A 114419-nucleotide genomic window follows, 5' to 3' on the forward strand; every position below is an offset into this window, starting at 1 on the left:
TGTGGTATGACTATTTTTTGTCCTTTTATCAACACAACATTTTAAATTCCATTAAATACAAGGGCATTTCGGTCTTCAGTTATGAATTTTTTTTCAAAAAGATAAACATAAAATATATATATATATATAACGGGTCAATGCACTTTGTATTAAAAAGATCCAAATGTTCTTGTATTTAATGGCATTTCAACGATTTTGTTAATGAAGGACAAAAAATGATTATATCACAATAATACTATGACCAAAATAGGATGTTTTAATTAAAAAAAAAAAAAGAATACTAAAAATAAACTGTCACCATATAGGACCAAAATGAAATTAAGTCATTTTAATTAATACCAATATGCAATCATTAATTATACCTAGTATTATTGGAATGAGTTCCAATATTATAGTTACAATCTAGAATAATTTCTAATATTATCAGGTACAATCAACTATATTGTGAACCATTTCATATTGTACCAATCATTATTGTGTGGACCATATTTTGGAATCATTTTAAATTAATTATACCTGACATCATGGAAAATCATTTTAATATTAAAATGGCATTACGTTTTAGTTGACATTGCTACTGATCAACAAAATAAAATTTTCATATATGTGTGTCCATAATCATGTGAGAACCAACCTTAATCGGCAAACTGCGAACTTGTGAAGAATTGCGCCGCACTTACTAAATGATTGCACCGCACCCGAATACGATTGCACCGCAAGGTTCTTCAGGCATGTCTGGGAGCCGTATCAGTGCAATTATGTCGTAGTCGCGGTGCAATCCTTCACAATTTTGCAGTTCGTGGATTAAGGTTGGTTCTCACCTGATTATATATATAGTCGAGTTCACATGAGAAGAGAAGAGATTTTTCTATAAGAAACGAGAATAAATTTCATTCATCCATAAAAAATGACATTATATTTATACTTTAAAAAGGTGGTGATATTTTTTTAAATAAATAGAAGTTTGGATATGTGAATGTATCCCACCACTATGTGTACTTTTCCAAAATTATTTGTACTTAGACTTGTTGATTACCATATCCATTCCTATTTAAGCAAAATCAATGTGTGTTTGAACAAAAATAATGTGAGTTTAGACCTTGCATATTTAGTCTAAAATAATGCATGTAAAAAAGTATGCATATTTTTTCCAAACAATATGTGTTTAGTGTTTAAGTATCCATGCATATTTAGTTTAACTATATGATGAGGTTTTCCCCCAAAATGATGTGGTTTTTTTTTTTTCCCCCAGAAATGATGTGGGAAATCTTCTACATATTTACAAAAATGCCATTGAACTTTTATTTAAAATTTTATGTTTTTTAATAAATTTTCTCCACAATAATGTTAAGGTCTTGTAAAGACTAGCCCATTTTCAAGAATAAAAATCATTAACAAACAACCAAATAGACCTATTCTTGAAAATGTCATTCTATTTTAAGCCTATTTTATGGTCTAACACTTGATGGTGGTTATCACATTATTATCCATATTTCAGTTAATAATTCTTGAAAATTTAATATAAAAAAAGAAGGTGAAATGTCTTTTTTCATGTGGCAAACCATATAAATCAAAGTAAACAAATTTGACTCTAGTTAATTGAAAGTATTGTTAAAAAAAAAAAAAAAAAAAAACAATGCTTAAAGAGATACATTAGTGTGCATTCATCAACACCACACAATAGTAGCCAAGTAAGGTATTAAAAAGGTACAGTGTATAGTTTGGGGTGTCCCCCCTCCATGAACTTCAAAAAAAAAAGTACAGTGTATATATATATATTTTTGCTTGTGATTATTGCAGAAATTCAAAAATCAGAAAATAGAAGAACCAGGATTCCTGGTCCAAGAAGCTCAAAAGTGAATCTCTTTTGGACCACAAAGAACTTATGTGTGATGCAGTGAGAATTTTGCATAATGTGAAAATGCTATACTATGATGACTATATAATTAATCATTTCAGCAATTTTAGAATATCGGACAACTTGCCGGTGTAATAATCTGGTTTAATGTCATTTGCAGAGTCTATCAGTGTCGACAGATTTGTTACACCTGCAATAATCACCAACACTGATATCAACACGAGCCAAATGTTCAATCCATCTCTTAAGGTAAATCGAATTCTATCCCGATAAATGACATAGTCTCAGAGATCGACAAGGATAAGAGTCTGGAACCTGAAAGAACAAGGAGAGTCTGGCAGCCAGAATTCTTTCCAAATAAGATATCTGTGTCCAATCTGTCACCCACCATACACATCCTCGAGGTAGCAATATTGAATCTGCAAAACAATGATTGCAGAGTTAAGAACTTCAAGAACAATGCCTGTTATGTCAATGAGCCATCGCAAGATTTTGCTTACTTCTGTAGTAAAAAATCCATCATGAAGGTTGATGGTTTCCCAACTACAACAGGCTCTTTTTGAGTTGATCCACACATTGCAGCAACCATACATCCAGCACCTAAAACCATAAAAGAATATTACGAATTCTTGAACATCTCCTGTATAGCTGTTGTCAGAAATGGCTAAGATCTAGCATTTACCCGGCCACTCTTGTTGATCGGTTAAGTGCCCCACTGCATCACGATTGGTAGCAATAAATAGGCATCCGGGGTTCTCACGTACACAAAGCGTTCCATACCTGTAGCATTCCATTCATAATGCAAAATAAAAATTAAAACTAGTGTACTATCTTTTCATTTCTCTTAAATATCATTTTTAACAGATCAATATTTAATATTTCAATCCCATGAGTAGGTGAAATTTACTTGGCTGGATACTAATGTATGGTATCCCCTACATATATTCATCATTAATGATTTTTTTTTTTTTCATCTCCACGGATACCAGAACGTTAGAAACAGTCAGTAGTAGTAAATCAAGAGAAAATATAAGGCTTTTTTAGGAAATTTAAAGAGTTAAGCATAACTATGGAATAGAGAGAAATAAAGTGGGCGTGGAAAGTATATGCTTTACTGCAGCTTGTAGTAATTGATGTATTGATCAAGTCCAACAATGACAGCTCCAACCTGGGTTTAAAAGTACAGCTATTCAATAGAAACAATAAGAAAAAGAATTTCTTTCAAAAGAACTTTGTTTATAAATGAGAGCAGTTTCAAACATTACATTCTTGTCATGCTCAAAAACGAATCCTGATTTCAGTTCCAAAGTCTTCTTTCCGTCTTCCTGCAAAGTTGGTCTATCATCAGCTAATAGATATACAAATTAATAGTATAGTATCAAAATCATGATGTTAAAAGAACAAAAAAGTTATTATTATATAAACTTTGTTTAATGAAGGAAAAGGAAGTTCATAACAACTTTTACACTTGGAGCTTGTGGCCAATTTTATGTAACCATATTTAAGCAGTGGGCCGGACAGAGGAAAAAATTGCAATAGCCAAACTAAAAAAGGAAGAGATCATATGTTGCTGATTTGAAAAAAAAAAAAAAAAAACCATATGATCAAGGAATATATAAGCAGTGTTTTTGATAACTGACAGAGTATTGTCAAATAAGGTCCAAGTCTGGAAGCACACGGAAAAGAAGGAAACCAACCGGACCGCCAATCCCTGTAAAGCCAGCAAGCTCAAGCTCCTCCAATATGCCTTCCTCGCCTATAACATAAACCTGAAAATATCAATTTGATATCTACCGTTACATCATTAAGTTTTAGATTATTAGTTAATTTCAATCATATCAGTAGGTATAAGAAAGTTAAAACATAATGCACTTTTGGAGAATGCATATTGACATGTCCAATATAACTATTGCAAACCTTTATAGAAATAGATGCACAATGAAACCAAATTAGTATATGAATAAATGAACTAGTAAAGAGTTATAAGTTACCCACAGTTTACTATATTTAGCATGGACACACAAGCAGATTTAAAATGAAATGGAAGTAAATCCACAAAGATCATTTGTGCCAAGAAATTTAAAACACCTCAGTACCTGCTTTCATATATTCAAACGTTTCAAATTACTTTGTAAACTGTAAAACCTCAAATTAATGTCAATAGTAGCAAAAGAATAAGAAGAGAAATTATCCAATGAATATGTGTGTTCTTTGTTTAATGTGAGTGGATATTTGGACATCAAAATCATTATCTCTCACATCTAATAAGCAAGAGTTGGAGAATCCATAAATCGAATGATAAAAAAACAACTCTAAATATACTTTAATAGCTATTTTCACTTCTTTATTCCAGAGTGGATTTTAACTATAAGCAAGAATTCTATTTATTACGAAAGATTTCCAAAAATCTTGTAAACAAGTTTAATACAAACCAGAAAATCTGTGCCAAATCTTTACTTCTACAGTTCTACACAGAAAACAGCTGCCCTTAAATATGGAATCATCAGCTTGCCTAAACTAACTACCATCCCTGCACAGAGGAATGCTTACCTTCTTGTCAGTGGGAAAGTTGCGAACCTTCAAATACATTGCAGCAGCAAACGATGACGAGAATATCTCATCCTGCAGAGGCAGTGAGAGACTATTTCAGAAAGAAGGGCTAATGAAATGTACTCTTTCCACTCTTATTAGCAGCAGACTATGGCAGTAGCAATGGTCAGCCAAACAAACCTCGGAAACAGGAATTCCAAGGGAGTGAAACTTCTTGGCATACTGTTTTCTTGATTTTGTCGAATTATTCGTCACAAAAACAAGCTTCTTCCCCTAAAAATATCGCATCAACACGCCTATCAATGTGCATATATATTATATAGATATAACTTGCAGAGAAATAGAAAGAATCTCTTGTGAAGTATCCAAAAAAATCAAAACGAAGAAGAATGAAATGGAATTGAAGTACCATGCGACGAAGCATATCGAGTGCCTCAGGGATTCCATCTATCAATTTATCGCCTTTCCAAATCACGCCTTAAATTTTATTTTATTTTTTTGAAAAAATCAGACTAAAAACAATTGTATGCTGAATATACAAATATACAAATATACTAAACGAGTTTTCGACTACATATTGATATGCCAGTCAGATTCCATGGCAATGAGTGCAGTAAAACTCATACCGTCGCAATCAAAGAGAAACGCATCGACGGAATCGACAAGCTCTTTGACATTAAGGGAGGAGAGACACTCGGAGCGAAAGGAAGACTGTTTCATGGGCGAATTCAAAAGCTGGCCGTTCATGGTGGTCTCTTCGCCGGCGATCGAAGAAGGAGAATTTCAGTGGGCTTTTTGACAAAAAAAGGAAGAGCGAATTCGCATTTTGCCACTTCTTTGTGGCATATGCTCAGTTCGAACCTTTGACCATATAATTTTCATGGAAAATAATTGGTGTACTCCCATTCCAAACTCCAAACTTGTATTCCTTCACACATGTTCTTGACATAGATAATTTTCTGTGGACCCACATGATGAAAATAACCAATCTTGATTTGCCACCTCAAGGAGTATAAATGAAGGAGTAGAATTTTGAAAGTGTATGTAGTAGAACTCAATTTTCAATTCCAAATTACTACTCAAGTACTCAATGTTCCATTTTATCGGTCTTACTTATTATTTATGGAGTAAATATCCAAAATGGTCCCTCGACTATAGCTAAATTCACAAATTGATCCTCGACTTTCAATTTCAACCAATTAAGTCCTTAACTTTGCAATTTTAACACGATTTGGTCCTCCGTCTATTTGACCGTTTGTCGACCGTGATCTTTGAGGATATATATGTAATTTCACGATTCTGCATCATTCGCTGCGATTTTACATCATCGCTGGCGGCTGCGCCGTCATCGACGATCTCCAGAAGAACCTGCAGCTCTCGTCGGAGCACATGGAGGCCTCTAGGATGACGTTGCACCGTTTCGGAAACACGTCGTCTTCTTCACTCTGGTACGAACTCAACTACATTGAATCCAAAGGGAGGATGAAGAAAGGCGACTGAATTTGGTAGATTGCTTTCCGACAGTGGATTCAAATGTAACAGTGCGGTCTGAAAATGCAACCGGAATTTTAAAAAATCGACGATGGACCATGAAGTTACATATATATCCTAAAAAATCACAGTGTGGTAGAAATTTTATTATTTGTTGATAAAGAATCTATTGATTGAGTTTAATATTAGAAGATAAGCTAAAGTGTCATCCCGCACCCTGAACCATTTTCAATTATTCATGCCCCACCATGATCTTTAATAAGTGATATTTAGATCCATAAACCATTAATTTTTGTTCGCATAGAACTTTTTGTAGGTTTTCTACAGGTTACCGGTCATCTCAGACATGAAATTTTTTATTTATTTTTTATTTTTTATTTTTTTCCACCAGGATAGCAGCAGAGACGCAACACAGCTGCCAGCTATCTTCACCCACTAACGAAATCACCATCGTCTTCTTTACCTCACGTCGGTAGCAAACCAATAACAAAAAAACCCAGTTTTATTTTTTTTTTCTTTCTTCCGAACGCAACACTCACCCTCCACCTTCATTTTTGTCGTTCTCTTTTTGCATGGAACTAATAGAGAAGAGAGAGAGAGCTTTGATGAAGATGATGTTGATGGCGACAAAGCTATGACATGGAAGAGGATGGTAGAGCTTGATGACAATGATGATGGAGGTTTGATGTTGGGGACATTGATGATGAAACTGGAATCAGCGATCATTTAGACTTATGACTCTCTGTTTTTTGCTTCCATTTCCTGCAAATTTGTATCAATTGCGAGGGGGAAGTCTAGCTTGTGCATTCGGCACGGTGGCGGCAAGAGGTGCAAGATGGAGAATTGCACCAAGAGTGCTGAAGGAGTCTCTGGACTCTGCATCTCACATGGTGGTGGCCGTCATTCTGTATCCTTGAGTCTAACACCTTCTTTCATTTTGTGAGTTCATTAATTCACAATAAACATCTGATGCAAATTAGTCTCAAAATGTTGAATTCAAGATAAATATAATAGCCAAGGTTTGATGAAAGTGATCATTTAAACTTGTTAATTTCATCTTTTGAACACTGAATTTAGTTTCTTCTGTTTGCCATTTTTTCTTTTTTGGCAATGGTAGCAAGATACTGTTTTCCATCAGATCCTTGGTTTCATATTCCTTGTCGTATGTGTGTCCAAGCTAGTTATAGTTTTTCAAAAATCAGTGAGAGAAATTAGTGCGGTGCTGATGCTTTGAAGTTCAAATCTAAGCCATAGCTATGGTGATGACTGCATGCATAAATCAACCGGAATACCGCTCCGTCGCTTCGCCATTGGCTGTCAATGGTGTGCCGGTGACAATGATTCGACGCGTGGACTGCTTCCTTCTCTCGGGCTGTGGTTGCTTCTCGGTCAGGCCGTGGTAACTCCCATGGCCAACAGTCCACGCGTTGCAGCAGGGGGCAACATCACAAGGAGAGGACAGACTGGTTGACGTAATCTTCTTTGTAATTGGAGTAGTTTTTTTTTTTTTTTAATTAATTAAAAATGCTTAATGGACAGAGAAATAAGGCCACGTCAGCTTATTACCCTGCCATGTTATTAGGATTATCGGAAAACCTATAAAAAGTTCTTGGCGAAAAAAAATAATGATTTACGGATCTAAATATCACTTATTAAAGATCATGGTGCGACATGAATAATCAGGAATGGTTCATGGTGGGGGATGACACTTTAGCTTAGAAGATATTCAATTTCCAAATGGTAATTTTGCCTTTATACGTGGCAAGGTTTCTAAATGTTGATGATAAAATAAATTATCTATAACACTTAACATTTTAATTAGTTAGTTAATGTGGAACATATCTTCAAAATGGTAAAATTCATGGGTTTGAATACCATACGTCCACACACTACACATGAGGATGCTTGATCAATTCTCATACTTGTCAAATATAAAGGTCCTGTTTGGTAAATGAATTTTAATTGATAGTTGTTGGTTGATTGGGTTAGAGGAATGAAATGTTATGCTGTGAGCATGTGGTCACCTTGCATGGTGCACACGAATTTATATCCATGATTTCTATACTGTAGATCCATAATTTATAGACTCTCGGTGAACTAAAATTTATACTTTAGATTCATAATTTCTAAAACTGTACGATCCATAATTTAAATACAGTAGATCCATAATTTCTATACAGTACATCTATAATTTCTATACTGCATTGATTTGTGAAAACATGTTTCAATAATTGGAATCTATTGAACACTCATATCCGATTAATCGAAAAAAACTTCGGTTTGATTAATTGTTAAAACTTTAAAAACTTTGATTAAAACGGTTCGGTTAATTGATTGCACACTCATATTCGGAATTTCCATTGGATTTTTTAATGCAACTCCTTCTCAATGTGCATAAAAACCGATTTTTATTTTTAATTTTTTTTTTGAAAAAAATAAAAACATGCAATCTCAATATCCAAAGTGAAGAATCAATCCCTTGACATTTTGTTAAGAATGGATGAGTTCTTTCCACTCAACCACATTTCCAGGTTAAGACCCGTATGTTCGTTTCGCCACTGAACAATCACTACAAGCACTGCAGTCTGTTCCCCAGACATAATTGCCCAAGATGTTTGAGTTTAACCAATGTGGAAACACAGCTTAGCTTGGCAGTCAGTTCACCCATTCCCCGGCCTTGGGAACATTGAGCGCTTCCATATATAATTCATGCCCTCTGGGACATGATCAACCTCCTCTAGAACACCATATATAGTAGATATACACCTTTGAGTTGCAGTAAAACCGTGTCACCATATATCTATCTATCTTTCCACATTAATTAGTAATCACTCTTTCATGCTTTAACCAATTAACCAACCAAAGAAAGGTATGAATCCAATTTGGTACTCTCAATTTCAAGTTTCAACAGCATCTGTGAAAACATATGGACCCAACTTGTGAATTGAGGACACATGCATTTTGGTAGTAACTTCATCCTAGCTACCTAGTTCCAGCCTTGCCAAACGTTGGCCGGCCATACGTTTTGCAAGGCCTAAACCACCACCATATTCATGTCCTGGCCGGCCATCGTGCAGTCAAGAATTGTCGAGCATGAGTCAAAGGGCGGGATCCGTGATAGTTGTGCAAGCTAAGGCTTTCTGATGAACATTAGCAGGGACAGAACAGAACTGTGACTTGTGAAGATTAATGCTGCGTTGACCCAAGCACCTTTTAGATCCTCAAGCATCCCCTTAATGACACCAATTTGATCAATAGAAGCCTCTGATCTGCAAATAATCAAAGAAAAGGTGTGAAAGGATAGGCCCATTCTGGGAGTCCAATCTGTCACCAACCATACACATTCTTCAGGTACTAATAGTGGATCTGAAAAATTAAACAATGATAGCAGGTCGAGTTAAGAACGTTAACTTCAAAAACACAATGCCAAAATCAACCAAAGAGACAATAATTAGGGAAGCAATATATATAATGTCTGTTAGATGATGAATTGTATAGCTGAAGTTAAAACACAATATAATGCAGTTTTGGAGATCGAATGTGTATTGGCATGTCCAGTATAAGTAGTGTATAACTATTGCAAACTTTTATACAAATAGATGCACAATCAAATCAAATTAGTTTATGGATAAATGAACTAGTAAAGAGTTATAACTTATTCATGGCTTTCTATATATAGCATGGACACACAACAACCAGATTTAAAGTGAAATGGAAGTAAATCCACAAAGATCATTTGTGCCAAGAAATTTAAAACACCTATTGATATCTGCTTTCATATATTCAAACATTTTCAAATTACTTCGTAAACTGTGAAACCTTAAATTTCATTTCACATAGGAATAGAATTATAAGAAGAGAAATGAATCAATGAATATGTGTGTTCTTTGTTTAATGTGAGTGAATATTAGGACATTAAAAATCATAATCTTTCACATATAATACGATCAAGTTGGAGAATCCATAAATAGAATGATAAAAAAAAAAAAAAAAACAACTCTAAAATATACTTTAATAGCTATTTCAAAGGGGATCTAGCTAACAATTGTATGCAGCAGATTATTCTTGAGGATAGCCAATACTGCAAGTGATCCTTCAAGTGACAACATAGGGGGACTATATAGTATCTGGAAAGGAGAATATTGCAGAAATTAAAAAAATTAAATAACTTATGTTCTGGAAAGGAGCAAATGAGAAAAACAGGAATTAAAATTTTTTTATTTATTAACACAATCAAAATTGAATTCGAGGGTCAAATAAGCTTTGTACAAGTAAGATTCATGAAGTTTCTATACAAATAAGCCTATTTCTTTCTCCTAAAACTTTCCCATGAAACAGAACACATCATTACTGTCCGACAGTAGCAACATCGCTTTCCGTCCTTGAAAAGAGAAGCTGTCTGGAACAAGACCTAGGAACCTTAGTCGAAAACAGCCCAACATTGGAACTCCATCCTCCAATCACTTGATGATCCTTCTCCAACTTTTGCCCCAACAGTCGATTGAATTCGTTGGCAACAAATGGATGATTGAGTAAAACAGCAGCAGTTGATCGCGTAGTGGGATTTCTTTCAAAACACCTCTCCAGAAAATCCTTGCAGCTATTCGATATACCCTCCGGGATTTCGGGTTTCTTGAACGCTATGTTTAGAGTCGCATCCCTGCTATCACGGAACCTCCATGGTGGATTTCCAGTGAGCATCTCCACCACCATGCACCATATATCCTTGGGCATCTCGTGCATCCCCGAAACCAATGACTCCGGCGAGGTATACAGCAATGATCCCCGGTGACAACCCCCAAAAATGTTAACTCCGGCCACCTTACTCAGTCCAAAATCTGCGATCTTCAGACGATTCATCCCGAACCCACACGGAAAGACAAGGACATTCGCAGGTTTCAAATCACAGTGAACCAACCCTCGCCTATGAACGTCCAGTATCCCCATCAAAAGCTGATAAGCATAGAAAGATACCTCGAATTCTAGGAGTCTTCCAGTGCGAGACTTGATCAGGTTCTCCAGTGACCCACCCGGAGCATACTCCAGTAAAAGGTTGTAGACAGCCCTTCCGTGTTCTACGCTGGTGTCTTCTCCGAAACACTGGACGATATAGGGGCATCCTCGGAGTGCATTCAAGAGTCGCCCTTCAACCCTAAGTGAGCTTGAAGACTCTAGCTTTGAAGACTTCACGGCGAACAGGGGCGAATCAGTTGATGAAGATGAAGAAAGCAGTCGGCCAAGAAACACAGTGCCGTAGGATCCTGAGCCAAGAGTTTGAAATTTTTGACAAGCCATATGAAACAGAGTGCGATGTGATGAAAAGAGTGTTTTACGAAAGTGTTAATTGCTGAGATGGTCCTCCTATCCTAGGGAAGTAAGTATTATATAGGTAAGACAGATTAGATTTGGAAAGTAAAATTAGGAAACTTGGAGAGTAAGATTAGGAAACTAGGCGAGGGTTGGTCTGGCTTTCAAATAAAAGATAAGAGGTAAGAGAAGATTTTAAAAGGCTTTCAAATAAAAGAAAATAGGCTCAAGTGTCAAATCGCACCATGAACCAATTGCGATATGTCATGCCGCACCCTGAACTTACATAAGTGATTATTCGATTCACAAACTAAAAATTTTTGTCCACCTAGCTTTTTTAGCAGGTTGCCTCCAAGTAACAAGTTATAACTTGATGATGTAGAGGTTTTTTTTTTTTCCTTTTTTTCTTTCTTGCTGATGTGGAGGTATTTAGTTGGCAGCCCTTTCACCATTTATATTAAATAATATAAAGTAACCTCTGTTATACTCTTCCATGGCCGATCTTCGTCACAATGCTATAATCTCTCGAAGTCGGCGATCAAGAAACTCCAGGCCAGCGATGATCTTTCGCGACTTTCCAGAACAATCTCCCACTCCTTTTGTTGCTCCACCTATACCTTGAGGAAGAAGACCTCCTCTTCTTTGACTTGACATGATCTTCTGATGATTCACTGGCTTCAGAAGACTCTGTTTCACTCTCATCACTCATCATTCTACTTCTACTTTTCTTCTTCAGACTACTCCTTTGGTGTCGCCTTCTCTTCAATCTCCTCCTCCTCCTCCTAGCTTCAGCTTCTGAATCATCACTTGAATCAGCGGATTCACTCTCACTTTCAGACACTGATCTTGATCTCTTGCTTCTACGTCTAGAACCAGATTTCCTGCTCTTCTTAGACTTCCTGTATCGTGAACCATCCGATTCAGATTCAAAAACATATTCACTCTCCGATGAATCATCACTCGACCTCTTAGACTCCAACTTCGAGCTTTCCTTTTTCTCATTCTCTTTTTCCTTCAAATCGTGGTTCTGCCTTTGGTCAATAAAGTCTTGATCAACGTCCTCTGGCTCGTTCTCACCCCTAGGTGGGCTATGAGAGGAAGGCTCATACCTTGAGTATCCTCTGGCTCGTTCTCACCCCTAGGTGGGCTATGAGAGGAAGGCTCATACCTTGAGTAGTCTGGACTATGGCTACGACTCCGGCTTCGGCTAGGGTTACGGCTGCGATTCCGATAGCGACGGCGATAAGAATCGGATTCCGGAGAGTAACGGCCACGGTCATGGTCGCGGCCGCTATCTCTGTGGCTCCGGCGCCGTTCTTTTGGGATTTCAATCGCAGAGGTTAGTCGACCCATTCCACGATAGGCTTTGACGAGGAAGGGGAAAATTGCTGCTGTGGTTTTGGAGATAAAAGCTTGGACGACTGTCTTGAAAAACTAAACTTCATAATCTGAGTAAGCTTATTTGACCAAGCAAAGACTGACTTAAAACAAAAAAAATTCCACATCAGCACATTACCTGTGCCATGTCATCAAGGCAACCGGGAAACCTGTAAAAAAATCTAGGCGGACAATTTTTTTTGATTTGTGAATCGAATAATCACTTATGTAAGTTCAGGGTGCAGCATGACATATCGCAATTGGTTCATGGTGCTATTTGGCACTTCACCCAAGAAAATAGCATATAAGTACAACGATGTAAACTCACTTATTAACTGAATGCATTGAATTTGATGTTAAAAACTTGTTATTTAATTTATAAAATTAATTGAATTTTTAACACTAAAAATAATCTTAAATACGTTCTTTAATTTTTTGTATAAAAATGATATACATTTTAAGTTTTGATTTTAGTAACAATTTGTATCAAAATAAGTCTGGTAAGCATAAAATTTAAATTAAATATATAATATAATAAATAGATAAAGAGAGTTTTATAATGGTTCAAAAGTGATGCAACACCTCTAATCTAGTATTCTTCTTTAAGTGGTATGTGAAATGTACAGCGAAAAGTGACAAATATTTATGATGGAATATATTGGATTGGGCTTTGGTCCATGCACTCATGGGGGCTGCACCACGTAGGTGTGCGTGGGGTGGCGGCGGTTACCTGCATGCATGGGTGCATTCAAGGGGGCAACTTCTTGCGTGTGTGCGGGTGGCAGCAGACACTGCGTGCGGAGCCTACAGGACATGCACGGGCGTGCACGAGGTGGTCGTGCTCGTTGGTGCATGGGGTGGCCCTCAGTGATAGTACGCTATTTTCTCTCGTTACGTGATTGTACATCCAGTTTATGATGGACCCGATCCCATTAAAACCATCAATTTATAAGTGCAAAGAATGGAGCTGAGGAATTCTAGAAGTTAGATTACCTGTCAGTGAACCATGATCAGTATGCCAACCGCACCATGATGACATGGATTCATCAGCTTGGTAGCTGGCTAGTTGCTAAAGCAAAATAATAATAAATTAATAATAATAATAATAATAATCCATAACAATTAAAATAAATAAATAAATAATTAATTAATTAATATAGAGATCTCATATCCATGTTCTTCCTTCTAAAACGGTGAAAATACAAAACTAAAATTATATTTTGAAGAGATTTAGAGGACCAACAAAAAAAGGAAATCTAATAGAATTCATAAATGTTACAAGAACAATATAAAATCACAAATCAATCATACAGTCACAAATATTTTCAAAGGCCATTATCTCAACATCCAAAAAATTCTAGTGAATGACTAAATTCCATATTGAGATATGACATTTTATAATATTCACAAACGGGTGACGATACGATAAAGAAAAAAGATGACGACTTTAAAAACTTTGGACAAAGAGTTTGTCTTATATGTGTATGTTATAGTAGTTGATAACTAGCACTGAATTGTGAATACAAATTAATCGAAACAAAAGAAACTGGTGGAAAAAAAAAAAAGTGTTTTCAATAAAAGCTTCAAGCCAACAGTCAACTGAATTAACCATTTTGGGAAAATAGAAAAGCCCAATTAAGTTGTCAAATAGCTTTGGTCATTGTTCTGAGTCTCTGTTTAGTCTTCTGCCAAGTGCCATTTAACATAAACTGAAAACATAACAGCATAACTGGTACAGAAGAGAATATAAGATTACCTTTGCTGGGCAGGGAAATAGTAAAGCAGTCGGCCTTTATGACATGACATCTAGAACGATGAAGTATCTGTTCAAGGCCATCAGTTTCATTTGTTTTCATCCTGCACCAATCAAGTAAAGGGAACTCAAAAATCTGTGTTAGAAGAAATAAAATTTTAACTCAATGCCCTCCTGCATTAATATGTCACCATGCCTAAGTTAATTTACTTATCATTGTACAGAAAGTGAAACATACTGGCAAATACAAAACTAACAAATACTTCATGTCTTCATATGTGTCAACTAATCACCAGCTTTACCCAAATAACTTTCCAAATAAAAGAATGAAAAAAGAATAAATTTTCCTTAAATTTAGATATTTAGTATTATCAAAACTGTTTAAGATTCATGGACAAAAAAACCTAATTGCAGAACCAACAATTGGCTAAACATTGATGTCAAATTAACCTCTACAGTACAAGGATTGATTAAAACAGGATCATATGATGCCTATGAAAATATAGACTATTTAGGTGTTGCTGTTCTATCAACAACATTGAATGGGGTAGAGATAACATCTGTAATCAAGTATCAAGCAAATTTGTATTTGAAATAGACCAAAAAAGTGCAATGCAAATAAGTAAATGTTGAATTTATAGATAGATGAATAGATAAAATATACTCATCTCAAGTTCTGGCAGAGCGCTATGGGGCCATATATTTCGTCCGCAATATGATGAACATCTACAAGGACAGAGAAGACATAATCTTTACAAGGATAGAAAAGAACATAATCTTTAAGCAATATCAAATATATAACTGCAGAAACTCAAAGGTGACATGCAAAATTTTTACAGATTTGATACATGGAAATTAATCAGAGGTATGACTAGATCCTTTCAGTGTATCTGTGTAATAAACATCAAGTAGCAGTGAGAAAGTCCAAGGAAACATGAAATATATGTAAAGTTTCAGAAAACAGCACAGAGAGCAGGTTAAAGTGTTAAACATAACATGTGATGCATATAAATTTATAGAAAACATCCATAGATAATTAGATGGTGCATATGCATGCCATGTGTGTATCACACACTAATGAAGATTATGAGTAAAAGTAAAATAATTACTGCTTCAAAGCCCCTTTTTTATATATTAAAAAAAGTAGCAATATGTCCACAGGCCGAAAAATTTATCACAATCCATTTAACTTAATATTTCATTATAAGAAAAAGGGATGAAATGACCTCTATTGGAGGTTCTTTTATTTCATTTGTTAGTCACCAATGTGTTGTAAATTGTAATGATCACATAATAACTTTGACATGTAAAACTTCTCAAGTGAATTCTATGATTTTCTCTTTCTCAACCATTACAAGAACAGTCAATTCTACCTGGCTTTCCAGATTCAAGCTTCTCTTTTCCATGACTCCATCCAAAGTTATACCTGGCATAAGTCCCAAGGCCATATCAAATCTAAGATTAAATGGTGAATAAAGGCAAATAAAATCCCCAAGCACAAACTTGCATATGGAGTTCAATACAGACAGCATGAGGATGGCAGCCATTAGAGATGGAACAAACAACCAAATATTAGAGAATAGCAATGCATTCATTCATTTAAGGATTGATCATGGGATAAGTTTAGTTACCTTCTATGAGGATCTTCCAGCTCCTGTTTCACACTTTCTGGCAGGTTGGCTAATCTGATAAGAAAAAATTCTTTATAATGTTAGATCCAAATAAAACATCACATATATCTATGGTGCAGAACTGCAGTCAAGAATATATTCTTACCTAGGTGAAAGAAGAAGTAGGTTTCTACGCAACAAAGTATACTCAGGAACCTACAAAAACTAAAAGGATGAGAAAGCAAAACACATATAACAAGCTGACATCATACTGATAATGCAGCTTCAATAATCTGACAGCTAGCCAAATTACAATTACAACTTTCTATCTAAAAGATTAACAGATGTATTGTGTAAATATCATTTACCCTAAAACATCTGAAATTGACAGAATTCCAAGGCTGTTCGGCCCAAAGCCCTCTTCAATTTTCGCCCGATAAGTCAGCATTGATTCAATCAAATTCATCAGAAATGAAATCATCAGTAAACCTGCACAAGTTGGCACCAGAATAACGTAATGTATATCCGCACGCATACGCTCTACCGAATTTAAACATCGAAACGTGAACGCAACAGGATTTCAGAAACCGCACGCTTCTTTTGAGAGCCGTGCAGCTCTTCAATAATCTGACTTCTCGGTGATGACACCAAACCGAGAAAACTCACCGTGTGCGACGGAACTTGGGAGGAGCACGACGCCATTGCTGCAAAAGCTCGGCGAGTAATTCTGCGGTACGGCGGCAAATACTGAGAAAATTGCGCGGGAAAACTGGTATGCGGGAATTTGGATAGCGAAGGTGGCGTTGAAGGACAGAGAAGATAATACTTCATTCATCCTGATACTGTCCTCGTTTCAAATGATTCTTCGAATCAATTTGTGTAAACGCAGAGAAAAGAAGAAAATTAGAGAAATGAGAATTTCGAACTTCGAATCAATCTTGTTTTTTGGCGTCCTTGATGAATTTATTTATGCTTTGGTTGACTGTGACTTGCGAAAGTCACTGTCGTGGATGCTAAAAAAATTAAAGTGAATTGAAATATTGAATAAGTTATTATATATACCACTCACAAATTTAACATTTTTTACGTTATAAATTTTAATAGGTTAATGTTAGGCGTTGACTGAGTGGGTCAAGTTCAGTCCCGACTCAATTGAAGTTGTGACTTAGAAGGGATGTGGTTAAACAACTCCATTATAGCACCGTGACTTACAATGGAGTGATATTGTTAAATGGTTAATGTGGCTTATCATAAAAGAATGTGATTAAATGGTTAATATGATTTACTAGAGAGATGTGACAACCACTTTTGATTTACAACAGTTACAGAATTGAGATCCATCAGTTAAAGATTTAATTTTTTTGAGTTAATTCCAGCAATAGTCCTCCGACTATTGCGATTTTCCAAAATTGATCCTTGACTTTTAATTTGGACGAAAAAGACACTTGACTTTCACATTTGTTCCAATATTAGTCCTTCCGTTATTCATCCGTTTGTTAGGCGTTAAGTTAGGGGCTAAAATGGTCTTTTTAAACTTGTTTTCTTCTTCCTCGTGACATGAGAGGACCAAAGCCAAAACTCCATTGTTTCTCACCTAGCTTCTTCTTCATTGGCGGAATTTTCCTTCAGATATTTAGATACAGTTGGCCAGCGATGGCAACTTGACCTCTTCGATGGGTATCCCTCTTCCGCGACACTGTCTTCTACATCCTCATTGAACTTCCCCTGCAACAGAGGGGTGTGCGGCCTGCTCCTCCTCCCAGCAAAACCTCTGCAAGTATCCTTCCGCAACCGCACTCCCACACTGGAGCTCCTGTTTCTCCGGCGAGGCGTCCTGCGAGGGCTGGGTTGCCTCTGTAGAAGATCTGATGATGGCGATGTGTTCACTGCCTTGGAAGACGTGAGTGTCGGGAACTCAGTCCTACCGCCTGTGATCTCCATTGCTTTTGCCCATATTCATCCATCAACCGCATCTACCTCCGCCTACTCTGAGAAGCCAGTAACTGTAGTAAAGCTTCACTCTTTAACGTGATCTCTCTCTCTCTCTCTCTCTCTCTCTCTCTCTCTCTCTCTCTCTCTCTCTCTCTCTCATTCATAGTACACCATTGTTACAGTGTAGATTCTTACAGTCAACGTCTATGCTTATAGTAAAACTCGGTATTGCATAGTGATCGTAATTCACTCTGCTTGTAGAAATTTAGTGACGAAAACAAGAATCCAAAAAAGATGGTGGCGATGAATAGTGGGCGTAATTCACTCTGCTTGTAGAAATTATTCCCATCAGTTGGTTTTTACGGTGATTGCTTGGTTCTGTTACAGATATGAGCATGGAATTGCTTACCTATGGTAAGTCCCACTGCATTCATTCCCATTCAGAACCTCGACAATAAGCCTATGGTTAAATGCATCCATTTTACATTTACTAGTGAACTCCATCACTGGCCAACTGTATCTAAACATCCGAAATTAAATTCGGCCAGTGAAGAAGGTGAGAAATAATGGAGTTTTGGTTTTAGTCCTTTGCATGTCTATCAGGAAGAAGGAAATCAGAGAAAATTACCATTTAGCCCCTAAAATAACGCTCAACTGATGGAGAGATAACAGAAGGACTAATGTTGGAACAAATGTAAAAGTCAAGTGTCTTTTTCGTCCAAATTAAAAGTCAAGGACCAATTTTGAAAAATCGCAATAGTCGGAGGACCATTGCTGGAATTAACTCTAATTTTTTTCTTAAAAAAAAAAACATATTAAAACTTGACATATTGTGAGAGGAAGTGGTAGATGACTAGATGTTAAGACACTAAATATTTTTCAAAATTTAATATTAATTAAAAAAAGAAGTGAACAAGCAAGTGAAACATAAGTCACCTATCAAAAGCTCACGAGTTAATTATTATAAACACATTTTTTATTGAGGTTATATTTATTTTTTTAATATTAATTAAAAAAGAAGTGAACAAGCAAGTGAAACATAAGTCACCTATCAAAAGCTCACGAGTTAATTATTATAAACACATTTTTTATTGAGGTTATATTTATTTTTTTTTAAATTGATTGAGGTTATATAATTTATAAATTATTATACATGAATAGGGCTGTTAACGAACCGAACATAAACGAACGGAGGTTGTTCGTGTTCGTTTGTTAAGGAATTTGGAGTGTTCGTGTTCGTGTTCGTTTGTTAAGGTTTTTGAAAATCCTGTTCGTGTTTGTTTGTTAAGCGTTCGTTAGTGTTCGTTAACGTTCGCGAACACGTTCACGAACGTGTTCGTTAACGTTAACGAACATGTTCGCGAACGTGTTTGTTAACGTTCGTGAACACGTTCGCAAACGTGTTCGTTAACGTTAACAAACACGTTCACAAACATGTTCATTAACAACCACGTTCACGAACATATTCATTTACGTTCATGGACACTTAATAAACAAACACCTTCACATGTTCATGATCACAATTCGTTCGTGAACAATAAATAATTTACGTTCACGAACAATAGTCAAACAAACAACACAACTACAAAACTAATATAATATAATATAATATAGGGATAAGGGTCAAATAGACCCTCCAACTATATAGCAAAGTGCAATTAGCCCCTTCAACTAAAATAACCTTCAATTAAACCCTTCAACTTATTAAAAGTGTGCATTTACCATTTTTAACAAGTTACCAAAAGGTTACCAATTAATTTTGCTTGCTTGGCATCTACATGGCATTTCATTTAAATATATATATTTTTTGAAAGCATTTAAATATTTTAAAAAACTAAAAAACTAAAAAAAAAAAAAAAAAAAAAAAAAAAAGTCACCGGCGACGGATAAACCTCGACGCCGCCGGATAAACCGTTGGATTCATTTCGCTGGCTTCTCTTCTCCGTTAGCTCTCCGTCCAAATATACCCTTCTTCTTCATGTTCTTCCTCGTCGTCTTCTTTCTTCTTGTCACCAAGAATGCAAAGCGTAGGATAAGACTTGCAGTACACTATCATGTAGCTGTTTACCTCCGGCAGCGCTGCTTCGTAGGATAAGACCTTGTCGTCTTCTTGCTTCTTGCTTCTTCATGTTCTTCCTCGTCGTCTTCTTTCTTCTTGTCACCAAGAATGCAAAGCGTAGGATAAGACTTGCAGTACACTATCATGTAGCTGTTTACCTCCGGCAGCGCTGCTTCGTAGGATAAGACCTTGTCGTCTTCTTGCTTCTTGCTTCTTCATGTTCTTCCTCGTCGTCTTCTTTTCCGTCAAATATAACGTACTGTAGTTATACATTGTCCTGTAGCTGTTCACCTTCGGCAGCGCGTAATGGCGGAGCAAGCTCTGAAGTAAGGGCGGACGGAGCCGGGGAGGGCAGGGGATCCGGTTCGTCGAGAGTGCGCCGTAGGAGATGTAGCTGGAGATTTCCGGCTATCCACCGCCGCCGCTGATTCTTTTCCTTCCAGATCCTCCTCTTCAGCATCGCCGAAGTCACCGCCGTACAATGACATCCCCATTCTAATCTTCGTTCTATCGTCGATGACTTTCACGGCAGATTCTTCAACTTGGGCTCCTACAGTTGTGTTGTTGGTGACAAGAGGCAAGAAGACGATGAGGAAGAACATGAAGAAGAAAGGTATATTTGGACGATGAGCTAACGGAGAAGAGAAGCTATCGAGTTTCTGTGTTCAAATGAATCTGACGGCGTCGAGGCTTTTCCGTCGCCCGATGACTTTTTTTTTTTCTTTTTTTGTTTTTAAAAATATTTAAATGCTTTTTTCTCAAAAAAAATAAAATTAAATGCTTGCAAAAAAAAAATATTTAAATGAAATGCCATGTAGATGTCAAGCAAGCAAAATTAATTGGTAACCTTTTGGTAACTTGTTAAAAATGGTAAATGCACACTTTTAATAAATTGAAGGGTTTAATTGAAGGTTATTTTAGTTGGAGGGGCTAATTGCACTTTGCTATATAGTTGGAGGGTCTATTTGACCCTTATCCCTATAATATATATGTTTGTGAACATGTTCGCAAAGATTATTAAACGAACACAAACGAGCTTGTTCACGAACATTATTAAAAGAACATAAACGAGCTTGTTCACGAACATTAGTAAACGAACACAAACGAGCTTGTTCACGATCTCTTAGCAAATGAGCTTACAATTGTTCAAGCTCTGTTCGTTTATTAACCGAGCTCTAAATTTTGTTTGTTAATGTTCGTTTACCTTAACAAACGAATATAAACGAACGCTTACCGAACACGAACACGAGTAGTTTGCCGAAAGCTCTGTTCGCTCACCCCTATACATGAATAGAGTTACCAATCTAGATGTATCCTTGGGTAAATGGCACTGGTGGCCTACAAAAGATTAATAGGAAAACTCACCCAACTTTATGATGATGAAGTAAAAATTAAATACGAATCTTATATATCCTTTTTGAAAAAAATGGTTTGGAAATATATATCTTGCAATTTATGGAGAAGATGAAAAATAAGTCCCATAATACCGTATCTCTAGAAATTGGTGTATTTTATTTGGGAAGTTTTAATTAGATTGTTTTTTTTTTTCTTTTTTTATTTATTTATTTATTTAATATCTTAACAATAAAAACCATGAACCTTTCAAAAATAAAAACCATGAAGTTACAAGTTTGTAAATGGCAAATGTAAGGATACTAAACATTTTTGTTAAAGATTAAAAAAAACTCATATTTTAGTCCAGCCATGCAAAACATTACCCAAAAAAAAAAAAAAAAAAAGCTCAAAATTGATGCACATTACTAAAAGTGTCGTCAATATTGTTCTTTGCTGACAATGGACTTTTTCTTTTAAATAAGATTATATCGGCCACTGTATCCTTTCAAATACTTTGTTGCACCGAAGTGGTAGAGCAAACCATGATGAAGTTATTTGAGACAACAAATCCATGTTTTTAGGGTAGTAACTTGGCGAAGAATGTTTGGCATAATATTGTTAATTTCTTACTTTGCCGCGCCCTAGCAATATTAATGATTTTCTCATTTTTTGGTTAGTTATAGAAGGATACTTAGTGTTAGGACAAACAATGTCACTATTGCGATAATTGATGGGTGAAATATAAATACGTCCATATAAAAGAAGGAAATCAACCAGACTGCCGAGCCCTGTAAAGCCAGTAAGCTCAAGCTCCGGCCTCCAATACGCCTTAGCTTCCTCACCAATTACATAAACCTTAGAAATCTACTGTTACATCATTAAGTTTTAGATTGCTAGGTAATTCAGATCACATACCAAAGTTAAAACATAATATAATGCACTTTTGGAGATCGAATGTGTATTGGCATGTCCACTATAAGTGTATAACTATTGCAAACTTTTATACAAATAGATGCACAATGAAATCAAATTAGTTTATGGATAAATGAACTAGTAAAGAGTTATAACTTATTCATGGTTTTCTATATATAGCATGGACACACAACAACCAGATTTTAAATCAAATTGAAGTAAATCCACAAAAGATCATTTGTGCCAAGAAATTTAAAACACTTGAGTACCATTGATATCTGTTTTCATACATTTAAACATTTCAAATTACTTTGTAAACTGTGAAACCTTTAAATTTCATTTCACATAGTAACAAGATTATAAGAAGAGAAATGAATCAATGAATATGTGTGTTCTTTGTTTAATGTGAGTGAATATTAGGACATTAAAAATCATAATCTTTCACATATAATATGATCAAGTTGGAGAATCCATAAATAGAATGATAAAAACAACAACTCTAAAATATACTTTAATAGCTATTTCAGAGGGGATCTAGCTAACAATTGTATGCAGCAGATTATTCTTGAGGATAGCCAATACTGCTGTCCAATCTTTTGTCACCCCCACATGTGATCCTTCAAGTGACAACATAGGGGGACTATATTGTATCTGGAAAGGAGAATATTGCAGAAATTTAAAAAAAAAATTAAATAACTTATGTTCTGGAAATTAAAGGAGCAAACGAGAAAAACAGGAATTAAAAAAAAATTATTTATTAACACAATCAAAATTGAATTCAAGGGTCAAATAAGCCCTTGTACAAGTAAGATTCATGAAATTTCTATACAAATAAGCTTATTTCTTTTTCCTAAAATTTTCCCATGAAACAGAACACATCATTAATGTCCTACAGTAGCAACATCTCTTTCCATCCTCGAAAAGAGAAGTTGTCTGGAACTGGAACAAGACGTAGGAACCTTAGTCGAAAACAGCCCAACATTGGAACTCCATCCTCCAATTACTTGATAATCCTTCTCCAACTTTTGCCCCAACAGTCGATTGAATTCGTTTACAACAAACCGATGATTGAGTAACACAGCGGCAGTTGATCGCGTAGTGGGATTTCTTTCAAAGCACATCTCCAGAAAATCCTTGCAGCTATTCGATATGCCCTCTGGGATTTCGGGTTTCTTGAACGCTATGTTTAAAGACGCATCCTTGCTATCATGGAACCTCCAGACTGGGTTTCCAGTAATCATCTCCACCACCATGCACCCTATAGCCCATATATCCTTGGGCGCCTCGTGCATCTCCGAAACCAAGGATTCCGGTGAGGTGTACAACAAAGACCTCCGGTGACAACCCCCAACTCCGGCCACCTTACTCATTCAAACTCCTACATATCATCTATTTTGTATTATTTTATACACTTTATATTTGAGTAAAAGACATTTTTGGTCCTAGACTTATAGTGGCACGGACAATTTTAGTCCTTTATAAAAAAAATCAGACAATTTGTAGACACTCTTATTGTGACGAAGACAATTTTGGTCCTCCGTCACTTTTCACGTTAGATGTCTCGTTAAGGAGGGGGTATTTGCGTCTTTTCGTCATACCTCCTCTTTATTCCCTCACTGAGTTCTGTGTTCTTCATTGCAGATTGACGAAGAAGAAATTGAAGTCGGCGTTTAGAGAACTTATAATAAGGGCCTGAAAGAACATGGGTATTAAATTAGCTAGCAGATCAGATATGGGTTCAAGTTCATCTAAAATTGCACACGATTTCTTCCCCTTTGTAGGTCTGAAGATTAGAACAGGTTTAATTTTCACCTTGAAAATTTTGTTTTGGGTGAAATCTCAATACAAATATATTTTTGCTTTCTAGTGGGAATCTGAGAGTTTGAATAATTGAGAGAGAGAGAGAAAGAGAGAGAGAGAGAGAGAGATCTTTTTAAGGATTGATTGAAAAATGAAATAATCAAGTGAAGTTTAAACCACTACATGAGACAAGTAGTACAAAGTTCGTTTTTTTAATCTCTGTACCGATATGAGTTCATCGAACAGGTCCGGGTTGGAGATGAATTCCTTCATCTTAGCGGCGCGAGGGTGGTGCATCAACATGGTAGCATCCATAAGTTGCAACCCATTGGATTCGAATGCTTCCAAAATCGTATCGAATTCCTTGGAATTCAGCGCCACAAGCTTCTCGAGCAACAAGTGTTTCTGCTTCTGGGCAGCCAAGACAGCCCACTTGGAGTGCAGAGCCGTCGGGAGGGGCATATAGACGGCGTCGACATCCGGACCATCAAGAACGGCTTCGTAACTGCCGTAGACCTTAGCGGAAGCCGGGAAACCATCATCGGCGGCAAATTTCTTGGCCTTTTCGAGACTGCGACTGTCGACGGCGTGAAGGGTGGCACTCTGTGATAGACTGCGGCTGCCGACGGTGATTTCGACACACCCGATGATTCCGATTTGGATCGGCGGCGAAACCAACATTTTCTATGCGAGTGGTTTAAGGTGCTCAGTGAGTGGAGTGCTCGAGATTCGAGAAACGGAGCAGGATTGAAATTGTGAAGATCACTGCCTAATTTTACTGCAATTGCAACAACTATAGTGGTGTGGGGTATGTGGTATTAGCAGTGTGGTCGGCAACTTCAATTTCTTCTTCATCAATCTGCAATGGAAGAACACAAAACTCAGTGAGGGAATAAAGAGGAGGTATGACGAAAAGACGCAAATACCCCCTCCTTAACGGGACATCTAACGTGAAAAGTGACGGAGGACCAAAATTGTCCTCGTCACAATAAGAGTGTCTACAAATTGTCTGATTTTTTTATAAAGGACTAAAATTGTCCGTGCCACTATAAGTCTAGGACCAAAAATGTCTTTTACTCCTTTATATTTTTATTGTTGTTCCCAAACTTTCTATTTTTATAGGTCTTACTCATTTAAACTCTTACATATCATTTATTATTTTATCCACTTGTTAAAATACTATAGATATCAACAATTAATAAAATTTGGATTCAATTTTTAAATCTTACCCCAAAAGGCTGAATCCACAATTGGATTTTCAATTTTTAAATCTACATATACCAAAAGTTGATAAAATTAAAAATTTTAAAAATAAATTTTAATATAGAAATTTACACGTATAATGTGCATGAAATGGTGCGTGATCAGCACGCGCTATTTGATTAGCGCGTGTTGGCCACACAGTATTCGCTCGTTTAATGTTTTTCTGGAGAGAAATTTCTCTTTAGAGAATAATCTCTTCTCTCCAAAGCTTTATCCCCTTTCTCTTCCTTTCTCCCCCTCTTTCTTCTTGGTTAGAGAAGGGACCAACAATATAATGTCACTATTAGGATAATTGATGGGTGAAATATAAATACCTCCATAATTAAAGGAGTTAGTTAATATTATGAGTTTAACTCTGGGACTAAGACTACTATTATTTTCTTAGTTAAAAATAATAATTAAAAATCAATATAATAAACTACTCTCATAATTTTTATCGCTTTGACTAAAATTTTTGTAGTTATGGCACATCTAATGAAATATTTTCATGAGTTAGTTTTTTACTAGGTTGAAAGAGATCATGTGTAATGGTAGACTGGGAGAGAAAAAAAAAAAGAGTTGATCTTCTAAAGCCCAATTTTTTAAAAAGAAAAAAAAAAAGAAAAAAGAAAAAGAAAAGAGATAAGTACACATGCATCGAAGCAGACAAATTATATCGTGTACCGCGGTGCATAATGGATTATGCACCGAGCTTCTAAACGATGTCGTTTTGTTTAATGAAAGAAACGGCACCCGTTTCGCGCCGGTCCGCACCTTCTGCAAAAAGTAATTCTGTTATTCAGTTTCATTTTGTATACACTGCAGTTTCATTTCGATATAATTACAGTTTCATTCGAATACAACTACAATTTAATTCGATATTATAACACTCAAATATGTTAAAATTTTATTTTATTTTATATGCATCATAGTTTCACTAAAACACAACTATAGCTACATGATCATTTTGATATAACTACATCTTCATTGCACAAATATACACTCAAATATGTAAAATATTATTCAGTTTCATTTTATATACACTGCATTTTCATTTCAACACAACTACAGTTTCGCTGGGTAATATACACTCAAATATGTGAAATTGTTATTCTGTTTCATTTTGTATACATTGCAATTTCATTTCAACACAATTACAGTTTTATTTCAACACAATTACAGTTTCATTTCAATTCAATTGCAGTTTCATTTGATTTGATAATATAAAAATAATACGTGAGGCAGTGTCAATTTAAATACATTGTAGTTTCAGTTGTTAATTAATACACCAAATATGCGCGCTCCATTAACTGTAACGGCGCTATTTTTGGATCACGGGCCACAAAGCTTCGTGCGCCGCGATCCACAGTATAATTGCTGATGGAAGCATCTTAGGGACCATGTCACGGACTCCATCCAGTACCATGATTCATGTATTTACTACGAAGGTGTTAATTGAAAGGATAAGTCTCCAATACGCCTTATCTTCCTCACCAATTACATAAACCTGAAAATATCAATTTTGAAATCTACTGTTACATCATTAAGTTTTAGATTGATAGGTAATTCAGATCACATGCATACGGAAGTTAAAACACAATATAATGCAGTTTTGGAGATCAAATGTGTATTGGCATGTCTAGTATAAGTGTATAACTATTGCAAACTTTTATACAAATAGATGCACAATCAAATCAAATTAGTTTATGGATAAATGAGCTAGTAAAGAGTTATAACTTATTCATGGCTTTCTATATATAGCATGGACACAAATTAAAATCATTTGTGCCAAGAAATTTAAAACACCTATTGATATCTGCATTCATATATTCAAACATTTCAAATTACTTTGTAAACTGTGAAAACTTTGAATTTCATTTCATATAGTAACAAGATTATAAGAAGAGAAATGAATCAATGAATATGTGTGTTCTTTGTTTAATGTGAGTGAATATTAAGACATTAAAAATCATAATCTTTCACATATAATAAGATCAAGTTGGAGAATCCATAAATCGAATGATAAAAAAAAACACTCTAAAATATAGCTATTTCAGAGGGGATCTAACAATTGTATGCAGTAGATTATACTTGAGGATAGCCAATAGTGCAATCCAATATTTTGTCACCCCCACAAAGTGACAACATAGGGGGACTATATCCATATAGTATCCGGAAAAGAGAATATTGCAGAAATTAAATAACTTATGGTCTGGAAAGGAGCAAAAGAGAAAAACAGAAATTAAATTTTTATTTATTTATGTGACAAAGTGACAACATAGGGGGCCTATATCCATATAGTATCCGGAAAAGAGAATATTGCAGAAATTAAATAACTTATGGTCTGGAAAGGAGCAAAAGAGAAAAACAGAAATTAAATTTTTATTTATTTATTAACATAATCAAAATTGAATTCAAAGGTCAAATAAGCCTTGTACAATTAAGATTTATGAAGTTTCTATACAAATAAGCCTATTTCTTTTTTCTAAAACTTTTACCATGAAACAGAACACATCATCAATGTCCGACAGTAGCAACATCTCTTTCCGTCCTCGGAAAAAGAAGCTGTCTGGAACAAGACGCAGGAACCTTAGTCGAAAACAGTTTGAAAGAGTTTGGTTTCGGTTCGAATTTGATTCAGTTCAATTTGAGAATTTGAACATTTCCTAATTCTCTAGCACACATAATTATTTATTTATTTGCACTACCAAATCTAAAATTCTCTCAATTTTAAGAACAATTAATACTTGATAAATTAAAAGAACAAATTGAAAAGGATACTGAAGAAAATGAATTCGAGATTTTAATTGATGAAATTATGAAACTAGTTACTAAGGCAAGACACATTAAAAATTTTGGAGCAGAATTTCACTAACAACATACACATATCCATGATGAGATAGGAGAATCTTCTAAGACCTCAAACCCTACTTATCCTCTATTTCAAATTATGACCCTGACTCTGATAACTCTTATGATAATTATTATGATAGAACTGAGATAGATTAAAACAACATAATTTTTTACATCTTTTATTCACTTTGCATGATGAATTTGTATAAATCTTTGCTCCTTAATAATTAAAAGACCCTTCAGACATGCAAGAAATTACACAATAATTTGGCTAGTTTTAAATTACCTGTATTAACATACAAAAATCAAGAGCATAATGTTTTTAGATTTAGATGTTACTTCACATCAATAAAGAAATTTGGTAAGTTACTAGCTGAATGTTGCAGACTTGCAGTTCAGCAAAATTGGGAAACTTAGCATAGATATTTGTTGTAATATAAGAGGTTTTATTTTTTTTTATTTTTTAATTTTTGTAAATTTTTTGTCACTTGAGTCGCATATTATTATGTGGACCATGGTCCACACAGTGTTGTGTGGTCCATAAAATATTTTTTTCATATATTTAAAATACATTATTTGTTTATTGTATGTATATTATATAAAATAATATACTTTTAATACTCAAATACTGTCTTTTCTTTAAATACAATATATATTTTTAGTATACTAAATGTACATTATTTGATATATATATATATATATATATATATATATATATATATATAATGCACTTTATGTATACAAATAATATTTTTTTTTTATTTATGGTCCATAGTTCCACACATTAATATTATTGCATTTGAGTATTGTAGATCATCCACGTTTGGGCTTTAATTATCAGATTTTCATATTTGATGTATAATTATAAGTTTTTCGACAAATTATTGTGTTTGTGTGGATCATGAATATCAAGTACATTTTTAATATATTAAAAGTACATTATTTTTGTACTGAATGTACATTATATAAAATAATGTACCATTAATATATTAAAAATGTACCTTACGTACATAAATAATGTAGCCTTAATATACTAAAAATGTACCTGACACAATAGTTATGGTCAACTTTAGCTTAAATCTCAAAAAGTTCAATCATGTAATTTATTTGAATTTAAGCTACCTGTAGATGACACAATAGGATATAATGGTCTGAGGGTTAGTGTTGATGGAATTCAAACAAAATTCATGTGAAATTGATCAGAATGACCGAGGGTTAGTGTTGATGGAATTCAAACAAAATTCATGTGAAAATTGATCAAAATGACCAAATGTGATAGAAATATAGTCATGCATCAACATTAAAAAAAAAAAGAAAATGAATGTGAAAGATATATTAATATCGGAGGACCAAATACGATAAAAACTTTATAAAATGGTGAATCCTAGTCCACAATATAAAAATTGGGATGCCTCCCCATCCACTCAACCAAGCACGAGTTTATAGCAACAATTTGTATTGACTTTAGCCCAACTCACCTTTGACTTCTTGAATCATTATACCATGGACCATAATCCATCTTGTAAGGTGAACTATATAGTAATAATAAGGTACATTTTTAATATACTAAAACTTCATTTCTAATATATTGAATGTTATTTTTTGAAAGTACATTATTCATGTACCGAAGATTCATCAATACATAGATACTACATTGTAACATAGTTAATAGTTCTAAAAAAAACAACAACATTTATTTATGGCAAACAAAATAATTTGACCGGCTTCTCCCCTTTGAAAAGCTTCCGGAATTTTGTTGCATTGCAATTTAATCCATTGGATTTTGTACTGCAACTCCTTCTCAATGTGCATAAAGATCCCTTTAAAAAAAGGAAGAGGCTAGCTCCATACTAAAGTCAAGAATCGATTACTTGACATTTTGTTAATTAAGAATGAATAAATCATTTCCAATCAACCACACCTTCCAAGTTAAGACCTGTATGTCCATTTTGCCACCAAACAATCACTACAAGCATTGCAGCCTGTTCCCCAGCCCAACAGGTTTGAGTTTAACCAATGTGGAAACACAGTTTAGCTTGCCAGTCAGTCCATATAATTCATGCCCTCTCAGCTCGGACATCATCAACCTTTTGGAGATCGAATGTGTATTGACATGTCCAATATAAGTAGTGTATAACTATTGCAAACTTTTATAAAAATAGATGCACAATCAAATCAAATTAGTTTATGGATAAATGAACTAGTAAAGAGTTATAACTTATTCATGGTTTTCTATATATAGCATGGACACACAACAACCAGATTTAAAGTGAAATGGAAGTAAATCCACAAAGATCATTTGTGCATGCTAAGAAATTTAAAACACCTCAGTACCATTGATATCTGCTTTCATATATTCAAACATTTCAAATTACTTTGTAAACTGTGAAACCTTTAAATTTCATTTCACATAGTAACAGATCAAATTATAGGAGAAGAGAAATGAATCAATGAGAGTGCATATATATTATTAGGACATTAAAATCATCATCATCCATAATTTCTAGTTGAATCCAATCCTCCATTTGAACACCTTGCAGACAGCATCACAAGTGGTTTTCTGTCCATTAGCCACAGTCACAGTTAGCCTCTTCTGCTTCTTTTCTTAACTCATCCATAATTGTATGTGAGTGCTACCACTATCCACCAAAATGATAATATGCTTCTTCTTCACTGCCTCAATCAACTTTATGGTATCCATAAGACAAATTTGCAGAAGAAAAGAGAGGAAGAGGGGATTTCATGTATTCATTCAATCAACAAGTAATACTAGCAAAATTAAATAACTTGTTCTGAAAAGGAGCAAAAAAGAAAAACAGAAATTAAAAAAAAAAATTATTTATTAACACAATCAAAATTGAATTCAACGGTCAAATAAGCTTTGTACAAGTAAGATTCATGAAGTTATATAAAAATAAGCCTATTTCTTTCTCCTAAAACTGTTCCATGAAACAGAACACATCATCAATGTCCGACAGTAGCAACATCTCTTTCCGTCCTCGGAAAGAGAAGCGGTCTGGAATAAAACGCAGGAACCCTAGTCGAGTCGAAAACAGCCCAACATTGGAACTCCATTCTCCAATCACTTGATGATCCTTCTCCAACTTTTGCCCCAACAGTCGATTGAATTCGTTCGCAACAAACGGATGATTGAGTAACACAGCGGCAGTAGGTCTCATAGTGGGATTTCTTTCAAAGCACCTCTCCAGAAAATCTCCTTGCAGCTATTCGATATGCCTTCTGGGATTTCGGGTTTCATGAAAGCAATGTTAAGAGACGCATCGTCGCTATCATGGAACCTCCACGCTGGATTTCCAGTGAACATCTCCACCACCATACACCCTATAGCCCATATATCCTTGGGCGCCTCGTGAATCCCGGAAACCAGAGATTCGGGCGAGGTGTATAGCCAAGACCCCGGTGACAATCCCCAAAAATGTTAACTCCGGCAACCTTACTCAGCCCAAAATCGGCCATCTTGAGATGATTCACCCGAACCCACACGGAAAGACAAGAACATTGGCCGGTTTCAAATCACAGTGAACCAACCCTCGCCTGTGCACGTGCAGTATCCCCTTCAGAAGCTGATAAGCGTAGAAAGAAACCTCGAATTCTAGGATGCTTCCGGTGCGAGACTTGATTAGGCTGTCCAGTGACCCACCCGGAGCATACTCGAGTAAAAGGTTGTAGACAGCCTTTCCATGTTCTACGCTGGTGTCTTCTCCGAAACATTGGACGATATAGGGACATCCTCGGAGTGCATTCAAGATTCGCCCTTCAACCCTAAGTGAGCTTGAAGACTCTAGCTTTGAAGACTTCACGGCGAACACTGGCGAATCAGTTGATGGAGATGAAGAAAGTCGGCCGACAAACACAGTGCCGTAGGATCCTGAGCCAAGAGTTTGAAATTTTTGACAAGCCATATGAAAGAGTGCGTGAGTTTTGATAATTGTTGAGATGGTGTAAGTACGGAGTATTATATTTTCTGTTTTTGAGATGTCTAAGTAAGTATTATATAGCTGAGACTAAGGGCATCCTTAATTGTTCGGGATTTTACTCCAATTTTTGTGGGACTCAACATCCACATCATCATCCACTATCTCACTCAATCACAAAATCTTTTATTCCCATTAGTTGTAGGATTAATATTTGATGCACCATCAGTGTATAGATGCTATACACCGGCGGTGAATGAGGAGATGACACATCATTAAAAACTAAAATCAATACTAATTGAGTCCTTTTATGCAAAATAACTAAGATTTGTATTTTTTAGGAAACTCCTTTTATTTATAATTAACAAAAAATATATATATATATATATATATATATATATATATATATATATATATATATATATATATATATATATATATATATATATATATATATATATATATTCCTAATCATATTTCTTACTTAATTATTATATATATCTAATTATTTAATTATTATTAATGAAAGATTAATAACTTGCACGTTAATTAACATAATGCATCACATATTAATTCATTAGTTAATTATTAGATTAATCCATTATTTAATTACAGGATTAATCCATTCATGTTAACTAACCTGTACAAGAATTCTAATTAACAATAATGTTAATTAATAGGTCTTTACTCAAACTATTATAATTAAGAATTCTAATTGATATCTAAAAATAGATTTCTTTTTTTTTTTTGAAAGTTACTGGCTCTATTACATTGTAGTATCTGTTCATATACTTTCTCAACCTACTGAAACACAAAGAACCAATAACGCCTCCACTGAGGCTTGAACTCATAATCTTCCAATTGGAAGCCCAACCCGGATACCATTAGACCACGTAGTCCTGGTCTAAAAATAAATTTCTAAATTATTATATTTATAATTAAGAATTCTTTAAATTTCCTATATCTATATTAATAACTCCTAAATCTATTTAAACCCCTAAACTCCTAAATTTAAATTACAACCTTAGTTACTATTAGAAACAATTGCAATATCTTGTAAAAAATTGCAATATATATTCAATAATGTAAAAAATCAACACTTGATAAAATATTATGTAATAGTCAAATTATTGGATATTGGTGTGTGGAGTGTGTTACATTGTAACTTTTTAGGAGCGTTATGATGTGCAACCGTGTGCACCATGCATGGTTCACACGGTTGCAAAAACGACGTCGTTTTGACATCTGACTTGAAAAAAAAAAAAAATCAGTTTCGATTGCCGTTAACGGCGTTATGTTGTGCATAATTTGAACTATATAGTTCATTCATTCTGGATATATCGTTCAAAAAAATTCAGTTTCGATTGCCGTTAACGGCGTTATGTTCTGGATATATAGTTCAAAAACTTTTAATTTTTATTTCTAAACTAACTAGGTAAAATTAAAATATTGAGCTTCTAAAATTTGGGGCCTTGTGCAGTAGCCGGTCAAAGTACTTGCTAGGTCCTTGTACTGTAGCATTTTGTTTAATTTAGTCCATGTACCTTAATTTGTTCAATTTAATCCCTGTACTTTAAAATTTAAAACAATTAAGGACAATACTTAACACCGTTAACTTTTTCCGTTAAGTTTGTCCACGTGGCGTTGGATTTGCCATATCAGATTGTGTGATGTGGCATTGCCATTTCAGATTGTGTGATGTGGCATTGCCATGTCAGATTTTGTGTTGTGGCATAAAACAATATATTTTTCGAACAAAAAAGGAGTAAGTTTCAAACCCATAACCTCTAAGTTAAAGAATGAAAGCTCTACCACTAAGCTACACATTAATCTTGGCAATGCCACATCACACAATCTGACATGGCAAATTCAACGCCACGTGGACAAACTTAACGGAAAAAGTTAACGGTGTTTAATATTGTCCTTAATTATTCTAAATCTTAAAGTATAGGGATTAAATTAAATAAAATTAAGGTACAAGGACTAAATTGAACAAAATGCAACAGTACAGAGACCTAGCAGGTACTTTGTCCGCAGTAGCCCAGCTTGCACAGCCCAAAATCTGGGCCTGAGCTAAGTTAAGAAAGTACTAAAATTAAGAAACTAAAGTAATTAGTTATGAGACTAACGGACAATTTTTTATTTTTTTTTTTTGAATGGACTAACGGACTAATTTGATTGTTATAAAATATGAAAAAAATAACTAAATAAAATTTTTTAAAAGTCGATTGTTATAATAATATATGGTATATAGGGACATTGTCGGAGTGCATTTAAGATTCGCCCTTCAACCTAAGTGTGCATAATCTATAACAACTTAACATTTTAATTAGTTAATGTGGAACATATATTCATAATGCTAAAATTTATGAGTTTGAACTTTGAATACCACACGTCCAGACACTACACATGAGGATGGATCACATGCATGATAAGTTTTCACACTTGTCAAAATATAGTCATTTCTTTTATTGGAAAATGTTGCTCACCCTTACAATTATCACTCCCTATTAGTTACTTCCCAGATTAAGAAAGGAAAACAATTTGTTTTTATAGATTATCGAAGAGTCGGCTGACCCTACACTAAATTAATAAAGAATTTATATATTCAATAAAAAAGATGGCATGTCATGGAGTGGTAATTGTAGGGGTATTGATAAGTGGTTCATTTCACTTATTTCCAATACTATAACTAAAATGATTTTTACTTGTATCTCATTCGTTTTGGTAAAATATATACTTAATTTATTAATATTTGATTTTCAAGAATTTCAATGCAAAATGAGAAAATATGCATTTTTTTTAATATGATTATAGTATTTGCTGGCCATATCTCTTTCCTACAAAGTTCGATTGAGATGATTTAAGTACCCACGAAAAGATAAAACACCTTACACAATTTTCATGTTCAAAATTTTCAATGATTCAAATTAAATGATGGAGAAAAACTTAGGCAGATTTTGACACACCAAGAAACACAACCGTGTCATGGTTGCTCGTGTTGTCTAGCAATGTCACTCTGGGATGCCCGAAGCTAAGTAGTAGGGAAATTTTTGACGCACCCTCGAACATGGTTGTGTCAAGGAAGATAATTTATCCAAGGCATTTTTGGGTACTTCAAATATGGATTGGAAGAAAACTTTACATCTCAGAGAATTTTAGAATCAAGATTTCTTCTAAGATTAAATTAAATGATCTTTTCTATATTTTTGCATCCATACTTAGAAGCTAAACTTGTACTACTTGAATTTATGATGACTCCAAAGATAATGAGACATTGTTCTTAATTGTTTTTTGACCTAATACAATTGTTTATTCTTTGAGCCAATGGTGTTTTCATTATTCTTGGATTAATAATTGCTAGCTTGTTAATTTATGTTTGATACATATATTTGTGATAGAGGTATCTTTTGTATGTTTTGATCACCACATAATTATATTAGAACAAGTGGCATGCAACCCTAAAGATAGGATGACATCAATTTGCTGTGTTCGACTCAAATCCTTTAATATAACTCACGAATCTTTAATGCAATAATCTTTAGAGTTTTAAATTAGAAGAGATTCTAATTAATTAAATTGAGAACTAGTTGTACCTTAATACTCTTGTGAAAGATATTAGCATAAATTAGGAGGTCCCGATGTCTCAGACATAGGCAATTGTTTTAGGGATTTATTTATTATGGTCAAAGGTCGTATGGGAATTCATGGGTTCAAGTACCCTTATTTTATTCACTGGTTGGTTTCTTTGATATTGTTATATATATATATATTCTCCTTACTTGGGATTGTTTAATTGTTTATTAGTGTTGGGTGGAGGCCGGTAAAGCCAAGTCTATGCACTCGGTAGTTGGGGGATTGTTGTGTGGAGATTGGTAAATTAAAGGGCTTAGGGCCAAGTCTAACACCCAGTGTCTCGAACAATGTGATGGCGGTCTATAAGAAAATAAAGTTGTGCATTTACTATTAGCTAGCTATATCTTTTGGTGTAAGTGGTAAGCCTTTGATCTTAACAAGTGATATTACAGCTAGATTACGGGTTTAAGGCTACTAGCAAGCTATCACTTTTGACATAAGTGATAAGTATTTGATCGTAACAATTTTTTTTTTTTTTTTTTTTTTAATCTTATGTGAAGATACCATAAGATACCATTTACCTTCTTGAATATAATGGGCCTTCGATTAAGAAGCTTCCCTCCATAATTGATAAGCCAATGACTACATTATCGAGATGCTATTGCCTAGCTATTAGAGGAATCAGAGAGATCGAACTTTGCCAATTCAAGTAACACCAAATCAATTTCAAATGGCCCTTATCCCATGTTTTTCTAATCTTTTAAATTTTGCTCTCACTCCGTTATTTGTATTCTTAGAGTGTTCTGTAATCCTATCAATTAATTATTATAATTAATTTCAAAAAATTATTATTTCATAAGCTAATGAAGAATTTCTGAATTCCAAATAGCTAGTGAGGATTCAATATTATATATATTGCTTGGTTTGATTGGAGAATAATGGGATTGGGAGTGATACGAGGTAGAAGACTAGAAGCTAGGACATTAACTAGTGTTATGACTCCCACATCGGACAAACAACTAAACACTAGTAGCCAAGTTCAATATAAATTGATGCACGCATCAACGTTTGACTCAAGCAGCCATGCAGTGAGCACATAGCGAACTATTCTTTCGCCTTTTACTAAAGAATACCGTGTGCTTGTTGCAATGAATGGCATACTCTAATTTTTAGAGGTGTTTCTCTTATGGAGAAATCCAACAAATCTAGTGTTAACAATTTTCATTTAACTAAGAGAAAATTATAATTTATGCCTTTCACAAAGATGTTATTAGGGGTGTAAATGTTGTTCATTAGTGATAATGTAAATGTGGTTACCTGCCGTTTTCCTCTGTTTGAAGATCATGCTCTTTTTTATTTTATTTTTTCCTCCAATTTTTTTTCTTCGTTTGATCTCCTTTGTTTCTCCTTCTTCCCATAAGGAAGGAAATTTGACAATTGAGGGACAACATTTACGCTCTTAATAATTATTGATAATTGACATATTTGTGAGGGGCAAAAATTATATTTTTCTCTTTAATTAATTTCAATGTTTCCGATTGCAAAGTAAAAATTGTAGTGCCTTATAAATTTGCATGAGTGAACTTTTCCAGCCAATTCCAAATACATTATTGGTAGTGCTGGGTTTGATTGTGGATGATAGATTGTTATACAAGGAAGGTTAAGGATAAAGGCGTAGGGCGGAGGAGTCTCAGTAGCGCTACCTCTCCCACATCGTACAAACATACAACGCTAGTGGCCAATTCTTTTATAAACACAAGTACATAACTCCATAGAAACTCAAGCAGTCATGTGATGAACACAAAGCGAACTATTCTTTCGCCTTTTACTAAAGAATACCGTGTGTTCATTACAATCAATGGCATATTCTAATTTTTTGAGGGTGTTTACTCCTAAACACCCATCAAGCCTCTGTTGATTCTGTTCTATCTTTCAGTTTTTTGATAGAGGTGGAGCTCTGATCTTTATTTGTTCATAATCGGCAAATTTCATCAATTAAACTCTTTTGATGTATCAAAATAGTGATTTTTTCATTTTTAAAATTTTGTCAATTTGATCCTTGTAGGGTTTATAATTGATAAAAATTTAAACAATTCAAGGATCAAATTAGTTGAAATTGCAAATTTTGAACTACTTTAGCAATTGGAAAAAATTAGGGGACTAAAATGATAATTTCCCTTAATTTTTATCACTTTGATTAAATTTTTTGTAATTATGGCACATCTAATGAAATTTTTTTCATGAGTTGGTTTTTGACTACGTTGGAAGAGATAATATGTAAAATGATAGACGAGAGAGAGTGAAAAAAAGGAGTTCATATTCCCATGCCCAATTTTTTTTTTTATTTAAAAAAAATGATAAGTGCACATGCATCAAAAGACACGTACTTTCTTTCCGCCTCGTACACCCGTTAGGCGATTAGAGTGGTCGTCAGCTGGCGTCCACTCCAATAGTCAAGCGGGCATGTGAGCTGGATCAAGCATTTTAAGCGGGTCCACCTTTTGCATAAATTGGAATTAGAATTGGAATTGGAATAGCACCCAAATATTTTAAGTGCATGTTTGGTTGGATGTAATATTGTAATTTGGTTGTAATTGCATTGCAATTCGTTTCCCCTATCAATTTTACATTGTTTTGTTGGAGGGAATTGCAATTCTCTCCCTGGGCTGAATTGTAATTCATGACCCCTACCTAAGAATTGTAATTCAGTGGTGAATTGGAGAAATATATTATTGTGAAGACATTTTTGCCCTTGTCATTATCCTTATCCCATCGATCTCATCCTTATCTCTCATAAATGGCATTTTAGTCATTATATCACTTATTCCCTTTTAATTCCTTGTAATCCTATTACTGCATAACAAACATTGTAATTTGAATTCCTACTTTATTTCCACATTATTCTTTTCCCACCGAATTAGTGAATTAAATTCCTTTCCCCCTAATTCCTTCCTTCTAACCAAATGCCTTGAAGAGTATGGTCAATAGAAGAGTTTTTGAGAATTGTTTTGTGATGCCAAGCTATAAAAAAAATGGAGTTAGTCAATACTATAATAATTGCAAAAAAAAAAAAAATCATTATAATAAACTACTCTCACAATTTTTTATCCCTTCAATTAAGATTTTTGTAATTATGGCACATCTAATAACAAATTTTCACGAGTTTTTGACTACGTTGGAAGAGATCATCTCACATGAGACATGCAATATTTTTTAGTTAAAATGTACGGAGTAATACTTTTCTATGAAATTATAAAATGTATTACATTTTAACTAAAAATATTACATGTCTTATGTAAAACGGGCTCACACAACACTTATTCTTTCTATTTCTTTTATTTATTTATTTATTTATTTATTTAGCTCGAGATCCCAAATAAATTCTCAAAAACACTTCCATTGACCATGCTCTTAAAATATTCCCTAGTCTAATTTCAGTTTATGCAAAAGGTGGATATACATAAAACACTTATCCAGCTCAGGCATGCTTTATAAGCGGTTGGAGCGGTAACCTGCATTTCACGTGTCATGTACGTTTCATGTGATGGTCTCACATAAAACATGCGTTAGGTGGTTGGAGTGGTAGCCAGCTGGCGGCAACCACTCCAATTTTTATATTTTTTTCATTTTTTTTTTCTTTTTAAGTATGTTTTGTGTGAGACTATCACGCAAAGCGTACGTGAAACGCACGTGTAAAGTGTAATACCTTTTAATTAAATAATAATTTTAGTCCATGAATTAAAATATTCCAAAGTCACCTTTTGGTCCATCGTCCGTGGTTGGTCTGTGAAATGGCAAGTCAGAATGGTACTCCGACGAATCCAAGGTCAGAATTTGTCGGAATACACGTGAAAGCTGATAAAAAAGGGATACTCAATTCTTTAAAAAAAAAAAAAACAAAAAGATAACTACACACTACACAGGCATCGAAGCACACTTACTCTACATCTCATACACCGTTTGGCAATTGGAGTATGTAGTAATCAATCATTTATAATTTTTTTCAAATTTTATTTTCTTTTTGAGTATGTTTTGTGTGAGATCATCTCACGTGAGACATGCAATAATTTTTAGTTAAAATGTAATACTTTTTTAAGAAATTATAAAAAGCATTACATTTTAACGGAAAATATTACATGTCTTATGTAAAGCGAGCTCACACAACACTTATTTTTTCTTTCTTTCTTTCATTTTTTTTTATTTAGCTCGAGATCACAAATAAATTCTCAAAAACACTTCCATTGGCTATGCTCTTAAACTATATATACACTATTCTAATTTCAATTTATGCAAAAGGTGGATATGCTTAAACACTTGATCCAACTCAGACATGATTTAGGCGGTTGGAGTGCATGCGCTTCATGTGATGGTCTAAGATATAACATGTGTTTGGTGGTTGGAGTGGTCACCAGCTGGCGATCACTACAATTATTAGCTTCTTTTTTTTTTTTTTTCAATTTTTGTTTTCTTTTTAAGTATGTTTTGCGTGAGACTATCACAAAAAAAACACGTGACATGTGAAACGCACGTGTAATGTGTAATACGTACCTTTTAGTTAAATAATAATTTTAGCCAATGAGTTAAACTATTTCAAGGTCACCTTTTGGTCCATCTCGGTTGGTCTGTGAAATGGCGAGTCAGAATGATACTCCGGCGGATCCAAGGTTAGAGTTTGTCGAGTATACGCGAAGCTCATAAAAATAGAGATCATTAGCTAATACCCAATATTTTTTAAATAAATAAAAAGATAACTACACACGCATTGAAGCACACTTGCTCTAGAGCTCACACACTGTTTGGCAATAGGAGTGGTATCCCATCATTTATTTTTTTTTTTTTTTCAATTTTCATTTTCATTTTCTTTTTGAGTATGTTTTGTGTGAGATCATCTTAGGTGAGACATGCAATAATTTTTAGTTAAAATTTAATACTTTTCTATAAAATTATAAAACGTATTATATTTTGACTAAAAATATTACATGTCTTATGTAAAACGGCTTTACACAACAATTTTTTTTTTTTTTTTTTTTTTTTTTTTTTTTTTTTTTTTTTGTAAATTTAACTCGGGATCACAAATAAATTCTCAAAAACACTTCCATTGACCATGCTCATAAAATATTCACTATTATAATTTCAATTTATGCAAAAGGTGGATAAGCTTAAAACACTTAATCAAGGTCAGACATACGTTAGGCGGTTGGAGTGGTAATGTGCGTTTCATGTGTCACGTGCTTTTGATGTGATGGTCTCATATAAAACATGTGTTAGGTGGTTGGAGTGGTCGCCAGTTGGCAACCACTCCAATTATTAGATTTTTTTCAATCTTTGTTTTCATTTTAAGTATGTTTTGCGTGAGACTATCACACGAAATGCACGTGACACGTGAAACATACGTGTAAAGTGTAATACCTTTTAGTTAAATATTAATTTTACTCTATGATTTAAACTATTCCAAGGTCATCTTTTGGTCCATCTCCAGTTGGTTTGTGAAATTGTATGGTGAGTGTTTGAAGACCATGGTCAATGAAATGGCTTTTGAGAGTACTTTAAAACAGGAAGAATAACTAAAGGAGTTAGTCAATACTATGACAATTGCAAAAACACATCCATTATCTTGGTTTAAAACTTTTGTAATTATGATCCTTCCAATGAATATTTTTCACGAATTTTTTGCTATGTTGGAAGAGATAATGTATGAAATGGCAGTTGAGAGAGAAAGAGAGAAAAAGGAGTAAAAGAGTTAATATGTTAACACTAAACTTTTATATATATATAGGCATTAGGCTGGGAAAGGAGGTGTTCAACGCAAATTAATCAAACAGTAAAGTGTTCAACGCAATTACAATTTCTTAAACTGTGTTCAAAGTCTACTTACTGATTAGTCAATTAATAGTTCAGATTATCAATTACGAAGTAAAGATTAATCAAACAGTAAGTAAATGCAATTAAGACACAAAGATTTGTTTACCAATCACATTTATGTCCGGGAGACCACTAATGGTGAATCCAATCCACTCTCTCAAAGGTTGTTCCAACAGCCAACTGAAAGCAGATTTCATGGACTTGGAACAAATACCATTTAACACTAGCTTGTAGATAATCCATTTCAATCTCAATGCATATAAAACATAATCGTACCAATTACACCGGATCATTTTTACCAACAGATGATGACACTAATATATCCCTTTACATTGACAACTTTTATGTCCTGCTACAAAGTGGGGGGATCAAAGAAACCAGATTGGTACTTTGAAACAAAGATGAGGATACTATTGTCCAGTCTAGACACCCCGGAAACTATCGGTTTTATCAAGTCTGGAAGTCCCCGAGCTTGAAGATTCCCCCATTATGTCGGGAGAAGACGCTACATGGGTCTCCCTCTTCAAAGTTGTTGGCAAGCCTGAAACCTCCTGTAGAATGTTCAAAGGTATTTGACAGAGTTACTTCTCTCCGGCATACTGAAAGCAAACTCAGCAATTGCTCAAGGCAAGGGGGGAATATGTCTAATAGACTAATACTTCCTTTTTTTCACCTAATTCTCTGATGAGTACTTGAAATTAAGAAAAACAAATCCCGCTGTGTATTTTATCATCACATGTAAAAAAGTTTTTTTTTTTTTTTTTTTGTTTTTTAAGAAGTGATGATCTTTATGGTGTTACCTTCATCAAGTGCATTCTTAAGTCACAAGGCCGGACTTGATTCCCAATACAGGCCATGACAAACCTTGAATATTGAAACAATACATCTGCAGCAGCTTGTTTCTTTTGTTCACTCTGCAATTAACATAAAGATAATAACAAGCAGGAATACAAGGTACAAATTCTGTTTGAGGCACTTAATAAAACACCTACTCGTCTAGAATCTGGTACCCCTCTCAATGGATAAAAATAAACAGAGATATCAAGCACCATTTCTATATTAGAAAGTTGTCGATCCTTGGTGGATGATAATCGAAAAAGTAAGGAGCCTGGGGTGAGTCCCTATCTCTCTTTATTCCTCTATCCTAGACACACACTACATGCACACCATTGAATCCAACCAATTAACTAGTCTAACTCATGACCTTATAAACCCATATATTCTCTCTTATATTCTCAATGTGGACTCTTAACAACAAACAAATGAGAACTTGAGAGACTCAAAGAATCCATATTCTGCTTAATTGGAGCAGAATGTCTGGTGCCAATCACTCGAACAAAGCTTTTGGCAGAAATTGATTAGACAATAAACAAATGTATGTACTTGAGATAGTCAAGTGTGAAGTGTCTATTACTACCACCATGGTGAGCAGAAAACTGCACAAGAAATGGTTATTCTTGACTGCGTAGTATTCATACCATTCTTCCAAGCTAACAATTAATTCAAGCCCAAGAAATAGCTCACTTGGACTAGAGATGCAGTGATCCTTGTATTAGGAATGTTAATTTATAGCCCTAACATTGTATCCAATTTACTAAAACCAAAAATAACTAGACAAGCAACTCAATCTTCTGGTAAAATCAGTAGACAATATCCCTTTTAATCATGCGATCAAGTCATACACACGAGTAATAATAATACAACACAAGCCACAAATCAATGACGCAAAAAATTGATCACTTTGTGACATAACAGTGCAAAATCCGATTTCAAATGATAAAAATTTCACAAAATTTCTTAAACACAACAAATTGGCCTCAGAATCTTGGCTTTATCAGAAGAAACGGCATAGGCTTTTGAAGGCGTAATCAGGAACAACCCCTAAGGTTTCCAATTAAGCAAATATGGAGTAGATATCAAAGCTGAAAAGCATGAAGAGAATAGGTTAAATTGCCGGCATACCTCGTAGTCGTCTTTCATGGCTGAATCTCAAATTTCTTCCTCGATTCTTCCGTTCCGGTTAGAGTGCTTCTATATTTATACTCGTTTACAAATGTATATATATCCGTCTACAACCTCTCCAATTGCATTGCGATGCGAAGCGCTGCAGGAAAGAGCACAGTGGAAAGTGAACAAGATATCCTATGCGGATATCCCTAATTCCATAAATTAAGGAAACGGGAACACAGAAATGAGGAAATTGCTGAACGAGTAGAAAAGAAAGAGAGCGAAAAGCATAGAGTGAATTGAGAGAGAGATCTAGATAAACACAAGTACATCAGAGTTCTCTGCTTCATATTTCCCCACGAAAGCCTCGCACAATCCCACATCGGAATCAGATGAGGATCATTTCTTCTTAATAAGTCCGTAGGTAGAAGCTTTGTTCGCTGGGCTTGGTAGCGTGAGCCTGTAACCCAAGTGGGAGCAATAAGTTGGTGGAATGGTTGGTCTTACCCTGAAGGCTGGGCTTGGGGTGCTATTACTGGCCTGCCCGTTCCAAGTGGTGAGTCTGGCCGTGGAGTCTTTGCGAAGGCGAAGGCTTCTCGTCCATTAGAATGGAGGGCACCGCGTGAGGCTGGTTTCACAGAGCAGCGAACACCTCCTCCTCTCTGCAGTGGAAGGATAACGGGCCGGAGTATCTTCAGTCCACCAGAGCCTGATGGGTTGTCCAAATTAAACCACCATCTTTTTCCTTTTTGGGCCTATATTGAAGTCATTTTCACACATTATACCAAAGTATGTTTCTCGGGAAAAAAAAATTTGGACATTTTTGCGTTCACATTATATCAAAGTATGTTTCTCGGGAAAAGAAATTTGGACATTTACAAAAATGTTATGAAACAAAACAATTAAGGGTGTGTTTGGTCGCACATAGGAATCAGAATTGGAAAGGATATCAAATACTTAGTAATGGTAATGGGTTTTTGTGAAAATATTTAATACGTTTGGTAGTAGGGTGGAATGTAAATGGTTACTAATAGTAATACTTGAGAATAAAACTCTTATTTTATTTGGCTATGAATTTTTCAATTGATGGGTATTTGAAACCCATAATAATGTTCTAAAAACCTATAAACTAAACAACAACAATTACCTTCATACTCATTCCTATGCGCAAAACCCACCAACCAAACACACCCTAATTGTGGATGTCCAAGCTGAGAGCTTGTACACAAAAGATAAAGTTTCTACCACCAAGCTACCAGCTCAGCACTAGTTAGAAGGAATAATATATTCTAAGAAAAACTGTAATTTATATCCTTCGTAGTTCATAATATGTCAATTATTAATGTTACTCCTGAATTATTAATTATGTAAATATTGTCCCTCAATTTTTAAAACAATACATACAATGCTCTCTCGTAGTGTAAATATTGCCTCTTAATTTTTAAAACGGTACATATATCATCTCGCCCGTACATTGATAATCGGCATACTGTTGAGGGGCATAAATTATAATTTTCTCTATATTCTATACATGCGCACTAATTGTTGACTGGGAAAAAGGATAATACAAATTCCTCCGTGTTGCTGCTCCACTCTACTGTTCTTCTCCTTCTAATCATTATTATTATTATTATTATTACTATTATTATTATTATTATTATTATTATTATTAACAAAAAAACACGTTTTACAATCACATTTTTCTTACATTCATTTTCCAAATCTCACTTTTTAGACTACATACAACATTATAAAATTATTCAAAAAAGTCAAATGATTTTTAAGAATTAAATGTTCACAATATTTATGAATATGTTTGGTATTAGCACACCTTAATATTATGAGGGAGTTTACTTTTTTATTTATTTTAATCTTTCAATTATAATGATATTTTCATTTAGGCTCTGTTTGTCAAGCCTAACAGAAAATTGAAAGCTGAAAAGCTAGTAGTTAATATGGGCTAAATGACTGACATTAAGGTGTTTGGTAAAATTAGTTGTTCAAGAAAATGGTAAGTGTAAAAAGACATAAAAAGACATTTGTATAAATTTATAAATTCAAATTTAAATAATATATATATATATATATATATATATATATATATATATATATATATATATATATATATATATATATATATATATATATATATCACATTTATGATCTAGCATCCTATAATAAAATAACAATATTATTTCAAATATCAATCATCTCACTACACTCACTTAAATTTTCATTGACAGTGCTAGTAGAACCAAAATCTTGAAGATCATCGAGCGATATGTAATATGGATGCTGCTCGAGCATATTAAACATTATGTCATCTTGTGACAATCGTTATGCTGTGCATTCGTATGCACCATGCATGGTGCATACGGATGCCAAAACGACGTCGTTTTATTAAAAAACGCATGTCTCCCCTTTAAAAAAAATTCAGGTTCGATTCCCAGCAACAACATTATATTGTTCATTCATTCTGGAATTTTAGTTCATAGATTATAGAATTATAGTTCATTGATTATGGAATTATAGTTCATCGATTATGGAATTGTAGTTCATCGATTCTGAAATTTTAGTTTATAGATTATGGAATTTTAGTTCATTCATTCTGGAATTTTTAGTTCATAGATTAGATTATGGAATTATAGTTCATCGATTATGGAATTATAGTTCATCGATTATGGAATTTTAGTTCATATGTTGTTGCTGGGAATCGAACCTGATTTTTTTTTTAAGGGGAGACGCGCGTTTTATTAAAACGACGTCGTTTTTGCATCCGTATGCACCATGCATGGTGCATACGAATGCACAGCATAATTTGCCATCTTGTGAGTCCTTCCGAATGTAATTAAGCCAGAGCATTCTCAGTCCACTAGAGCTTAATGGGCCGTACAAATTGAACCACCAACCTTTTCCTGTTGGGGCCCAGTTAGCATGGGTCACATACCATGTTCCATCCAAGACGCATACACATGTTTTACAGTATAAAAAAAAAAACATGTAACGTGAATTCAATAACAAATGATCACTGTCAAAATTCAAATTCAAAAATATATCGTTTAAGACTAGGGTCCATAGTACATTGTGGACTCTGGTCCAAGGTATAATGATTGGTGAAGTGGCATTTCCACAAATGTCATTTAACATTATAATTAGGTATGTTTATCTTACTTTTTTAATCTTTCATCTTCTATTTTACATTCATTTTCCAAAGAATATTATAAAATTATTCAAAAACTCAAATAATTTTGTAATATGTTGAAATCACATATTAATAGAATTCACATTGCTTCAACATCATTTGAAAATTATTTCATCTCTTTAAAAACAAACATCATCTCTAGCAGAATGTAACTTGTTAGGCTTTTCAGACCATCAAACAATAGACCGGTAGATGTGCCAAAAGTAAGCAGAGTGAAAACACCATTAACAATAATATTTGCTTCTTCCTCAATAATCATAATTCAAAATTCAATGTGATAATTTATTTATTACGCACGTACTTGTATTCATTTTTTAATCACATGAATTATGTAAATGCACTATATAAGTTCCTATTTAAAAGGAAAATACTTATTTTTCATCCATAGTGTATTACTTTCATTACATTTTGTTTCTTACTAATCAAATAAAATATAACCAAAAGCCTTTCAATATATATATATATATATATATATATATATATATATATATATATATATATATATATATATATATATATATATATATATATATATATATATATATATATATATATAGAATCGCACTCAAGTGCGAATGCTTCGCCCAGGTGCGAAATAGGAATGGATTCTGTTCTTCCACGTGTCCAGATCTAATGGATGAGAAACACTGATTTTTTTTAAAAAGCGCGGTGACATTTTCGTAAACAATTGAACATCGAAGTGCAAGTAAAATGTATTACAAGTGCATGTAAAATGTATTATAGGTGCAAGTAAAAATTTACACTGAACATCAATACTAAGTGCACCTATAGTTATAAGTAGTTGCACATATAGTTATAAGTAGTTGCACACATAGTTATAAGTAGTTTCACCTAGGTGCATGAATGTTTGCGAGTGGTTTTCAGGAGTATTACTACCCGCTAAACTCAGATCAATGAATATTAACAAGGCAAAATTACATGCACTTATAGGTGAAAGTAGGTGCACCTATAGTTATAAGTAGTTGCACCTATAGTTATAAGTAGTTGCACCTATAGTTATAAGCACACCCAGGTGCATGAATGTTCGCGGGAAGTGAATGCTAACAAGGCAAAATTACATGCACTTATAGGTGAAAGTAGGTGCACTTGTAAGTGATTTTACTTGCACTTTGATGTTCAATTATTTACGAAAATGCCACCGCGTTTTTTTTTAAGTTATTAGATCTGGACACGTGTCGCGCGCTGATTCGTTCGAATATTCTTTCCTGGGCACTTATTCGCACCTGAGCATCCCTATATATATATATATATATATATATATATATATATATATATATATATATATATATATATATAACCAAAAGAATGAAAGAAAGAAACAAAGAAAGAAAGAAAGGGAGAGGAAAAAAAAAAGTCCAATGAAACCAACAATTTGTTATCAAGTTAAGGTGTATAAAAGAAAATGGAATTACATTCGAGACGAGATTTATCAATATTTGGAGTAATATTTAGTGGTGGATCGCAGTAGATTTTAAAATTTGTACATGTCGATCATATGTTTAAATTGAGTGCATGTTATATAGGTAGATTCATATTTTAAGCTAAGGTTATGTTGTGTTGGTTAATTTATGATAGTCAATAAATAAAAAGCATTTCACTATCACATTAGGACGTAAACATTATAAGGAGGTAAAATCAAGATGGAAAAACATTATTGGAAATTATGGAATTTCCGACCACCTGAAAGTGATCTTAAATTAAGTTGAAAACAAAAGTGGTCGAAAATAGCAATAAAGGTTTTTCTGGATACCAAAAGTGATCGGAACAAAGCTTTTGACTTGATTTAAGATCACTTTTAGGTAATCGAAAATTCCATAATTTTCATAATTATATTTAGTAAATTAGTAAAAATATTTAATTATATCATTAATAACTCCATAATCATAATTCAAAATCCAATGTGGTAATTTATTTATTACACACTTGTATTCAACTATTAATCACATCAAATAAGTAAATACACTTTAGAATTAGTTCTTATTTAAAAGGAAAATACTAATTATCCATTCATAAAGTAGTACTTTTGTTACATACTTCTATCAAATAAAATATAAACAAACGGAGGGAAGAAAGAAAGAGTCGTTCAATGTTACCAACAATTTATTACCTAAGGTGTATAAAAGAAAATGGAGTTACATTAGAGATTAGATTTGTCAATTTTTTGAGTAATACTGAGTCGTGAATTATAGATATGTTCTAAAATTTGTACATGTCGCACGTTCGAATTGAGCGCATATTATATAAGTAGATTCATATTTTAACATTAGGTTAGGTTGGTCAATTTACGGTAGCCAATAATAAGAAGTATTCACTATCACATAAGGTCATTAATATTAGGCGGTAAACTCAAGAAGAAAAAATAACATTGTTCTTAAATTAATAAACATTATCTTGATCTTCAATTTGATCAGTTTAATCTTTAGGCTTGCAATACTCATCACTTTGATCCCTTATTAACTTGATATTTCAATAAATAATATTGTATATCTATGTGTTTTGCTCCTTCATTAAATACAAAATTTTAGCTAAATAAATAGCTAATACTGTAATGCGTTGTCCACATAGATCTTGATTTGACTTTCCTTCTGAAACCAAATTTCATGTTGCTAAGTCAAATTGCTTGACATGCACTTGATGTTAATGCAATATACTCACCAGCTTCATAGGTTGATAATGCATAGTCATAACCTTTTCATCGTTTAAACCCTTTTACCTAAAACCTCACCTCGCTTTGTATCTTTCAACCTCACCATTTGACTTTATTTTGATCTTAAAGACACATTTCATATGGCATTGTGACTCTGCGAAAGATCTGCTAGATCCCACGTTCCATTTTTCTCAATTGAAGTCATCTCCTCATCTATAGTTTTGAATAGCTTCCTCAAATTGAATAGGTTCAACTTTTGCTAACAAAGCATATATAATGAGCCAATTTACCACCATCATTAATTTCATCACCATGGCTTAATTGACTTATTATCTTGTAAGCGCACTGGCATTTGCCTTTGTGTTGTTCAATAAGTGTTGTAACTATACATCTCATAAGCAAAAAAATCATGACAGTGCATGAAATACAAGTTATCAGCATTAAGTATAAATAATCAAATGCACTGCACAATTTAGTTTTCTTTCACAATCAAATCCTCCATCTACTACCAAAAGGTTATAATTAAAAACGATAATAACTGAGCCAAACTTGAAAGTTAAAAACTGAACATCACATCATAATCCAATTTAATTAAAGCTGAAATAAGAGGCAAATTTAGTTGTGATCCAAATTTTATTGGCTGATTAACAGACTAATTAAGGTTGCATTTGATCAATCAATGATGCAAAACACAATCATTTGACCAACCAATACCAAATCATTACTCATTTTCATCCTTAAATTCCAATCAATTTCGAACCACACATAAATGAATGTCGAAGAATGGACATATATACATATACCTGAGTGCCTTTGTAGGCAGAGAGGCTGCTCTCAACAGCCTTCTTACGCTCGCCACCACTCTTCAATTCGGCAAGGTTGTGGTGGTAGTCGCTCTTCATCTTGAGGTAGAAGACTTTTGAATCGGACACCAAAACGGAGGGTATGCAACAGCAGTGTTCAAATTCAATAAAGCAGAAGAACTAAAGAATTATACCGTACCGCTTTATTATATGCAAGTGAAGTTTCCTCTGATATGTAGATTCAACCAAATATTTCCTGGAACAATGGTCAACTTGGCATAATAGTTTCTACTTTTAGATCGAATTATGCACTAAGAATGGAAAGAGGTAATGTTTTCTTTACTTCATTTTATAGAGAGCAGGAAATGTGTAAGTCTCAAGCTTTGAAAGAACAACAGGACGGACATATAAGAATTGAAGCTAATTGGCCTGTGAACTCTGAAGTGTGCTGGTAACCTTCAGTAGTTCCATGCTTGCCATAAGCATGTAATTAGATGTGTCAACTTTTCTAAGTTCACATATAAGCCCCCCTTCAACAAAAATGATATTATTTCCATTACCAAAAACAAAATAAAAATCAAGGCATCATCTACATTCCTATGTTTTTGGTGAACTATGATACAACAGAGTTCTCTGCTCCATTTTTTCCCCATGAAAGGCTAACACAATATCTCACATCGAAACCAGATGAGGAATATTTCTTCTTTATAACTCTATAGCTAGAAGTCTTGTTCGCTGGGCTTGGTAGCGTGAGCCTGTAACCCAAGTGGGAGCATTAAGATGGTGGAATAAATGGGCTTACCTTGAAGGTTGGGCTTGGGGTGCTATCTACCGGCTTGCCCGTTCCAAGTGGTGAGTCTGGCTGTGGAGTCTTTGCGAAGGCAGAGGCTTCTCAGCTCTCAGCTCTTAGATTGGAGGGCACCGCGTGAGGCTGGTTTCACAGAGCAGCGAACACCTCCACCTCTCTGCAGTGGAAGGATAACAGGTCGGAGAGTGCCTGATTGGTTGTCCAAATTAAACCACCATCTTTTTCCTTATGGGCCACATAGAAAGTGGAACCTTATACTGAAGTCATTTTCACAGCGTTCTATTCACATTATATCAGGTAGTTTTTAATCATTCATTCTCTATTTTTTTTGTTTTTTTTTCAATTTAGAAAAACACATTCTACAAGCACATTTTTCTTACATTTATTTTCCAAATCTAACTTTTTAGACTCACAAACAACAGTATAAAATTATTTAAAAACTCTTAAGGGAACTGTAAATTAAAGTTGATAGCCAAATAACTCTAAGGGAACCATTCCTTATAGTTAACAGATTAAGGTTGCATTTGATCAATCAATGAAACAGAATACAATCATTTGACCTACCAATATCAAATCATTACTCATTTTCATCCTTAAATTCCAATCAATTTCGAACCACACACATTGCGTGTTAATAATATGTAAAAAACAAATAAGAACAACCAGATTTATTAAGCTTTGTCAATGGTAATTTTAATTTCAGAAATAGCAACAAATAGGTCAAACAAATTACACAAATAAATGAATGTGGAAGAATGGACATATATACATATACCTGAGAGCCTTTGTAGGCAGAGCGGGTGCTCTCAACAGCCTCCTTACGCTCGCCACCAATCTTCAATTCGGCAAGGTAGCGGTGGTAGTCGCCCTTCATCTTGAGGTACAAGACTTTTGAATCAGACGCCAAATGGAGGGTATGCAACAGACATATTCACTTGCAGTGAAGTTTCGTCGATAGATTCAACCAAACATTTCCTGGAACAATGGTGAACTTGGCATAATAGTTTCTAGTTTTAGAATTATACACTAAGAATGGAAAGAGGTCATGTTTTGTTTACCTTATTTTATAGAGAGCAGGAATTGTATCTGGTGTATAAGAACAACAGGACATATAAGAAGCTAATTGGCCTGTGAACACTGAAGTTTGCTGGTAACATTATGGCAATTTTTATATTGAGTCCTATTGTTTTAGTATACACAGTGCAAAAGTAAGGAAGCTGAGCTGAGGGTAATGGCCCTCAACATTTCGAATGCCACCAATCAAGATTTACTGCAGAAAGATCAAATTCCACACAAATTAGTATGACAAAAAATCTTTATGCATAATCTCAAATCAGAACCCTAATTTCCCCTAAACTCAATAAATCATCAAAACTACTAAATTTTCCAAATAACCAATCTATACAAACCGCCCCGCTGCAACTTCAATTCATTTCTAAAACTTCAGCCCGCACAATTTAAACTAAATAATAATGGAAATGAATAAAAGCTAACCCATCTCTGCCATTCCGTTCAGTGAAGCAAAACATCCAGGCTATGTCTCTACTTCACATATAAGCCCCTTCAACAAAAATGATGCAAATCTCATATCTGTTAAACACCAGGCATAAATACAAGTACATCAGAGTTCTCTGCTCCATTTTTCCCTCATGAAAGGCTCGCACAGTTTCCCACACCGGAAGAAGATAAGAAACATTTCTTCTTAATAAGTCCGTAGGTAGAAGATTTGCTCGCTGGGCTTGGTAGCGCGAGCCTGTAACCCAAGTGGGAGCATTAAGATGGTGGAATAAATGGGCTTGCCTTGAAGGCTGGGCTCGGGGGTGCAATCTACTGGCTTGCCCGTTCCAAGTGATGAGTCCGGCTGGGAAGCCTCTGCGAAGGCGGAGGCCTCTCGGCCCTTAGATCGGAGGGTACCGCGTCAGGCTGGCTTCACAGAGCAGCGAACACCTCTTCCTCTTTGCAGTGGAAGGATAACAGGCCGGAGCATCTTCAGTCCACCAAGCGCCTGATGGGTTGTCCAAAATAAACCACCATCTTTTTCCGTCTTGGGGCCTGGGGCAGTACATAGAAAGATGAACCTTGTACTACTGAAGTCATTTATACAGCAACGTTCTATTAGCATTAACTATATCAGGTAAGTTCCTCTATTTTTCTTTTTCCAATTTAGAAAAATACGTTTTAAAGCACATTTTTCTTACATACAACATTATAAAATTATTCAAAAATTCAAATGATTTTTTAAAATTAAATGTTAAGAATATTTATGAATATGTTTCATATTGGGACTCCTTAATATTTTGAGGGAATTTATTTTTTTATTTATTTCAATCTTTCAACTATAATGATATTCTTTATTTATTTTATTCTTTCAAGTATAATGATATTTTCACTAGGCTCTCTTTGACACGTCTAGTTGAAAAGCTAGTAGTTCATAGGTTAAATGATTAAAACTAAGATATTCGGTAAAATTAGTTGTTGAAAAAAATGATAAATGTAAAAAGACATAAAATGAACACGAGGCACATACACATGTTTTATATTTACTTTAGTTCAGGTACCTAATCAATATTCTTATTGTACAGAATTGTATAACATAAGACACACAAAACGCACAACACAAGGCACAAAAAACGCATAACACGAAACAAAAAAATGCATAGCACAAGACACAAAAGCCCATGTTATATTTGCTTTATTTCTTTCAGGTACAAAATCCATACACTTAAGGTACAGAATTGCATAACATGAGACACAAAAACACATAACACAAGACACATACACATATTTTACAGTTTTAAAAGAAAACATGTAGCGTGAATTGAATAACAAATGATCGCCGTCAAAATTCAAATTCAAAACTATATCGTTTAGGACCAGGGTCCACAGTGCACTGTGGATCGGACTATTTTATAATTAGATACGCTGATCTCACTTTTGTTGGGTAATAAGATGGAAAAACCCCAAAATAATAATCATATGGAAAGATTATTATTATATGGGAAAACATAAAAAGTGGGAAGAAAAATGTGAAAGATTTGGGTAGAGGTTAACACGAGTTTGAATAAATTGTTCTTTTCCTTAAAACCTTATTTGCTACTTGCCACAAGTGCTAGGAGCGTTGTAACCTAGGTTTCCCAGAATAAAACGTGCAATGATTCACTGTTTGAGCACCCAAACAACGAATCCTACGAACAAAGCAAAGATATAACACATGAAGCTAAAGAAAGAGTAGAAGCAGAGTTTTTGGAAGCTAAAACGTACTGGAATTCCTTTGATTTGTACTATATAATTTTTTAGACAGAAATACCCATACCGTTATAACTTTTGTTATCTTTTCCATTATTATTACCATGCACATGCATCCACCATATATTTTCTTATATTTTTTAATGATAATAATATTTGTAGACATTATATATTTGATTATTATAATAAATAAATTTGATTCATATAGATTTTAATTAGTAGGGATTTGTTAATTATTTTTTTAAAAATATAAATATTGGGCATATGTTTTTGCGCATTGCGCATAAAAAAGACTAAACTCTCAAAAACCCTTCTATTGACCATGCTCTTAAAATATTCACTATTCTAATTTCAATTTATGCAGAAGGTGAACACATTTTAAAACACTTGATCCAGCTCAGACACGCCTTAGGTGGTTGAAGTGGTTGCCAATTATTATATTTTTTAATTTTTGTTTTCTTTTGAAGTATGTGAAATTCTCGTGTCACGTAAAATGCCAGGTAACATATAATATTTTTTTTAGTTAAAATTATAATATTTTTCTAATCACAAAAAAAAAAAAAAAAATCAAAAACCCTTCTATTGACCATGCTCTTAAAATATTCGCTATTTTAATTCAATTTATGCAAAAGGTGAAAACATTTGATCCAGCTCAGACGCGCCTTAGGTTGTTTTGGTTGACAATTATTATATTTTCTAATTTTTGTTTTCTTTTGAAGTATGTGAAATACTCGTGTCACGTGAAATGCCGGGTAACGTATAATATTTTTTTTTAGTTAAAATTATAATATTTTTCTAATCACAAAAAAAAAAAAAAAAAAAAAAACCCTTCTATTGACCATGCTCTTAGAATATTCGCTATTTTAATTCAATTTATGCAAATTAAAAGGTGAAAACATTTTATCCATCTCAGACGCGCCTTAGGTGGTTAGAGTGGTTGCCAATTATTATATTTTCTAATTTTTGTTTTCTTTTTAAGTATGTGAAATACTCGTGTCACGTAAAATGCTAGTTACACGTGAAATGCCGGGTAATGTATAATTTTTTTTTTAGTTAAAATTATAATATTTTTCTAATCACAAAAAAAAAAAAAATCAAAAACCCTTCTATTGACCATGCTCTTAAAATATTCGCTATTTTAATTTCAATTTAGGCAAAAGGTGAAAACATTTTAAAACATTTGATCCAGCTCAGACGCGCCTTAGATGGTTAGAGTGGTTGCCAATTATTATATTTTCTAATTTTTGTTTTCTTTTTAAGTATGTGAAATACTCGTGTTACGTAAAATGCTAGTGACACGTGAAATGCCGGATAACGTATAATATATATATTTTTAGTTAAAATTATAATATTTTTTAATCACACAAAAAAAAAATCTCAAAACCCCTTCTATTGACCATGCTCTTAAAATATTCGCTATTTTAATTTCAATTTATGCAAAAGGTGAACACATTTTAAAACACTTGATCCAACTCAGACACGCCATAGGTAGTTGGAGTGGTTGCGAATTACTCCGTATTATATTTTCTAATTTTTGTTTTCTTTTTAAGTATGTGAAAATCTCGTGTCACATGAAACGCTTGTGTCATGTAAAAAATGCTAGTGACGCGTGAAATGCCGTGTAACGTATAATATTATTTTTAGTAAAAATTATAATATTTCTCTAATCACAACAAAACAAGTTAATAATAAAAAAAAATCTCAAAAACCCTTCCATTGGCCAATTTGAATTTTTTATGCAAAAGGTGTAGACGCGTAAAACGTTTGATCCAGCTATAGCTTATAGTCCCAGTACCTATAAAGGTGCATGCATTCAGTTGTATCTTCAACTGAGCAAAGCTCCCCTTATTCTCTTCCTTTGGAGTTCACTGGTCGGAGGAGAGGCTTCCCCAGTTCCCCGGTGCCGGTTGGTCGGTGAAATGGCGACTCAGAATGGCACTGCGGCGGATCCAAGGTCAGATTTTGTGGGAGTATACGCGAAGCTGAAATCTGAGCTCTTAAATGACCCTGCCATTCAACTCACGCCCGATTCTCGCCAATGGGTCCAACGGGTCAGTGCCCTTTTCTTCACCACTCTTTCATAAACAACCCAATAATTTTGCTCAATAAACTAGTGGACTAGTAATGGATCTTTAATTTTCAGTATTAAACTATGTTCGTTGTTTAACGAAGATCTGTTATACATTCTTGTTGGGTGCTCTATTCTTTACTCTTTGTTCTTGTTTCTCTTGATAAGCGGTTTCATGTAAATAACTTAACTTCATTTTCTAAAAGAAGGGAGTTTTCACGTGGAATTGTTTAATTTGGTGAGGGAAATGACTTGCATATTTAATATTCTTTCTTGTTTGAGATGCTTTTGAAGTTATGTTAAAGTGTGATCATATCAATTGGTGCTGATTTTTCATTGCTAACATACTTTGTGTTTAGTGTTTTGGAAATTATACTTTGGAACCTGATTCGTTTCATTGTGTATTTGTGACAGATGCTGGAATACAATGTGCCTGGAGGTACAAATCTAAGCGATTACATCATGAGAAATGGAAATTTGCTTAAATGGCTTTGTTAAATTTCTATATGATAGTTGATAGAGTCTATAATTATATTTTAGACAGAGTTTGATGAGGAACACAATTATATTAAATGGTATCAACAATGACAATTTTCAGGGAAGTTAAACCGAGGCCTCAGTGTCATTGATAGCTACAAACTGCTAAAAGAAGGGAAAGAAATAGCTGAAAATGAAATATTTCTTGCAAGTGTACTTGGCTGGTGTATTGAATGGGTAGGTCAACATCATATTCTATCTCTCAATGCTTTAATTTATTCCTTTACGTATTTTTCTGTTTGACAATTAGAATATGATGTTTGTATACTTGTGAAATTCATAGCTTCAAGCATATTTTCTTATCCTTGATGATATCATGGACAACTCTCAAACTCGCCGTGGTCAGCACTGTTGGTTTAGGGTTCCTCAGGTTAGTGCCAGAAATGAACTTTTAATTTTTTTTTTTCACTACTGGAAATTATGGAATTTCCGAACACCTGAAAGTGATCTTAAATCAAGTTGAAGCCTTGTTCCGACCACTTTGGTATCCGGAAAAACCTTTATTGCTATTTCCGACCACTTTTTGCTTTCAATTTGATTTAAGATCACTTTCAGGTGGTTGGACATTCCATAATTTCTAGCAGTGTTTCCACAAAAATTTGAAATTATTTTGTGCCAGTTTTAAAATGAGCAACCTGAATCAACTGTTCTTCTTAGGTTGGTATAATTGCCATCAATGATGGAATCCTGCTTCGCAACCATATTCCCAGAATCCTCAAGAACCACTTCAAAGATAAGCCTTACTATGTTGATTTGTTGGATTTGTTTAATGAGGTAGACACAGTAGAAATGATTTTGCTGTCGAATTGCTGCATGCATTCATTTGGTATGCTAAATTAACTTAATATCTACTTTCCAATATAGGTTGAGTTCCAAACTGCTTGTGGACAGATGGTTGATTTAATTACTGCTGTCGAAGGAGAAAAAGATCTATCAAAATATTCGCTATCACTGTGAGTTGAAAATTCAGTCTGTTTTCTGCGATTAGGCTGTGCATTTGGCAATATTATGGGGAAACATGTTTTAAAAGATGCATGTTTTGATAAAATTGGTGCAGGGTTATGTTCAGATAACTTGTGGGAATTTTTCTTTTGTAATTGAATTTCATTGCAGTTGAGAATCTAATATATCCTTAGTATGTTTCAATCCCTTCTTGCATAGATGTTATAATATTATAGAATATCTTTTCACAACTTGACACTATTAAAAAAGTTCATGGTTGGTTTTTTTGTGTGTGTAAACCATGAGGTATTCCGGGTCTTTCTCCGTCCGTCTTAAGGTCCGGGTCCACCTGACTAATCCCTGCTCGCTCCGAGAGGCACATGAGCTGGCTCACAGGGAATCGTCACTTGTGGGAATCGAACCCGGGTTATCCCAAAATTCTTCCCCACAAAGAGAGCTCATTTGCCACTTGAGCTACCCCATTGGGTTAAAGTTCATGGTTGTATAGTAAAGGACATATAGGCTGATCTCTTGTATGCATCTTTTTTTTTTTTTTAGGTCTGTTATAGTTTCTTTAATTTAGTCATTTCTCAACATTGATGCATCAGTTCTTTCTAGCCGCTACTAGTTAAACTAGCTTTATCTTGAATTTAACCAATTGCTCATATGCACTTATGCAGTCACCAGCAGATTGTTCAATACAAGACTGCCTATTACTCGTTCTATCTTCCTGTAAGTAGAGTTCAGTCTTATTTCAAACCATTTTTAATCCCGAAAGCTGATGTATCCGGCTTTGCTTCCTATTTTACATCTCGTTCCATTTCACAGGTTGCGTGTGCACTGATCATGGTGGGCGAGAAGTTGGAAAATCATTTAGATGTTAAAAGCATCCTTATTGATATGGGCATCTACTTCCAAGTACAGGTACTTTATGTTTCCTGCAATAACAACGGGTTTATCTTTCTAAATGCACATTTCTGATAATAAAATTACGTGTTATGTCATTACAGGATGATTATCTGGATTGCTTTGGTGACCCGGAAAAGATTGGCAAGGTATACAATTCTTCCTCCATAGTATCCGTTTTTGATTCCTGAAAATATATATTAACAGTAGAGAATGTTTAGAGAATATCCAATCTCTTGCTTAGCTGATGGCTGTTTAATTCGTATCATTGTGCAACCAGATTGGAACAGATATTGAAGATTTCAAGTGCTCTTGGCTGGTTGCAAAAGCATTAGAGCATTGCGACGAAGAACAAAAGAAAATGCTATATGTAAAAAAAAAGAAAAAAACTTCATTGTTCTACAAAATGTTTTATCGAATTAATTTCGTTTATTCACAAATGCCATTCTTTTTCCAGGAACACTATGGAAAACAAGATCCTGCTAGTGTTGCGCAAGTCAAAGCCGTTTACAACGAACTCAATCTTCAGGTATTTGTAACTCTATTTTGGGATTCCTTGTCTACTCGGTTTATGTAATGGCTAGAATTGGAAATTCATAACCCGAAAAAATACCTGAACTCTGTTCATCAGTAGTATTACAGCTTTTTCCACTAACTTCAAAACTGAAAGTTAAGTGCAGTACTCTAGTTCCCACTATGATTCGAGCCATTAATATCTCATGTTTTTATAAACTATATATATACGTGTTGATAATTAATGTGATTATTGTTGCAAATCAATAGTTGCATTGTGCTAGTGGTGATCATTAACATATTTACAAACATTCTTACATTTGGAAGTTTGAATGTGGCAGGGTGTGTTCAATGAGTACGAAAGCAAGATTTACGAGAAGCTGACAAGTTCCATTGAAGCTCATCCAAGCAAGGCGATTCAGGCAGTACTCAAGTCGTTCTTGGGTAAGATATATAAAAGGCTGAAATAAGACAGATAATCAAACCCGTGAGGTTCAACGTTTTGAAGGTGATTCCTGTTGGCTCTACTGGTGCCGGATAGAAGGCGTTTACTGGCATGTGATTTTGTGGCTTTCCTATTATCATCAAATTATTCGAGTTATGATATTAGACTCCTTTTTGGCTATTTGAGTTATGATTTGGTGTCCCTAGATTTACATTTTTGAATGCTGAGATGTAGTCCAGTTTTTGAATCACTCAGTTCAGTTTACATTATTAAGACTTTATTTGCACTTGGCCTCATTCTTTGCACCATACCAAAATTTACAACTGCTACAAGTCTAGCTAATTTCTATTAAAAGATTTAAAAGTTTTGATTCGATTTGATGTTGTTAGTCACCGATATCAATTGATGTTTTTTCTAATTATATTACCATTAGTCCATACCTATATAATAATTTAAAAGTTTTAAAATCTAAAACCTAAGTACATTAATCTTTATTTTTAATTATTTTTTTTTAATATTAAGCTTAGTATTAGTATATAAAATTTATATATTTAAAAATTATATTAAAAATATTATTAAACACAAAAAAAAAAAATAAATTTAAAAATAATTAAAAATTATTAAAGAAAATAAACAATGAAGAAAGAGTTTTTTTTTTTTTTTGAACAAAAGATAAAGAGATATCATTAAGTAAGGTCCATGCTCAAAATGTGAGCAATGGAAGGAAAGAGGAATAAGTGAACGATCCGAGAGCAGTCAGACACGAAAGGACTTCCCTAGCAAGAGGGTGGGCAACTCTATTTGTGGACCACTTAACAAACAAAAAGCATAAGTTTGTAAAACTTGTAGCTAGCTTTTTAACATCATTAAGTATGAGATCAAATGAAGAAATAAGATTAAGATCCTGAGCAATGCAGTTGACCACTTGAAGACAGTCACTCTCCAATTGGAGGTTATCAACATTTCAGGCCTTCATCCATTTTAAAGCTTCTCGAACTCCATTGGCATTTGCTTCTCTTGGCTTGAACAAACTGAAACATGGAAGATGCTTCGAGAAAACATGTTGAGTCGCGAAAAACAAAGCCAAATCTCATCTTCTTTCTGTCTGGATCAAGAGCAGCGTCAACATTGAGCTTATACATGTCTAGAGGCGGCCTGGACCATACAGTAGTGGTGGTGGTAAGCCAAATCTCATCTTCTTACTATTTGGATCAAGAGCAACGTCACCATTGAGCTTATACATGTCTAGAGGCGGCCTGGACCATACAGGACAGGTGGTGGTAATACGGGGAGCAGTCAGTAAAATTGGCTTAATTCCATTCAAAAAGAAAGTTGTTAATTGACAAGTATGAGAAATGAGAAAATCTGGAACCATGCGAAGAAAGAGTTAGTTTGACCAAAAATAGTAAACATGACAGGTAAAATGTGACAAAGAAAGTATTTATTATGTGTTTGGGCTAAACTCAATAACTTTTATTTATTTATTTATTTTTAACTAGAGAGACATAGCTAACTCCATAGTTGGATTACTTTTCAAAAGTGGAATTTTGATTATATATGTGTGTGTTTCTGAAAAGAACAATATTAATTTGGATACAAAATTTGTATTTAACAATTAACACCCATAAGCTAAGTAAACTTTTAACAACTTTAATTTTATAAATAATCATATAGTATTATCTATATCTATAAAATTTATTACTATTAGGTTCAATTATATTATTTTAATTGTAAATCAGTGGTTGAATTGACGAATTCTTGTTTAATTAATGAAAATAAAGTCGTTTAAAAAAATGAAAATTGTTGTAACCCATTAGCTCATTGCTCAAAGAATAGCTCATTGATCAAAGAAATAGTAGAAAGAAAAGTAATAGAGAAGGAGAGAAAGTAATACACAATGCAAGAGTATATCTTATTCATACATCTCTATCTTCCATACAACCATAACACATCTATATATAATATACAAATGTAACGGAAGACATAATGCAGTCATTAATCACTTAACCGTTACATAATCAATACCAATAATGGCCACAATAAAAACATATTTATAACACTCCCCCTTGGACATTATTTGACTACGATCTTGCCTCATTAAAAACTTGCTAGGAAAACCATGTGGAAAAAACCTAGACAATAAGAGAGTACAATAGAAAATATATTCATGCCTCATTAAAAACTTCACTAGGAAAACCACGTGGGAAAAAACCTAGTTGAAGAAAAGAGTACATGATATATGTAAAAACATATATTGTATTGGTCGCCTCATTAAAAACCTTAACTTAAGAAAACCTGTAGGAAAAACTTAGTTAAGGGAAAAAGAGTACACCATAAGCGCAGCCTTCAGGGCATAATCTGCATAATCTTCAGGATTTAGGAGTTTGTTCATTTATTAACCAATTATTTTGCAACTTTTCCCCATTGTCATTACTATATCATACTCATGCCTCGTTAAAAACCACACTAGAAAACTCATTGGGAAAAACCTAGTGAGAAAAAGAGTACATGGTATGTATATGCTGCAAAAAGTATAACTATTAGTCCTTTTAAGACCCAATCTACAGGATTGACTCAATTGAATATATACGCTGCAAAAAGTGCAACTATTAGTCCTTTTAAGACCCAATCTACGGGATTGACTCGAGTGAATGTACTTCATGTCTCCTCCTGAAGATAACAATTTTCAAATTCTACATTGCCTGTAAAATCATTGTTTCTAAAGGGTGTAGAGAAGGGATATGGTACAATTTTCAGGATTGTCATTAGAATTTATCATATTTTCTCATGATCATCTGGACCAGTAAAATTATTTATAGTTTATATTTTGTTGCTCCCCCTAAATATAATAATTTTTCTTTATCTACCCATATCAATCTTATGGATATTTTGTAGGTATATATTTGCTAACTTGTCACTGGAGCAAACCTTCTGAACAAATATTTTATCACTCTTCTGGAGTTCATGTGGATCAAGGTATTTTATATCATGAAAAACTATATACGTTTTTATCTGTAACAAGTATGATCACTTCATGCCAAAAAGCATCAATACGAGTATTTGTACCTTGATTTACTATTCGTTATCTTATCTCATAACTTAACATCATCAAGCTCTTTACATATTTCATTGATGATTACACCATAAATATTGACTGAGATAATAAATAAGTTCATTATCAACTCTTTATTGAGCACATAATGGTACATATTATTCCTTCTATATGAGGATAATAACCACATTTGCAACTCTTTAAAGAGTAAATAATAACACTTAAATAAATCCTCATTTCGAGAATTATAAATCCATTAGGGATTTTCAAGATAAACTAGATGATATATTTAGGATATTTTCAAGAGGAAACAATATTTGAGTTTCCCAATCACATATAACATTACTAGGCATGTTTATGATAATATATTTTCATACTTTGTTATGGGGGAGAAAATACATTTAAAAGATCATAGTTAGTAACTTACTAACTTTTATACTTCTTATTTTGTGATTTTCATTCATCACATTTTGAGAAAATCCATCAAGGATTTTAAATATAAGTAACAAATTACCCATATAAATATGTGATAACTATAACTATTAGCTACATATCTAATTTATTTACTGCTAGTTTTATTGAATAGCGGAATATAAAGCCATGACTAATATTGGGTCTCTGCGAAAACCCTCCACTCGCCTTTTATTAGCGAATTCTGATTTGTATACCTTAATTGCTATTTTCTATGAAAACAGTTAGCACGCTGCAGGCGTTATACTACTATTTTCATTTCTGGATCCAGACTTAAGTATTTATGAGCAATAGAGGCAAAATATGTTGTTGACAACTATAACAGCTTTGTAGATATCTTTTATACACATGGAAATTTTGTATCAACCAAATATATGGCATTTCCCAAGATTATTTGAATTTGGTTGTTCCGCTTCCCCAGTATTTTAGTTGTTTGGTGCACCTACAATTTTACTGGGGGTTTTCGCCTTCTAGACGAATATCTTCAGGATAAAATTTCTATATTTCTGGAGTGACGAAATTTCTATACTAGATCTAGTTTTGTAAATTCTTAAACCAATATATGCTTCCTGCATAATGGTAGAAATATTTAGTCCTAGTTGGAGATTTCAACTCTTAATCATGGTTGCAATAGGCGCTGGGCGCTAGTCGGGCGCCCGGGCAGCGCCTAGCGCCTAAGCGGCCTAGTCGGCGCCTAGGCGGAATCTAGGCGGCGCTAGGCGGTCGCGAAAAAAACAGTAGCAGACTTGCAATTTGACAATTTTAATGAGGCTGTTTTCAACATTCAATCAAATAACACATCCAAATAAATGACATAATGACAATTCATAAGTCATAACATCAAAAGAATATTAAAAAAAAAAAAAAACTCAAATGAAATACCCAAATACTTCAATCATCCAAAGATTGAAAGTATCAAACTAGTCTACGAGTGTATATATGACATATTATATGTATATGTCATATAAATGGAAAACTCGACATATAAATGGAAAGTATCGAGTTAACTCGACAGAAATTGACGAGTTAACTCGGCGTAATCGGACGAGTTAGGCGCTAGGCGGCTGAATTAGACGCTAGGCGGGAGCCTAGGGCGGAAATCGCCACGGCCTATGGGCGCCTAGTGCCTAGGCGCCGATTACTCGGTGCCTAGGCGGGATTTTTACAACCTTGCTCTTAATATATATGAAATATTTTTTATGGACTTAGTCACTCTTTGAGATTTCTAGCAGATAATTTGTTCAATGTCTGAACTTCTGGTTCTATAAGGCTAGTACATGGGTTTGAAGATTTTTATCAATTTCTCGGCATTTAATTAATTAGAAATTTCAAATCTCCCCCTAATGCCGAGAAAAGATCTTATAATGCAACCAACATCACTGTTGATTTCTCATGATGTGATATAGCTAGAAGGGTTGCATACTAAAAAAAATTAACGCAGATAGGGAAATGCATCTTGTACTAGCGTATGCGATATGTAGTGGATCGACATATTGGTTTTTTAATTTTGAAGGTCCCGAACAAAATATTTCCTCCAAAATTGCTTAATTTGCTTTCCGGATAAAGTTGTATTAAGATTTTGAACTTTGGTTTTAAAAAAATGATATTGTCTATCTTAAATAGTTGTTTCATGACAATGAGAGAAACAAGTAGAGTAATATTGCCTTCTCACAAAATTCAAAATTGACATGAATAGCCAATATATAAAAAAAAAAATGTCGTAATATGGGCAATAATATGACCATCATTTTTGACAATGAGATCTGCATACACCAAATATCATTCAGGGATTTACTTAGGGGCTATAGATCCTTTTAGATCAAATTGTTCATAACTGATGGTTTAGACCAAAAGGTGTCAAAAAAACTTAGTGATATAAGTGTTTACCTCTGGGCAAAATTTTATTGAAAATATGCACTATTATTTTGTTTTGATACTCAATTTGAGATATTCAAGATTCAATAGGCATGTCATATAAAAACTAGTACCACCAATATGTATGAATTTGGACAAATAATGATTGACTTCCAAGTCAATTTGACATTAGTCATAGAAATTATCCTAGTGCTATCATCATATAACTAGTGCTATGAATTCACCTTCTGGGCAATGCTATGTTTAAGATTTTGACTATAATCACTTGTTGATCAAGACGATCCTTCAAGGACGGTCATATAATAAGTGTTTCATTTCTAGGCAAATATTACATGCATTTATGTAAATTCCGATTAAGATTTAAGAAAAAATCTCATCATTAAATATGACCTATAGCAAATAATTGTACCATATTCTAATCAACATGAGACTTAGTTTGTGTTTTGAGTCATGCACACATACATTATAATAAATATGGAGTAGCATGGATATGGTACGCACAGAACATGATGAGATACATTAAAGAAACATTAATATCATTATTAAGCACATACAAAGCTTAGCCGTAGCACAAACAACCTTGGCACTATTATTACAACATGTAGGAGTTGGCAAATTTAGATTAGACACAGTACTTGCACCTCTAATATTAGTAATAATCACTGGATTAGGGTCAATATTGGAGAGCAAAACCTTATATACGAAACTGCCAATTATCATCATCCCAAAAGGATCAATATTCTCAGTGCAAAACAGAGCAAAAAAAACGACTGTAAAACGCCACCCTAGCTCGATTCGCAACCACCACAGTCGAAGGCAGATCGCTGGACGCCAGTTGCGATTGAAGAATTATGGTGGAAGCAGTGGTGATGCGACGCAGATGGCAAACAAAAGTCAAGTGCGAGTGAATCATAAAAATGCAATTCTAATCAAGGCATTCTAAATTGCAGTGTAACCCAATTCAAGGTACACAGAAATCAAACAATAATAAAAATGATAGAATTTGTTTTTGTTTATTAATTCCTTTGTTTGTTTATGAAATCAAACAATAATAAAAATTGAATCGGTATTCTGGGTTTTTGTTTATTAAGAAAAATTGATATTTCGAAAAAAAACAGATCCATGAACACCATGGAGTTTCATAAATAGAATTTAAAAAAAGGGTATCAAGATAGAGATCCATCATGGACTATGATACAAGTCATATTTTTACATCTTGCTTTAACCAGATTATCTGTTTTAGTAATTAGATCCAGCCAGTATGGAATGATTCATACCAGTATGGCCAGTATTTTGCAATGAAAGAACTAATCAACAGAAAAATTTGCATTTCATCATGAAAGGCATTGAATATAGCACTACAGATATTCATATACAGATAGTGAAGCAAAGCAAGGATAAGAAGGTTTTCAGTAACTATGAAAAAGAATCATACCGTCCACCGGAGAAAAAAAAATGGGAGCTTGCTGATAACGTGTTGTAACCCATTAGCTCATTGCTCAAAGAATAGCTCATTGATCAAAGAAATAGTAGAAAGAAAAGTAATAGAGAAGGAGAGAAAGTAATACACAATGCAAGAGTATATCTTATTCATACATCTCTATCTTCCATACAACCATAACACATCTATATATAATATACAAATGTAACGGAAGATATAGTGCAGCCATTAATCACTTAACCGTTACATAATCAATCAATACTAATAATGGCCACAATAAAAACATATTTATAACAAAAATAAAATTATTTAAAAAATCATTATACACAACTGCAGAAGTTATTTATAGGGAGAATAATAAAAAAATGGCAACCCAATTATTTTACTATAACATTTGATTTTAAGGTATGTCTCTCTACTTGCTTCAATTTACATAGATTAACTCATTGAAATTTAAACATTTGTTTCTATTTTATATTATTAATATTTCGAATATAAGGGGAATGTAAATTTTTTTTTTAAACAATATGAAAAATAGAGCATACTTGAATTGATAAGTAAATTCAAGATTTTATATGTAATGATAATCACAAAAATTATTGCACCATCTGATCAGTTCATTGAAATATCTAATTAACAAAAAATTGTCTAAGTAGTTTAATCATGTCATATGATTTAAATTAGTAATTGTCCAGTGCGATGCACAGACTATTATTAATTTAACAAATTTATCAATTAAATTTTTAACATATTCTAAATTAGCAAAGGAATTAATGACCGTGGAAACAGAAAAATTTACCTGAGTTCTTTCGCTCCCAGAAATATTCATCTTCCCTAGATCACACGGTATAAAGCTCTATAGGAGATCTAAGCTCCCAAAAATATTCTTCTCCTTATTCTAGTCCCAATCATCCTCCTAATTCCAACCACGACCAAAACATAATTGTAGTATTATATTGGTTGTGGATGATGACTTATTTATAATGTTGAAGTAGGTGTAGATGTTCATGTAAATATTGAAACATGTGGTTATTGAAATTTTTAAGAATGTTTTATTTATTGCAGTGAATGTGAACACAATTAACGTATTCATACTTTGCTAATGTCATTTGCAATTGGCGTGGAAATAAATGCTTATATGGGCATCCTCAATAGATAAGTTTTTTAGCACAAGTTTTTAGGTGCCAAATAAGATAGAGGAGAGAGAGACAAAAATGTGAAAAAAAAAAAAAAAACAAAGCTGAAAAAAAAAATTTGACCTGCAAACTTCCTTCTCTCTCTTGGCGAGACCCACAAACTCCGAAAAAACTTGGGTCTTTATAGGAGCACCCTACTCCTCTCTCCTCCCTCTCTCTCTTTTAAGTTGTCATTTTTTCTAAAAAAACTGTGAACAAAATCCCTTAATTGGATGCTCTTAGAAACATAACATAAGTATTGCAATGTTAATTTTTAATTATGGATCAACAATTATTACTCAAATTAATTTTGTGAATTACTCTCCACTACACTAAACTCTTTCTTATTGTTATTCACTTTGATTTTCTTCATCTTTATTTAATTATTTATGATTTTTTTTATGAAGTTCCTAAACCCTTGATATTCCATAACTCTCAAATGCATCAAATGGAGGGAAAATTTTTTCACCTTGATTCTGCTTTATTATATATAGAAATATTTTAGGTATGCAATAGTCTCTAAATTTAATTTGGTTTTTAAATGGAAAATATAAAGACTTTAGACTTGTAACAGTAACCAAATGAAACAAAATATACAGAGTATATAACAAATTTCTCATGCAAAAATAAAAGTGAATATTATTTACTAAAGACTAAAGTCATATCATATCGAGGAAAGAGTTCAGAGAATCCTCTCATTTCAGTCAGCTAATCACTGATACTGCACAATAACTACTAGATCAGATTAGTTGGTGGTTAGCAGAAGATCAGAACCCTAGTTTTTCAAGATTGGGCATTAAACTTGTGGAAGAAGAAGCCAAGTTTTTCAAAGTCCCACATCAACCCAATGCTATCACCCTCCTTCAAATTTCTTCGCTTCACAAACTCCAGACACCAGTTGCTTGTTAGCAGAAAGCTCCCTGTCTTCCATTGCTTCAGGCTCAGCTCGTGTTCCGAAATGGTATCCAAATCCCACACTTTCACTCCCAATCCTTCCCTGCTTTGACAAGCGGCCCGCTTCTCCTCATCCATCCATGGCAGAATGCACTTCCTCACATAATCCTTACCCAGCAACAGCCTCGACGATCCGTTCACATCGCTTAAACTCAGACGCTTCTTTATCCAGTGATTCTTGTCCTCCAAGAAATCTTCAAATGTGGCGGCAACGGGAAAGAGATCAAGATCAGAGGAGGGCTTTGAAAGATTTGATGGCGACAAGAGCATAAAGGTGAGTTCTTGGAGGTTGGGTAGGGCAGAATTAAGCGGCGGTTTTTGATCGGCGTTGAAACACCAAACAGAGGGACAGAGATCAACGCCGGGCGACTTCATTGGTTGGGAACGAGAAATTCCCGGAGATGGGTGTAGAGAGAGGGAGAGGACGGTAGAAACAGAGTGATCCGCCATGTTGGTTGTTGTTGAAGAAGATCAGAGAGGTTATTATCCACTGCACATCCACTGCACGCTCTTCGTTAATGGCGGAGGAGAAACTCAACAGAGAAGCTAGCGCCGCCGCATAAACAACGGAAAGTGCAGAAGATGCTTGGAAGTGAGGGCAGCGACACCTACTTATAACGGTAAAACGGAGCCCTAATTCCGGTGGGATTAAGGCGGCGTAGTAGTAGTAGCCGTTAATGGAAGCCATGACGCGTCCTTTTTGAAATTCAGAATTTATTACTCCCTAACAAACTTCTTCCGCCAAATACAAATCAGAATTAGATATTTTTCTTTGCTAATTATCATTTCGTTAATTTTTTTTAAGCCTAAACCGTGATATGTTATACATTGTGGATTTTTATTATAAGGTAGAAATTGAGATTTTTTTCCACTAAAATGAATGGCTAGAATTGCAAATATTTACCACTGCAGTTTAATGGGTTGTGATTAACAAAATGCATGTTTTGTGTTTGTTTTAATTCCTAAATTGTATGTTTTTGTTTGTTATTTTAATTTGGTGAAGTGAACTACTTGGGAATATGCATTTTGTATGATCTTTAATTTTGTGTATGATCTAAATGTTAGCAGGCTGGAGTTAAAAGCAATATCAATTTGTGAGAGAGCTGCATATGAACACTTACATTGTTAATATGAATTCTTTTAAAAAAAGAGAACAAATTGATATTAATATTTGAATAATTTGATTTCTCTTTTATATCTTAAGTGTTTGCTGTGCTCTTTTAAGTGCTACAATCTATAATTTCTCTGTACATGGGGTCTCCTAGGTGCTTTTCTTGTTTTAAGGGTAACCAATAATTCTAGTTTCTAACATAATTGCATATGAAGTTGATAGTGATAGGGGGTATGGTATTTTAAGGATGAGAGAAAGAAATCTAATTTTCTAGAAGCTCCAAATTGAGGCTTGCTTTTTAGAAAAAAGCCTATTTTCTAAGAATGACATACATACATTATCTTACTATCTTTTGATGTGTAGGTTGATGATGCAGAAATACATACCTAGAAGAGATGAACTTTACATATGTTGAATGTTTGCTTTACACTTTCAACAATATAATTTAGCTCAAAAGGTATTTAAAATTTAATTGACACTTAAAAAAAAATATATGGATTATCTATAAGTGTTGAATACTTATTTAGTCTTTGTGGTTCGATGGGCTCCAAATGCCACTGATAGTTTGCTTGTGTGGTTACAAAATAGTGACTGGCCTGGCCAACCATTATACAGGATCCGGAGAATGTGTATCATCTTTTCATTGTTGTACGGGCTCTATTGGGCTGTGTGGTCCAGGGCTAGTGGGTAGAGGATGTACTGGCTCGTTATCCTTCCACTGTAGAGAGGAGGAGGTTTTCGCTGCTCTGTGAAGCCAGCCTCACGCAGTGCCCTCCAATCTAAGGATCGAGAAGCCTCTACCTTCGCAGAGAATCCACGGCACAACTCACCACTTGGAACGGGCAAGCCAGTAAATTGCAACCAAGGCCCAACCTTCAAGGAATGGCCAACTGTTCCACCATCTTAATGCTCCCACTCAGGTTACAGGCTCGTGCTACCAAGCCCAGCAAGCAATTCTTCTAGCTACGGCCTTATTAAGGGAAAATATTTCTGCTCTAATTTCGATGTGGGAAATTGTTGGAGGAAATGCTTGGCTTTCATAGCAAAAAATGGAGGGGAGAACTGTGTGTGTATGGGTTTTGTGAGCCATAAGATTTGGTTTGTATCATTGTGATGGAAATTGTATGATTTTTGTTGAAGGCTTTATATGTGAAGCAGAGACATATATAGACTAGAAGCTTAGCTTTAATTTGCTTCACAGAGTGAATGGAATGGCAGAGATGATTGGGTTCTACTAATCACACCCTATAAGCTTTGCTTTGTTTTTATTTCCATCTCACATTAATTGTTTTTATTATTTAGTTTAGAAATGATGCAGGCGAGAGAGGAAATGATATGATGGAAGAGTGTCGGAATAATTTGGAAGCCTAGGATTAGGTACGTACTATATATGTAAAATTTAGCAGTTTTGATCCTTTATTGAGTTTAGGGGAAATTAGGGTTGTGATTATATTATGCATACATATTTTTTGTGATGCTAATTTGATCCTTTTATGGATACTAAATGTGAAAAGTTAGCAGCAGATGTTGTTGGCATAGATGACTTGATTGTTGAGTTTGAATCTTTCTCTGTTTTATATGGCTGATGCTTAGGCTATCTTTCTATTCACTATACTATTAACCAAATTATTGTTTGCTCATTTTTGCACTTCATTTTGGAATTTAGAGAGAAAGTTTGGAGTAGTGGGTTGAATTGAAGTATTGATAAGTTGATTATTTAGTTGGATTGTACAGGGAAGGGGAAAAATTGCGTGTTATGATTCTTTTGAAACACACATACAATCCAGATAAGAAAGTATATGTAAAAGATACGGAGTATAATTTAAGGTGACGTTTATAGAAGGTTGCCATAATTTCGGAAGATGACATATTTGTCATACTGGAAGGAAATAAGATTATAAGAAGGGTTAGATAGTATGTTTATTTCCTTTGGGTTAATTATACATAGCAACAACAATCTATAACTAATTATTTTACCCAAAGACTTGTGAAAAGAATTGACACCAAATCTAGGCACATATGGTGTGATCAAAGTACAGAGCAAAAGAATTGACACCAAATCTGCATATATTATATATATAACAAAGCAAATCTACAGCTTCCTAGTTTGATAACTCTGAAAAGGGCCAAGGCCATTATTAGTAATCTCATAATTGTTCCGGCCAACTGTTGGTGACATATACAGGCATTCTTGTTTTTTTTTTTAGCCATCTTTAGTGTATACAGACTTATTTACAGGGCCATAGAATACTTGTTTGGCTGTTAAAACTTTAAAGAGCCAATGTAGCTTTAATCTGTTCCTTATAAACTTTGTATAAGAAACTTTTTTTTTTTTTAATGCAATTTTTTGGTGCCAGTTTCTTAATTAAAAACCCTCTCTGTCAGATTATTTTTCTACTTGCCTTTTTATACTTGTTCAATTTTTAAAAGTAGAAACTTCTTGTAAAGTACATTACAGGATTATGTGCTCAGCATATTTGTTTGTTAATTTATTAAAAATATTTTCTTTATTTAAAAAAAAAAAATTGGGTTCCGCAATCAAATTATTCAAACTCAACTTCAATGAACATTTATTAAACAAATCTCAAATAATTGAGGGATTACTTCTAAAAATAGAATTATAAAAAATAACAACCACAATTACGGAACAAATGTAATAATAAAATCTATCTAATAATATAATCCGTACAAGTCGAATAATTTCTAACTATATATAAGAAAGAGTAGTTATACTATGGAACCATTTTACTCATCATATTTTTCACATCCAGTTTTAAGTCTTACCCATTCGTCACTATTGTCACTATCGTCACCACTATCATCGTCATCATCGTCACCGCTATCATCGTCGTCATCATTATCACCGCTATCATCGTCGACATTGTCACCGCTATCATTGTCATCATCGTCACCGCTATCATTGTCATCATCGTCATCGCTATCATCGTCGTCATCATTATCACCGCTATCATTGTCGTCATCGTCATCGTCATCGTCATCGCTATCATCGACATCATTATCGTCATCATCGTCACTGCTATCATCATCATCATCAATGTATTCATTGTTGATCCATTCAAGAGAGAGATTGAACAAGGTGTAAAGGATAATCAGGATAAGTTGAAAAGCTGTAATGAAACCCATAAACCTAAATAGGATTCTAAAGTTGCCATTTTTGAAGTAATATAAATAATATAAAGTTGATGCTTGTAGGAGAAGACAATACAACCAAATCAGCATAGCAACCTTGGTAAACATGATTAATTATTATATCTAAATAGCTTGTATAATGATGAAAGAAAATTATAGAATGATGAAGAAAATTATAGAATGATGAAGGGCTTATATAGTATTAGTTAGTTATTATGTTTAGCAAGTTAGTTATTATGTTTAGCAATTTTAGTATGATTGGGAAAACCTAAGTTAATCTCAAACCAGTTAGAATTTTAGTATATTAGTATGATGATGATTGATAGGCCAACTTTAATCGAATTAGGATTTTAATATGATGGGTATAACCTTTATATAATTTATCTCGTTAACTAGTTTTTTTACGCGCATTGCGCAATTGGGATAATGCCCAATGTCTTTTTTTTTATTTTTTTTTGAATAAGTACTTTAAAGTATATCAAGCCAAGATTATATTGCCATTGTTCACGCATAGATAATTTAATGTTAAATTTGCCTATTTAAATATGCAATTCTAAGTTTACAAATGCAAGATAATATAGTCAAGCAAATTGATTATAATTGTCAATAGAGTAATTGCATAGGTATGGTTAAAATCAAATACGGGACATAAAGGAGAGCAAATAAAAATTAGGACATAAAATATTAAATATATACTAATATTGAAGAGCTAACTGCTGATTGCCAAACAAGGACATTGCGAGATAGTTTCCCACTTCAATTTGTTGTGTGATTTGAATACTCTTTTGGTCAATAAATCCCCCAAGTAGTTAATATGATTGGCTTAATTATATTTTTATTTTATTTATTTTTTTAAAACAATTATATATATATATATATATATATATATATATATATATATATATATATATATATATATATATATATATATATATATATATATATATATATATATCCTTAGGTCATTTTACATGTTAATCTAAACAACTAATTTTTTCAAATATCTTTTTACCAACCGTTTATAATTCGCTGGTCAAATTCGCTAATATAATCCGCTAACGCTAACCGCTAATTGCTGATTGTCAAACAAGGACATTGCGAGGTAATTCTCACTTCAATTTGTTGTGTGATTTGAATACTCTCTTTGTTAACAAATCCCTCAAGTAGTTAATATGATTGGCTTTATTAATTATATTTTTAAAATTTTTTCATTTTATTAATAAAATACTTGGTAAATAAATACATAACATTATTTTGTATTATAACTTTGATATGTAATTAAAAAATAGTGCACAAAAAAAAGATAATAGACAATGTAGTGAATATAATCAATTGATGAATTTGAATGTAAAGAATTTTTATATTGGAGTAATAAATACAATATAACTAATGAAAATATTTCTCTTATTTTTTTGAATGCTACTGACTCTATTACATTGTAGTATCTGTTCAAATATACTACATGGGAGAGGTCACTACATGCCATCTGAGCACAAGGTGCTTGGCATATTTCTCTTATTTAATTTATTGATAATGAATAATTTTTTTTTTGAATAAAGACATTGTAGACACATAATTCTAAATTTAAAAAATGCATATGTATTATTTTTTGTTGTAGCTACTAAATTATTATTTAATTTAATAAGAGTAAAATAGAGTACTAATTAGTAATTAGGCCAACTTTGATTGTGATGAGGTTCGAACCTAAGACCTTTCTTATTTAAATCAATGAGTAAGTTAACGGTGAACTAACAGAAATTAAACGAAAAAGATAATATTTAACGGAAAAGTTAACATATAATCATATTCATTAAGGATAAATTAGGAAATCTTAAGGAAAAATTAAAATCTGATCAATCTGAGCCATGCATTCATTTGATTAAAAAATTTGACCGCCATTTTTTCTACCCATTATAGGTCTAACTCTCTTGGGCTCTTATTAGTATAGTAGATATATATATATATATATATATATATATATATATATATATATATATATATATATATTAGATTTTATTATTTTTATTTCTTTGCTAGCCTACCCTTGAAATATTAGTAGTTTCAATCTTTTTACTGAACAAACTCTTCTTTATGTGATTTTTTTATTTGTCTAATATAAGTGCATTTATAAATATTTAATTTCTTGTCTAATATAAGACACTAAATTATTATATATGTAATAATTCTTATATAATGACTGTTGGAAAAATAGCTTAAAATGACATGTTAAGTGGCTATTTTGTGGTGCAATTATCAGTGGGGTCCACTTCTGATTTAGAACGGGTCAAAGTGGATTCAGGTTCTTTGTAGTAAAATGAAGAGATTGATATATTGTACGCTCAAAACGAAATATTTGGTGAATGAGATATTGATTCTCAAAGTAGACCCATTGAGTTGGAAAATGAAGGGAAAAATTGAAGCTTTTGTCCCACATTGGTTTGGGAAGTGGATTTACACCACTATTTATACAAGAGCTCTTTTAAAGCTTAGTGAATTGTGTATAGCATGGAGGTTTTCTTTTGTGTGCAGGGGAGGGAGGCTTGATTTAGGGTCGCGGTCATAAGTTATGCCAAACTTAGCATGAACCAACCAGAACTTTTTGTCTCCTGTTGCGACCGTTGGGTGGGTTTAATTCAACAATTACGGAGTCTTCGATTAATGGGTAGCCTAATTGTGTTCATCATGTTGCTCTAGTTCGCCAGATTCTTTGTTTGGGTGCTCAAACATTGAATCATAGCACATTTTATCCTGGGAACCTAGGTATAACTCTCTTATCACTTGTGGGAGGTAGCAAATAAGGTTTTAAGGAAAGAGTTATTCGCTCAACTTGTGCTAACAACCTACACCAAACCCGAGCCACATTCCTTCACCCTTTCGTTCCCAAATTTTTTTGTAAAATAATAATCCTTATTTTGTAGGATTATTATTGAGTTTTACCAACGAAATATCCAATAATGACTTCTCGAACAACTTCCTGAAGATCGAGAAGTGAACTTGCTCAAAAACCTTGCAGAGAGTTCACCTCAGAATTCGAGACATATCCTATGTACCCTCAGTTGTTTAGCTCCGTCCTAAAGGTGATCAATTAGAGCCATAAATAATTTTCATCCATTATTACATCTATCCCTCATATCTTAGTAGTTGTTTTCCTTGCATGGAACTATGGAAGCATAGATGATTCTCCTAGCTTATATGCCAACTCTTTTATACAAACTTACCAAATCTCTTAAATGTCCAAAACCTTCTCTTCTCTAAGAATATATTATTAATTTTGGGAGGAAGGATCTTATGCTTTGTTTGTTTCAATTTTTCCCTTATGATACTGCTTTCTTTGTGATTGTGTTCTGAGTACTTGAGTCAATAAGTCTCAACCGTCATATTGACCTTACATTATTTTTTGTTGTTTCTATGGTATTGGCAAGGTACATATATAGTTGAAATATCAATTTTAATTATGCTGTAGTCTGTTTTCTAAAATATCAATTTGGTTAAGAAGTTCCCAACAAACAATCTTCGATAAACTGCTCAAAAAAATTTCCCAGGTTGTAGGAATCATGAAGCCATAATATTTTCCTAGTATCACGGTATCATATACAAAGCTAAAATAAAGAATTATGAGGTCAAAAGAGATCATACCACACACTCTGGCAAAGCTAAAATAAAGAATTATGAGGTCAAAAGAGATCATACCACACTCTCTGGAATACTAGGTGGTGGCAATCTAAATTGGAAGTGAAGGTTCATAAATTAAATTTGGAAGATGAATGTAAAAAATAAAATTTGGTTGTAAAAGTGCTTTTCCTAAATAGAAAAAATAGAATAAAATAGAATGAAAGATTAAAAAAGTGAGATAAACCTACCTATTAATGTGAAAGGAAAGAAAATGACTTCAGTGTACCCGTTTTCTTACACAGAAAACACCTTACATTAGGAAGCTTTCTAAATTCTTTTTTCATTATTGTATGGGCTCTATTGGGCTGTGTGGCCCAACAGTTTAAAAAAGATGGTGGTTCAGTTTGGACAGCCCATCAGGCACACTAGTGGGTAGAGGATGCACCAGCCCGTTATCCTAATGGTGGTTCAATTTGGACGGCCCATCAGACACTAGTGGGTAGAGGATGCACCAGCCTGTCCTCCTTAGGAGGAGGTCCGTTATCCTAATGGTGGTTCAATTTGGACGGCCCATCAGGCACTAGTGGGTAGAGGATGCACCAGCCTGTCCTCCTTGGAGGAGGTTGGTTCTCCAATCTAAGGACCGAGAAGCGTGGGTAGAGGATGCACCAGCCTGTCCTCCTTGGAGGAGGTTGGTTTTCCAATCTAAGGACCGAGAAGCCGAACGAGAATAATTCCTTCTCCAGGACCGAGAAACCTCAGGTGGTTTTCGCTAGACAGCCTCACGCAGTGCCGCCTTCCAGTTTAAGGACCGAAAAGCTTCCCGCCGAACGACTCCAATTTAACGACCGAGAAGCTTCCGCTTCCCGCCGAACGAGAATAATGCCTCCGCCTTGCCTTTGCCACCAAGCCACTCACCAACTTAAAGCCTCCGCTTGCTTCCCGCCGAAACGAGAATAATGGCCCACCAGCTCGAACGAAGCCTCCGCTTGCTTCCCGCCGAAACGAGAATAATGGCCCACCAGCTCGAACGAGAATAATGCCTCCGCCTTGCCTTTGCCACCCACCAGCTTAAAGCCTCCGCTTGCTTCCCGCCGAAACGAGAATAATGGCCCACCAGCCCGAACGCGAGAATAATGGCCCACCAGCCCGAACGAGAATGGCCCACCCGTTTAAAGCCTTGGCCTCCGCCTTGCCCCAGCCCGAACGCGAGAATAATGGCCCACCAGCACGAACGAGAATGGCCCACCCGCTTAAAGCCTTGGCCTCCACCTTGCCTCATTCTCACCACTTTGGTTACAGGCTCTTCCAGAAAATTCAATCTTAACTTGGGTAGTTTACTACAGAGAAAACAATTTTAGTTTATCAAAGCCAGGTTTCGATCCTAGGACCTGTGGGTTATGGGCCCACCACGCTTCCGCTGCGCCACTCTGATTTGTTGAATGTTGAGCTATTATATATGTTTATCAATCTCAACAGCTTCTGATCTCCTTTTATCCACTATAAATAGAAGATCTCAATACATTCTAAGACTTACACAAGATAGAGCAGAGCGGTTGACCAACCGAATCCTTGCCCTTTATATATATATATATATATATATATATATATATATATATATATATATATATATATATATATATATAGAGAGAGAGAGAGAGAGAGAGAGAGGGGAGGGGGGGGGGGGGGGGGGGGGGAGGATTCAGATGTGGTTGTTGCTTTTCGTACTGTTGTGCGGTTGGATGCACCTTAAGCATTAACATGGCGCATGTTAAGTACACGAATCACCACGCACCTTAAGCCCACAAACAAAGTACCTTAAGAACACAAATCAACTTACCTTAAGTACAAAAATTACGCACCTTAAACACAAAACAAAGCACATACAGGCCAATTTGCAGGACTAAATAAAGGGTAAGAGATTGGGATTACCGTACCGGAACAATTGAGGTAGTATGCATGTATGTAGCTGCTTATATATATCTGCATAGAATGTAATTTGTTTAGTTACTATGTATAAAGGTAAAGAGGAGCAGATTAGAGTTGGTTGACAATTTTGAGCTGATCTGAGCAGAATGATAAAGTTTTATACCACATTAAGTACAAAATACACGTACTTTAAGTACAAATCTTACACACCTTAAGCACAAAATCCACGCACTTTAAGTTTTATCAACTACTCACATTAATCACAAATCTCACGCACCTTTAGCACAAACTCACACACCTTCAGCACAAACTCACACACATTAAGAACAAACCTCACGCACCTTAAGAACAAATCTCACGCACCTTAAGAACAAATCTCACGCACTTTAAGTTTTAACAACTGCTCACATTAAGCACAAACTCACGCACGTTAAGCACAAAACTCACGCACGTTATGCCAAGACTCACGCACCTTATATACAAAACTCACGCACTTTAATCACAAAACCACTCACCTTAATTTTGACCTAGATGCAAAAATACCAAATTGCCACCATGTTTTTTTTTAAAAAAATTTTTGGTAATCTTAGACGTTGATTTAAGTAGAATCAATGGCTCTATTTTAACCGCACAACCGCACCTGGGGCTGTCTATCGCATCTGAACACCTCTCTCTCTCTCTCTATATATATATATATATATATATATATATATATATATATATATATATATATATATATATATATAACAGGAATTAAAAAAATGTCCGTCCATGAAATGAATGATTTGGATTATTTTGATTTTAGCATTTTTTATTTTTTTATTTTACCTTTTATTATATTATTTTCGTCACTTAAATACACATACATTCCGTTAGTATAAAATTTAGTAACAAAATATTCCCGTGAAAAGCATCGATCCCAACCAAATTTGTCAGTGACATTCATTTACCATCTTCAATTCACCAATGTAACCTGCAATGTTCAAGATTTATAGTGAAACTAAACTTAATAAATGAGGTCAAAGGTAAAGATTCCTATACTTGTGGGTGTACTTATTTAATGAGGAACATGTTTTAGTGACATACAATTATACACACACAATGTTAAGAGTCCATATTTTGATAAAATAAGAGAGAACATATCAGTTTATAAGGTTATGAGTTAGACTAGCTAATTGTTTACATTCAATCTTTTAGTGTGATTTGACCCAAGCTTTCATTTAAAAGGGAGGTGACCCAATCTTAGATTATAATGTTGGTGCTGGTGAATAAGTCGAAACACAAAAATATATATAGATTTAATTCCCAAAATGGTCTTCCGACTATGACATTTTCTCAAATTGGTTTCTTGACTTTTAATTGCACCCAATGTGGTCCTCTGACTATTGAATTTTAAGCCAAAATGGTCCTCCATTAACTTTAGTATTAAGTGGGTGTTAAAATGAAGGACAAAAGGGACAATTTATATTGTTTGTTGTTTTAAAAATCATATAAACTAGATAAATCATATAAATTCGAGACAATCATATAAACTAGAGAAATCTTAAGAATACATGTATATATTAGACTTATTATTCTTATGATATAATATATTCTAATTGATTTGAGACAAAATATAAGCCATATCTTTTATTACTTATTTTTCCTCTAACAAAATCAGGACGAGGATATAGGAAGAAGTTTTTCCCTAGTACACTTTTTATGGTTTTTCATTAGGAGCAACTATTGACTTATCATCTTTATTTGTCTTGTTACTGCCATGTATATATGTACATTTGGGCATGCAGAGAGGCGCCAATTAATCATGCAATCATTATGGCATCCTTTGAATGCAAGCGGCGGCGAATATATAATTTTGCATGAGTGTAAGGTATATTAAATATAATATATTTAATATAATATATATATTAAATATAATATAATATATCTATAATATATATTAAATATAATATCTATATATTATATTTATATATTGAGAAGAGAGAGGGAGGAATAGAAGTTAATGTTTATTACTTCACTCGATGATTATGAATAAACAAAAGCCACATATTTATAGTGAAAGAGAAAAGCAACAATGCTAAAGTTTAGGAAGTAATTAGAGGCCATGATTCCATGTACTCCATTTCACGTAGTGCTATGCATGCATCCACGTTCACACACCTCCTTTTATTTTTTAACAAATTAACTGCTAACTACTTGGTTTAATATATTACTAATAATAATAATAGCATTATTATTATTATTATAACATTGCCTCCTTTAAACCAAGTTGGATATATTGGTCATCACAATTTCCTTCTTCAATTTAAGAAATGTCTTCGTCTTCAAGTTGGATATACTGACTTGTATTTCGTTCTGTAAACCCACTTTACTCCAATTGGCTTCTTCCCAGGAGGTAAATCTGTGAACTCCCAGGTACTATTTTTTTCAATGGCACGTATCTCCCCATCCATCGCCTTAAGCCAATGAATTTCTGTAGCAGCCTTCTCAAAAGTTAAAGGATCACAATCTGCAAAGAGAGCAAATTGAATAATCTCTTCATCAGACAGGTCATTATCTTGACCCAAAACATAATCTTGCAAGCGAGCTGGTAAGTGGCGCTCGCGCTGAGATCGTCGAACTGACGATTCTGGCTGTGAAGGAGACTGGACATTATCTGAAATCGGTTGCTCTTCAATAATATTTTCAACAGCAGTAATAACAACTGAACTTTCATCTTTAGCTAACCAATCCCAGGCACCATATTCATCAAAAGTGACATCACGACTTATAACAACCTTTTTAGTTTCAGGATTGTATAGTTTATAAGCCTTTGAAGCGTCACTATAACCAATGAATATGCATTTCTCACCTTTATCATCCAACTTCTTTCTCAATGGATCTGGCACATGTGCATATGCCAAACATCCAAAAACCTTGAGATATTTGATAGAGGGTTTTCTCCCACTCCAAGCTTCTTCGGGCGTCTTATCATGGACACTCTTAGTTGGACACCTATTCAACACATAGACAGCACAAGCAACAGCTTCTGCCCAAAAAGGTTTAGGCAGATCCTTGGATTTCAACATGCACCTTACCATATCCATGATAGACCTATTCTTCTTCTCAGCCACTCCGTTTTGTTGTGGAGTGTATCTAGCTGTCATCTGATGTTGAATACCCTTCTTTTTCATAAAATCATCACAGGCAATATATTCTGTACCTCTATCAGTTCTCAAGATTTTAATTTCATAACCACTCTGCTTTTCAACAAAAGCCTTAAATTGTTTGAAAACATCACATGCTTCAGACTTTTGCTTCAGAAAGTAAACACATGTTTTCCTACTGAAATCATCAATGAAAGTAATAAAGTACTTACAACCTCCATGTGAGGGAACCTCCAACGAACATAGGTCTGAGTGAATGATCTCCAACTGTTTTGTAGCTCTCCTTGACTTGCCCATGGGAAAGGGATCTCTATGTTTCTTCCCAATCACACAAATCTCACATATACGATCAGGGACATTCACAACAGGTAAATCAAAAACAAGTTCCTTTCTCGCAAGATAGTGTAATCCAGAAAAATGAAAATGCTCAAACCGCATATGCCATAACCAATTATCATCACAAACTTCAGAATTAAAGCAAGCAAGGAGAGTATGCTTAATTTTCAAAGGAAATAGTCGATTTTGAGACATATTTACCTTTGCAATCAAAACTCCTTTAGCATCTTCAATAGTACAACACCCCTGAGCAATATGTATCTTATATCCTTTTTCTGACAACTGACCCAAACTCAACAAATTTTGGTGTAGTTCAGGAACATAGAACACATCGGATATAAAATTGTGAGTACCATCCTTCAACTGAATAGAGATTTTACCTTTTTCCAAAATTGGCACTTTTGACTTATTGCCAAATGTCACTTCAGACCGGACTGATTCATCCAGTTCAGAAAACAATTCTTTCTTCCCACACATATGGTTACTACACCCAGTATCCAAGAACCATATGTTCTTATCTGCAGAAAAACTATCGCTGGCTAAAAGTAAAGTTTCAGAACTCTCACCAGACTTTTCAGCAGTGTTTTCAGCAATGTTTGCTTGATTTCCACGATTGTTGTCCTCATTATACCAACAATCTGCAATCTTGTGCCCATACTTGCCACAATTGTAGCAATGAAATGGAAATTTACCTTGTTTGGTATTACCTCCACCTCTTCCTTGGTTGGAGTTACCACGTCCTCCTCCTTGGTTGAAGTTACCACGACCTCTTCCACCAGAACCTCCTCTTCCTCTTCCACGACCTCTACCAGATCCTCCACCTCTTTGATTAGTGCCAGTCACATTAAGGGTGACTTGACTCTTCAAAGCTTCTTCTGCTAGTGGTTCCGATTTTGACGCAATCCTGTCAATATGACTTTCTACCATACCTTTCAACTCTGCAATTGATAAGAGCTCAGTTTTGTGTGACTCTGTGATTGAAGCCACCACATGGTCATACTTCATCGGCATAGTTCGAAGAACTTTTTCAACCACTGCACCATCTTCAATTGTATCTCCGTATAACCTCATCTTATTCACCATATCAATAAGACGAGTGAAATACACATCTACTGTTTCTGTAGAGGTCATCTCACAATTATCGTACAACCTTCTCAACGACTGCAACTTAGACTTCTGTGCCCGATCGACTCCTTTGTGTGACACCTTTAAGATGTCCCAAGCTTGTTTTGCTGTTTGAGCACGAGCTAATTGCCCAAAAATGGAATAATGAACACTTTGGTGAATCTGACCCAAGGCCAATTTATCTCGCCGTATAGCGCCTGCATCAGCTCCTTCGGGTAGACCGGGATCAACAAAGCTCCAAAGATTTTGAGCTTGCAAATGTGTGGACATCATAATTTGTCAATAATTGTAATCGAGTTTTCCGTCCAATTTGGGACCCGTCCATACAATATTGAAATTTGCAGCCATATTTCACTACGAACAATATCTCGGGGTTGAAAGGTTGACTGGCTCTGATACCAAATGTAAGATATATTAAATATAATATATTTAATATAATATATATTAAATATAATATAATATATCTATAATATATATTAAATATAATATCTATATATTATATTTATATATTGAGAAGAGAGAGAGAGAGGAATAGAAGTTAATGTTTATTACTTCACTTGATGATTATGAATAAACAAAAGCCACATATTTATAGTGAAAGAGAAAAGCAACAATGCTAAAGTTTAGGAAGTAATTAGAGGCCATGATTCCATGTACTCCATTTCACGTAGTGCTATGCATGCATCCACGTTCACACACCTCCTTTTATTTTTTAAAAAATTAACTGCTAACTACTTGGTTTAATATATTACTAATAATAATAATAGCATTATTATTATTATAACAATGAGGGATGTAGTGGTAGTACATGCATGTACAATGTTGTTGTAACATTAAGATTAGATTCTTTCATGACATTGGTATATAGCAGAGGTGAATTAAATGAGTGCGAATGGGAGTGATCCATTAATCAACCTATATAAAAGACAAGATCCATATGGAATACATATATATACATATATGTATATCAAAAGTATTCCACCCAGGTAAAAAGGTAGCCCCTTCCATATTTATGTTTGTCAAATGTTTTAAACTTAGTCTTGGTCTGTCCCACCCACTCCCAATATTGTCCCACATTTCAACGTATGACTTTCACGTTTCATAGTGTTTTTGTTAGCCATGAGAAATTGAGAATACCATTTCAAAAGGGTTAAGCTTTTTTTTTTTTTTTTTTTTAAATATAAAAATAAAAATGGGCGGGGCAAAGGTCTAAACAACAAACAATATAAATTGTCCCTTTTGCCCTTCATTTTAACACTCACTTAACACCAAAGCTAACGGAGGACCATTTTGACTTAAAATTCAACCTTGGGGGACTACTCTGGGTGCAATTAAAAGTTAACTCATTTGAGAAAAGGCTATAGTTGGAGGGCCATTTTGAGAATTAATTCATATATATATACACAAATATGAAATTTAATTTTTTTAAAAATTAATTCCAACCAATTTTGGTACAAAATAAAAAATAATATATATACAAAATATATATGAACGAAAATAGAGATTTATTTTACTGAAAAATAATCTCATCAAAACTAGTACAATGGATTTAATTTTTACGAATATATATTGGCTCTGTTTGGCAGAGCTTATTTAGGAGCTTATACCTTATTTTAAGCTACTAATAAGCTATAAGCTCTGTTTGGTAATGTTCCTAAAATAAGCTCCTAGCTTAAGATAAGAGCTTATTTTGGAACGCTACCTAAGGTAGCGTTTCAAAATAAGCTCCTAGCTTCCTAACTTTTTTTTTTTTTTTATATCTTTATCCTTATTATTTTAAAGGAATGACATAATTTACCCTCCCCAATTAAAACCTTTTTTCTCTTCTCCTTTATCCGTAACTTTCACCGCAAATATTATTATTATTATTATTATTATTATTATTATTATTATTATTATTATTATTATTTTTGAAGAGATTATTATTATTATTATCATTATTATTATTAATATTATTATTATTATTATTATTATTATTATTATTGAAGAGATTATTATTATTATTATTATTATTATTATTATTATTAGATTTGCAACAATATTGCTACTTCATTATGAGATGCTAGATCATGATTATGCTAATAGTTTTATTTCAAAATGTTAAATTTTAATATGTAAACAAACTAATTTAAATTTTACGAAAATGTCCTTTTTAGTCTTTTTACATTTATCAGCTTATCAAAAAACTAATTTTACTAAATACTTTCAATCATAACAGTTAGCTTAATAGCTCTTTAGTTTTCAGCTCCGAGCTTATAGCTTTTCATATTTCAGCTCCTAGCTTATAGTTTTTCAGCTAAATTTGCCAAACAGAGCCATAATGGTACAACGGAGCCCTAATTCCGGTGGGATTAAAGCGGCGTAGTAGTAGTAGCCGTTAATGGAAGCCCTGGCGCGGCCTTTTTGAAATTCAGAATTTATTACTCCCTAACAAACTTCTTCCGCCAAAGAGATCGAAATCAGAATTAAATGTAAACTTAACAAACAAAAGGATATTTTTCTTTGCTAATTATCATTTCGTTATGTTTTTTTTTTTTTAAGCCTAAAAACCAATAAGATATGTTTCTTTCGTTATGAATAGCTAGAGTTGCAAATATTTAGCACTGCAGTTTCCGTATTCATATATAATAAACATATATCAATGAGAAAAGCCAATATCTTCTATATAATAAATCCATAGAATTTTAGTATTTTTTTATGTTTCATTTAAAAATGTGTAAAATAGAAAATTCTTCAGGTTCATGCGCTGCTCACCCCACCTTTGGGCAAGAAAATGTAGGAGTGAATCGTTTGTTGATGCCTGAGTTTGACAATGTCATTAATGCTTCAACTTCAATGCCCAATATTTAGAATGGTTAGGCTGAACTTATCCCTGCAAACATCTCCCACTCTAAAAAAATGGGTCCCCCACTTTCACATCATCCAATTTTACAAATCATCTACTATTCACACTATACCCCTGCAAATTCAATCAACCTTCAAAAGTGGACCCAACATATTAAAATAATATTATTAATTACATTAGAATATTAAAAAGTAAAGAAAAATAAATAAAAATAAAAAGTACAAAAGCTGCCGCGACAGCTTTTTCGGTGGATTTGCAAATTTGCTGAAATAGCAAATTTGCAAATCCCTTTGAATTAAAAAAAAATGAAAAATGGTGAAGTGGCTTTGCCACATCACTTTGCAAAGGGGAGTTTGAATTGTTTAGGATGTGGTCAGCCTTAGTATATAAATTTATTACATTTATCTTAAGAATCCGTTCTACATTTTAATTTTTATATTTTTAGGTACTAATTTGGACTTTGGTGATCAAACATATTCATGTGAGCATTGTGATGCTTTGTTTTGGTTGGAAGAAAGAATAAACAAAAAAAAATTATGGAGACTCAAGTTGGTTTTCTCTTTGTTGTACTTATGGGAAGATAAAGTTGTCTCCTACTTCCACTCCACCGGCTGCACTATTTGGATTTTTTTTTTAATAACGACGATAAGAGTATACATTTTTTACAAAATATTCGGATATATAACAATATGTTTTTCTTTACTTCCATGGGTGGAAAAATTGATATCACTATTAACCATAGAAGTGGTCCACCAGTGTTTCGGTTACATGGGCAAAATTTTCACCTAATCGGAAGTTTGCTCCCAGAATCAGGTTTCAGATCGAAATTTGCATAGTTATACATTTATGACACTCAAAATGAGATAAACAATCGTCTAAGTGCACTAGATTGCTGTGAATGAAGACTCTACTTGCAACATTAATCAAGGTAGTCCACTTGCTTAATTGATCGTAAAAGCAAAGTTGATCATATGGGATGAAGCTCCTATGATGCACAAACATTGTTTTGAAGCATTGGATAGGACAATGAGAGACATAATGCGTTTCTCAAATTCAAAAAGTTCAGAAATGACATTTGGTGGAAAAGCAGTTGTCTTGGGTGGTATTTTCAACAAATACTACCAGTTATTCTGAAAGGCACAAGACAAGATATAGTACAAGCCAGTATTAATTCATCTTATTTGTGGAATAACTGTGAAGTTCTTCGTTTAACAAAGAATATGTGTTTGCATAGGCTTACAACTGAAGAGGATGTTCAAAAGTTAAAACACTTTTGCGAATTGGATTGCTGATTTAGGTGATGGAAAACTAGGTGAAGACAACGATGGTGTATGCAATATAATGATTCCGAATCACTTTGTCTTGCAAATGTGACCCAATCAAAGAAATTGTTGATTGGCACATTTCCTTTGTACTGTAGTGGTCAAATGGATCCTAAACATCTTGAGTGTAGAGCTATATTAGCTCCAACATTAGATGTTGTTGACCATGTAAATGAATACATGAACGGTATGAATAAAGCATCTTCTAAGACGTATTTGAATTGTGATTCGGTGTGCAAGTCAGACACAAATGTTGATATGTTATCAGAAGTTCACACCACAGTATTTCTAAACAGTTTGTGGTGTTCCGGTGTCCCAAACCATTCTTTAACATTAAAGTTTGGATCTCCAATTATGCTTTTGAGGAATGTAGACCACTCATTAGGGCTTTGTAACGGCACAAGGTTGATCATTACACAATTAGACAACCATATCATTGAAGCTCAAATCCTGTGTGAAAATAATGCAGGTACAACTGTTCTTATCCCATGGTTGGCATTGACTTCTTCAGACCCAAGACTTCCTTTTAAATTTCAAAGGAAGCAATTTCCAGGGATGTTGTCATACGCTATGACAATCAACAAAAGTAAAGGACAAACGTTATCACATGTCGGTTTGTTACTAAAAAAAATTGTGTTTAACCATGGCCAGTTGTACGTAACAGTCTCGAGAGTTAGTAATCCTGATGGGCTCAAGGTTTTAATATGTGGTGATTCTAGAGGTTTTTTTAAACACTACACAAAATGTAGTTTACAAATAAATTTTCAATAATATGTAAAATTATTGTATTTTAAATTCCATCAAATTACCAAGACCATGTCATCTAATGGTACCCGAGTTGGACTTTCATTTGGAAGATTGTGATCAAGCCTTAGTGGAGGCATTATTGGCTGTAAGTCATTTTCCCCCAAAACATACATATTTTTCTTTGACTAATGCATCATTTTTCATTGACCTAATTTCTCCTATTTTGCCAAACACTGAAAACTCGAAAAATATTTTTTTAAAATCATTTTAAACATTTTCCGAAAGTCATTTTCCAGGTTTCCAAACGCGCCCTAAGTGTTAATCATTTTATATTTCTTAATTATACTATAACCATAACTATATAGCCGAGTTTCCAAACGCGCCCTAAGTGTTAATCATTTTATATTTCTTAATTATACTATAACCAGGGGCGGAGGCAGGATTCGTTGGTGCGGGGGGCCGATCAATGCGGTTGTCGTCGTGAACTAAGGAAACCAAAGAAAGGATTTAGGCATTTAGCTATCATTTAACTACTACAATATCTAAACTTTTTGTTGTTGTGAGGATGGATGAATCCATCTCCAATAAAGAATAATTCATAACAAAAATTCAAAGATTTCAAGAATAAAAAAGAAATGAAAAAGTACCTATGGATTTGCAGTTTGAAAATTGAAGAAAATCTGACTGTCTGCGTATTGCGTTTCTGGTTTACAAGTTTGGAATTTGGATCGTTGATATAAAACTTAGCAATCATTATTGTGTGGACCATAGTCCAGACAAACTGTGTGGACCATATTTTATATGTTATAAAATAACATTTAGTACAAAAATAATGTATTTTTAATATATTAATAATGTACATTTAGTATATTAAAAATGTACTTTTTATTATAGTTCACACAATAATTTGCCAAAACCTAGCCTAGAAATTTTTTTGGAGGGTAAAAAATTATATATATTGGGTGAGGGGAGTCACAAAATAACCATTATCTACAAATCTAATAAGAGCGAATAATGATAGGCCCTTAACTGGAACAAAAAAAGTGTCGGTACTAATTGTTTCTTAAAATGAATGGTTCATATTATTTTGATTTTAGTATCTTTTAATGATTTTCCTTATTTACCCTCTATTATATTATTTTCTTCCCTTAAATAACCCTAAATTCCGTTAGTTTAAACTTTAGTAACGGAATATTCCGTTAACTATTTATTATTCTTAACATACTATTAATTTATATAAGGTCTTAGGTTCGAACCTTATCCCAAGTATAGTTGGCATAATTGTTAAACATATATTATGAATAGAGTTAATACCCAAAATCGTCCTCGACTATAGTGATTTTTCTCAATTTCATCCTAAACGACTTTGGTGACCTAATATCGTCCCAGACTTTTGTGTTTCGCTCAATTTAGTCCCAGACTTTTGTGTTTTTACTCAATGTAGTCCCTCATTTGTTATTCTGTCCATTTGGTGTTAAATAAATAGACAATTCAGTAATTTTAATATGGCATCTCTTTACTCATAGACATGTGAACTGCGAAATCCCTTTTTTTTTTTACGAATTACCCCCAGAATTACTCCTAAAACTGCGAATATAAAATTTGATTTGCAGGTTCGGGAGTAATTCTGGGTGTAATTCGTACAAGAAAGAGGAATTTCTCACTTCACAAGTTGAAAGTAAAGAAAGATCAATATTGACATTATTGAATTGTCCCTTTATTTAACACCAATTTGACGGAATAACAAATGGATGACTAAATTGAACTTAACACAAAAGTCTGGGAGGATATTAGGTCACCAAAGTCGCTTAGGACGAAATTGAGAAAAACCACTATAGTCGAGGACGATTTTGGGTATTAACTCATTATGAATATGTTAAAATGTGTTAAAAAATATGTTATGCATGAAAACTTCTAAAGAAATTTGTAAGTTAATTTTTACTATATCATTATATTACTATCTATTGTTACCATATATTTTGAATTATTTATTATCATTCTCTATTGACAGCAATTGTAGCAATTGTCATGGACAAACTCTCAAAATAATTTGTCTCACCAAAGAATGGAAATTAAAAAAAATCATTGATTTCATAATTGTTGAAGAAAAGTATGTACTACAGTTTATTACTCTTATTAATTAAATAAATTAGTAGCTACAACAAAAAATAATACATATGCATTTAATTAATTTAGAATTAGATGTCTATAATGCTTTATTTAAAAAAAAAATCATTATAAAAAAACTTAAAAGAAATATAATTTTATTAGTTATATTATCTTTATTTTCTACAATTCAAAGATTCCTTACCTTCAAATTTATTAATTTATTATATTCACTACATTGTTCACTGTCTTCTTTTTTACATTATCTTGTAATTAAATATCAAAGTTATAATACAAAACATGATATATATATATATATATATATATATATATATATATATATATATATATTTATTTATTTATTTATTTACCAAGTATTTTATACAAATATAATAAATATTAATATTTTGTTCAATACTTTCACATGATAACCTACGACACACATCTCACAACACATGAAACATGAAGGGAAAAAACTACCACTACTAAATATCAATAGGTGTTTGTACGCTAAAGAGTTCATATTACAACTAAAATCTTAGTCATATACACAGCAAGACAAATCTAAAACTTCATACACCATAATCTCATTGCATGATGAATCCCTCTATGCTGCTACCAGTAACTTAATTGCACATGACACACTACCAATAAAAAAAAAAGAAAAAAAAAAAAAAGAGAGGACATGTACTAAAGATGAAAACAATAACAATGCTACCCAAAAGAGAATTAAGAAGAATTAGAGAAATTTAAACCAAAAGTAGTATTTATTTAGATTATCGCTTTAAGACTAAGTATTTAGACTAGCGTTATTACAAAGTTGTAAATTTTTATTTTAGTGACAATTATAATCAATCTCTCATATATTATCTTGCATTTATATACTTTAAATTACTGATTTAAATAAACAAATTCAACATTTATTTACCTATGCATGAACATCTCCTATATAATATTGCATTGATATGCTTTGAAATACTTATTTAAAAATAATTATTGGGCATTATCCCATTCGCACAAGGCGTGTAAAAAAACTAGTAATATTAATAAAATTAAAACAAAAAAAGTTTGTGTAGAGGGGCCAAGCCACCATTGGAAATAGGTAATTGCTACTCTATATACTAATTCTAGAATTTGTTTTGAGGTTTTGGGGGGCCAAGGCCCCCTGCTCATATAAGGTGGCTCCGCCACTAACTATAAGAGCATCCACACCAGTGGATATTATAAAGTTATTGTGAGATGAATTATCTTGGGTGAGGTTAACTAGGACTATGTGGTCTAATGGTACTCGGGTTGGACTTCCATTTGGAAGGTTGTAAGTTCGTTCCTCAGGAACACATACTACAATGTACAAAAAAAAGCTCTGCGCACAGCCCATCACTGCCATCAGTCCTTCCCTGCTTTGACAAGCCGCACGTCTCTTCTCATCCATCAATGGCAGAACGTATTATCTCACATCCTCCTTACCCAACAACAGCCTCGACGAATGCTTCTTTATTCAGTGATTCTTGTCCTCCAAGAAATCTTCAAATGTGGCTGGAACGGGAAAGAGCTCAAGATCAGAGGAGGGCTTTGATGGCCACAAGAGCTTAGGTGAATTCTTGGAGATTGGGTAGGGCAGAAACCGGTGGTTTTTGATCGGCGTTGAAACACCAAACAGAGGGACAGAGATCAACGTCCGGTTTCCTTGGGAGAGGACGGTGGAAACAGACTGATCCCCATGTTGGTTGTTAGTTGAAGAAGATCAGATAGGTTATCATCCACTGCACTCTTAGCTAGAATTGCAAATATTTATCACTGCAGTTTCCCTATTTTAATGGGTTGTATGTTTTTGTTTCTTATTTTAATTTGCTGAAGTCAACTATACTTGGGAATATGCATTTTGTATGATCTTTAATTTTGTGTATTGTACCATTGATGATTAATTGCTTTGAGCATAAAGAATTACTTATGTTGGATAAGCATAATTTCTCTGTACATGGGATCTCCTATCTGCTTTTCTTCTTTCAAGGGTAACCAATTTTAGTTTCTAAACATACCCATTAATGTAAAAGGAAAGAAAATAACTTTATAGAGTATTCTTTTTCAAAAAGTTGGTGGTTCAATTTCGACAGCCCGTCAGGCGTTATTGGGTAGAGGATGCACCGGCCCATTATCCTTCCACTGCAGAGAGGAGGAGGTTTTCGCTGCTCTGTGAAGAGAGCCTCACGCGGTGCCCTCCAATCTAAGGAAAAGGAATTTCGTTAATGATCGTAACAAACAGGATTATAGAGTATATCTAACTCTAACTGATCCTATTCAATAGCTAAACTAAGTCAAGCTATCTAAGCCACATAATATAAAATATATACAGGAAATAATAATAATCCACTTGGAACGGGCAAACTCTAACTGATCCTATTCAATAGCTAAACTAAGTCAAGCTATCTAAGCCACATAATATAAAATATATACAGGAAATAATAATAATCCACTTGGAACGGGCAAACCAGTAGATAGCAGCGAAGGCCCAGCCTTCAAGGAAAGGCCCACTGTTCCACCATCTTAATGCTCCCACTTGGGTTACAGGCTCACACTACAAAGCTCAGCAAGCAATTCTTCTAGCTACGGCCTTATTAAGAGAAAATATTTCTGCTCTAATTTCGATGTGGGAAATTGTTGGAGGACATGCTTGGCTTTCATCGCAAAAATGGAGCAGAGAACTGTGTGTGTGTGTGTGGGGGGGGGGGGGTTTTGTCAGCCATGTGATTTGCTTTGTATCATTGTGATGGAAATTGTATGATATTTGTTGAAGGCTAGGGGGGCATATATGTGAAGCAGAGACATATATAGCCTGGAAGCTTTAATTTGCTTAACTGAGTGAATGGAATGGCAGAGATGATTGGGTTCTTCTGGCAGCATCCAATCACACCCTATAAGCTTTGCTTCGTTTTGATTTCCATCTCACATTAATTGTGATTTGAGATAGGTTATATTATGCATACATATTTTTTGTGATGCTAATTTGATCCTTTTATGGATACTAAATGTGAAAAGTTAGCATCAGATGTTGTTGCCCAAAGATGACTTTCATCCATCTTGATTGTTGAGTTTGAATCTTTCTCTGTTTTAATGGCTTAGGCTATCTTTCTATTCACTATACTATTGTCCACTGGTCGGAAATTGGAAAGTTAATGGCGGAGCAGGTTCTTCTATCTCTCTCATGTATACACACTTGCACTTTGAATCTGAATTGATTTATAGAGAAATCTCAAACATTTCGGTTTGTATTGCAGACTGAGAAGGCTTTCTTGAAGCAGCCGGGAGTTTTTCTCAGGTTTAGATAGGATTTATGTGAACGAACTTTCTCATAATATGCTCATTTAACCTACACGCTTATAGGTGCTTTGTGGGGTGGGTTTCTGTGAATGGTTTGGAAAGTCTTTGGTTAAAATTTTAAAGTTTCCGTTTTTATTGCAATCTGCTTATAGATGGTTCAACATTATTTATGATTTTGCACATTGGAAAAGCTGAGATGTAGTCGGTCGAGTTCTTGAATCACTCGGTAAGTTTATATCAAGACTTTATTTGCACTTGCCTTCGTTCTTCTAAGTTTGATTTTAGAATATCTTTGCACCATACCAAAATTTACAACTGCTACAACTCTACCTAATTTTTATTAATTTGATTTAATGTTGTAAAATTCACCGATATAAATTGATGTTTTCTAATTAAAAGTTTATTTATATTTTTTTTCTAATTATATTATCGTTAATTATTTTATATAATAATTTAAAAGCTTTAACTTTTAATTGACAAACACTAACACACCATGGCCTTCAATTTTTAACCTGTAAAATATAGACAACTACCTCATAGTTGAATTGCTTTTTTTTTTTTTTTAAAGCCTAAACCGTGATATGTTATACATTGTGGATTTTTATTATAAGGTAAAAATTGAGATTTTTTTTTTCCCACTTAAAATGAATAGCTAGATTTGCAAATGTTTAGCACTGCAGTTTCCCTATTTTAATGGGTTGAGATTAAGAAAATGCTATGTTTTGTGTTTGTTTTATTTAATTCCTAAAATTGTATGTTTTTGTTTCTTATTTTAATTTGCTGAAGTGAACTACTTGGGATTTTGTATGATCTTTAATTTTGTGTATGGTCTAAAAGTTAACAAGTTTGGTGGAGTTAAAATCAATATCAATTTGTGAGAGAGCTGCATATGAACACTTTACATTGTTAATATGAATTCTTGTTAAAAAAGAGAGAAAATTGATATTAATATTTTGATTTCTCCTTTATATCTTAAGTGTTTGCTGTGCTCTTTTAATTGCAACAATCTATAATTGATGTGTACAGCTACAGCTTACTCGATCAGATATTCAGATCCGGGAGAATGTGTATCATCTTTTCATTGTTGTACGGGCTCTGTTGGGCTGTGCACCGGCCCATTATCCTTCCACGGTAGAGAGGAGAAGGTTTCCGTTGCTCTGTAAAGCCACCGGGAGAATGTGTATCATCTTTTCATTGTTGTACGGGCTCTATTGGGCTGTGCACCGGCCCATTATCCTTCCACGGTAGAGAGGAGAAGGTTTCCGTTGCTCTGTAAAGCCAGCCTCACGCGGTGCCCTCCAATCTAAGGACCAGGAAGCCTCTGCCTTCGCAAAGAATCCACGACACAACTCACCACTTGGAACGGGCAAGCCAGTAAATTGCAACCAAGGCCCAACCTTCAGGGAATGGCCAATTGTTCCACCATCTTAATGCTCTCACTCAGGTTATAGGCTCATGCTACCAAGCCCAGCAAGCAATTCTTCTAGCTACGGCCTTATTTAAGAGAAAATATTTCTGCTCTAATTTCGATGTGGGAAATTGTTGGAGGAAATGCTTGGCTTTCATAGCAATAAATGGAGCGGAGAACTGTGTGTGTGTGTGTATGGGTTTTGTCAGCCATGAGATTTGCTTTGTATCATTGTGATGGAAATTGTATGATTTTTGTTGAAGGCCAGCTTGGGGGGCTTATATGTGAAGAAGAGACATATATAGCCTAGAAACACAACCACTTAGTAGCCCTAAATTGTGAGCAGCAGGACTTAATCCATTTCTGCATTTGCTGCAATCCAAAATTACATTTTATGTAGTTGTGTATCCGAGTACCTTACGGATTGGATGAGGCAAATCTGCAAAAAAAGCAGAAATATTAGTTAGATTAGAATAGTTGTAGGTTGAAGATATGTGCAAATATGTATAGTATTACCTCTGCAAACATGAGAAGCAGTGTGAATGTGTGATAGAGACAAGAATTGCAGCCCAGGAAGGGAGAAGGCTGTCCAAGAATATGGGAAGCTAAGAGACTACAGAAAAGAACAGTGAAGAGAATCAAGAAAACGAAATAATGTTAACAGACAAACAGAACTAACTGCTATCAAGAAAATGATGTTGTTCTGCAGACCTCCATTGCCAGCCCGTTGGCAATCAAGAGTGTGCAGAACAAAAGGTTCTGCCTTTTCACCACCGGGAGGATCTTAGCTGCAAAAAGAAATACTTTAGACATCTGGTTTAGAAACACACATACAAACCAGATATCCATAGCCATTTTACAAGCATGAGCGCGGTCTCTGGGGTGCCCGGACTTGCTGAGAACTTCAAGGTCAACGAGGCTAAGAGATATGAGGCCAAGGGTGAGGCCAGCAGTGAAACCTGTGAAAGCCACCAACCCCACACAGACAAACACGTTTAACATGAACTTTGGACCACAACCTGGGATGTCAGGTTTTTCCTCCCTCATTCTAATCTCCTTGTTGAGTTTCAAGAAAATAGAATCCTGCTATGGTGCTGTCATACAATCCCAGAAAATGCGCTATAGCATGAGGTTTTCTTGTTTCCTTAGCCACACAAGAATGGCTCGGAGAGAAACACAAAAAGTTCAAAAGCCACTCTATCAGAGCCAAGTTTCAATCTTGGGACCTGTGGGTTATGGGCCCACCACGCTTCCACTGCGCCACTCTGATTTGTTGAACATTAAACTATTATTTTGTGAAGCATGCTCCGGAGGAGATTGATCCTTCCCCGAGTCAGTCCCGTTAGAAAGGGGAGGGGTTTTATATCCCACAGCTTTTCCTTTTATCCACTATAAATAGAAGATTTCAATACTTTTAAGACTTGCACAAGATGGAGCGGAGCTGTTGGCCAATTCACGATTGTTTTATTTGTATTATAAATACAAATGTTCGTACATCTACTAAAGACATTAAAATTGTAGTGAAGCACCTCAGGGGACTAGATTAAACCAAGAATTTATTTTTGACAGAAGTGACAATAAAATGAAGCATGAATCACGTCAATTAATAGAATTTTGTATTGCAAAAATTATGTTTGGGTACTACCTAGTGAGGGTGTTTCCCTCTAAATATTTTATTGCACCAGTTAATTTAATGAAAATTTATACCACAGGTCATAGTCATGCATTCTTGAAATATTTGCTTTTATGAAAAATTTGATAATCCTGCATTAATATTCGCCAGTCGAGGACCAAATCGGGTAAAAACCCAATTAACACTTAGGACCAAATCGGGTAAAAATGGCATAGTCAAGGATGAAATTGAAGAATTTTGGAAGTCGATGACCAAATTGATGAAATCCTCATAGTCGGGGGACCAAATCGGTTCCCCTTTTTTTAAACGAAAAATTATATGCGCAGCAAATGATGTATGAGTCTTCAACCGCAGCCAATTTCCAAGGCAAAAAAACAACATCATTAGGATGGTCCCATGGTCTAGTGGTTAGGACATTGGACTCTGAATCCAGTAACCCGAGTTCAAATCTCGGTGGGACCTTAGCAAGGACTATTGCATCTTTAATTTTTAATTTGGACGAAAAAGACATTTGACTTTGTAATTTGTTCTAGCAAAGGTCCTTCTGTTATCCATCCATCTCTTAATTGTCCTACTTGTTTTCCATGAAAAACAAAATACCAAGGGGGGACCATGGAAAATGTTTTCCATGAACCAAACAAAGGAAAATCTAGTTTTCCTCAAATTCAAGGAAAACATTTTCCATGAACCCATGCCTAAAGGAAAATCGTATTTTTTATTAAGATGAATTAAAATGTATAAAATTTTACTACCTTATTTAATCTTATCCCTTAAATAAACTAGAAATTCCTCTATCTTCAGGAACTCTATCAACAATAATGGTTAAACTAAAAGTACATCGAGCAAAACACCTAAATGATAATTCGATCATTATCTTATGTAACTACTTTTAAAACTCATTATTAAAAATGTCAATGTAAGGTAATAGAACATCGTGACACACTTGACGCATTAAAAAGATGACGAGACTACAACAATGCTGCAATCAATTTTGCAAATTCAAGAAATGAAGAAATTTTTTAAAAAATAGCCACTGTTGCGACATTCACTGATCCTTTATGTAAAATGCTAATTGTATATTCTTTAAATATTTTAAAACTAATACTCCGTATAAATTTACAATTCATTTCATTTTCTAAACTCAACTTACTTGGATTAAAGGCAAAATAAGCATTAACCTTGACAACAATAACACTTGGTATATGGAATGTAGTCACTGTTTAAAAAAGATTTATGCACAATGTGTCAAACTATTTAATTGCATGCATTGTGGTGAAAAAACAGCAATGGGTAGTCCTAGCGTTTTTACAAAGTTGTAAACATTTGTTTTAATGGCAATTATAATCAATCTTTCATATATTATCTTTTATTCAAATATTTTGATTTATATATTTAATAAACAAATTCAGCATTCAATTACCTATGCATGAACATCTAGTATATAATCTTGCATTGATATACTTTGAAGTACTTATTTAAAAATAAATATTGAGCATTATTCCATTTGTTCATGCGTTTAAAAAACTAGTAAATATATTATAATAATGGATATTTGCACTACTGGAAATTATGGAATTTCCGACCACCTGAAAATGATCTAAATTAAATTGATACCAAAAAGTCCAAAAAGTGGTCGAAAATAGCAACAAAGGTTTTTCCGGATACCAAAAGTGGTTGGAACAAGACTTTCGACTTGATATAAGATCACTTTCAGGTGGTCGGAAATTTCATAATTTCCAGTAGTGTTGGTTTGACTCCTCAATGTAAATAACATATTTAATTTTTTTTTTCCCTTTTAAATTTTCACCTAAAACATTATGTCTCGCCATCCTACTTTCTATATTTATATTTTAAATGTATTTTCATATAAATTAACACATTCCATCAAACTAAAAATAAAAAATAACACATTCCATTAACTCATTCAATTCGGTGCAGCATGGTGTTGGCAGTCCAGAAGTTTGGTTACTACCGCCAATTGGGGCTTTGAAATGTAATGTGGATGCGTCTGTGTCTGATAGATGTACTGTCATGCATCTTGGATCCTTACTTTGTGGAAGCTATGGCGGTCAAAGAAGTTCTTACTGGGTTGAAGATGGAACTGAGAGTGCTTATATTGTGGAGTTTAATTGTTTAAATTTTTGCATTGGTTTAGTTAATTCTGTTAGTCAGAACTTATCGTATGTTGGTTTAATTATATTGTTCAACAATGTTGGTTAATTGCTAGTGACATTGGTAACATTTTGGTTCGTCATGTCAGAAAGTCAGCGAATCATGTCACTCATGTGCTTGCACGGATTGCTGGTTCTCCCACTGTCCTTTAGGTGTGGAGCTCTTCCCCTTGATTGTATTTCGAATTTGATTTAATGCAAGTTCCGTTGGTTTTCAATAAAATAAATAATAAATAAAATAGAATACTTTGTAAAAATTTAATTTGGTCATCACTATAGATGAAATATAATGGAAAGAGTAACATGCAGTGTTGCAAAGATCCGCCAAGGCACTGATAAATCGATCCGAAGGCACTAGCTAGGCGCCAACCGCCTAGCGTATCACCATAATTGGTGGTCCCCGACTAGGCCGCCTTGGCACTGACCGCCTAGGCGGGCGATTAGTTATTGTCCCATTCTTTTTTAAATGGGTTATTTCAATCAAAATGACATCGTTTTGAGCGAAATAACCTTAAATTGTTCAAACTTTACATGTTTTTTTAGGTTAATATTTAATATTCTAATATTAACTATTAAAGTATTAAATAGTTTATAATTATCAATTCTTAAAAATTTAAATAAATTTAAATTTTTTTTTACCTTAGGCGCTAAGCGCCACCCGAGCGCCTAGCAATTTTTTCAACCATAATAACAAGTAAATTGAAATAAGCTTATCAACTTGAGTTTCAAAGCTAAATTTGTTGACCAACACCCAATTGCTCATCACCTTGTCTATACATATTCTTGGCGTATTAATTATTGGAGGTGTTCATTCAATTGATAATTGAATCAAATTTTTAAAATGTTTTAACCATGATTTGCGAATTTGTAAATTATTTTAACTGTGATTTACGAAAAAGTGAAAAATCATAAATGCTATTGGAAGGTGCATTGGACGAAGCTTATCTTTATGTGATTATACTGGAGCTGGTTGAAATTAAACTTGTGATTATATATCAATATATGTATGTGTTTTTAAAAAGAACAATATTAATTTAGATACAAAATTTGTATTTAACAGCGGTAAGTAAACTTTTAACAACTTTAATTTTATAAATAATCATATAGTATCTATATCTATAAAATTTATTGCTAATAGGTTCAATTATATTATTTTAATTGTAAATTAGTGGTTGGATTGACGAATTCTTGTTTAATTAATGAAAATAAAGCTATTTAAAAAAACCATTATAAATAACTGCAGAAGTTATATATAGGGAGAATAAAAAACGGACAACCCAATTATTCCTTAGAACAAGCACAGCACATTTTCCCTGTTTTTGATAAGGTAATTAATGTCTTAGCTAGAGTCGACTATTTCATTTAGTATTCATATTTCATCATATCATAGGAAGGGATGGGATGGCCCTTTAATTTTTGGGTGACTGAAACACATTTATGTAAACATATTTACTCATCATTCTAGGAAGAGGATTCTAACATGTTCTGAATTAGGTTAGTTTATGAAGAAGTTTGTTCTAACCCCGGCCCTCTTCTCTGAAGATCGAAAAGTGGAGTTGCTCAAAAACCTTAGCTTGCAGAGGAGAGCTCACCATACACAGCACGCACCTCAAGATTCGAGTCGAGACATATGATCAGTTGTTCAGCTCCGTCCTAAAGGTGATCAATTACAGCCATTCATTATTACTTCTATACCTCATATCTTACTAGTTGTTTTCCTTGCATGGAAGCATAGATTATTCTCTTTTATACAAACTTACCGACCAAATCTCTCAACTCTCTCATCTTCATATATCTACAAATCAGAACCTTCTCTGAGAATATATTATTAATTTTGGGAGGAAGGATCTTATGCTTTCTTTCAATTTTTCCCTTATGATACTGCTTTCTTTGTGATTAATTGTGTTCTGAGTACTTGACTCAATAACATAATTAATGCATAAATACATATATGCCGGCCTCGAAGAGATGAACTTCACATATGTTGAATGTTTGCTTTACACTTTCAACAATTTAATTAGCTCAAAAGGTATTTAAAATTTTCCCAACAAACAATCTTGGATAAACCTTTCAAAAAAATTTCCCATATTGTAGGAATCATGTAGCCATGAATAATTGTAGTGGTGATGATTGTAACTAGATGATTTTCCTAGTATCATGAGAACAGGTATCACTGTAAAGTATACAAAGCTAAAAGAAAGACTTATGAGGACAAAAGAGATCATACCACACTCTCTGGAAGACCAGCTGGTGTCAGTCTAAATTGGAAGTGAAGGTCATAAATTAAATTTGGAAGATCAATGTAAAAAAAATGTGGTTGTAAAAGTGTTTTTCCTAAATTGAAAAAACAAAATAGAACGGAAAGATTAAAAAAGTGAGATAAACATACCTATTAATGTGAAAGGAAAGAAAATGACACCGAAAGCACCTCACATTAGGAGGCTTTCTAAATTCTTTTTTTCATTGTTGTATGGGCTCTATTGGGCTGTGTGGCCCAACAGTTTTAAAAAGATGGTGGTTCAATTTGGCCAGCCTATCAGGCGCAAGTGGGTAGAGGATGCACCGGCCCGTTATCCTTCCACTGCAAAGAGGAAGAGGTTTTCGCTGCTCTGTGAAACCAGCCTCACGCAGTGCCCTCCAATCTAAGGACCGAGTAGCCTCTGCCTTCGCAGAGAATCCACAGCACAACTCACCACTTGGAACGGGCAAGCCAGTAGATAACAACCAAGGCCCAGCCTTCAAGGAATGGCCAACCGTCCCACCATCTTAATGCTCCCACTCGGGTTACAAGCTTGCGCTACCAAGCCCAACAAGTAATTCTTCTAGCTACGGCCTTATTAAGAAAAAATATTTCTTCTCTAATTTCGATGTGGGAAATTGTTGGAGGACATGCTTGGCTGTCATAGCTAAAAATGGAGCAGAGAATTGTGTTTGTGTGTGTGTATGGGTTTTGTAAGCCATGAGATTTGCTTTGTATGATTTTTGTTGAAGGCTAAGGGGGCTTATATGTAAAGCAGAGACATATATAGCCTGGAAGCTTTAATTTGCTTCACTGAGTGAATGGAATGGCAGAGAGGATTGGGTTCTACTGGCAGCGTCCAATCACACCCTATAAGCTTTGCTTCGTTTTTATTTCCATCTCACATTAATTGTTTTTATTATTTAGTTTAGAAAGGATATTTTTCTTTGCTACAGAGTAATTATCATTTCATACAGAGGAGAGTTCACCATTCACAACACGCACCTCAGGATTCGAGTCGAGACATATGATCAGTTGTTCAGCTCCGTCCTAAAGGTGATCAATTAATTAGAGGCATAAATAATTTTCATCCATTATTACATCTATCCCTCGTATCTTAGTAGTTGTTTTCCTTGCATGGAAGCATAGATACGATGATTCTCCTAGCTTGTATGCCAACTCTTTTATACAAACTTACCAAATCTCTCAACTCACTCATCTTCATATATCTACAAATCAAAACCTTCTCGATCTGAGAATATATTATAATTAATTTTGGGAGGATCTTATTATGCTTTGTTTCAAATTTTCCCTTATGATACTGCTTTCTTTGTGATTGTGTTCTGAGTACTTGACTCAATAAGTCTCAACCGTCATATTGACCTTACTTACATTATTCTTTGCTGTTTCTATATATGGTATTGGCAAGGTCTGTTTTCTGATTTTGCTTAAAATTATAGTCTTCTCCTCTCATTTACTGCACATTATATTGTGCCTGCCATTGCTCAATGTATTCCTGTGGTGAATCCATATAATATTTAATCTAGCATTCTACTTGGGACTGTAACTCATAAATTCTTATTACTGCTCATTTTTGCACTTCATTTTGGAATTTAGAGAGAAAGTTTGGAGTAGAGTGTTGAATTGAATTATTGATAAGTTGATTATTTCATTGTTGTACCTATTGGGCCAGCGGAAACACCTCACATTGGGAGGCTTTCTAAATTTTTTTTCATTGTTGTACCGGCTCTATTGGGCTGTGTGGCCCAACAGTTTTAAAAAGATGGTGGTTCAATTTGGACAGCCCATCAGGTGCTAGTGGGTAGAGGATGCACCGGCCCGTTATCCTTCCACTACAGAGAGGAGGAGGTTTTCGCTGCTCTGTGAAGCTAGCCTCACGCGGTGCCCTCCAATCTAAGGACCGAGAACCCTACGCCTTCGTAGAGAGTCTATGGCACAACTCACCACTTGGAACGGGCAAGCCAGTAGATAGCAACCAAGGCCCAGCCTTCAGGGAAAGGCCAACTATTCCACCATCTTAATGCTCCCACTTAGGTTACAGGCTCACGCTACCAAGCCCAGCAAGCAATTCTTCTAGCTACGGCCTTATTAAGAGAAAATATTTCTGCTCTAATTTCGATGTGGGAAATTGTTGGAGGACATGCTTGGCTTAGCAAAAAATGGAGCAGAGAACTGTGTGTGTGTGTATGGGTTTTGTCAGCCATGAGAATTGCTTTGTATCATTGTGATAGAAATTGTATGGTTTTTGTTGAAGGCCGGCTAGGGGGGCTTATATGTGAAGAAGAGACATATATAGCCTGGAAGCTTAGCTTTAATTTGCTTAACTGAGTGAATAGAATGGCAGAGATGATTGGGTTCTCTACTGGCAGCGTCCAATCACACCCTATGATGCAGGCGAGGGAGGAAATGATATGATGAAAGAGCGTCAGCATAATTTGGAAGCCTAGGACTAGGTACGTACTATATATGTAAAATTTAGCAGTATTGATCCTTTATTGAGTTTAGGGGAAATTAGGGTTGTGATTTGAGATAGATTATATTATGCATACATATTTTTTGTCATGCTATTTTGATCCTTTTATGGATACTAAATGTGAAAAGTTAGCAGCAAATGTTGTTGCCATAGATGACTTGACTGTTGAGTTTGAATCTTTCTCTATTTTATATGGCTGATGCTTAGGCTATCTTTCTATTCACTATACTATTATCCAGTGGTTGGAATGTTAATAGTTTGGGTGTCTAAGAAACATTCAAACATCCATCAACTGCTCCAGCAATAATTGTTGTTTCGTTTCGTGTCAAATCGCCTCCTTTCCTAGCCTAATGCCCAGAATCATAACTCTGTATATTACATGCTCAACAACGGGCTTACAGGATCACAGATTACCTCATTGCTGTGAAAATCTACAAACATTTTCAGCTCTGCTTGACGCAGAAGAACAGCATGGCCTTTGCCCAACATCCAATCCAAAACCTGGAAACACAACCACTTAGGAGCCCTAAATTCTCAGCAGCAGAACTTAATCCATTTCTGCATTTGCTGCTCAAAGCTGGGCTGCAATCCAAAATTACATTTTATGCAGTTGTGTATCCGAGTACCATAGTGAGAAATTATGGCATGAGGCAAAATCTGCAGAAATGCATAAATATTAATTAGATTAGAAGAGTTGTAGGTTGAAGATATGAGCAAATATGTATATAACTTGCTGAGTGACCATTTGAGTTTTTACTAGAGAACCTCAAACCAGTCTGGTGGCAGGACCTCAAAAAGTCGGAAGCTACTCTATCAGAGCCAGGTTTCGATCCTGGGACCTGTGGGTTATGGGCCCACCACGCTTCCGCTGCGCCACTCTGATTTGTTGAATGTTAAGCTATTATTTATCGTTATCAATGTTCGAAGCTTCTCCTTTTATCCACTAATGCTCAGCTATTGTTTATGTATATCAATCTCCACAGCTTCTCCTTTTATCCACTATAAATAGAAAATCTCAATACATTCTAAGACTTACACGAGATGAAGCGGAGTGGTTGGCCAACTGATTACTTGCCCATTCACAATTTTTCTATTTGTATTATAAATGTTAGGTTCCTACATCAACAAACTTATATAATTATTATATATATGAAAAAAATGTCAAATTGATCCCCTAAATCATTCGGAACGAATTAGACCCCCTTAAGTAAATAAACTGCAATCAGATTCCCTAAATCTGTAAAAGTGTTCAATTGATTCCAAATCAACCTGTATAGCCGGTTAAGTCTTCCCAAGCTTGACACATGTCATTTCTTTTTTCTTTTTTATTATTATTCTTTAAAAAACTTTTTAATTATTTATTAAATTAAAAAAAATCAGTCACCGACTGTCTAACGAGGACAAACACGCCGGATAACCACGACTGTCAAACACGAGGTCCAGATCTAGATGTCATGTTCGGTCCACATAAAAATTAAATAAATTAGCCAGTCACCGGTGACTTGGCCGGAAAATTTAATGGCATGACCAAATGTGATACGAATTGAATAGTCATGCACCTAATTTGAAATTGTTAATAGTCAAGTCAATGACCAAATGTGATACAAATTAAATACTCACGCACTTAATTTAAAAATTTTAATAGTCAAAGGATTAAAATTGATTCATGTATTATAGTCGAGGGACTAAAAATGACATTTTATCTTTCACATTTGGTAAACTAAAAGCTCTAAAAATGTGGAAATAATTTGGTAGAATTTTGTATTTTGCATTAGTCCACATCACATCCCCGCTAAAATGCGCCTATTCCGTCGCTCTCCGCCTTGTCTGATCTGCAATTTTCTCCATTAAAACTAGGGATGGCAACAGGGCGGAGCGGGAGCGGGGAGTATACTCTCCATCCCCGTCCCCGTCCCCGACAGGGAATTGGAAATGTTCCTCATCCCCGTCCCCGCGGGAAATTAGACGGGGTTGGGGAATCCCCATTTTCCGTCAACTCTTAGTCAAAATGTTAAATAATTTTAATTTTTAATAATAAAAATTTAAAATTTAAGTACTAGTTTCAAAAATTAAAATACTAACTAACTTTATATATATATATATATATATATATATATATATATATATATATATATATATATATATATATATATATATATATATATATATATATATATATATATATATATATATATATATATATACTAATAAGAGCCTAAGAGAGTTAGGCCTATAATGGGTAGAAAAAATAGCGGTCTAATTTTTTAATCAAATGAATGGCTCAGATTGATCAAATCTTAATTTTTTCTTGAGATTTTCCTAATTTATCCTTAATGAATATGATTATCCGTTAACTTTTCCGTTAAATATTATCTTTTTCGTTAATTTCTGTTAGTTCACCGTTAACTTAATCATTGATTTTAATAAGAAAGGTCTTAGGTTCGAACCCCATCCCAATCAAAGTTGGCATAATTAGTACTCTATTTTACTCTTATTAATTTAAATTAAATAATAATTTAGTAGTTACAACAAAAAATAATACATATGCATTTCTTTAATTTAGAATTATGTGTCTTCAATATCTTTATTCAAAAAAAGTTATTCATTATCAATAAATTAAATAAAAGAAATAATTTCATTAGTTATATTGTTTTTATTTTCACCAATATAAAAATTCTTTACATTCAAATTCATCAATTGATTATATTCATTACATTGTCCCTACAATGTCTTTATTAAAAAAAAAATTATTCATTATCAATAAATTAATTAAGAGAAACAATTTTATTAGTTATATTGTCTTTATTTTTCTCGAATGTAAATATTCTTTACTTTCAAATTCATCAATTGATTATATTCACTACATTGTCTATTATCTTTTTTTGTGCACTATTTTTTAATTAAATATCAAAGTTATAATACAAAATAATGTTATATATTTATTTACCAAGTATTTTATTAATACCATGAATAATTTAAAAAAAAAATAATAAAGTCAATCATATTAACTATTTGAGGGATTTGTTGACAAAGAGAGTATTCAAATTACACAACAAATTGAAGTGAGAACTACCTCGCAATGTCCTTGTTTGACAATCAGCAGTTAGCGGATGAATTATATCAACAGTTGGTAAAAAGATATTTGAAAAAAAAATAGCTGTCTAGATTAATATGTAAAATGACCTAAGGGTATACATATAATAATAATAATAATAATAATAATAATAATAATAATAATAATAATAATAATAATAATAATAATAATAATAATAATAATAATAATAATAATAATAATAATAATAATAATAATAATAATAATAATAATAATTGTTTTAAAAAATAAAAAAAAATAAAAAAATATATAATTAAACCAAGCATATTAACTACTTGGGGGATTTATTAACAAAAAAGAGTATTCAAATCACACAACAAATTGAAGTGGAAAACTACCTCGCAATGTCAATCAACGGTTAGCTCTTCAATATTAGTATATATTTAATATTTTATGCCCTAATTTTTATTTGCTTTCCCTTATGTCCTATATTTGGTTTCAACCATACTCATACAATTATTTTAGTGCTTTCCCTTATGTCCTATATTTGGTTTCAACCATACTCATACAATTATTTTAGTGACAATTATAATCAATCTTGACTATATTATCTTGTATTTGTAAACTTAGAATTACCTATTTAAATACGTAAATTCAACATTCAATTATCTATGTATGAACAATTTCAATATAATCTTGCCTTGATATACTTTAAAGTACTTATTAAAAAAATATTGGGCATCATCTCAATCGTGCAATGCGCGTAAAAAACTAGTATATATATATAAATTATTCGGGGACGGGACGGGGTGGAGCGGGGAAAAGTATCCACGTCTCCGTCTCCGTCCCCGGCGGAGAATCACACATATTTTCCATTCCCGTCTCCGTTCTCCGAAAATTTTTCCCATCTCTATCTTTTTCGGGACAGAGATCAGGGATCCTCATTGGAAATGGAGCACGTTGCTATCCCAAATTAAAACTCCCGAGTCCTGACATGACTCCCCGTAAAATTTCATACCAATCTAGAGAATTTTAGGCATGTGAATGCGGGAAATTCAGGCGCGTTTTTTTTTTTTTTTTTTTGAATGCTACTAGCTCTATTACATTGTAGTATCTGTTCATATACTTTCTCAACCTACTGAAACACAAAGAGCTAATAACGCCTCCACTGAGGCTTGAACTTACAACCTTCCAAATAGAAGTCCAACCCGGGTACCATTGGACCACATAGTCCTGGTAAATTCAGGCGCGTTAAATTCGCCTTTCCTTTTTAACCTCCGATGAAATAAATTATTATTATTATTTTTTAAATTGCATTCATATTTTTTTTTATAGCTGTTACAATGGTCCTTTAATTGGAGCTACATGGTCAGGGGTTTAGTTGTTGACAAGAAGAGAGGGAATATATATATTGAAGGTTTGTATGTTTGTTGATAATTTTGTCAAATTTTTTTCCTCTTGTTATATAACTAGTTGTTTACGCGCTTTGCGCGAATGGAATAATGCTCATAATTATTTTTAAATAAGTATTTTAAAGTATATCAATGCAATATTATATCGGAGATGTTCATGCATAGGTAAATAAATTAAATGTTGAATTTATTTATTTAAATCGGTAATTTAAAATATATAAATGCAAGATAATATATGAGAGATTGATTATATTGTCAATAAAATAAATATTTGTAACTTTGTAATAACGCTAGTCTAAAAACGATAGTCTAAATAAATACTACTTTTGGTTTAAATTTCTCTAATTCTACTTTTGGTTTAAATACTACTTTTGGTTTAAACGATAGTCTTCATCTTCCGTACATGTCCTTTTTTTTATTGATAGTGTATCATGTGCAATTGGGTTACTGGTGGTATAACATTGATGGATTCGCCGTGCAATGAGATTATGGTGTAGGAAGCTTTAGATTTGGCTTTTTGTGTATATGATGGGATTTTAGTTGTACTATTAACTCTTTATCTTACAAGCACCTATTGATATTTGGTAGTTGTAGTTTTTCCCCTACATGTTTCATGCGTTGTGAGATGTGTGTCGCAGGTTATCATGTGAAAGTATTAATGAACAAAATAGTAATATTTATTATATTTGTATAAAATACTTGGTAAATAAATAATATAACATATTTTGTATTATAATTTTGTTATTTAATTACAAAATAATGTAAAAAGAAGACAATGGACAATATAGTAATATAATAAATTAATAAATTTAAAGGTAATGAATCTTTGAATTATACAAAAAAAAAAAAAAAAAAAAAAAAAAAAAAGAGAATATAAATAATGAAATTATATCTCTTTTAAAATTTTTTATAATGAATAATTTTTTAAATAAAGGCATTATAGACATCTAATTCTAAATTAATTAAATGCATATGTATTATTTTTTGTTGTAGCTACTAATTTATTTAATTTAATAAGAATAATAAATTGGTGTACATACTTTTCATCAACAATAATGAAATCATTGATTTTTTTTTTTTAAATTTACCTTCGTTGTTGAGACAAATTGTTTTGAAAGTTTGTCAATGACAATTGTTACAATTACTGTCAATAGAAGATGATAATAAATAATTCAAAATATATAGTTACAATAGATATTGTTATAATGATATAGTAAAAATTAATTTACAAATTTCTTTTGAAGTTTTCATGCATTGATAAAATTCTGATGTGTAGACTTGTTCAATTGGAGCCAATAGGATGTCAACATTGTCAATTCTTTGAAAAATGGTCCTACCGTTTTAGAGTCCAGATGTAATTGTATTTATGATCAACAACTTTGTACTTAAGTCGTGCATGTCTGACAATGATGTAAGAACAATTTTGTCTAATAAAAAAATAATAGTACAATATTTGTAAAGTAACGTACAATTGTACCATTATAAAAATACATACAAAAAGTATTAATACCATAACGACCTAAATCATACCAATAATGCAAAAATATAATTAAAATATTAAGTTTTGTGTTGATCTAAATAATCAAAAGAATATTAATGAAACGAAAAAAAAAAAAAAAAAAAAAAAAAAACTTAACCTAATTTTTTTTTTAAATGCATAAAAATCAAATGTTTTTTAAAATTCTTGATTTATAATCTTTGATGCTTAACTTTGAATGTTATGTATTTAGTCGGACTAATTATTTGACCAAAGTTTATGTTAAATTTTATATTATATATTTTTAATATATTTTAACATATTCGTAGTATATGTTCAACAATTATTCCAACTTTAATTGTGATGAGGTTCGAACCTAAGACCTTTCTTATATAAATTAATGAGTAAGGTAAAAATAATAAATAGTTAATGGAATATTCCGTTACTAAAGTTTATACTAACGGAATTTAGGTTATTTAAGGAAAGAAAATAATATAGTAAAGGGTAAATAAGAAAAATCATTAAAAAAATACTAAAATCAAATTAATATGAACCATTCATTTTAAGAAACAATAGTACCGATATTTTTTTTTGTTCCAGTTAAGGACCTAACATTATTGACTCTTATTAGAATTGCATTGTATATGTATATATTGTATATGTAGATAGATAGATAGATTTGTATACGTTCCTATTGATTAGGCTTCAAGCTAAAGTAAGTATTCCTTGTCTAAATTTATTCTCCAATATTGCTTGTGTATCTATAACAGATGGACCGGCACAAATAAGTATAGATAAAATAGATAACCTGATATACTTAAAAAGTTTTAATGATTTAATGCAGTGTATAAATCTTTATGTGATTACCTGAATTGGTTGAAATTTGACTTGTGATTATATATGTATGTGTTTTTAAAAAGAACAATATATATATATATATTACCTTTAAAAAAAATACAATATTAATTTGGATACAAAGTTTCTATTTTCTGGCGAGAACGGGAAGTATACTCCCTGCCTGGTTGTCATCCCTAATTTTATTTGTAAAAAAGATATATATTTAAAATTCAGGGAGAAAAGTTAAGAATAATTTGTTTTTTTTTTTTTTTTTTAACTATTGGTTGTTAAGGTGAATTGGACAGTATAGTTCCAAGTAAAGAAAGCATGGTTTGACAAGTAAAGAAGCAATAGTATTGATATGTTAAAGTATGGCATGATAAATTAAAGTTGCAAAAATTCTCCCAAAAAATGATTAGTCTCAGCTAAACTGCAGGCCAAAGGTCAAATGATATTCAATTATGGGTCCTAATGTCTCATGATTTTTGGAACAGCGTATGTAAGACTGAATACATTAGCATGCATATGTATACAATATTATCAGTGATGGTGACATAATTATAAGAAATCTTGGCCCCTGCTTGGCTTCAAAACAACCAACATATTTCCTTGTCAACCCTACTAGTCCAATCAAAAAGGTTCCGTCTGCTCATGATCTCACGGCTAAGACACAGACACGTGGCCGACAAGGAAAATCAGGGCAACCAAACCTTAAATCCACTTTGTTCTTCCTTAGGGGAAGGATTTTAATTTGGAAGGAAAATTCCTTGTAATTCTGATTCAAAATATCAAAGATTTAAAAAAAAAAAAAAAAACACTCATGAAACTCTGTTTGGCAGAGTTTATTTAGGAGCTTATACCTTATTTTAAGCTACTAATAAGTTATAAGCTCTGTTTGGTAATGTTTTCATAATAAGCTCCTAGCTTAAAATAAGAGCTTATTTTGGAACGTTACCTTAGGTAGCGTTTCAAAATAAGTTCATAGCTTCCTAACTTTATTTTCAATCTTTATCTTTATTATTTTAAAGAAATGACATAATTTACTCTTCCCAATTAAAATTCTTTTCTCTTTTCCTTTATCCGCAACCAAATATTATTATTATTATTATTATTATTATTATTATTATTATTAGATTTGCAACAATATTGCTACTTCATTATGAGATACTAGATCATGATTATGCTAATAGTTTTATTTCAAAATGTTATTTTTTTTAAAGACAAAATATTAAATTTTAATATGTAAACAAACTAATTTAAATTTTCTGAAAATGTCCTTTTTAGCATTGTTTACATTTATTAGCTTCTCAAAAAGCTAATTTTACCAAACACTTTCAATCATAACAGCTAGCTTAATAGCTCTTTAGTTTTCAGCTTTCAGCTCCTTTTCAACTTTCAGCTCTTAGCTTATAACTTTTCAGCTAGGTTTGTCAAACAGAGCCACAATTCCAATGAGGGCCACCACTTCTAGGATGAAAATTTGGTGGAGGTTAATTGCGGACTCTAACATTATGTTGGAAAAATTAGTAGAATTATTGTTTTAAGTGATCATTTTGACGCATTAATTTGACTCCGATCGAATGAGATTTAAATTTTTATAGTTGAGATGATAAATTTGATATATTATACTCTCAAAATAAATAATGGATGGATGAGAAATCTATACTATATATAAAAACAAAATCCTGAAATTTTAACTTTTCGTCCAATTCCTAACAAATCTCTCTTTCCAATAAAATATATTGATTTTTACTTTTCCATTCGTACAATAATTCTGGGTAAAAATTCTATTCTAAAATTATAAAATAGTGTAACACAATTCCTATTGCAATCTATACTATATATAAAAATAAAATCCTGAAATTTTAACTTCCCGCCCAATTCCTAAAAAATCTATCTTCCCAATAAAATATATTGATTTCTACTTTCCCATTCGTACAATAATTCTGGGTAAAAATTCTATTCTAAAATTATAAAATAGTGTAATACAATTCCTATTGCAATCTATACTATATATAAAAACAAAATCCTGAAATTTTAATGAAATTTTACATTTCCTCAGTTTAAGATTATTATTAGAGATAATCGACTGATTCAGAGACGTGAATTGTCAGCCATTAGTTAGACTGCAGATTAGTTTATAGAGGAAAACTAAAGCAGATAATAAATCAACACATACGATGTTTACCCAGTTCGATACAGTCTGTATCTACATCTGAGGGACGATCACCGAGGCATCCAATCCACTAACTCATAATCCAATGTACAAAGGTAGAGAAACAACAATCTCACCCAAGTGCCCCACACAAGGTACGTACCCAGTCTACAAAGGTTTAATGATTGTTGAAGTCGGAGAGTCACGCATGCTGAAGCCCAATGAAATCCCTTCAATTGGAGAGCTAACTCTGATGCAGTCCGCTTCAATGGCGCAGTCCCACGTTGTTCCGACAACTGAGTGATCTTCGCGTCCTTTCGATTAAACAACTTTAAACCTTCTCAAGTTCTTCATCATAATCACCAAAAACTTAATACCTTGAGAAGAGACATGCTAATCAAAGATGTGTGTTCCTTTCTAGCATTGAATGTTTTTGTCTTCTTAAACATGTAACCCTAATTCTTGATCGAATGAGGATACTTATACTTCCTTGGTAAGAACACTCTCCAAAAATATATTTGATTGTAGATGGTGGGACGATTTGTGAAGAATCCAATCTTTAAGATTTGGTCCATACCTTCCAAACAGATCCGCTGATATTCTTTCCAAAACTGTCTTCACGAACCGCGTTCAGTATTTTGGAAACTTCTCCCTTTAACAGATCTTCAGTGGCAGAGCGTCTGTTGATAAAACTGATCAATCAGTCTTTTATAAGAGTAAGCAGACACCAAGCTAAACCCTATCTTAATTTGCCATAATAATATTGGTCAATTATATGTTGAGGTTTTGAACAAAATAAAACACTAACATTTAACTTCCCGCCCAATTCCTAAAAAATCTCTCTTCCCAATAAAATATATTGATTTCTACTTTCCCATTCGTACAATAATTTTGGGTAAAAATTCTATTCTAAAATTATAAAATAGTGTAATACAATTCCTATTGCAATCTATCTATACTATATATAAAAACAAAATACTGAAATTTTAACTTCCTACCCAATTCCTAAAAAATCTCTTTTCCCAATAAAAATATATTGATTTCTACTTTCACATTCGTACAATAATTCTGGGTAAAAATTCTATTCTAAAATTATAAAATAGTGTAATAAAATTTCTATTGCAATCTATACTATATATAAAAAAAAAACAAAATTCTGAGATTTTAACTTCCCGCCCAATTCCTAAAAAATCTCTCTTCCCAATAAAATATATTGATTTCTACTTTCCCATTCGTACAATAATTCTGGGTAAAAATTCTATTCTAAAATTATAAAATAGTGTAATACAATTCTTATTGCATTCTATCTATACTATATATAAAAACAAAATCGTAAAATTTTAACTTCCCGCCCAATTCCTAAAAAAATCTCTCTTCCCAATAAAATATATTGATTTCTACTTTCCAATTTGTACAATAATTCTGGGTAAAAATTCTATTCTAAAATTATAAAATAGTGTAATACACCTTCCAGCCCATTTTTATTCTTTTAAGTTGTAAAGTGTCAAAAGTTCGGCAAGACATAACTTTTGACTCGGTTGTCCGTTTTGGGCAGATGTTTTTTTTTAAATCGCGTAGTTTTTCGAGATCTATCCATCGCACGGTGCCGTAGGCGGTTTGGCCCACCAATTTCTAAAAAAAATGCTTTATTAAATAGTTTCTAAGAAAAAACTATGAGAACCTTATGTTTTATTAATGAATTTTTACATTTTTTAATTAAAAAATTGTCCCGTGCATTATTTCATAATCTCTCTTTATAATTGGTCAAATTACTTAGTTATGGTAAATTTGGGAATAATTAATGATGGTAATAGAAATCCTAGAAGAATATAGAATCGAAGAATATTTAATTATTGTTATATTATTATTGTGACTCACGGAATACAATACAAGAATATTTAATTATGGTTATATTATTATTGTGCCTCACGGCCATTATATACTAACAGAATTTGAAAAGAAACTAATAGTAATAATAATATAATAATAATATAAGTGGTAAAAATAATATCTAAAAGTAATTAAGTGTTAATAATAATAGTAAGAATATTAACATAAGAATTATAACATAGAATAAATCGTAATAATTAATAACTATAGTCTATAATTAAATTTGGAATTGTCAGGAAATATAAGCGACCTCTGGTGAAATTAACTCTTAAATAATTATATATCGACTTAAATACGATTACATACGGACTGCCAGATGCTACAACGCTACCTATGCGCACCGAATACCCCGTCCAGGTCATATGTTAGATATGCTATCGATAGTTGCAGGAATTTTAT

The 114419-nt window shown here is 33.5% G+C and overlaps 6 protein-coding genes, 4 long non-coding RNA genes and 4 other non-coding genes across 17 annotated transcripts; 5 read left to right on the plus strand and 9 right to left on the minus strand.

The window, feature by feature from the left end:
- Window positions 1-1628: 1628 nt before the first annotated feature.
- Window positions 1629-5266, minus strand: LOC109172279 (phosphoglycolate phosphatase 2). The gene is made up of 11 exons (XM_019321449.1): window positions 5035-5266; window positions 4818-4885; window positions 4589-4681; window positions 4409-4480; window positions 3556-3627; window positions 3124-3183; window positions 2974-3026; window positions 2541-2638; window positions 2359-2458; window positions 2174-2277; window positions 1629-2048 (listed from the first exon to the last, which is right to left on the minus strand). Exons 1-11 carry the CDS (start codon window positions 5153-5155, stop codon window positions 1951-1953), a joined length of 939 nt encoding a protein of 312 aa, XP_019176994.1. The 5' UTR covers window positions 5156-5266; the 3' UTR covers window positions 1629-1950.
- A 3557-nt stretch (window positions 5267-8823) lies between these two features.
- On the minus strand, window positions 8824-16865 carry LOC109172278 (protein kinase byr2-like). 2 transcript variants are annotated; one of them, XM_019321448.1, is made up of 7 exons: window positions 16613-16865; window positions 16323-16435; window positions 16113-16162; window positions 15968-16021; window positions 15710-15762; window positions 14340-15062; window positions 8824-9168 (listed from the first exon to the last, which is right to left on the minus strand). In XM_019321448.1, the coding sequence occupies exons 1-6, from the start codon at window positions 16779-16781 to the stop codon at window positions 15001-15003; spliced, it is 501 nt and encodes a 166-aa protein (XP_019176993.1). In that variant the 5' UTR covers window positions 16782-16865; the 3' UTR covers window positions 8824-9168; window positions 14340-15000. The 2 variants fall into 2 exon arrangements, with proteins under 2 accessions (XP_019176993.1, XP_019176992.1); XM_019321447.1 differs by lacking the exons at window positions 8824-9168; window positions 15710-15762; window positions 15968-16021; ... (1 more) ...; window positions 16323-16435; window positions 16613-16865 and adding exons at window positions 10094-11160; window positions 13577-13652 and having other exon boundaries at window positions 14340-14986.
- A 6951-nt stretch (window positions 16866-23816) lies between these two features.
- Window positions 23817-24665, minus strand: LOC109172194 (uncharacterized oxidoreductase At4g09670-like). The gene is made up of 2 exons (XM_019321341.1): window positions 24210-24665; window positions 23817-23876 (listed from the first exon to the last, which is right to left on the minus strand). The coding sequence occupies exons 1-2, from the start codon at window positions 24663-24665 to the stop codon at window positions 23817-23819; spliced, it is 516 nt and encodes a 171-aa protein (XP_019176886.1).
- Window positions 24666-31567: 6902 nt separating this feature from the next.
- On the minus strand, window positions 31568-32002 carry LOC109172195 (protein kinase byr2-like). Its single transcript, XM_019321342.1, has one exon. It carries the CDS (start codon window positions 32000-32002, stop codon window positions 31568-31570), a length of 435 nt encoding a protein of 144 aa, XP_019176887.1.
- Window positions 32003-41683: 9681 nt separating this feature from the next.
- LOC109172280 lies at window positions 41684-43608 on the minus strand. The gene is made up of 3 exons (XM_019321450.1): window positions 43415-43608; window positions 42253-42366; window positions 41684-42003 (listed from the first exon to the last, which is right to left on the minus strand). Exons 1-3 carry the CDS (start codon window positions 43430-43432, stop codon window positions 41875-41877), a joined length of 261 nt encoding a protein of 86 aa, XP_019176995.1. The 5' UTR covers window positions 43433-43608; the 3' UTR covers window positions 41684-41874.
- A 7220-nt stretch (window positions 43609-50828) lies between these two features.
- LOC109172282 lies at window positions 50829-52488 on the minus strand. 2 transcript variants are annotated; one of them, XR_002052713.1, is made up of 4 exons: window positions 52375-52488; window positions 51939-52150; window positions 51656-51855; window positions 50829-51069 (listed from the first exon to the last, which is right to left on the minus strand). It is a non-coding gene; the product is annotated as an uncharacterized LOC109172282 (long non-coding RNA). The 2 variants fall into 2 exon arrangements; XR_002052712.1 differs by lacking the exon at window positions 52375-52488 and having other exon boundaries at window positions 51939-52358.
- On the plus strand, window positions 51369-52683 carry LOC109172284. The gene is made up of 2 exons (XR_002052715.1): window positions 51369-51508; window positions 52605-52683. It is a non-coding gene; the product is annotated as an uncharacterized LOC109172284 (long non-coding RNA).
- A 3186-nt stretch (window positions 52684-55869) lies between these two features.
- On the plus strand, window positions 55870-59838 carry LOC109172277 (farnesyl pyrophosphate synthase 1-like). Of its 2 annotated transcripts, none has more exons than XM_019321445.1 (13): window positions 55870-56004; window positions 56043-56177; window positions 56609-56633; window positions 56793-56908; window positions 57015-57101; window positions 57389-57505; window positions 57596-57684; window positions 58354-58405; window positions 58502-58597; window positions 58684-58728; window positions 58860-58949; window positions 59037-59108; window positions 59434-59838. In XM_019321445.1, exons 2-13 carry the CDS (start codon window positions 56046-56048, stop codon window positions 59560-59562), a joined length of 1050 nt encoding a protein of 349 aa, XP_019176990.1. In that variant the 5' UTR covers window positions 55870-56004; window positions 56043-56045; the 3' UTR covers window positions 59563-59838. The 2 variants fall into 2 exon arrangements, with proteins under 2 accessions (XP_019176990.1, XP_019176991.1); XM_019321446.1 differs by having other exon boundaries at window positions 56043-56168.
- Window positions 59839-69064: 9226 nt separating this feature from the next.
- Window positions 69065-85301, plus strand: LOC109172285. The gene is made up of 3 exons (XR_002052716.1): window positions 69065-69163; window positions 73390-73394; window positions 85280-85301. It is a non-coding gene; the product is annotated as an uncharacterized LOC109172285 (long non-coding RNA).
- On the minus strand, window positions 77742-77813 carry TRNAM-CAU. Its single transcript has one exon. It is a non-coding gene; the product is annotated as a tRNA-Met (tRNA).
- A 6746-nt stretch (window positions 85302-92047) lies between the features above and the next one.
- Window positions 92048-94626, plus strand: LOC109172283. The gene is made up of 2 exons (XR_002052714.1): window positions 92048-92113; window positions 94511-94626. It is a non-coding gene; the product is annotated as an uncharacterized LOC109172283 (long non-coding RNA).
- Window positions 94627-95858: 1232 nt separating this feature from the next.
- Window positions 95859-95930, minus strand: TRNAM-CAU. The gene has a single exon. It is a non-coding gene; the product is annotated as a tRNA-Met (tRNA).
- Window positions 95931-96683: 753 nt separating this feature from the next.
- Window positions 96684-96755, plus strand: TRNAQ-CUG. The gene has a single exon. It is a non-coding gene; the product is annotated as a tRNA-Gln (tRNA).
- Window positions 96756-104008: 7253 nt separating this feature from the next.
- On the minus strand, window positions 104009-104080 carry TRNAM-CAU. Its single transcript has one exon. It is a non-coding gene; the product is annotated as a tRNA-Met (tRNA).
- Between the last annotated feature and the right edge of the window lie 10339 nt (window positions 104081-114419).

Source organism: Ipomoea nil, unplaced genomic scaffold (genome assembly GCF_001879475.1).
Source record: "Ipomoea nil cultivar Tokyo-kokei standard unplaced genomic scaffold, Asagao_1.1 scaffold0415, whole genome shotgun sequence".
In the NCBI taxonomy this organism is placed as follows: Eukaryota; Viridiplantae; Streptophyta; class Magnoliopsida; order Solanales; family Convolvulaceae; genus Ipomoea; species Ipomoea nil.

What these genes read in the sequence shown, in the direction of transcription:
- LOC109172280 (XM_019321450.1), bottom strand. An exon ending in TAAGAATGCACTTGATGAAG is followed by an intron (nt 42,004 to 42,252) that starts GTAACACCATAA and finishes AACATTCTACAG; the next exon opens with GAGGTTTCAGGCTTGCCAAC.
- LOC109172277 (XM_019321445.1), top strand. Translation starts at nt 56,046, where the DNA reads ATGGCGACTCAGAATGGCACTGCGGCGGATCCAAGGTCAGATTTTGTG. An exon ending in GCATCTACTTCCAAGTACAG is followed by an intron (nt 58,598 to 58,683) that starts GTACTTTATGTT and finishes ATGTCATTACAG; the next exon opens with GATGATTATCTGGATTGCTT. An exon ending in AACAAAAGAAAATGCTATAT is followed by an intron (nt 58,950 to 59,036) that starts GTAAAAAAAAAG and finishes TTCTTTTTCCAG; the next exon opens with GAACACTATGGAAAACAAGA.
- LOC109172195 (XM_019321342.1), bottom strand. Translation starts at nt 32,002, where the DNA reads ATGGCTTGTCAAAAATTTCAAACTCTTGGCTCAGGATCCTACGGCACT.
- LOC109172194 (XM_019321341.1), bottom strand. Translation starts at nt 24,665, where the DNA reads ATGTTGGTTTCGCCGCCGATCCAAATCGGAATCATCGGGTGTGTCGAA. An exon ending in TGTTCGATGAACTCATATCG is followed by an intron (nt 23,877 to 24,209) that starts GTACAGAGATTA and finishes ATGTTCTTTCAG; the next exon opens with GCCCTTATTATAAGTTCTCT.
- LOC109172278 (XM_019321447.1), bottom strand. Translation starts at nt 13,622, where the DNA reads ATGTCATCATGGTGCGGTTGGCATACTGATCATGGTTCACTGACAG. An exon ending in TGATCATGGTTCACTGACAG is followed by an intron (nt 11,161 to 13,576) that starts GTAATCTAACTT and finishes CTCTTGGCTCAG; the next exon opens with GATCCTACGGCACTGTGTTT.
- LOC109172279 (XM_019321449.1), bottom strand. Translation starts at nt 5,155, where the DNA reads ATGAACGGCCAGCTTTTGAATTCGCCCATGAAACAGTCTTCCTTTCGC. An exon ending in TCGATATGCTTCGTCGCATG is followed by an intron (nt 4,682 to 4,817) that starts GTACTTCAATTC and finishes CGATATTTTTAG; the next exon opens with GGGAAGAAGCTTGTTTTTGT. An exon ending in CGATCAACAAGAGTGGCCGG is followed by an intron (nt 2,459 to 2,540) that starts GTAAATGCTAGA and finishes TTATGGTTTTAG; the next exon opens with GTGCTGGATGTATGGTTGCT.